Source organism: Eschscholzia californica, unplaced genomic scaffold, assembly GCF_041429995.1.
Source record: "Eschscholzia californica isolate CP2 unplaced genomic scaffold, dmEscCali1.0.p SCAF_4, whole genome shotgun sequence".
In the NCBI taxonomy this organism is placed as follows: Eukaryota; Viridiplantae; Streptophyta; class Magnoliopsida; order Ranunculales; family Papaveraceae; genus Eschscholzia; species Eschscholzia californica.
The window spans coordinates 34,531,922-34,661,734 of NW_028238461.1; the positions used below are offsets into that span (position 1 = coordinate 34,531,922).

The 129,813-nt window shown below is 39.0% G+C and overlaps 2 protein-coding genes, 4 long non-coding RNA genes and 1 pseudogene across 8 annotated transcripts; 4 read left to right on the forward strand and 3 right to left on the reverse strand.

Annotated features, from left to right (window-relative positions):
- Nucleotides 1–5,317: 5,317 nt before the first annotated feature.
- On the reverse strand, nt 5,318–5,963 carry LOC147544279 (uncharacterized). Its single transcript, XR_015223932.1, has 2 exons — nt 5,829–5,963; nt 5,318–5,705 (listed from the first exon to the last, which is right to left on the reverse strand). It is a non-coding gene; the product is annotated as an uncharacterized LOC147544279 (long non-coding RNA).
- A 13,134-nt stretch (nt 5,964–19,097) lies between these two features.
- LOC147544280 (uncharacterized) lies at nt 19,098–23,502 on the forward strand (annotated as a pseudogene).
- Nucleotides 23,503–59,691: 36,189 nt separating this feature from the next.
- Nucleotides 59,692–65,211, forward strand: LOC147544281 (uncharacterized). The gene is made up of 6 exons (XR_015223913.1): nt 59,692–59,833; nt 59,984–60,069; nt 60,894–60,957; nt 62,110–62,188; nt 64,205–64,302; nt 64,704–65,211. It is a non-coding gene; the product is annotated as an uncharacterized LOC147544281 (long non-coding RNA).
- A 327-nt stretch (nt 65,212–65,538) lies between these two features.
- On the forward strand, nt 65,539–68,182 carry LOC147544282 (E3 ubiquitin-protein ligase UPL5-like). Its single transcript, XM_086637340.1, has 2 exons — nt 65,539–67,308; nt 67,414–68,182. The coding sequence occupies exons 1-2, from the start codon at nt 65,838–65,840 to the stop codon at nt 68,082–68,084; spliced, it is 2,142 nt and encodes a 713-aa protein (XP_086493466.1). The 5' UTR covers nt 65,539–65,837; the 3' UTR covers nt 68,085–68,182.
- Nucleotides 68,183–85,572: 17,390 nt separating this feature from the next.
- LOC147544283 (uncharacterized) lies at nt 85,573–89,211 on the reverse strand. 3 transcript variants are annotated; one of them, XR_015224063.1, is made up of 8 exons: nt 88,980–89,211; nt 88,872–88,911; nt 88,729–88,791; nt 87,438–87,556; nt 87,042–87,301; nt 86,641–86,960; nt 86,480–86,560; nt 85,573–85,835 (listed from the first exon to the last, which is right to left on the reverse strand). It is a non-coding gene; the product is annotated as an uncharacterized LOC147544283 (long non-coding RNA). The 3 variants fall into 3 exon arrangements; XR_015224061.1 differs by having other exon boundaries at nt 87,401–87,556; XR_015224062.1 differs by having other exon boundaries at nt 87,381–87,556.
- Nucleotides 89,212–94,812: 5,601 nt separating this feature from the next.
- Nucleotides 94,813–95,532, forward strand: LOC147544284 (uncharacterized). Its single transcript, XR_015224365.1, has 2 exons — nt 94,813–95,059; nt 95,134–95,532. It is a non-coding gene; the product is annotated as an uncharacterized LOC147544284 (long non-coding RNA).
- Nucleotides 95,533–125,690: 30,158 nt separating this feature from the next.
- LOC147544285 (E3 ubiquitin-protein ligase UPL5-like) lies at nt 125,691–127,285 on the reverse strand. Its single transcript, XM_086635670.1, has 2 exons — nt 126,481–127,285; nt 125,691–126,376 (listed from the first exon to the last, which is right to left on the reverse strand). Exons 1-2 carry the CDS (start codon nt 127,283–127,285, stop codon nt 125,691–125,693), a joined length of 1,491 nt encoding a protein of 496 aa, XP_086491796.1.
- Nucleotides 127,286–129,813: the final 2,528 nt, after the last annotated feature.

Here is a 129,813-nt window from a genome sequence, read left to right on the forward strand (position 1 = left end):
TTCTTTGTTCAGTTTATCCACCATAGGTTTGGTGAAGAGTTGTGTAACCCATTATTTAATTATAGTGGAAGATTTCTGGACTAGGTCCCGTGGTTTTTACCTTCTAGTTTGGAGGGGTTTTTTGCCACGTTAAATAATCTTGGTGTCTCTACTTTTACTTTCACATCGTTTATCTTCATATTCCTGAACAAGTTAATTATGTTATTTTTCCCAACAGACATGAGTAGTATAACCCAGAAGTTGTTGTTGTTGTTGTTGTTGTTGTTGTTGTTGTTTTGTCATCATGGAGAAGAACGGTGAACCGTAAAGCTATACTAGCGAATAGGTGTTAAATTTATATAGGGTAGGAATGGATATTAGGATAGATAAAGAGATTAATTGATTCTTCCGCTATAGCTCTGTAATATTTAATGAGAGATTTGTGTAAATCAACCAGATATTTGGGCATTCCATATAACGGAAACAATTGAAGATGCTCCCTATTCTTACGATTTCTAGGTATCATGGTCAAGTAATAACTAAGATTGGATAATATGTAATTTCTTATTAAATCATCTTCATCACCACCATTACTATAATTGTTAATAAGACGTAAAGAAGAGAAAGCCAAATTTCTCAGTACTCGTATTACTTGCTTATGGCACTTCTTAGATGCAAAGATACGGACACCCCCTGTTGCAAATTCTACTTAGGTATGAATTCAATTCCCTCTGCTTCAATGTTCCTCAAGAAGTACCCTTCCTTATCTAATAATCTCATCTCGCCCTCTGATAAGAGATGAACCAAATTCTATCAAATAATCCTAAAATCTTCTCTCTCTCTCTCTCTCTCTCTCTCTCCCTCTCTCTCTCTCTCTCTTTCTAGTCTACCGTGAGTGAGTCGTTCTTTACGGCCCCTTTTTTTTCGTAAATTCAAATATGGCCCCCTATTTTCAGATAAATGTCATTACTACCCTTCTTAATTCTAAATTTAAAACAATAAAAAAAATTATTTCCACCTCACCCCTCTCTCTCCCTACACCTCACCCCTCTCTCTCTCTCTCTCCAATTCACCTTTCTCTCTCCTACTCACCCCTTTCTTCTCCGGCAAGGTGGCCGGCCGGAAAATTTTCCGGCCGGCCACCTTCAAACTTAAAAAAAAAAAAAAAAAAAATTTCTCTCTCCTCTCTCTCCGGCCGGCCACCTTCAAACTTACTCTCTCCTCTCTCTCTCTAAAATTTTTTTTAAAAAAAAATCTCTCCACTCTCTCTCTCTCTTAAACTCCGGCGAAGGGGGTTTCCCTTCGCCGGAGGATCTGTTCGTGAACAGCAGATCTGTTCACGAACAGAGTTGCTGTTCACGAACAGCCTCTGTTCACGAACAACCTCTGTTCGTGAACAGCAGACGAACAGATCTGTTCGTGAACAGACCCTCCGGCGAAGGGAAACCCCCTTCGCCAGAGTTTAAGAGAGAGAGAGGGAGAGTGGAGAGATTTTAAAAAAAAAAAAAAAAATTTAGAGAGAGAGAATTTTTTTTTTTTTTGAAAGTTTGAAGGTGGGCGGCCGGAAAATTTTCCGGCTGACCACCTTGCCGGAGAAGAAAGTGGTGAGTAGGAGAGAGAGTTGGAGAGAGAGAGAGAGAGGTGAATTGGAGAGAGAGAGAGAGAGGTGAATTGGAGAGAGAGAGAGAGAGAGATGAGGTGTAGGGAGAGATGAGGTGTAGAGAGAGAGAGGGGTGAGGTGGAAATAATTTTTTTTATTTGTTTTAAATTTAGAATTAAGAAGGGTAGTAATGACATTTATCTGAAAATAGGGGGCCATATTTGAATTTACGAAAAAAAAGGGGGCCATAAAGGAAGCTGGTCACAAAGTAGGGGGCCATATAGGAATTAACTCAAATTTAAAATAGAAGGTTTCTATTTTACCTTTCCTGCCTATTAGCCTATAACCTAACTATTACGGATCATATACCAGACCCAAGAAGGTCGGATCCAACACCCGGTCATGTACCCGATAGGGCAAACACCAAGTCAACCAACTAACTCAGATTTTATATTTCGTTTATCTTCTCTCTTACTTATAATATAGAGTTAATTCCTATTTGACCCCGATAGGGCAAACAACAACAACAACAACAACAACAACAACAACAACAACAACTTCTGGGTTATAGTACTCATGTCTGTTGGGAAAAATAACCTAATTAACTTGTTCAGGAATATGAAGATAAACGATGTGAAAGTAAAAGTAGAGACACCAAGATTATTTAACGTGGCAAAAAAACCCTCCAAACTAGAAGGTAAAAACCACGGGACCTAGTCCAGAAATCTTCCACTATAATTAAATAATGGGTTACACAACTCTTCACCAAACCTATGGTGGATAAACTGAACAAAGAAACAAAGAAATAAAATCTCTTACTCCTTATTCCTAAAGGTTGAAGAAGATAACCACAAACTAAATTGCTTCACAAGATTAATAATCTTCTTTTCTTCAAACCAATATTCTGCTCTTTCAATCTCTCTTGAAAGAACCACTTCAGAAATCTCTCTTTCTCTGACTTCTCTTTGTTCTGGAAGTTGTTGTGTATAATCTCTTCCCTTTCATTCCCTTTTATAATGATAAATAGGGAGGTTTACCAAAAGAAATAGGAATTCCTTTTTAGGCTTGAAAAAATAGAAACTTCTATTTTTTTCCCAAGCAAGGAATAAGGGAAATCCTTTTCCAACTAAGAGTCATTTTATTATAAGGAGCGACCCCTTTCCAACTAGGAGTCCTTTTATTATAAGGAGGGACCCCAACAATGTCGTCAAACCTACATATATTTATTGAAATCAATTGGGCTTGCAAACACATCTAAATTTTTCATGTACGGAAGACCGAGGGACTTACTCTTTTACTTTCACCCATTTATAAGGGATCTCATTCAACAGTTTGTTGTGAACATGAAGTTGGTCAGAGAGTCGTGCTTTTGCAGAGTGCCATCTTCGTTCAAATCACGATTTGAGAGTGATATCCGTGACTTCTCTGTATTGACACTCCATATGTGTACTAAAATTGAGGAGTACATGAGATCCAGAGGTCTATCATCATTTGACTTACTTCCTATGGAGGCGCTTGTGGATGTGTGCTATAATGTAACACAACTTTTACCATTTTGGGAAGATCTTAATAAGTTACTTGACAACATTGATCTTGGTCAGACATATATGGACGACGACATTGAGTATACAAGATGTACTTGATGATGCATAAAATATCCAGACGTTGACTAACGTCTGAAAAGTCAAGATCAGGCCTGAAGTCTACTGCGTCAACCCGGCTTAAGGTAGCAGGACCGCTGAGCCCCTGATGGTCCACCAAATATTCCCCTAACTGGGAGGTCGACCAGAAGAAACCAGGCATGCAAAACGCCCTTGGCATGGACAGATAATCCCTGGTTCTTCAGAGGAGTAAGGGGGGTCCAAACAGATCCGGCCAATGTCTTACGCCCAGAACTGGGGAGGCAGCAGCGCTCGGCGATCTACCGACTTAGTCCCGAATCTTCTAGAAAGATCTCAGTCGGCCACACATCTCGATGTGTTTAAGCCCGCTTGGACTCCACGTAACTAAAGAAGGAAACTTCTCTTCTAGGGTCTATCACATCGGTAAGATATTCGCGAAGGATCCCTGAACTTAGGAACTTCCACTTATCAAAGATCCGAGATAGACTCCAAGAGAAACCCTAGATACACAAGAGAGGAAACTTTTCCCTTGGTCTGACGGCAACCGCCTCAGCACCGCCACTAATCATAGTCGGCCTAACATCGCCTATAAAAGGCCCCCTACATCGTCCTTCACAGGACACGATCTCTTTACCCAATAAGATCACAAACACTCAGAGTTCCCATAACTCGCCCCCAAAAGGATCAATCAATATTCATTCTTTTACTGCAAAGAGCACCCTGACTGGCTTGAGCGTCGGAGCAGTATTCGAACCCTTTGCAGGTTTTCCCCCCTTTGGGAGCAGACGAACAGGAACAGGAGCAAGGAGCAGGAGCAAGGAGCAAGGAGCAAGGAGCAGGAGCAGGGAGCAAGGAGCAAGGAGCAGGAGCAGGGAGCAAGGAACAGGGAAAAGGAGCGAAGCATGAAGCAGAGCAGGAAAGCAGGAACTTTAAACAGAGCAACACTCAACTTAACGAAACAATCACTCATAACGGAGGCTGTCATGCATCAACTCCCTATTTCATGCTGATCTAACGGAAAGCCATTTTTTGACATCAGCAGTACTGAATGTGAATTTAATCATGGATGGTCTAATTATCTATCAATTCTCAAGGAATTGAACTTCGTTTCTAAACATTATAAACTATTTGGAGAAAAGCTCTCATCTTGCTTGAATTCTCACCGAGCTTCAATAAATAAACTTATTATGAATTCAAAAAGAGGCGACGATCACCAATGGCATCTTCGACATAAGAATTTACTAAACAATGAATCTAGAATACATTTGATCACGATGATGTTCCGAGATCAGGTCTGTGACCATCACCCGTAGAAGACGAAAGTTCTCATTGATAGGTCAGAGTTGTTGGTTGATTCTTTCAAACATGTTGGGCCTACAAACCCCATTTTGTTGCGGAACGGGATAATCCCTCAGGTTAAAAATGAGGTAGCACTTGCAGGTTATGGAGTTTTCAAGGGACGGCTCCTCTTCTATGCCAGCATCTATTCACTCCACAGAACTCTCTATTCCTATCATGCCCACATAACCCTCAGAGGCTCTATCTTAATCCAGGTATGTTTATTCAACATTTTGAATTGCTGTTCATGTTTTTAGTTATGTGATTGCAGCAAACGTCGATCCTCAAAAACTTCAATATTATGGGTTATGAGGTCGAGTGATTGCTTTAGCGTTGATGCACGACGTGCAAATAGGAATTGGATTTGATCGATCGTTTCTCTTGCAATTAGCCAGATCTATTGTAACATTGGAAGATATACGCAATGTGGATCCATACATGTACAAAAGCTGCAGAGATATTTTAGAGATGGATTATGAGTTTGTAGATTCAGATGGTTTGGGCTTGACATTTGTTTGGGAAACTGAAGAAGAAGAAGAATAAACAAATAGCAACTAACATGTCAAATGGGTGTCTCACCATAACTAGTTGAAGAATAAACAAAGTTTGGAACGAAACTCGGATTAACCATAACTAGCTTCATCTTCGCGACGTTAATAGCAATACTCGTCTCTGTCTTTAAATTTGTAATAAGAAGAAAAAGAACTAGTCATCCATGTTTTGCGATACTCGTCTCTGTCTTTTGTTCTTCAACAATAAGCACTTGAAATTTAAAACATTTTTAGAATCAACTCAAGTCCCAATCATTAACTTAATTATAACAACACAAATATATAGTACGATTGTTATATCTAACAACCACAGATACCCATAGATTTTATCTAGCTACTTTTGAAATGGAGGTTTTAACTCTTAATACTAAAGTTCAGTCCAACATTATAATAAAAATATTTTGACAGATCTTTTTATGGCATATTCTGATCTTTCTTAAGTTCCTTAATCCTGAGCCGAATTGGGTCTCTCGCCATCTTTAGTATTTCCTCCTCTTCGCTTAGTCTATTAATGCAAGTCATCATGTAGTCTTGTGCTTCCCCAAGTTCTTTACGAAGCTTATCTTTTCCGTCTCTCCGACCAGTCCGCAACATTTTGGAGTGCACTTCATCTGTCTGCTAATTAGTTAAACATTTTTTTCATCAAAAAAAAAAAAAAAAGAAATTAGTTAAACATTTGATGTTATTACGAGGTTAAAAAAAATAATAGTAAGAATAATAATAACCAAAAACTTTTACCCTATCTTCTGCTTCTTCAAGGAGAGATATATTTGCTGTGACAGGTAGTTGTTGGAGTTCGTTTTCCAGACGCTCAATTTCTTCCGCTACATTCATCGCCATTCTTCACTGTAAAGTTTTAAATTAGTAGGTATATATATATATATTTACATGTAGAGGGAGAGAGGGAAAGATATATACTAACAGAAAGAAGAGATGAAAGAGAGACCTGATAAAAGGTTTCTGATTGATGGGTAGAAGAAGAGAGACTAACTCTCTTATATATAGTATAAAGTTTTGAAGTGGGAGGTCCTTTCTTCTCTGAATTTAATACCTAACTATATAGTAGAAGAATATAGCATATTTGAAGTTGGGTACTCGGGAGTTAGGCCTGCTGGCCCTTATTCTAAATGTGTGGTTTATTGTCTCTAGCTTCTATTTGTGTAAAAATCTATTAGGATCGAAGTACATTATCGACGTAAAGATCATACGTAAATTCTAAGTGCAAAAAAACTCGCGACGAACACAGTTTCTCATGAAGAAATAGGCCCAAGTTTTGGTGTGTTTGTTGCACAAAAGGAGGAGATGATGTCCATGACCTGGTTCTTGGTCCATACAAGTATTGCCTCTGACCCTTTTCTTCCTTTCTTTTTCAGTTTACTCCTGTAGGGTTTCAGTTTACTCGGGTAGGGCGCTGACTGTTAAAACTTGGCTTTGCTCTATAAATTTGTTTTTCATCTAGCTTGTGCATTTGAAGTTTTGTGAAAAATTGGTCACTATAATTTTCCTTTTGTAGTAAATAGCAGCATGTTTTAATAATTGATTCAATCATAGGTTTGAGATATGCAAAATATTTAAACAAGCAGAGTGATGAAACCACTTGAAGTTTAATATACTTAATTTGTTAATGAGATTTTAGTGGTCCTATGATATTGACCTACCTACCCTTTGCACGTCTCTCTTTCTACATCAATACAAAAAAAGGGTACTGTATACATTCATAAAAGGATTTAAATGAAGAAGAGAACCTTCCTTAAGTAAGTTGATGACAGTAATCCTAAATCACGGATGGGATGAGTTCCGAGAAGAGAGTGATGCATCTTGCATCTGCAGGGATGGGCTTATGGTTTGAGCTTTACATCTATAGAGAGAGAGAGAGTGAAATGTCAAATTATGATTACCCAAAAGAAGATGTGGGTCGTAGTGTAGCACTCTGGTTACACATCTTCTTTTGGGTAATCATAATTTGACATTTCACACTCTCTCTCTCTCTAGATGTAAATCTCAAATCATAAGCCCAGGGTCGTTGTGTAGTAATGTGGTTACACAATTAGAGAAGGGGGTTTGCATGCATGGTCCTGTTGGTTTCTAATTATAGGGTTAATATAAAATCTAGATAAGAGTTAGTCATTCTTACCTTTTTTTTTTTTTTGTTAATTAAGGAACCTTACCTCTTAAGAGTTCAACAAAAGAAATCTTCCTAAATACAAAACACACGGAAAAGCCGAGGCGAACTAGATACTCTTAACTTAAGGAGAATTACGTCCTGTGTGTATCCATAGACCAATGGCGTCTCGCCCTCCAGAATACAACGACTTCGTTCTCCTTCTCTGGTACGTTGAAGAACACTACGAACATTGACTAATATTACGAACTTCAGATTTTCGAAATGACCATAAAACGAATGAAATTTATGGGTGAAATTTCTAGAGTAATTAGGAAATTGCTGATGTCAAAAAATGGCTTTCTGTTATATCTGCATGAAAAAGGGAGTTGATGCATGACAACCTCCGTTATGATGGTATATTCTGTTATGAAAGGTGAGATTCTCCTGAAGAGTCCTGCTTCCAGCTCTGGTTCTCTGCTACGTTGCTCTTGCTCCTACTCTTTGCTCTTGCTCCTCGCTTCTGGTTCCTTGCTCCAGCCTAAGTCTCCTGTCTCTTACCTGTAAAGGGTTCGAAAACCGCTCCGAGGCTCAAGACAGTTAGGGTGTTCTTTGCAATAAAAGAATGAATATTGAATGATCCTTTTAGGGGGTGATTTATGGGAACTCTGCGTATTTCTGTGATCTTTTTGAATCAGAGATCGTGTCCTTTAAAGGACGATTTGGGGGGACTTTTATAGGCTTAAGAGGCGGCGGTCTTTTCCGTTTGAGGGAAAGTTTCCCTTTATGTTTATCTCGGATTCGGGACATGTGAAAGTTCCTAAGTTCAAGGATCTTTCATGGTTATCCTGCCGATGTGATAGATCTTCTGGGAGAAGTTTCTTCCCTTAGACGCGTGGAGTCCAAACTTGCTTGAACACTTCCATATCTGTAACCGACTAATATATCTAAGGAGATTTCGGGATTGAGTCGGCAAATCGGTGCGCTTCTACCTTCCAGTTCTGGCGTAAGGCATCGACCGAACCTACCTTAAGTCGGGTTGACCCAGTAGACTTCAGGTCTGATCTTGACTCTTCAGACGTTAGTCAACGTCTGGAAATTTTATGCATCATCATGAGTCCCGCCACTCCTAAGTCGAATGTAATGAGACTGAGGAGTAAAAGTAACTCGTGCGTTTTAGACATTTGAAGATCCTGAAGTCGAGGATTTTACCTGGACCAGTGCTGTTTTGTGAAGCTTGGTCTTTCGTTTAGTTTTCCAGAGCTGCGCATTCCCGAGCTAATTTGTACTGAGCTGGTGGGGGTTGCTGGTAGTAAAACTTTCTACTTCTATAACCAGAGCTGATTCGATTTGTGTCTGCCTTAGATTGTCGGACGCGTGGTTCCTTTCTTCGAGACACGTTACAACTTCTGCCCGAGTAATTGATTTCCTTTCCATGCGTGATTCTGTGACATCACGTCTTTGATCTTCTGATCGCGTATTTTCGGCGGCTGATCTTTTGGGTTGTTGTACACGATAACCCTTTCGGCATGCGTGGACACGTGGTGTCTTGCTAGTAGTGAGACCCTCACGTCTCCTTGAAATTTGTTGGTATCCCGTCTGCTGATCAGTCTTAAGCTGTATGCATCCATCGATCATCATTCCCTTGCGTGTTCCCAAGATGCGTTTTGGTCTTCGTCTTTAATGACCCTTCGTCTGTTTTCAAGAAGTCTTTTGGCTATTCTTCTTTTAGTATAAATAGCCAACTCTTGTTCTTCAACTCCTCATTATCAAAAGTTAGAGAATAGAGGATCCTTCCTCTGTAATTACTTTTCAACTTTGCTTTTTACCTTCTGTTTGGAGATCTAAGATGAGGCCTCTGTTTGATTTCATACTTGTTACTTGTTTGAAGGATGTTTCTCCATAATGATCGTGGTAAAAGGTGGAATTCTCCACAATGGTCGTGGTTGCTGATGTCGAAAATTGGCTCACGGTTAAATCAGCATGGAAAAGGGAGTTGATGCATGACAACCTCCGTTATGATGGTATATTCTGTTTGGAGAGAAGAGATTCCCTTGCTCAGCTCTGCTTCTCTGCGCTGCTCCGCTCCTCTGGTCCAGCTCCTGGCTCCTTGTTCCAGCTCCGGATTCCTTGCTCCTTGCTCCAGCTCCTGACTCCTTATTCCAGCTCCTGATTCCTTGCTCCTGTTCGTCTGTTCCCGAAGGGGGAAAACCTGTAAAGGATTCAAAAACCGCCCCGACGCTCAAGACAGTCAGGGTGCTCTTTGCAGTAAAAGAATGAATATTGATCGATCCTTTTGGGCGATTTGTGAGAACACTGTTTTGGGGGTGATCCTTCTAGTATGAAGAGATCGTATTTTTGGGAGAGAGAGTGTGTCTGTCCTCTAGAGACCAAGTCATGTGAAATACGATGTGGGGGGCCTTTTATAGGCGAAGTTAGGCCGACTGTAATTAGTGGCGGTGGTGAGACGGTGGCCGCCAGACCGTAATAAAAGTTACCTCTTTTGCGTATCTAGGGTTTCTCTTCGAGTCTATCCCGGATCTTTGATAAGTGAAAGTTCCTAAGTTCAAGGATATTTTGTATATAACTTGCCGGAGTGATAGATTCTAAAGGAGAAGTTTCCTTCTTTAGATACGTGGAGTCCAATCAGGCTTAAACACTTCAATATGTGTAGCCGACTGAGATCTTTCTGGAAAGTCCGGGATTAAGTCATTAGGTTGTGCAGCACTAATATCTCCCTAGTTCTGGGCGTAAGATATGGGCCGAACCTGTGGAGACCCCCTTATTCCTTTAGAGATCCCAGGGTTGATCTATCCATGCCGAGGGCGTTTTGTGCAGAGCTGGTTTCTTCTGGTCGACCTCCTAGTTAGGGGAATGTGTGGTGGACCATCAGGGATTTTAGCTGTCCTGCTGCCTTAAGCCGAGTTGTTCCAAGAGACTTCTGGTCTGATCTTTGACTCTTCAGACGTTAGTCAACATCTGGACATTTTATGCATCATCATGAGTCCCGCCACTCCTTAGTTGAAAGTAAAGAGACTAAGGAGTAGAGGTAACTCGTGTGTTTTACTTTGAAGGCCAGAAGTCGAGAGCATTACCTGTCCCAGAGCTGTATCGCGAAGCTCTTTGGGCCTTACCTGGACCAGGGCTGTTTTGTAGAGCTCGGTCTTCCTGTCAGTACTCCAGAGCTGATGGATGTTTATGAATTCGGGATCTTCTTCAACCAAGTACTATCCTTGCCAGGGCTGACCCAGCCGTGTTTTTGCTTTGACGTGTGGTTTATTATTCCAAGACACGTTCCGTCTTCTGCGCGAGTATTTGATCTTTTCCATGCATGATCCTGTGACGTCACAGATTTGATTCTCTGAATATGTGCTTCCGACGCTGATCTTTTGGATCACTTTCACACGGCAACCTGCTCTGCCATTCGTAGACGCGTGGAGCGTCGTGACTGGTGAACGAACCATGTCACGTTGAAACCCGCTGAAGCCTCCTTGGTAACCGCAGTTCTTGAGCCGTTCATACTTCCTAGTCATTATTCCGTTGAGTGTTTTCGAGGCGCGTCTGGTTTATTGCCTTTAATGCTTCTTATCTATTTCCAAGAGGTCTCTTGGTTATCCTTTCTCACTATAAATAGCCTTCTTTGGCCTCCCAATTCTTCACTACCAAAAAGTTTGTAAAACATTTTGAGATTTCTTTCCTTCTATTCTTGCTTCATTATTTCTTCATGTTTACTTACCAAAGATTCGGGATGAGGCCTTTGTTCGAGTTCATACCAAGCGTTTGCTTTAAGGAATGTTTCTTCATAATGATTGTGATAAAAAATGGGTTCCTTCATAATGGCCGTGATAACTTCACGCGTCGTTTTGTTAAAGCCCGAAGGAGGGTAAGGATCGCCAGTACTTCTTCCTGCTTAGGTGCTCAAGGCGAGATTGCTGGTGCCAAGAGGGATCTTTTGTCCTTGGTTGTCTTCCGGCCTTGACTACGCCTCTGGAAAGGAGTGTCTGGTAGTCCTTCATCTTTTCTTCTCTCAAACTCCATGACGATTCTTTTGCAGTCGCTCATGTTTTTTGATATGTATTCCTTTCCCTCACCAACCGGGGCTTTTTGTAATTTATTTTGTAATAGATCCTTATTATGATTTAATAAAGAATTACCTTTTTCTTCTTTACTTTTGTGCTTCTCTATTTCCCACGTTTAGGTCTGTTAGTTCCCCATGACCGCTCGCCGTGACTCTTCGTTGATCACGCCCCATTATCACGGCCATTCTGCCCTATAAATAGATGTTAAGGAAATAATACTTTTCTAAATCTAACCATGCCTTTTTTAATGGTTAGCGGAACTCTCCCCGGTGGTGATGTTAGAGTTGCGTTCTACATGGTCCTGAACTATGATGATTTTTCCATTGAGCACTTCTGCTTGGAAGTGCCTGGCGAGGGTTTTGTTGACGTCCTTCGTCCGTATGATCTTCTAGACGACGATCACCTTTCTACTCTTAGTTCCTCCAGGCCACTTTATCCTTTGGTTTATTCTTTGACTGGTACCACCAGCACTTTCGAACCTGCTCTCTTTTCTGCTGTGGGTTTCCTGGTTCGTCGCCATGGGGGTGGTCGCCTTCTGGCCGTCACGATTAGGGTTTTGGTGGACATTGGCGGTCCTTCGTCATCTTCTTCTTCTAGCGAATAAGAACTATGCATGCTCAGAATGATCGCTTCTGCAAAACTTAAAGAAAGTTAGACTTAATCTATCATGCTCTAATCTTACTATTTCCTTCTGCAAAATAGAACCTGAGTAATCCCTGCGTAAAAGGTTTTGAATACTGTTAGAGTTTTTAGCTCTGCCCCTGATCGTCTATACTAGAGCTGTCTTTGTATAACTAGTTTCACCAGGACTCATCCTTAGACCTCTGACCACGGCTTTCGCTATCAGAGCTGAAATACTAGTTTCACCAAGACTCCTCCTTAGACCTCTGACCACGACCTTCACTATCAGAGCCGATATCGCCAGCTTGAGCTCGACTAGTTTCACTAAGACACCTCCTTAGACCTCTGGTCGCGGCTTTCGCTACCAGAGCTGGTTTCGTTGGCTTGAGCACAACTAGTTTAGCTAGGACTTCTCGTTAAACCTCTGGTCGTGGCTTTCGCTACCAGAGCTGGTTTCGTTGGCTTGAGCACAACTAGTTTAGCTAGGACTTCTCCTTAAACCTCTGGTCATGGCTTTCGCTACCAAAGTTGGTTTCGTTGGCTTGAGCACAACTAGTTTTTGCCGGGACTCCTCCCGTGTCCCTGATCGTCGCCTTAGCTACCAGGGTTGTCTTTCTCATTTTAACCATGAATAGTTTCGCAAGGACTTCTCCTTATACCCTCGGTCACCTTCATCGGGGCGGTAGTTTTAACTAGGACTTCTCCTTGGGGATCCTTAGGGACCACGTTTCACTCGAGTAAAGAGTTAAGTTTAGCTAGGACTTTTCCTTGTGAGGCCTCTGGTTGCAGTCGTAGCTACCGGAGCTACCTCCTTTGTCGGCTTGAGCCGATCAGTGTAACTAGGACTTCTCCTTGGGACCTTGGTGAGGGGTCAGTTTTACTCGAGCAAAGTTCAGTTTAACTAGAACTGCTCCTTTGGGCCCTCGGTCGTTGCCGTAGCTACAGAAGCTATCCTGTCCTTGGTCGTGGCTTTCGCTAGCAGGGCTGTTTTTAGAACCGAGACTGCCTTTAGGTCCCCTTGTCGTGGCTTTCGCTATCAGGGCTACCTGCTCGATTCTGAGCAAGATGAGTTTTAGCTAGGACTCCTCCCTTTATAATGTTTTATGCTAAAAACATTTTTATTTTGTTAGATAAAATATGTAGCTAGTAGCGCTACTTCTTTTGCCTAATGGCTTTATTCAAAAGGGAAAGATAGTAGAGGTAGTGATGACCTTAATTTTCAGCTTTGCCTGTCTGTCGTGGGGTCATCGTAGAATACTTTGTCTCCTCCAACGGTGGCTAGATTAGTTTCTTCTTGCTCGCAGCCCTGGGCAGAAACGAGATAGCATTTCCGAGCTAATTTCTGGTCTCCCCTAACCGTCCCGATGAGATTCGTTCCCGGAATTGGGAATTTCATCATGATGTGGTTCATGGAAACTATTGCTCTTGACTCCCTTAGGAAGTTTCTGCCCAATATGATGTTATAGGCGTACTTATCGACGATTGCGAAGTTTAGCATTATCGCTTTTGCCGATTCTCCTTCGCCGATCAAACTGGCAGGGTCGCTAGTCCATCTGTTTCGACCTGATTGTCTCCGAATCCGGTCAAGCAAGACTTATAAGATTTGAGATGGTGTTCACTTACCCGAGTTTTTGGAAGCATGTTCGACTCATGACCTCTGTGCAGCTTCCCGTATCGACCAGAATGCGTCCTATCTTCCAATTGGCAACCACGGCCGTTATTACCAGTGGTGTCCGCGTGTGGAGTTATTACCCCGACCAGATAAGACAATGGGTGGAGTTTCTATGGCAGGCTTGATTAGAAAGACTAGCCGGTTCTTTGCTTTGTTGGCGTACCTGCGCTGCTCGCCTTTGATTGTTCCTCCGAGGATAGGCCCCCCTGCTATAGTATTGATATTCCCCCACTACTCCGGTGGACTCCTTCGGGCCTTTTTTTGCCTTTCTAAAAGTTGGGCCCTGCTCGTTGGTTTCAGATCCTGATCCGATTCCTATCCTGTTTATTGGCCTCTTGTTTCGGTATTCGTATGGTCGCTGTTCTTTATGGATGTACTTATCCAGCTCTCCTTTTCTTACCATCTCCTCAATCAGATTCTTGAGGTGCCGACAGTCGTCGGTCTTGTGGCCGTAGCCTCTGTGGAAGGCACACCATGCAGTCATATCTTTAGATCCGAACTCTCCTCGGTCGTCATTGGGTTTGGGCAGTTCAGCCTTTCCTTTCGCTATTAATACCTGCAAGATTTCCTCCTTTCCTTTCATTAGGGGGGTGTAGGTCGTGAAGTCAGTCCTGGGTCTCCTTCCTCGCTCTCGGTCCCAGGGTGGCCTGACTTCCTCCGGTTCTCTTTTTCAGGGGCGTTCACTTTCATACGGAATGTTGGCCACGTCCTTCATTAGCAGATAGTTCTCCTGCGTCCTAATAAATTGTTGCAACCTTTCTATCAGTTCTGCGAGGTTGCTAGGCTTTCTCCCCGAGATATCTCTGATCACGTCGTCCTGTCTAAGACCTCTCTGCAAGGCGACAAAAGCGACGTTCGATTCCAGGTCAGGGACCTGTACCATAAGATTGCGAAAAACCTGAGTTTGGGTGATCTTTTTAGGGTAAAACCTGCAAAGGGTTCGAAAACCGCTCCGACGGTCAAGCCAGTCAGGGCGCTCTTTGCAGTAAAAGAATGAATATTGATTGATCCTTTTGGGGGTGAGTTATGGGAACTCTGAGGTTGGGTGATCATTTTAGGGTAAAGAGATTGTGTCCTGAGAAGGACGATGTGGGGGGGCTTTTATAGGCGATGTTTGGCCGACTATGATTAGTGGCGGTGGTGAAGCGATTGCCGTCAAACCAATAAAAAAGTTTCCTCTCTTGAGTATCTAGGGTTTCTTGTAGTGTCTATCTCAGATCTTCTATAAGTGGAAGTTCCTAAGTTTAAGGATCCTTCGTAGATATCTTGCCGATGTGATTGATCTTAGAGGAGAAGTTTCCTCCTTCAGTTACTTGGCGTCCAAGCGGGCTTAAACACTTCGAGATGTGTAGCCGATTGAGATCCTTCTAGAAGATTCAGGATTAAGTCGGTAGATCGCCGAGCGCTACTGCCTTCCTAGTTCTGGACGTAAGACATTCGTCGGATCTGTGTGGACCCCCTTACTCCTCTGAAGACCCAGGGTTGTCCATGCCAAGGGTGTTTAGCAGGGCTGGTTCCTTCTGGCCGACCTCCTAATTAGGGGAATATTTGATGGACCATCGGGAGCTCAGTAGTCGTGCTACCTTAAGCAGGGTTGACCCAGTAGACTCCAGGTATGATCTTGACTCTTCAGACGTTAGTCAACGTCTGGACATTTTATGCATCATCAGGGAGGTTGATGGATAACCGCTTGTCCTCGGAGCTTTTCTTTCTCCCGTTCTCGAGTCAGTTCTCATATCTGATGTATGAGTATCTCGCAAACGGTTGGGTCGTCCATGCATCCTTCGCCGATTCCCTTCTTTTTAGGGATATATAGTCGGTTGAGGTCTAGTACTCCATATCCTTCCAGGATGCTCTCTAGACGCATCTGGTCTCCCGGCTGTAATGTTAGATCTTCGAAAGAGAAGGCGATGCCTGGTGAGAAGAGTCTTCGCGCATATTTTCTGATTACTTCTTCTCTTTTTTCTAGTGTCGTAGCATTTTTTGCCATCTCTACTTTATGAAGCCTCTCCTCCAGTTGTCTCACCTCCTCATCCCTTTTGAGGTAGTCCGCTATGACTTGAGCTAGCTCGGTCATGAGTTCGTCTGTGCTACGAAGTCTATGCGGTGACCCGCCCGGGGTGTGCTCCTCCGAAGATATGTTTGCTTGAGGGGTTCAGAGAAATAGTTAATCTGAAAAGTTTTAATTAGGGTTCGGGTTACTGAAGTGATGATTTTGCTAGAGATGCCCTCCTTCTAGTGCCAAATGCTGATGTCAAAAAATAGCTTTCCGTTAGATCAGCATGAAATAGGGAGTTGATGCATGACAGCCTCCGTTATGAGCGATTATTCCGTTAAGTTGAGTGTTGCTCTGTTTAGAGTTCCTGCTTCCTGCTTCGCCCCTTTTCCCTGTTCCTTGCTCCCTGCTCCTGCTTCTTGCTCCTTGCTCTTGCTCCTAGCTCCTAGCTCATTGCTCCTGTTCCTGTTCGTCTGCTCCCAAAGGGGGGAAAACCTGCAAAGGGTTCAAAAACCGCTCCGACCCTCAAGCCAGTCAGGGTGCTCTTTGCAGTAAAAGAATGAATATTGATTGATCCTTTTGGGGGCGAGTTATGGGAACTCTGAAATTTTGTGATCTTTTTTAGTACAGAGATGGTGTTCTGTGAAGGACGATGTAGGGGGCCTTTTATAGGCGATGTTAGGCCGACTATGATTTGTGGCGATGGTGAGGCAGTTGCACTCAGACCAATGGGAAAGTTTCCTCTCTTGTGTATCTAGGGTTTCTCTTAGAGTCTATCTCAGATATTTGATAAGTGGAAGTTCCTAAGTTCAAGGATCCTTCGCGAATATCTTACCGATGTGATAGACCCTAGAAGAGAAGTTTCCTCCTTTAGCTACGTGGAGTCCAAGCGGGCTTAAACACTTCGAGATGTGTGACCGACTGAGATCTTTCTGGAAGATTCGGGATTAAGTCGGTAGATTGCCGAGCGCTGCTGCCTCTTCAGTTCTGGGCGTAAGACATTGGTCGGATCTGTTTGGACCCCCTTACTCCTCCGAAGACCCAGGGCTGATCTGTCCATGCCAAGGGCGTTTTGCAAGGCTGGTCTCTTCTGGTCGACCTCCCAGTTTGGGGAATATTTGGTAGACCATCAGGGACTCAGCAGTCCTGCTACCTTAAGCCGGGTTAACCCAGTAGACTTCAGGTCTGATCTTGACTCTTCAGACGTTAGTCAACGTCTGGACATTTTATGCATCATCAGTTATCACATTGTCGTTGAAGGTGAAGGTCCGATCAAGGTCTTTCGATTTGTCAGCTTATCTGTCTTTCAGAATTCAGAAGCAGTTATGTTCGGTGAACCCTTCTGCCCCTTGCAACTCTCCCAGAGAGGGATATTGAATGACGACCGACGAGTGACTTTTGAAATAACGGGATATTTAGTTCGTTTGTTAGACGGTAGTCTCGTGGCAGTGATTATACGAACTTCTATGGAACTAATTCCTTCTGATGTAATCTCCCTGTCTACTTCTTCTCCTGTTTCTTCTTCTTCGTCTAACTTGTAAATAGTTGATGATGGGTGTTTCTTGACGCTCTCCTTTTTGGATTCTGTTTTTGTCTGCAGATACTTAAGTATGGAATAGTTATTTGTTTAAAGCCCTAGTCTTACTAATGCATTCCTAAACTTACTACGCATGCTCCGAATGATCGCTTCTGCAAAATTAGAGAAACTTAGCCTTAATCTATCATGCTCTAATCTTACTATTTCATTCTGTAAAATAAAACCCAAATTAGCGCGGCTCTGTAAATCATAATGATTTTCGAGTCTGGTTTTTTCCCCTGATCATGGCTATTGCTCCCAGGGTCGTTTTATCAGTTATGGCCTTGACTAGTTTAGCTGAGACTTCTCCTCAGACCTCTGGTTGTAGCTTGGGCTACCAGAGCTGGTTTCGTCGGCTTGAGCACGACTAGTTTAGCTAGGACTTCTTCTTGGACCCCTGGTCGTTGCTTTTGCTACCAGGGATGGTTTCGTCGGCTTGAGCACAACTAGTTTTCGTTGGGACTCCTCCTTTACCTCTGGTCATAGCTTGGGCTACCAGGACTGTTTTTGTTTGCTTCTGTATGACTAGTTTCGTAAGGACTTCTCCTTATACCCCCGGTCACCTTTGCCAGGGCTGTAGGTTAACTAGGACTTCTCCTTACGACCCTCAATGGGGATCGCGTTTCACTCGAGTAAAGTCTTCTGTTAAACTAGGACTGCTCCTTGCAAGGTTCTCTGGTCGTTGCCTTAGCTACCAGAACTACCTATTTTTGGCTAGAGTAAGGCGAGGTGAGTTTTGACTAGGACTCCTCCTTTGTAGTTCCGCCTTTTTGGTAAAACATTTTATTTATTAGTAAAATATATAGCTTGTAGCGCTACTTCTTCTACCTAACGGCTTTATTCTGCAAGGATAAAAAGAAGAAGATTGATGGAAACCTACGAGGTCATCAGCTTTCAGTCCTGCATGTCTAATGTGGGGTCCCCATAGAAGACTTTATCTCCTCCGACGGTGGTCGGGTTGGTGGTTTCTTCTTCGTAACTCTGAACAGAGATTAGATAACACTTCATGGCCACTTCTTGGTTTCCTCTGACCGTTCCTACGAGATTTGTTCCCAGGATCAGGAATTTCATTATGAGGTGGTACATGGAGATTATCGACCCTGACTCCCTCAGAAAGTTCCTGTCCAATATAATGTTGTAGGCGTGCATCTTGTCGACCATAGCGAAATTCAGCATTATTCTTTTCTTTGTCTCTCCTTCTTGATGCGGGCGCAACAGTGATGGATCAGCTATAGCTGGAACAATCCAAGCTAGAACAATCAGAGCTGGAGCAGACAGAGCTAGAATACGCAAACACGCCTAACAATGGGTCGAGCGTTACTTTACTGAAGTTGGACTACTCAAATGGATAAATATGGTCTTTAAAGAAGGTTCTCAAAGACTTGGAGAGTCATTTTCGTTTTTAGTAATCTACATTAAATTTAGTCTCGTCTTTCTACATTCATGCATTTAAACTAAGTTGTTTCCAATGTAACTAGTTTCTATGCATGCAGACTAGCTTTTATTTCTCATTTAATGTATTCTCCTCTATATAATGAGGCTTATTATCAATGGAGGAAAAAAGAAAAAACGAATTGGAGAAAACATATAGTCTTTTGTGACTTTGGCTCTGTTTAGATCATTTCCTTTATCCTCTGGTTTTGGAAGAGCCATTGGTGGTGGATTTCGAGGGTCTTTATCATCTGGTTGTGGAAACTGTATCCAGGTGTGGTGTTAGCTCAACCGGTTTCTTGATCACTTTGTGGTGGCAACTTTATCAAAGTGTGGTGATCCGGATCTTCCTAGTTACTTGTTACGACCCTTACCTTCACTCAGTACTCACGCTTGCGGGAAAACGCATCAAGTGGTATCAGAGCTATAATTCAGGTTGATAGAGTGAAGCTATTATCCTGTTTTCTTAAAATAGAATTTCCAAGAGGTTTGACTCTCGACCAAGCACACGATGAGCGTATTTGTCGAGAAATGGAGGAAATGAGGCAGCAAATGGTTCAGGCTTTTAATGGCATGAATATGCAAGCACCGCCAAGGAGACAAATAGTAGACGATGATCGTTCATCTTCTAGTTCTGACGAATGTGTTTTTCTTAGTTCTGATTTTGATCGTAGTTTCAGGTCTGGACGTGAGAGAAGGAGAAGAGACAATCGTCCACAACAACAACATCGTCAAGAAGAATTCAAAGTTGATTTTCCTGATTTTGAAGGCAATCTAAATCCAAATGACTTTCTTGATTGGTTAAGATCAATGGAAAGGACATTTGAATATAATACATATAACAATGAGAAGAAGTATAAAATAGCAACCTTCAAGCTAAAGGGTTATGCTAGCCTTTGGTGGGATACTCTTAAGTCGCTGCGTTTAAGAGAAGGCAAGACCAGAATCAGGTCTTGGGAGAAGCTGAAACGACTTATGAAGAGGAGATTTTTACCCGATGATTCCAAGCAAGATTTGTACTTAAAGCTTACACACTTGCAACAAGAAAAGAAGATAGTAGAAGAGTATACAAGGGAGTTTGATCTTCTGCAATTACGGTGTGATGTTCAAGAACCACAAGAGAGGACTATTGTACGCTTTGTACATGGTTTGAATGATGAGATTTCAACCAAGGTGGAGATACAACCTTTCTAAACTCTTGATGACGTCAAGAAGCTTGCTATCAAGGTGGAGAAGCAGAACAAAGTAGGGAAGAAGCAATACACCAGACCCTACAATCCAGTTTCTTCTTTGATTCCAAAAGGAGTTGTGAAAGGTGATGTTAGTAGCAGCAACAAAAAGACAGAAATTCAGAATTCATCAAAGCCTATGGATGTGAATTTGAAGAAGAAGTGCTTTAAATGTCAAGGGTTTGGGCATTTCCAAGCTGAATGTCTTAATCGAAGAGTTATGACAACTCAAGAGATTGAGGAGATTGAGGAAGAGCTAAGGCAGGATTCTCATGATTTAGAAGTTGATGATCAGAAAGTTCTTGAGGAAGATGATGAAGTCATTGAGCAACCTGATCAAGGAGAATTGTTGGTGATTCGAAGGGTGTTGCATTATGTTCCTAATATAAAAGAAAAGCAACGAGAAGCTATTTTCCAGAGCCGGTGCACAATCAAAGAAAAAGTCTGCAGTTTGATAATTGATAGTGGAAGTTGTACTATTGTGGCATCTATTACACTTGTGGAGAAGCTGAGTTTGCCAACTATAAAGCATCAACAACCTTACAAGCTTAAGTGGTTGACTGATGGAAGCAAGTTGCAGGTTTCTAAACAGGTAGCAATTTCCTTTTCTATTGGGAAGAACTACCATGATAAGGTAATTTGTGATGTCATTCCAATGGATGCTTGTCATCTAGTGCTTGGCAGACCTTGGAAGTTTGATAGAAGAGTTGTACATGATGGGTACAAGAACACTTATTCTTTTCATAAGGATAAGAAGCACATTACATTGTCACCCTTATCACCTACTATGTTTGCTAAGTCTGCAGCAGAGAAACCCAAGGAGAACATGTTTTTGGGTGAAACCAAAATCATGAAAAAGATGGGTAAGGGCAAAGAGGTCTTTGCTTTGCTGGTGGTTGAAAAGAATGACGGAGCTGAAGTGATTTCTCATCCATTGATGCTGAAATTGATAATTGAGTTCAGTGATGTGTTTCCTAAAGATTTACCACCCGGACTACCTCCAAACAGGGGTATTGAGCATCAAATTGATTTATTACCTGGTGCACCTTTGCCAAATCGTCCAGCTTATAGATGCAATCCAGAATAGGCTAAGGAGTTGCAGAAACAAGTGCAAGAGCTGATTGATCGAGGGTATGTCAGGGAGAGGATGAGTCCATGTTCTGTACCAGCTCTGCTTGTACCAAAGAAAGATGGTTCGATGAGGATGTGTGTAGACAGCCGAGCTATTAACAAGATAACCATCAAGTATCCTTATCCTATACCTAGGTTGGATTACATGCTAGATGAGCTGAATGGATCAAAGGTATTCTCAAAAAATTTCGTAAGTAGTGGATATCACCAGATCAGAGTGAAGGAAGGTGATGAGTGGAAGACTGCATACAAGACGAAGAATGGACTGTTTGAATGGCTAGTCATGCCATTTGGATTATCCAAAGCACCCAGCACTTTCATGAGACTTATGAATCAGGTTCTGCGTGATTTAATTGGAAAGTTTGTTGTGGTTTATTTTGATGATATTCTTGTCTACAACAAAACTGAAGAAGAGCATGCTATACACCTCAGAGAAGTTTTCAAGGGGTTGAGAAGAAACAAGCTATATGCTAAGCCAGAGAAGTGTGAGTTCTTTACTTCTAGCATTGTGTTTCTTGGTTATATTGTTTCAGATAAGGGCATTTCAGTTGATGAAAGCAAAGTTGAAGCTATAAGTAGTTGGCCAGTTCCGGCAACCCAATCTGATGTAAGAAGCTTTCATGGACTTGCATCATTCTATAGACGCTTGGTGAAGATCAGCACGGTCGTGACACCAATAACTGAATGCTTGAAGAAGGACAAGTTCGAATGGAGCAGTGCTGCCCAAAAGGCATTTGAAGTGGTGAAATCGAAGCTATGCGAAGCACCTATTTTAGCACTTCTAGATTTTAATCAAGTGTTGGAAGTTGAGTGTGATGCAAGTGGAGTTGGTATAGGAGCTGTTCTTATCCAAGGACAACGCCATATTGCTTATTTCAGTGAGAAACTCACAGGGGCACAGAAAAACTACTCAACCTATCATAAAGAGTTTTATACTATTGTGAGAGCTTTAACACATTGGGAGCATTATTTAAGGTCAGTTCAGTTCGTTTTGCATTCTGATCATGAGACACTGAAGTTTATAAACAACCAGCACAGGTTAAACAACCGACATGCTAAATGGGTAGAATTTTACAATCCTTCTCATTTGTGTCAAAGTACAAGGCTGGAAAAATGAATGTTGTTGCTGATGCACTCTCAAGAAGGTATGCTTTAATTTCTATTCTGGATTCTCGGATTATGGGATTCGATTTGTTGAAGACTTTATATAATGAGGACTTAGACTTTGCTAAAGTCTATAATGAGTGCAAAAAGGGAGTTACAAATCAGTACCATTTGCAAGATGGATTTCTTTTTAAAGGAAACCAGCTCTGCGTTCCAAGGAATTCTGTTCGGGAGTTGCTGATTCGTGAAGCACATGGCGGAGGTCTTTCTGGTCATTTTGAGATTAACAAGACAGTGGACATGCTTCAGAAGCATTTCTTCTGGCCCAAGATGGTACGAGATGTTCATTCAATCATAGAACGATGTGCCACGTGTCAAAGGATGAAAAACCATTTCCAACCAAGTCTGTACACTCCTTTACCCGTTCCAATATAGCCCTGGGATGATGTGAGCATGGATTTTATTATGGGACTACCCAGAACTCAGAGGGGAAAAGATTCTATCATGGTGGTAATTCATAGGTTCAACAAAAATTTTATTCCTTGTCACAAGACTGATGATGCTAGTATGGTTGCTGACTTGTATCTTAAGAAGGTTGTACGCCTTCATGGTATTCCTAAGACCATTGTTTCTGATCGTGATTCAAAGTTTCTGAGCTATTTCTGGAAGACTTTGTGGAGATTACTTGGTACTAAGCTCCTTTTTAGCACTTCTTGTCATCCCCAAACTGATGGTCAAACAGAGGTAACAAATAGAACCTTAACTACACTTTTGAGAGGCTTGATAAAGAAGAACTTGAAGGAATGGGATCTGAAGCTAGCTCAAGCTGAGTTTGCTTATAACCGGTTAATAAGCTACGCGACAAGACGTTCACCTTTTGAGATTGTCTGTGGTTTTAATCCACTTACTCCTATTGATCTGATTTCAATACCTTTGGGATTAAGGCAGATTTTGAAGCAAAGGCAAGGGTAACTACAATGAAGAAGCTACATGAGAATGTTCGAGCAGAATTTGAAAGAGCCAATGAGAAGTACAAGAAAAAGGCCAACAAAAACAGACGTGCTAAGTCTTTTGAACCAGGAAGTCTGGTCTGGTTACACCTCGGGAAGGGGAGGTTTCCGAACAAGCGTAAATCAAAGCTGATGCCCAGAGCAGAGGGTCCTTTTCGGATACTTGACAAGTTTGGTCATAACGCTTACAAACTAGAGCTTCCAGGTGACTATGGTGTTTCGGCTACTTTCAATGTGGGTGATCTTTCTCCTTATATTGAAGACGAGGAGCTATCGGATTTGAGGACAAATCCTTTCCAACCCGGAGAGTTTGATGCAGGAGCAACAGTGCTGGATCAGCCAGAGCTGGAACAATCCGAGCTGGAACAATTAGAGTTGGAGCAGACAAAGCAAGAATATGCAAACACACCTACCAATGGGTTGAGCGTTACTTTACTGAAGTTTGACCAATCAAATGGATAAATATGGTTCTTAAAGAAGGTTCTCAAAGACTTGGAGAGTCATTATCGTTTTTAGTAATCTGCATTAAATTTAGTCTCGTCTTTTTACATTCATGCATTTAAACTAAGTTGTTTCCAATGTAACTAGTTTCTATGCATGCAGACTAGCTTTTATTTCTCATTTAATGTATTCTCCTCTGTAAAATGAGGCTTATTATCAATGGATGAAAAAGAAAAATCGAATTGGAGAAAGCATAGAGTCTTTTGTGACTTTGGATTTGTTCAGATCATTTCCTTTATCCTCTGGTTTTGGAAGAGCCATTGGTGGTGGATTTCGAGCGTCTTTATCATCTGGTGGTGGAAACTTTATCCTGGTGTTGTTTTAGCTCAATCGGTTTTTTTATCACTTTGTGGTGGCAACTTTATCAAAATGTGGTGATCCGGATCTTCCTAGTTACTTGTTACGACCCTTACCTTCACTCAGTACTCACGCTTCTGATGATGCATAAAATGTCCAGACGTTGACTAACGTCTGAAGAGTCAAGGTCAGACCGAAAGTCTCTTGGATCGACTCGTCTTAAGGAAGCAAGACAGCTACATACTTGATGGTCCACTATACGTTCCCCTAACTGGGAGGTCGGCCGGAAGAAATCAGCTCTGCACTAAACGCCCTTGGCATGGATAGATCAGCCCTGGGATCTTAAAAGGAATAAGGGGGGTCTCCACGGGTTCGGCCCATATCTTACGCCCGGAACTGGGGAGATATCAGCGTTGCGCGACCTAATGACTTAATCCTGAACTTCCTATAAAGATCTCAGTCGGCCGCATATCTTGAAGTGTTTAAGCCCGATTGAACTCCACGTATCTAGAAGAAGAAACTTCTCCTTTAAAGTCTATCACTCCGGGAAGATATGTACAAAGTATCCTTGAACTTAGGAACTTTCACTTATCAAAAATACGGGATAGACTCGAAGAGAAACCCTAGATACGCAAAAGAGGAAACTTCCCTTACGGTTTGACGGCAACCGCCTTACCACCGCCACTAATCACAGTCGGTTTAACTTCGCCTATAAAAGGTTCCCCACTATGTCCTTCACAGGACACGATCTCTTTACCCTAGAAAAGATCACCCCATTCTCAGAGTTCTCACAACTCGCCCCCCAAAAGGATCGATCAATATTCATTCTTTCACTGCAAAGAGCATCCTGACTATCCTGAGCGTCGGAGCAGTTTTCGAACCCTTTGCAGGTTTTGCCCCCTCGGGAACAGACGAACAAGAATAAGGAGATAGGAGCTGGAGCGAGGAGCCAGAGCAGAGAAGCAGAGGTGAACAGAGGATTCTCTCCTCTCCAAACAGAATATACCATCATAACGGAGGATGTCATGCATCAAATCCTCTTTTCATGTTGATTTAACCGGGAGCCAATTTTCGACAAGGCATTTGGCGCTAGAATGAGGGCATCTCTCCAGCAAATCATCAGATTCGGTAACCCGAACCCTACTCAATACTTTTTTAGAACTAACTACCTCCCTGAGCCCTTCAGGCAAACATGTCCTCGGGCGAACACACTCCACGTGGGACGCCTCACAGGCTCTCCAACTCAGACGAACTCCTCGCCGAAATAAAGCAAGCCAAGGTCGACTACTACCGGAGAGACGAGGAGGCAAAACGATTGGAGGAAAGCCTCTGCAAAGCCGAGACAGTCAGGAGGGCTATCGCACCGGAGAAGGGGGAAGAAGTAGTCAGGACATTCGCGGGGAGGCTCTTCTCGTCCGACGACACCTACACTCCTGTGGCGCTAACTCTGCAACCAGGCGACCAGATGTGCTTGGAGAGCATTTTGAATGAACAAGTCGTGCTGAATCCGGAGCAACCTTACGTCCCCAAAAGAGCTGGAATAGGTGGGGGGTGCATGGATGACCCCACCATCTGTGATATACTCAAACACCAAGTGGCGGAATTGACAAGAGAAAAAGAGAAGGACAAGCTCTGGGGAAGGACAGTGATTCGGCAGCCGCCCCTATTCCGGGAGATACTGGAATCCGAAAAGCCGACAAACTTCAAGTGTCCCACGCTGGAACATTATCACGGTGTGGAAGACCCAGGAGTGTTGCTCAACAACTATGTTGCGAGGATGAACTTATGCACGACTAATCGAAACATATGGTGTGTAGTCTTTGCCACCATCCTAAAAGGACCAGCTCAGGCGTGGTACCAAGCGCTAGCTCCAGGTTCAATCAAGTCCTTTGATCAGCTCGCCCAAGTTTTCTGCGAAGCTTTCCGAGGAAGCACTAGCATCAAAAGTGGAACCGACGAGTTGTTCAATATGGTACAAGAAAAGAGCGAGATTCTAGCGAGCTACTAGCAGAGATTTCGCAATCTCATGGTGCAAGTCCCCTACCTGAAATCGAACGTCGCCTTTCTCGCCTTACAGAGAGGCCTCAGGCAGGACGACATAATCAGAGATATCTTGGGGAGAAAGCCATACACCCTTACAGAACTGATAGAAAGGTTGCAACAATTTATCAGGACAGAGGAAAATTATCTACGGATGAAGGACGTGGCCAACATCCCATACGAGAGTGAACGTCCTTGAAAGAAGGAACGGGACGAAGTCAGGCCACCCAGGGACCGTGAACGAGGCAGGAGACCTAGGGCTGACTTCGCAACCTATACCCCACTGATGAAAGGGAGGGAGGAAATCTTACAGGTATTGATAGCAAAAGGCAAGGCGGAGCTGCCTAAACCCAATGACGACCGAGAGGAGTTCGGGCCTAGAGATATGACTGCCTGGTGTGCCTTTCACAGAGGCTACTGCCACAAGACCGACAATTGTCGGCATCTCAAAAATCTTATCGAAGAGATGGTTACAAAAGGAGAACTGGATAAGTACATCAATAACGGAACAAAAGGCCAGTAAACAGGGCAGAAATCGGATCGGGAACGGAAACCAACGAGCAGAGTCTGACTTTCAAAAAGGCAAACAAAGGTCTGGAGGAACCAACCGGGGTAATGGGAAATATCAATACCATAGCAGGAGGACCAACCCTCGGCAGAGCAACTAAAGGGGAGCAGCGTAGATACGCCAACGAGGCGAAGAACCCCCAGTCCTGCTAATCAAGCCTGCCGTGAAAACTCCACCCATCGTCTTTACTGACGACGATCTGATTGGGGTAACAACTCCACACGCGGATCCATTAGTAATAACGGTTGTAGTGGCCAAATGGAGGGTAGGACGCATCCTGGTCGATACAGGAAGCTCGACAGAAGTCATGAGTCGGACATGCTTCCAAAAACTCGGGGTAAGTCATCACCACCTCAAATCTTATAAATCTTGCTTGACAGGGTTCGGCGATAACCATGTCGAAACAGATGGAATAGCAACCATGCCAGTACTAATCGGTGAAGGAGAATCGGCAAAAGCGATAATGCTAAACTTTGCCATTGTCAATAAGATGCACGCCTATAACATCATATTGGGCAGGAATTTCCTAAGGGAGTCAAGAGCAATAGTTTGTATGAACCACCTCATGATGAAATTCCCAGTTCTGGGAACGAATCTCATAGGGACGGTCAGAGGAGACCAGAAAATAGCCCGGGAATGTTACCTCATTTCTGCCCAAGGCTGTGAGGAAGAAGCATTCAACCTGACCACAATCGGAGGAGACAAAGCGTTCAACGATGACCCCACGGCAGACATGCAGAGCTGAAAGGCTCAGTCATCACTACCCCTAATCTACTTTCCATTAAGTAAAGCCATTAGGCAAAAGAAGTAGCAGTACTAGCTACATATTTTATCTAACAAAATAAAATATTTTTAACAAAAATGGTATAAAAGGAGGAGTCCTGGTTAAACTCATCATCGAGCAAGTAGTTCTGATAGCGAAAGCCACGACCAAGGGACCTAAAGGTAGCCTTGGTAGCGAGAGCAACGACCAAGGGCCCTAATTTAAAAACGGCCAAGCTAGCGAGAGCCACGACCAGGGACAGGATATCCTTGGTAGCTATGGCGACGACTGAGGGCTCTAAGGAGCAGTCCTAGTTAAACTGAACTTTACTCGAGTAAAACTGACCCTTCACCAAGGTCCCAAGGAGAAGTCCTAGTCAAACTGACCGGCTTAAGCCGGCAAATGAGGTAGCTCCAGTAGCTACGACTGCGACCCGAGGTCTCGCAAGGAGAAGTCCTAGTTAAACTTAAACTCTTTATTCGAGTAAAACGTGGTCCCTGAGGATCCCCAGGAGAAGTCCTAGTTAAATTACAACCCTGGCGAAGGTGACCGGTGCCGATGTGGAAAATTGGCTCCCATTAAATCAGCATAGAAAAGAGAGTTGATGCATGACCGCCTCTGTTATGATGGTATATTCTGTTTGGAGAGGAGAAATTCCTCTGTTCAGCTCCGCTTCTCTGCTCTGCTCTCCTTCTCTTTTGTGGCTCCTCGCTCCTAGCTTCTTGCTCTTGTTCGTCTGTTCCCGGGGGGGAAACCATCAAAAGGTTCGAAAACCGCTCCGACGCTCAAGACAGTCAGGGTGTTCTTTGCAGTAAAAGAATGAATATTGACCGATCCTTTTGGGGGCGAGTTGTGAGAACTCTGAGTTTTGGTGATCTTTTCTGAGGTGAAGAGATCGTGTCTTGTGAAGGGCGAAGTGGGGGGCCTTTTATAGGCAAAGTTAATCCGACTGTGATTAGTGGCGGTGGTGAGGCGGTGGCTATCAAATCGTAAGAGAAGTTACCTCTATTGTGTATCTAGGGTTCCTCTTCGAGTCTATCCCGGATCTTTGATAAGTGAAAGTTTATAAGTTCAAGGATACTTTGTATATATCTTGCCGGAGTGATAGACTTTAAAGGATAAGTTTCCTCTTCTAGATATGTGGAATCCAAGCGGGCTTAAACATTACAAGATATGTGGCCGACTGAGATCTTTCTAGAAAGTCCGGGATTAAGTCATTTGTTCACGCAGCGCTGATATCTCCCCAGTTCTGGGCGTAAGATATGGGCCGAAACTGTGGAGACCCCTTTATTCCTTTTAAGATCGCAGGGCTAATCTATCCATGCCAAGGGCGTTTAATGCAGAGCTGATTTCTTTCGGCCGACCTCCCAGTTAGGGGAACGTATGGTGGACCATCAGGTGTTTAGCTGTCCTGCTGCCTTAAGCCGAGTCGATCCAAGAGACTTTAGGTCTGATCTTGACTCTTCAGAGGTTAGTCAACGTCTGGACATTTTATGCATCATCATGAGTCCCGCACTCCTTAGTTGAAAGTAAAGAGACTAAGGAGTAGAAGTAACTCATGTGTTCTTATTTTATTTAAAGTCGAGAGTATTACCTGTCCCAGAGTTGTATCGTGAAGCTCTTTGGGTCTTACCTTGACTAGGGCTAGTTGGTGGAACTCAGTATTATGTTGATGCTCCAGAGGTAATTGGTATCTGCTAAGTGGAGGTATTTTTTGACCAAGTGTTGTTTTGGCCAGAGTCATCCCAGCTGTGTTCTTGTTCTGACGTGTGGTTTGGTCTTCCAAGACACGTTTCGTCTTCTGCGCGAGTAATTAATCTTTTCCATGCGTGATTTTGTGACGTCATAGATTTGATCCTCTGATCACGCAGATATTCGGTGTTGATCTTTTGGATTGTTATGCACGACAGTCCCTTCGGCATGCGTGGACACGCGGTGCCTTGCTAGTGGGAGACTGTCGCGTCTCCTTAAAATCTGTTGATACCCTATCTGCCAGTTGATCTGGAGATGCATAAAATGTCCAAACGTTGACTAACGTCTGAAGATTCAAAGATCAAACCAGAAGTCTCTCGGAACAGCTCGGCTTAAGGCAGCAGGACAACTAAAACCCCTGATGGTCCACCACACATTCCCACAATCGGGAGGTCGGCCGGAAGAAATGCCCTCGGCATGGATAGATCAGCTCTGGGGTCTCTAAATGAATAAGGGGGGTCTCCACAGGTTCGGCCCATATCTTACGCCCAAAATTGGGAAGATATCAACGTTGCGCGACCTAATGACTTAATCCCGGATTTTCCAGAAAGATCTCAGTCGACTACGTATCTTGAAGTGTTTAAGCCCGATTGGACTCACGTATCTAAAGGAGGAAACTTCTCCTTTAGAGTCTATCACTCCGACAAGATATATACAAGGTATCCTTGAACTTAGGAACTTTCACTTATCAAAGATCCGGGATAGACTCAAAGAAAAATCCTAGATACGTAGAAGGGGTAACTTCTATTACGGTTTGACGGCCACCGCCTAACCACCACCACTAATCACAGTCGGCCTACCTTCGCCTATAAAAGGCCCCCCACATCGTCCTTCAAAATACACGATCTCTGGAAGAAAAACACACTCTCTCTCTAAATACGATCTCTTCATATCAAGAAGGATCACCCCCCAACAACAGAGTTCTCATAACTCGCCCCCAAAAGGATCAATCAATATTCATTCTTTTACTGTAAAGAGCACCCTGACTGTCTTGAGCGTCGGAGTGGTTTTCGAACCCTTTGCAGGTTTTCCCCCCTCGGGAACAGACGAACATGAGCAATGATCCAAGAGCTGGAGCAAGGAATCAGGAGCTGGAGCAAGGAGCGAGGAACAGAGAAACAGAAGCGAAGCAGAAAGCTAGAGCACAGGAGCAGAGCAGAGCAGAGGAACAGGGCGGAGCAGAGAAGCAGAGCTGGACAGAGGAATCTCTCCTCTCTAAACAGAATATACCATCGTAACGGAGGTTGTCATGCATCAACTCCTTTTTTCATGCTGATTTAACCGGGAGCCAATTTTCGACATCAGCATTTGGCGTTAGAAGGAGGGGATTTCTCTAGCAAAATCTTTAACGATTCATGTTCTTGAATCACGTTCATCTTGAATCACGTTTATCTTTTGTCATGCATCAACTACTTCTCCGTATTCTACTCTAAGTGGTTTTTGTGTTGAAATTTTAGGTAGAAGAAGCTTACACATTTGGCTTCAATGGTGGAATCTCGTGGGAACAAAGAAGAAGGACTACTGTTACCTGGAAATAATTTTTTGCTAAAGGGATACCTTCTGCAGCATCATTACAAGAAACCAGACTTTCTGTTCAAAAGAAATCACCTGCTCTAGCTGAATGGTCCCCACAATTATGAAAGCTTCTCGACTCAACCACCACGGAAGTTCTCTTACCCTCACACTCTTACTATAATTTTCTTACTTTCCTCGTGATATTTTTCTCGACACTGAGCTAGACATGGGTTAATCCTGACTAGACTTTCAACGGTTACGGACTATCCGTACCCGAGTATTCCTCCGAGAATCGATTTCTCGGGCAACAATTGTCTTCGACCCACGTGTCCTATGCTTAATGAACCTATAGTAGACCGAACAATCTAATTAAGGCCTATGCTTTAGTAACGCCTATTTTATATATGATAGGAAATAATAGCGGTCGAAAGATAATAATAAACAAACGATATATATGTCAAACTATTACATAGGAAGTTTATTCACTATCTTCGTGTTAAAACTAACTGATTGATGAGTCGACGTTGTGCTCTAAGCCATGGCTCATTCACTTCCTCGAACTGTTACGTTCCAATTTGCTCGTCACATGTTTTAGCCTGCCATCGAATGTTAACTCGCTTGGCTATTAAGTTTAATTTGTTTACTACTAACTCACGTTTGTGGTTATAACAATAATGGTAACTTAAGGTCTTTCTCCTGAAATCACGTCGTATTAATTATTGATGACGGTAATACCGTTGGCTTCAAGAAATAATTTCAAGAAAAGAGAAACCATCTCTGAGTCGTCAAGCTTTAATCGATGGCCAATAAAAAAAGAAAACGGAGTCAACAATGGTTGTAGCTCGGCAGGAGCGACCAGAATTCAAATGGAGCACAGAACTAACAACAGTAACAAGGGAAGTTTTCTTGCTCTCACTCCTAATATAATTATCTTGGTTTCCTTGTGATCTCCTAACGGTGAGTTAGACGGAGGTCAGCTCCGACCAACTTCTTAATGATTATAGACAAACCACATAATTCAATTGTGGCCAACACTCATGCGAACAACTTGACCCAATGGTTTATGGTTATCTTGAGTAATACTTGTTCGAGATTTGATAATAACAATGAAGACATGTACATAATATGGCTACAAACATAGTTCTCCGGAACTATCCTAACCCTAAAACGAGTTGATTGAAAAATCAATTCATTACTTAGAAACCTGATGTTGAGAGTGAGATTATGCGAACTCTGGTTCCGCTCTCCTCCTTAACATCTAAATAGCTCATCATTAAGTTCCGATTTACTATACTAAATCCTAATTAGTTATCAATCCCTAAATCTCCAACTTTGATTTGTTTGTTCAACATAAATATGTTTCGGAGCAATAATGGATAGAGCTCGGTTATAAACAACAAGGAACCGGAGCAGTCCAGAATTTGAAGGGAGCAACCAATCGACCAACTCCAGCTGGAGCTGATCAAACTACAACGCGCTAGGGAAGTTTCTCATCTCATAATAATAATTGCTTTAACAATTTTTTGATAGTATCTTTCATACACTCGAGTCCTTTGAATTGGTAACACCTTTTAGTTTCCTAATTACGAAAACTAGGACACGAATAATGTGAAAACAACTTGACAGATGTTCGGAAGAATGCCTGAAAGAGATTGATCTCTCAAAACCCAATAATTATCGAAACTCTATCATTCGACTGACTTGGTGACCAAAGCGTTGAAACAAGCATGAGCCTTGACTTTGATATCTTGGTCCGGACTTTAATAAGTATAAATACTTTAATTATTCTATTACAAAGCTGTCAACCGGTGAAAGTCGACAGAACGTCTGGCTCAACTGAAAACTCATAATCTGAGATTAGAGAAACAACTCTCATTACTGAATAATGGTATTTAATATAAACAAGAGGACCTCTGTGATTTCCCTTAACGGAAAGAGTCCAGGATCAAGATTCTCTTAAGATAGAATATTAAAGTTCTCTAACTCTTAAATATTTCCTTTTAAAAGAATGTCATGCAGGACACTCCATAATGGAAAAAGACGAACGACTTCGACAGAGGTCAAGACTGAACTCTTCAGAGAAAGGTCTCACGTCAGAAGTGACGGAGCAAGGACATGAAAAACAGGGAGTAACTCTTTCTTCATATTGGTTATACTTCTCTAGTTTGATAATTAGTTCATTATTCTAGCTAAAAAACAAACTGAGGGGGGGTATATATGCATATATATGCTGCTGCATTGAAAACATTGACAAGTAGGAACGAACCTATGCACATGAACACATAGATGAAATGCTTCAAGAAAAACTTGAACTACTATAAACCATGAGCATGAATAGACAACTGACTGCTAATACAAACTAAGCATGCTACATGTTATATTATTAGTAGAAGAATGCCTGCTGAAAAGCTTAAAAGAGTACTTATACTCAAAACATGGAAGACACAATTCCTTGACGTCACATGAACATACACGCTCTATGTTTGAAACAGACTTGGAATATATTAGATTAACTCTAAAACGACTGAGTATCTATCTATTATACAAACCATGCCGTTATTACATGAACTGAAAAGTATATCTGAATATTTTCCATGTTAACTTTGCATGATATGAAACAAGTAATACACATAACACATGATTTCGCGCTGCTATGTTCAAAGCTATATAGTGATCCTTATGTTATTAGCTAATAATGAATTAACAACTCTTGAAAGTCTAGATGACCGCTTTGAAACTGTCTATGGAAGATTCAAAAGATGAAGTAGTTCAACCCGCCGAACTCGAAGAAGAAACTGAAAGTCTCAGTTGGAGGGCACATCTTACCTCAATCAAAGAATGTTGAATACTTGATAAGAGTCTCAGCGGAAGGACCCAAAGAGGGCAGCTAAGGTACACATACCTATCAAACTCACTTTGTGAATTTAATGACATATTCTCATTGCAGATTAAGCCCCACTCCGGTGGGCACAAACCTCCTTGCTTTGACAAGGTCACAGATTATGTCCTGCCCCGTCAGGAACAGATCCGACTTTACTTTGACAAGGTCACAGATTAAGCCCTACTCCGTTAGGCACAGATCCGACTTTGCTTTAATAAGGGCACATAGAAAGGTAGCCTGGGTAGCGAAAACAATGACCGAGGGCTCTAAGAAGGAGTCCTGGTAAAACTCATCTCGCTCTGAATCGAGCAGGTAGCCCTGACAGCGAAAGCCACGACCAGGGGACCTAAAAGAAGTCTTGGTAGGTGAGAGCAGCGACCAAGGGCCCTAATTTAAACAGCCCTGCTAAGCGAAAGCCACGACCAGGGACAGGACAACCCCTGTAGCTACGACAACAACTGAGGGCTCTAAGGAGCAGTCCTAGTTAAACTGAACTTTGCTCGAGTAAAAACCGACCCCTCACCAAGGTCACAAGGAGAAGTCCTAGTTACACTGATCGGCTCAAGCCGGCAAAGGAGGTAGTTCCGGTAGCTACGGCTGCAACCCGAGGCCTCACAAGGAGGAGTCCTAGCTAAAACTACCGCCCCAATGAAGGTGACCGGGGGTATAAGGAGAAGTCCTTGCGAAACTATTCATGCCTAAAATGAGGAAGACAACCCTGGTAGCTAAGGCCACGACTAGGGGCACGGGATGAGTCTCGGCGAAAACTAGTCGAGCTCAAGCCGACGAAAACAACCCTGCTAGCGAAAGCCACGACCAGGGACAGGATAGCCTCGGTAGCTATGGCAACGACCGAGGGCCCTAAGGAGAAGTCCTAGCGAAACTAGCCAAGCTCAAGCTGGCATAACCAGCTCTGGTAACGAAAGCCACGACCAGATGACTAAGGAGAAGTCCTAGTTAAACTAGCCAAGCTCAAACTGGCGATATCAGCTTTGGTAGCGAAAGCCACGACTAGAGGTCTAAGGAGGAGTCCTGGTGAAACTAGTTATGCAAAAATAGCTCTGGTATAGACAACAAGGGGAAGAGCTAAGAACTCTAACACTATTCAAAAAATTTTACGCAGGGCTAATTCGGGTTCTATTTTTCAGCGGGAAATAGTAAGCTTAGGACATGCTAGACTAGGCCTGAGATTATTTCTCTTGCAGGTGCAATCATTTGGAACATGCGTAGTAAGCCTAGGTAAATACATTAGTAAGTTAGAATTTGTACTAACATTGATTTTGCAGAATCAGTACACGGAATCAGTGTCAGACTTCAACAAAGTAATCTAGAACAGGAAAAGAGGGTATTTATTCAAGACTATTACAGAAGAAATTACAGAAAAGGACACCAAAACCACCACTGGCACATGGGTCTATTACAGAAAAAATTGCAAATAAAAAAGAAATTAACAAAAAGGAGAGACGGAACAAGGAAAAAACCGAAGAACAAGAAAGACTAGAAGAGCAGTCACGCCATTCGTTTAAACGGAAGTTAAGAAGTTATCAAGAGCCACCTTCCAGATAATTACCAAGACAAGAAGACAACCAAGGAAAAAAAAACCCCTTGTCGTCATCACCTTGAGGGATCTCAACAACCTTCAGGGATCCTCCAAAATAGCTCATGGGGTTATCACGGCCATTATGAAGAAACCCATCGTTTATCACGGTCATTATGAAGAAACATTCCTCAAAGCAAGCAACTGGTATAAACTCGAGCAAAGGCCTCATCTCGAATCCTTGATCAACGCAGGAAAAAGGAATCAGAAGACAACCTCAAAAGAAGGGCTCTCTTAAATTCCCTTTCGAACTTTCGATGATAAGGAATTAGAGAACCAAAGTAAGTTATTTATAGCGGAAGAAGATGACCAAGGGCCTTATTGAAAGCAAACAAAGGTCATTGAAGACAAAGACTAAACATATCTCGGGAACGCACGAAGGAATGATGACCAAGGGATACACACAGCTCGAGATCGATCAGGCCTGATAGAATGACAGCAGATTCCAAGCTAAAGCATTCTATCCCCCAATGGTAAGACTCCACGCGTCTTCGCGTGAGGGAACGAGCTACCGTGCGCAGTAACCTAAAAGATCGGCGCCGGAAATACGCGATCAAAGAATCAAGTCAATGACGTCACAAAATGACGCATGGAAAAGAAATCAATTACTTACACAGAATGCGAAATGTGTCTTGGAATAATAAACCACATGTCAGAACACAGCCGGATCAGCCCTATCAAAGAAAATCTCCAATTTATAAACATCAATCAGCTCTGGAGTATGGACAGAAAGACAGAACTCCACCAAACGGCCATGGTCCAGATTAGGCCCAAAGAGTTTCGCGATACAGCTCTGGGAGAGGTAATACTCTCGACTTCTGGCCTTCAAAGTAAAACACACGAGTTAGTTCTACTCCTTAGCCTCTCTACTTTCAACTAAGGAGTGGCGGGACTCATGATGATGCATAAAATATCCAGACGTTGACTAACGTCCGAAGAGTCAAAGATCAGACCAGAAGTCTCTCGGAACAGCTCTGCTTAAGGCAGCAGGACAGCTAAAACCCATGATGGTCCACCACACATTCCCACAACTAGGAGGTCGGCCAGAAGAAACCAGCTCTGCACAAAATGCCCTCGGCATGGATAGATCAGTCCTGGGGTCTCTCAAGAAATAAGGGGGGTCTCCACAGGTTCGACCCATATCTTACGCCCTGAACTGGGAAGATATCAGCGTTGCACGACCTAATGACTTTATGCCGGACTTTCCAGAAAGATCTCAGTCGGTTACGTATCTTGAAGTGTTTAATCCCGATTAGACTCCACGTATCTAAAGGAAGAAACTTCTCCTTTAAAGTCTATCACTCCGGCAAGATATATGCAAGGTATCCTTGAATTTAGGAACTTTCACTTATCTAAGATCCGGGATAGACTCAAAGAGAAACCCTAGATACGTAAAAGAGGTAACTTCTATTACGGACACAAGAAGCCAATAAACAGGGCAGGAATAGGATCGGGATCTCAAACCAACGAGCAGGGCCCAACTTTTAGAAAGGCAAACAAAGGCCCGGAGGAGTCCACCGGAGTATTGGGGAATATCAATACCATAGCAGGGGGACCTACCTCGAAGGAGCAACCAAAGGCGAGTAGCGCAGGTACACCAACGAACCAAAGAACCGGCCGGTCTTTCTAATCAAACCTGCCGTGGAAACTCCACCCATTGTCTTTACAGACGACGATCTATTCGAGGTAAGAACTCCACACGCGGACCCACTAGTAAAAACGAGCGTGGTTGCCAATTGGAGGATAGGACGCATTCTGGTCGAAACGGGAAGCTCCACAGAGGTCATGAGTCGAACGTGCTTCCAAAAACTCAGGGTAAGTGAACACCATCTCAAATCTTATAGGTCTTGCTTGACAGGATTCGGAGACAATCAGGTCGAAACAGATGGAATAGCAACCCTGCCAGTACTGATCGGCGAAGGAGAATCAGCAAAAGCGATAATGCTAAACTTTGCAATCGTCGATAAGATGTACGCCTATAACATCATATTGGGCAGAAACTTCCTAAGGGACTCAGGAGCAATAGTTTCCATGAACCACCTCATGATGAAATTCCCAATTTCGGGACGAATCTGATCGGGACAGTCAGGGGATACTAGAAAATACCTCGGGAATGCTATCTCGTTTCTGCCCAGGGGTGCGAGCAAGAAGAAATTAATCCAGTCACCGTTGGAGGAGACAAAGTGTTCTACGATGACCCCACGGCAGATATGCAGAGCTGAAAACTAAGGTCATCACTACTTCCACTATCCTTTCCTTTTTAATAAAGCCATTAGACAAAAGAAGTAGCGCTACTCGCTACATATTTTATGTAACAAAATAAAAATATTTTTAGCATAAAACACTATAAAAGGAGGAGTCCTAGCTAAAACTCATCTTGCGCTGAATCGAGTAGGTAGCCCTGATAGCGAAAGCCACGACCAGGGGACCTAAAGGCAGCCTTGGTAAGTGAAAGCAGCGACCAAAGGCCCTAATCTAAAAATAGCCCTGCTAGTGAAAGCCACGACCAGGGAGAGGATAGCCTCTGTAGCTACGGCAACGACCGAGGGCCCTAAGGAGCAGTCCTTGTTAAACTGAACTTTGCTCGAGTAAAACTGACCCCTCACCAAGGTCCCAAGGAGAAGTCCTAGTTACATTGATCGGCTCAAGCCGACAAAGGAGGTAGCTCCGGTAGCCACGGCTGCGACCCGAGGCCTCACAAGGAGAAGTCCTAGTTAAACTTAACTCTTTAGTCGAGTGAAACGTGGTCCCAGAGGATCCCCAAGGAGAAGTCCTAGTTAAAACTACCGCCCCGATGAAGTTGACCCGGGGTATAAGGAGAAGTCCTTGCGAAACTATTAATGCTTAAAATGAGAAAGACAACCCAAGTAGCTAAGGCGACGACCAGGGACACGGGAGGAGTCCCGGCAAAAACTAGTTGTGCTCAAGCCAACGAAACCAGCTCTGGTAGCGAAAGCCACGAAAAGAGTTCTAAGGAGGAGTCTTGGTGAAACTAGTTATGTAAAAATATCTCTTATACAGACAACCAGAGGCAGAGCTAAGAACTCTAACATTAGTCAAAACTTTTTACGCAGGGCTAATTCGGGTTCTATTTTGCAGAAAGAAATAGTAAGCTTAGGGCATGATAGACTAGGCCTGAAATGATTTCTCGTGCAGGTGCGATCATTCGGAGCATGCGTAGTAAGCCTAGGAAAATGCATTAGTAAGTTAGAATTTGTACTAACATCGATTTTGCAGAATCAGTACACGGTATCAGTGTCAGACTTCAACAAAGTAATCTAGAACAGGAAAAGAGGGTTTTTATTCAAGACTATTACAGAAGAAATTACAGAAAATGACACCAAAACCACCACTAACACATGGGTCTATTACAGAAGAAATTGCAAATAAAAAAATTAACAAAAAGGAGAGACAGAACAAGGAAAAAACCGAAGAACAAGAAAGACTAGAGAGCAGTCACGCCGTTCGTTTAAACGGAAGTTGAGAAGTTATCAAGAGCCACCTTCCAGAGAATTACCAAGACAAGAAGAAAACCAAGGAAAAAATAACCCCCTTGTCGTCATCACCTTGCCCTGAGCCCCCCAATTGAAGACAGCGCTGGTATCTCAACAACCTTGAGGGATCCTCCAAAATAGCTCATGGGGTTATCACGGCCATTATGAAGAAACCCATCCTTCATCACGGTCATTATGAAGAAACATTCCTCAAAACAGACAACTGGTATAAACTCGAACAAGGGCCTCATCTCGAATCCTTGATCAAAGCAGGAAAAAGGAAATCAGAAAACAACCTCAGAATAGGGGCTCTCTTAAATTCCCTTTCGAACTTTCGATGATAAGGAATTAGAGAACCAAAGCAAGTTATTTATAGCGGAAGAAGATGACCAAGGGACTTCTTGAAAGCAAACAAAGGTCATTGAAGACAAAAACTAAACATATCTCGGGAACGCACGAAGGAATGATGACTAAGAGATACACACAGCCCGAGATCGATCAGGCCTGATAGAATGACAGCAGATTCCAAGCTAACGCATTCTATCCCCCAATGGTAAGACTCCACGCGTCTTCGCGTGATTGAACGAGCTGCCGTGCGCAGTAACCTAAAAGATCAGCGTCGGAAATACGCGGTAAGAAAATGAAGTCAATGACGTCACAAAATCACGCATGGAAAAGAAATCAATTACTTACACAAAAGGCGAAACGTGTCTTGGAATAATAAACCACATGTCAGAACACAGCCGGATCAGCCCTATCAAAGAAAATCTCCAATTCATAAACATCAATCAGCTCTGGAGTACTGACAGAAAGACAGAACTCCAACAAACGGCCATGGTCCAGATAAGGCCCAAAGAGCTACGCGATACAACTCTGAGAGAGGTAATACTCTCGACTTCTGGCCTCCAAAGTAAAACACACGAGTTACTTCTACTCCTTAGCCTCTCTACTTTCAACTAAGGAGTGGCGGGACTCATGATGATGCATAAAATGTCCAGACGTTGACTAACGTCTGAAGAGTCAAAGATCAGACAAGAAGTCTCTCGGAACAGCTCGACTTAAGGCAGCAGGACAGCTAAAACCCATGCTGGTCCACCACTCATTCCCACTACTAGGAGGTCGGCCAGAAGAAACCAGCTCTGCATAAAATGCCCTTGGCATGGATAGATCAGTCCTGGGGTCTTTAAAGGAATAAGGGAGCCTCCACAAGTTTCGGCCCATATCTTACGCCCGGAACTGAGAAGATATCAGCGCTGCACGACCTAATGACTTAATCCCGGACTTTCCTGAAAGATCTCAGTCGGTTACGTATCTTGAAGTGTTTAAGCCCGATTGGACTCCACGTATCTAAAGGTGGAAACTTCTCCCTTAGAGTCTATCACTCCGGCAAGATACATACAAGGTATCCTTGAATTTAGGAACTTTCACTTATCAAAGATCCGGGATAGACTCAAAGAGAAACCCTAGATATGTAGAAAAGGTAACTTCTATTACAGAAACAAGAAGCCAATAACCAGGGCAGGAATCGGATCGGGATCTGAAACCAACGAGCAGAGCCCAACTTTTAGAAAGGCAAACAAAGGCCCGGAGGAGTCCACCGGAGTATTGGGGATTATCAATACCATAGCAGGGGGACCTACCCTCGGAGGAGTAACCAAAGGCGAGCATCGCATGTACGCCAACTAGTAATAACGACCGTGGTTGCCATTTAGAGGATAGGACGCATTCTGGTCGATACGGGAAGCTCCACACACGTCATGAGTCGAACGTGCTTCCAAAAACTCAGGGTAAGTGAACACCATCTCAAATCTTATAGGTCTTGCTAGACAGGATTCAGAGACAATCAGGTCGAAACAGATGGAATAGCAACCCTGCCAGTACTGATCGGTGAAGGAGAATCGGCAAAAGCGATAATGCTAAACTTCACAATCGTCGATAAGATGTACGCCTATAACATCATATTGGGCAGAAACTTCCAAAGGGACTCAGGTGCAATAGTTTCCATGAATCACCTCATGATGAAATTCCCAATTTCGGGAATGAATCTCATCGGGATTGTCAGGGGAGACCAGAAAATTGCTCGGGAATGTTATCTTGTTTCTGCCCAGGGCTGCGAGCAAGAAGAAATTAATCCAGTCACCGTTGGAGGAGACAAAGTGTTCTACGATGACCCCGCGACAGATATGCAGAGCTGAAAACTAAGGTCATCACTACTTCCACTATTTTTCCCTTTTGAATAAAGCCATTAGGCAAAAGAAGTAGCGCTACTAGCTACATATTTTATCTAACAAAATAAAAATGTTTTTAGCATAAAACATTATAAAGGGAGGAGTCCTAGCTAAAACTCATCTTGCTCAGAATCGAGCAGGTGCCCTGATAGCGAAACCCACGACAAGGGGACCTAAAGGCAGTCTTGGTAAGTGAAAGCAGCGACTAAGGGCCCTAATCTAAAAATAGCCCTTCTAGCGAAAGCCACGACCAAGGACAGGATAGCTTCTGTAGCTACGGCAACGACCGAGGGCCCAAAGGAGCAGTCCTAGTTAAACTGAACTTTGCTCGAGTAAAACTGACCCCTCACCAAGGTCCCAAGGAGAAGTCCTAGGTACACTGATTGGCTCAAGCCGGCAAACGAGGTAGCTCCGGTAGCTACGGCTGCGACCCGATGCCTGACAAGGAGAAGTCCTAGTTAAACTTAAACCTTTACTCGAGTGAAACGTGGTCCCTGGGGATCCCCAAGGAGAAGTCCTAGTTAAAACTACCGCCCCGATGAAGTTGACCGGGGTATAAGGAGAAGTCCTAGCGAAATTATTCATGCTTAAATTGAGGAAGACAACCCTGGTAGCTAAGGCGACGACCATGGACACGGGAGGACTCCCGGCAAAAACTAGTGGTGTTCAAGCCAACGAAACCAGCTCAGGTAGCGAAAGCCACGACTAGAGGTCTAAGGAGGAGTCTTGGTGAAACTAGTTATGTAAAAATATCTCTTATACAGACAACCAGAGGCAGAGCTAAGAACTCTAACATTATTCAAAACTTTTTACGCAGGGCTAATTCGGGTTCTATTTTGCAGAAAGAAATAGTAAGCTTAGGGCATGATAGACTAGGCCTGAAATGATTTCTCGTGCAGGTGCGATCATTCGGAGCATGCGTAGTAAGCCTAGGAAAATGCATTAGTAAGTTAGGATTTGTACTAACATCGATTTTGCAGAATCAGTACACGGTATCAGTGTCAGACTTCAACAAAGTAATCTAGAACAGGAAAAGAGGGTTTTTATTCAAGACTATTACAGGAGAGATTACAGAAAAGGACACCAAAACCACCACTGGCACATGGGTCTATTACAAAAGAAATTGCAAATAAAAAAAAATTAACAAAAAGGAGAGACAGAACAAGGAAAAAACTGAAGAACAAGAAAGACTAGAAGAGCAGTCAAGCCATTCGTTTAAACGGAAGTTGAGAAGTTATCAAGAGCCACCTTCCAGAGAATTACCAAGACAAGAAGAAAACCAAGGAAAAAATAACCCCCTTGTCGTCATCACCTTGCCCTGAGCCCCCCAATTGAAGACAGCGCTGGTATCTCAACAACCTTGAGGGATCCTCCAAAATAACTCATGGGGTTATCACGGCCATTATGAAGAAACCCATCCTTTATCACGGTCATTATGAAGAAACATTCCTCAAAACAGACAACTGGTATAAACTCGAACAAGGGCCTCATCTCGAATCCTTGATCAAAGCAGGAAAAAGGAAATCAGAAAACAACCTCAGAAGAGGGGCTCTCTTAAATTCCCTTTCGAACTTTCGATGATAAGGAATTAGAGAACCAAAGCAAGTTATTTATAGCGGAAGAAGATGACCAAGGGACTTCTTGAAAGCAAACAAAGGTCATTGAAGACAAACACTAAACATATCTCGGGAACGCACGAAGGAATGATGACCAAGGGATACGCACAGCTCGAGATCGATCAGGCCTGATAGAATGACAACAGATTCCAAGCTAACGCATTCTATCCCCCAATGGTAAGGCTCCACGCGTCTTCGCGTGAGGGAACGAGCTGGCGTGCGCAGTAACCTAAAAGATCAACGCTGGAAATACGCGATCAGAGAATCAAGTCAATGAAGTCACAAAATAACGCATGGAAAAGAAATCAATTACTTACACAGAAGGAGAAACGTGTCTTGGAATAATAAACCACATGTCAGAACGCAGTCGGATCACCCCTATCAAAGAAAATCTCCAATTCATAAACATCAATCAGCTCTGGAGTACTGACAGAAACACATTACTCCACCAAATGGCCATGGTCCAGATAAGGCCCAAAGAGCTTCGCGATACAGCTCTGGGAGAGGTAATACTCTCGACTTCTGGCCTTCAAAATAAAATGCACGAGTTACTTCTACTCCTTAGCCTCTCTACTTTCAACTAAGGAGTGGCGGGACTCATGATGATGCCTAAAATGTCCAGACGTTGACTAACGTCTGAAGAGTCAAAGATCAGACCAGAACTCTCTCGGAACAGCTCGGCTTAAGGTAGCAGGACAGCTAAAACCCCTGATGGTCCACCACACATTCCAACAACCAGGAGGTCGGCCAAAAGAAACCAGCTCTGCACAAAATGCCCTCGGCATGGATAGAACAACCCAGGGGTCTCTAAAGGAATAAGAGGGGTCTCTACAGGTTCGACCCATATCTTACGCCCAGAACTAGGAAGATATCAGCGTTGCGCGACCTAATGACTTAATCCGTGACATTCCAGAAAGATCTCAGTCGGTTACGTATCTTGAAGTGTTTAAGCCCGATTGGACTCCACGTATCTAAAGGAGGAAACTTCTCCTTCAGATTCTATCACTCCGGCAAGATATATACAAGGTATCCTTGAACTTAGGAACTTTCACTTATCAAAGATCCGGGATAGACTCAAAGAGAAACCCTAGATACGTAAAAGAGGTAATTTCTATTACGGAAACAAGAAGCCAATAAACAGGGCAGGAATCGGATCGGGATCCGAAACCAACGACCAGGGCCCAACTTTTAGAAAGGCAAACAAAGGCCCGGAGGAGTCCACCGGTGTAGTGGGGAATATCAATACCATAGCAGGGGGACCTACCCTCGGAGGAGTAACCAAAGGCGAGCAGCGTAGGTACGCCAACGAAGCAAAGAAACGACCGGTCTTTCTAACCAAGCCTGTCGTGGAAACTCCACCCATTGTCTTTACAGGCGACGATCTGGTCGGGGTACGAACTCCACACACGGACCCACTAGGAATAACTACCGTGGTTGCCAATTGGAGGATAGGACGCATTCTGGTCGAAACGGGAAGCTCCACAGAGGTCATGGGTCGAACGTGCTTCTAAAAACTCAGGGTAAGTGAACACCATCTCAAATCTTATAAGTCTTGCTTGACAGGATTCAGAGACAATCAGGTCGAAACAGATGTAATGAGACTGAGGAGTAGAAGTAAGATCCTAAAGTCGAGGATTTTACCTGGCCCAGAGCTGTTTTGTGAAGCTTGGTCTTTCTTCTAGTTTTCCAGAGCTGCGCATTCCCGAGCTAATCTGTACTGAGCTGATGGGAATTGCTGGTAGTAAAACTTTCTACTTCTATAAATATTTTTGCCAGATTTGACTTGGGTTGTGTCTGCCTTAGACTGTTGGACGTGTGGTTCATCCTTTCGAGACACATTACAACTTCTGCCCGAGTAATTAATTTCCTTTCCATGCGTGATTCTGTGACGTCACGTATTTGATCTTCTGAATGCCCATTTTTGGCGCTTATCTTTGGATTGTTATTCACGGCAGTCCTTTCAGCATCCGTGGACACGTGATGTCTTGCTAGTGGGAGATGATTAGTACGTAAAGTACTTCTTTTTCAGACATTATTTTATAGTCTTTATGTGTTAATTTTGGTGGAATAGATTAAATTACATGATTCTTGCAGAAAACTCCCAAACACATAATGAAGTTAGTAATTACAAGAAGTTGGTGAAAACATCGAACTGGATCCATGATTTGGTGCTTGAAGGTTGAATCCATTCAGGAGAACAGTTAATACAAGGTGGATTCAGCAATTAGATGTTTCATATGGGGTCTGAACTTCAAATACTAAGGTTTGGTGGACTGAAATTTGAACCAAAGTGGAAGTGGCATTGTTGGGCACGTGCAGGAAAAATTATATAGTGATGACATCACTATGACATTATCAACCACTTAGTGCCAAATATATTGTGTGGGTCCCACGTAAAGTGAAATTAAAAGATCTTCTGTGTCCCTGGTCCGAGAACGGTGTGGGAATTCAAGCATTGCGGTGCCCATAGCAGTACTTTTGGACCGCCTCTAGCATCACTTCTAATTTGGTGGAAGCAACAGTGAGCCGGTGATTCCCTTGTAAAAGTCGGTTTACAAATAATACCTATTGTTTCCAATTTCTTATGGTTTCCAAAATATGGGTTTCCAAATCTTTAGCTGCCACGACATTATAAAAGCCAACCAACCCAAGGAATTAAAAGAACTCCATCACCAACATTGAGTGCAAAATTTAGAGGAGCAATACAAGAGATAAGTTAGCTTCTTTGGATGCAAGAATTTGGGAGATTCAAGGGCTATATCGAAGACAAGTTTTGCAGAAAGACGAGGGAAATGGACCTTCATCAATATTAATCCGGTTTTATCTTTTTCTCTCTTGTCTCTTTCTTTACTTGTTTATCATCAATTGAACCATGTATTTAATATCCATGAGTTTTTAACTCTTCCACTAGGATAGAGGATGAAACCCTAACATGAGTATTTGAACCCTAATATCATATTTATTTTATTATCTCTTTTAATGTGCTTTAATGTTTTGAATTAACCGTACTTCGGTTAGCCTAAGAAACTAACAACTTGGTTCTTAATTGCATGATATTTTAAGTGAAGTGGGTTATGGGTTTAGTTAATTGAGAAGGGTCTTTTATTGATTTATCTTCCGAAAATTGAAGATTGATTTCTAACAATTTTTGAGTTATCAAAGAGGGATAATAATTTCAATTAGATATTAGATTCGAATATGATTTAGTGGTGAATTCCAATATCCTAGATTTACCATCTCATAATTTTTTGCTCACAACTTTGTTTTGTTTTCCAAATTCTCCAATTTTTAGTTTTTCAAATATCTTCTCTAAAATCAATTGTCCACTTTCCTAGTTTATTAGTTAGTTTTAGGTTTAGGTTTAAATCCAAACAAATCTCCGTGGGATCGACCTCGTAATACTTGCAATATTCGCATATGGTTCGTGCACTTGCGAGCTTTAATTTAGTCTAGTTAGCCTAGTATTTAGGTTCACTAGATTTCACATTAAGTTTTTGGCGCCGCTGCCGGGGATTTGTTTTTAGGAATTGTTTCTAAATTTGGAATTGATTTTTAAACTAGTTAGTTTAGGAAAAAAAATTTCTAAAAAAAAAAATCACAAAAATATATATTTTTTTAGGAGCTTTCTAAATTCTGGTTATTTGTGATTATTTCAGAATTAGCAAGAGGTGAAAAAAAAGCCTCGGATTCAATAGATGCGGAATATCATGACAATATAGCGTATGTCACACAGTGTGATAATAATTATAGTGCTTCAAGTCCCACTCTTCACCAAATAACAGAATGTTCACCCATTCTAAAGGAGGAAAAAGAGTTGATAGAGAGACTATAGTTAGAAATCATGAGACATACCCTATTATTTTAGATGATGAAGACTTGATGTATGAGGAGGATATTTCTTTTGATAACACCACAGTTGGAACCGAAGTCTCACAGACCGAAGATACTGACATTGAGAGTTCTTCTCATCTTATTCATGGTGATATCCCCTTGAGTCACAATGGAAATCTAGCAGAGGATGAAGATGATGAATTATGGCTTGCTAAAATCATAAACGAGAGTGATGTGTCACTAGACTTAGGTGAATCTCTAGATTTCTTTAAGGACACTGATGACATCATAATGAAAGAAATTTTAAAAGGTCTGTCTATATCTTTACCTAAGTCGGAGTCTGAGGATCTTGGACCTAACTTGGAGGAAATTTCAATGCAACATCCTGATGAGCTTACTTTAAAACCTCCTAGTTTGAGTGTGGGTCTAGGTGAACCTGAAAATCTCTTAGAATATTTTGCACCATGTCTTTCGGAAATTCGTGTCCCTCCCATGGAAATACGTGTCAAGTCTAACACGATCTCTCTACCCATTTGTCAAATTTATGAGAATCCATTTTATCCAATGTCTGTCATCTTTAGTGTAGTGCCAAACTTAGTGATCTTAGCATCATCTAAGTTTGGGGATCGCTCATTCAGTCTGAGACTCTCACTTAAGCTGATATATCATTACATAGACGTGAGACTAGACCTCATTGGATATTTTACATTCTGGATTGACCCTCAGATTTTCCGATTACTATTTTATTGGGAGTCAATAACCCAGAATCCAGTAGGTCTATAGTAATTTTTCTTTTCTTTGAGTCACCATGGTCTGGCTGAAGACACTAAACTTAGCGCTAACTGGGAGGCAACCCATACACTTGGTAGGGTTTTGGGGCACCGGTATCTGGTAATATCCTTCCTTTCACCCTTCTATTTGTTTTAAGATCTCCCTTTGTGCAATTTTAGAACATTGAGGACAATGTTCGGTCTAAGTTTGGGAATGGGGAAAAGAAAAATTTGTTCCTTATTTCAAAATGGAAGAGGGTTCAAAATTCAAAAAATTTTGAGTCGATAGAATTATGTGAAGCTAGTTGAGGATTTTAGCTTGTTAATAGCTTTAGATCTTAGTTGTTATACTATCCTTGTCCAAAAATTTTGTCACGAATTTTGAGTCTTAAGGATATTTGTTACCTAGCCATATGAGTACTACATAAGTGAAGAGTTAGCACTACTAAGAGAACTAGACTAATCATTAGTGGAGACTTAACCCAGTGAGGATTTCTTAGCCTTTTTATGTCCTTCGAGTGATCTCTTTTGCATGAACTCCGAGTAGAATGAAGAGCTACTCAACCTCGTAATTTTTAGAAAACTCATTTGATCTCGTGAGTTAAATTCTCCAACCACTGAGGGTGTCATCAGGAATGCAAATAAACCTTATTCTTGTAGTCTGAGAAACTAGATTAACAGTACCATAGTAGATGATAACAGATCATATCACCATACCACTTATTCCAAAAGAATTCTGAGAGGAAGACAATCAATAAAGGAAAGGAAGAAGCAGTGAAGAAGAAAAAAAATGAGGGGGTTAAAACCACAAGAAGATGAAAGAGAAGAAATTTTCAAAGGAGTAAAAGTCCCGATGATATCAAAGAGTCTATGTCCTCAGAAAACCTAAAATTCCATTTCGACATCATATCTGTTATCTCTAGGACGGTACTGTTAGATAGTTAAACAGGTGAGAAGATGAGTGAGCTTCCCCATCCTTAGTAAAGTGGTTGAATTCCTTCAGAGATCGTCTCTCTGAAATTTTAGTCCTTCTTAAAATCATGTGTTGAGTCCTTTTTCCATATTCATACTCACACATGCGAGTAAACCATTCCGAGTGACTTTTATTTCTGAGTGTAATACAATAGATGCGGAATATCATGACAATATAGCGGAATATCATGCGTAATCAGTGTAATACAATAGACTTTTATTTCTGAGTGTAATACAATAAGACGGTTCTGTCATTATATATCTGTTATCTCTAGGACGGTACTGTTAGATAGTTAATCAGTGTAATACAATAGACTTTTATTTCTAAGTGTAATACAATAGATGCGGAATATCATGCGTGATTCTGTGACGTCACGTATTTGATCTTCTGATGCCCATTTTCGGCGCTGATCTTTTGGATTGTTATTCATGGCAGTCCTTTCGGCATCCGTGGACACATTGTGTCTTGCTAGTTGGAGACTATCACGTCTCCTTGAAATCTGTTGATATTCCATCTGTTGATCGATCTTGAGCCGTGTGTATCCCTCGGTCATCATTCCCTGGTGTGTTCCCGAGATGCATTTTGATCTTCGCCTTTAATGATCATTTGTTCGTCTTCAAAAAGTCTTTTGGCTGTTCTTCTTCTAGTATAAATAGCCTGCCTTTGTTCTTCAACTCCTCATCATCAAAGGCTAGAGAAAAGGAAGTCTTTATTTATTTATTTATTTTTTACTCTCTTTCCTGATTTCCTGCTTCCACCGCGGATCTGAGATGAGGCCTCTGTTCGATTTCATGCTAGTCTCCTGCTTGGAGGGTGTTTTTCCGATGATGGAGGTAGTTAAGGGTAACTTTTCCGATTATGGAGATAGTTACCCGGGATACCAGTTTAAGTCCTGTCCTAGGAATGGTGGTTTAATCAGACGCCATTCTTGATCTGGCTTTTGGTCGAAGGCTTCTTCGACTGCTCGTGGGGTGATGCTCCGAACGAGAGAATTTTCCTCCTGATTGCATCGTGGGCTTACTCCTTTGCTCTTTTTAATGCTTTCTTACCATCAACTTCTTTTTCTCTTATTTTGAGCAAATTCTTTTGTAATAGACCTGAGCGGTCATACTCTTCTTGACGTATTCATGTTGCAATTTTTTCTGTAATAGACTTAGTTGAATCTGTAATGGATTTGGTTGAGTATTTGAATAAAATCACGTGTTATGGCTTTCCCCTTACTGTTTGTTGTTTTCTGGATATTAACCGTCCTTTCTCGAATGAGCGATGATTCGTCTCCAACACTGACTGCTCGGTTAATATTTTCTTGACCGAATCGTCTGTTCGTTTCATCTTCCCGCGACCTAGGCCTATAAATACGGCTTGAATTTGTGGACAAATTCATTTGTTTCCCTCATGGCCAATTTATCTATCCGGGGGCTTCTTCCTCGCGATTATCTTAGAATTAATTTTCGTCTGATGCTTCTTGCTGAAGAATTTTACGTCCATCGGTATCACATTGATGTTGAAGGTGAAGGTTCGATCAGGGTTTTCCAATTTGTCAGATTGTCTGTCTTTGAAAATTTGGAAGTGATTTTGTTTGGCGAACCCTTTTGTCCCCTTCAGCTTTCCCAAAGAGGGGTATTGGACGACGGTCAGCGAGTAACCTTCGAAGTGTTGGGGTACCTGGTCGCTTGTTAGACCGTAGCCTCGTGGCAATGATTATACGGACCTTTATAGAACTAATTCCTTCTGATGTAATCTCCTCGTCTACTTCTTGTCATGTTTCTTCTTCTTCGCCTAACATGTAAATAGTTTGCTGATGGGTGGTTCTTGACGCTCTTGTTTTTGGATTTTGTTTTTGTCTGAAAATACCTAAATATGGAATGGTTATTTGGTTAAAGGCCTAATCTTACTAATGCATTCCTAAACTTACTACGCATGCTCCGAATGATCGCTATGCAAAATTTCAAGAAAGTTAGACTTAATCTATCATGCTCTAATCTTACTATTTCCTACTGCAAAATAGAAACCAAATTAGCGTTGCTTTGTAAATCATAACGATTTTCGAGCCTGTTTTTGCCTCTGATCATAGCTATTTCTCCCATGGATGTCTTTTATTAATCTGATTTAAAACCATTTAGCTAGGATTTCTCCTTGGACCCCAGACCGTGTCCTTCGCTACCAGGGCTAGTTTCGTTCGTTTGAACGCAACTAGTTTAGCTAGGACTTCTCCTTGGACCTCTGGTCGTAGCACGGGCTATCAGAGCCGGTTTCGTTGGCTTGAGCACAACTAGTTTAGCTAGGACTTCTCCTTAGACCCCTGGTCGTTGCTTTCGCTACGAAGGCTGGTTTCGTTGGCTTGAGCACAACTAGTTTAGCTAGGACTTCTCCTTAGACCCCTGGTCGTTGCTTTCGCTACCAGGGCTGGTTTCGTTGGCTTGAGCACAACTAGTTTAGCTAGGACTTCTCCTTAGACCCCCGGTCGTTGCTTTCGCTACCAGGGCTGGTTTCGTTGCCTTGAGAACAACTAGTTTTCGCTAGGACTCCTCCTGTACCTCTGGTCGTAGCTTGGGCTACTAGAGCTGTTTCGTCAGCTTTCGCCTGACAAGTTTCGCAAAGACTTCTCCATATACCCCCGGTCACCTTTGCCAGGGTTGTCGGTTAACTAGGACTTCTCCTTACGACTCTCAGTGTGGGTCGCGTTTCACTCGAATAAAGTTTTCTGTTTAACTAGGACCGCTCCTTGAAGGTCCTTTAGTCGTCGCCTTAGCTTCCAGAGCTACCTAATTTTTCCGGCTTGAGCACGGTCAGTTTTAACTAGGACTCCTCCTTGGGACCTCGGTGAGGGGTCCGTTTGACTCGAGTGAAGTTTCAGTTTAACTAGGACTGCTCCTTAGTACCTCTGGTCGTCGCCGTAGCTATCAGAGGTGCATGTATTTCGCCCGAGTAAGGCGAGGTGAGTTGGACTAGGACTCCTCCTTTATAATATCGCCTTTTTGCTAAAATATTTTATTTATTAGTAAAATATGTAGCTTGTTCCGCTACTTCTTCTGCCTAACAGCTTTATTTACAAGGACAAAGGAAAAAGATTGATATTAACCAACGTTGTCATTGATCATGAATAAAATGTCCAGACGTTGACTAACGTCTGAAGAGTCAAGGTCAGACCTAAAATCTCTTGGATCGACTCGGCTTAAGGAAGCAAGACAGCTAAACATCTGATGGTCCACCATACGTTCCCCTAACTAGGAAGTCGGCCGGAAGAAATCAGCTCTGCACTAAACGCCCCTGGCATGGATAGATCAACCCTGGGATCTTAAAAGGAATAAGGGGGTCTCTACGGGTTCGGCTCATATCTTACGCCCAGAACTAGGGAGATATCAGCGCTGCGCGACCTAATGACTTAATCCCGGACTTTCTAGAAAGATCTCAGTCGGCCTCACATCTTGAAGTGTTTAAGCCTGATTGGACTCTACGTATCTAGAAGAGGAAACTTCTCCTTTAAAGTCTATCACTCCGGCAAGATATATACAAAGTATCCTTGAACATAGGAACTTTCACTTATCAAAAATCCGGGATAGACTCGAAGAGAAACCCGAGATACGCAAAAGAGGAAACTTCGCTTACGGTTTGATGGCCACTGCCTCACTACTGCCACTAATCACAGTCGGTTTAACTTCACTATAAAAGGCCCCCCACTTCGTCCTTGACAAGGGACGATCTCTTGACCCCAGGAAAGATCACCCCATTCTCAGAGTTCTAACAACTCGCCCCCCAAAAGGATCGATCAATACTCATTCTTTTACTGCAGAGAACACCCTGACTGTCTTGAGCGTCGAAGCAGTTTTTGAACCCTTTGCAGTTTTTCCCCCCTCGAAAACAGACGAACAAGAGCAAGAAGCTAGGAGCGAGGAGCTGGAGCGAAGAGCCAGAGCAGAGAAGAAGAGCAAAGCAGAGAAGCAAAGGTGAACAGAGGAATCTCTTCTCTCCAAACAGAATATACCATCATAACGGAGGTTGTCATGCATCAACTCCCTTAATTATGCTGATTTAACAGGGAGCCAATTTTCGACATCAGCCGTCATCAGTTTTCAGTCCTGCATGTCTTCTGCAGGGTCCCCATAGAAGAGTTTATCTCCTACGACGGTGGCCGGGTTGATGGTTCCTTCTTTGTAGCCCTTATCAGAGATTAGGTAGCACTCCCTGACCACTTCTTGATTTCCTCGGGAATTTCATCATGAGGTGGTTCATAGAGATTATCGCCCCTGACTCTCTCAGGAAGTTCCTGTCCAGTATAATGTTATAGGCGTGCATCTTGTCGACTATAGCGACATTCAGCATTATCGCTGTCTTTGTCTCTCCTTCTCCTATCAGCATGGGTAGCAATGATGTCCCATCAGTTTCAACTTGATTAGCGCCGAACCCTGTCAAGCAAGACTTATATGATTTGAGATAATGTGGACTTACCTCGAGTTTTTGAAAGCATGTTCGGCTCATGAATGCGGTCGAGCTTCCTGTATCGACTAGGATGCGCCCTACCCTCCAATTGGCTACTACCGCTGTTATAACCAGCGGATCTGCGTGTGGGGTTATTACCCCACGAAGTCGTCATCAGTGAAAACGATAGGTGGTGTCTCCACACTAGGTTTTATAAACAAAACTGGTGAGTTTTTCGCCTCGTTGGCGTATCTCTGCAGTTCTCCCTTGGTGGCTCCGCCGAAAGTTGGTCTTCCTGAGATAGTATTGATATTTCCCATGACTCCAGAGGATTCATCTGAGCCCTTGGTGACTTTTTTGACGGTTGGGCCTTGCTCGTCGGGATCTAGCCCGAAACCAACTCCAGTCCTGTTTATTGACCTCTTATTCTTATATTAGTAAGGTCGTTGTTCCTTCCGGATGTACTTGTCTAGCTTGCCTTTCCTTACCATCTCTTCAATGAGATTCTAGAAATGCCGACAGTCGTCAGTTTTGTGGCCGTAGCCTCGGTGAAAGGCACACCATGTTGTCATATCTCTGAGGCCGAACTCAACCTTGTCGTCGTTAGGTCGGGGAAGTTCCTTTTTTTCCTTTTGCTACAAGTATTTGTAGAATTTCCTCCTTACCTTTCACTAGCGGAGTATAGGTGGCGAAGTCAGATTTGGGTCTTCTATTTCGCTCTCGTTCCTTGTGAGGCCTGACCTCTTCTCGTTCTTTCTTCCAGATCGGTTCGCCCTCGTATGGGATGTTTACTACCTCCTTTATCCGCTGGTAGTTTTCTTCTTTCCTGATGAATTGTTGCACCTTTTCTATTAGCTCGGCTAGGGTGTCACGTTCTTTTTCGGAGATATCTCTGATGACGTCATCTTGTCGGAGGCCTCTCAGCAGAGCTGCAAAGGCAACTTTTGGTTCCAGGTCGGGGACTTGCAGCATGAGGTTGCGAAATCTTTGCCAATAAGTTGCCAAGGTCTCTCTTCTTCCTTGGACTACGTTGAATAGCTCGTCGGTCTTTCTCTTGATTGTGGTGCTTCCTCGAAAGGCTTTGCAGAAGACTTGAGCGAGTTGTTCAAAGGACTTGATCGAGCCCGGCGCTAGTGCTTGATACCATGCTTGGGCTGGGTCTTTCAGAATTGTAGCGAAGCCACGCACCATATGTTCTAGTTGGTCGTGTATAGGTTCATTACTGAGGTGTAATTGTTAACAAATACAACCGGATCCTCCAGAAGTGGTAGTGATCCAGTGCTGGACACTTGAAATTCTTTGGCTTTTCAGATTCCAAGATTTCTCGACAAAGGGGAGGTTGATGGATAACTGCTTGCCTCCCTCGCAGCGTTTCCTTCTCCCTTTCTTGAGTCAGCTCCCCTATCTGATGTACGAGTATCTCGCAAACGGTTGGGTCGTGCGTGCACCCTTCGCCAATTCCCTTCTTTTTGGGGACGTATGGCCGCTTGTGGTCTACTGCTCTATATTCTTCCAAGATGCTCTCCAAACGCATCTGGTCTCTCGGCTGTAATGTCAGATCTCCGGAAGAGAATGCGTTGCCTGGCGAGAAGAGTCTTCGCGCATATTTCCTAATTACTTCTTCTTTCTTTTCTGGTATTATAGCGTTTATTGCCGCTTCTTCCTTACGAAGCCTTTCCCCTAGTTACTTTGCCTCCTCATCCTTCCGGAGGCAGTCAGCTTTGACCCGAGCTAGTTTGGTTATGTGCTCGTCTGTGCTGCGGAGTTTGTATAGTGACCCGGGCAGGGTGTGCTCCTCCAAAGACATGTTTGCCTGAGGGGCTTAGAGAAATGGTTAGTCTGAAAAGTTCTAGATAAGGTTCGGGTTACCGAAGTGATGATTTTGCTGGATATCCTCTCCTTCTAGCGCTAAATGCTGATGTCAAAAATTGCCTTCCGGTTAGATCAGCATGAAATCGGGAGTTGATGCATGACAACCTCCGTTGTGATGGTATATTCGGTTACAAGGGGTGAGGTTCCTCTGATCAGCTCTGCTTCAAGCTCCGCTTCCAGGTCCTTGCTCCTGCTCCTTTCTCCTTCTCCTTACTCCTGCTCCTTTCTCCTTGCTCCTGTTCGTCTGCTCCCGAGGGGGGAAAACCTACAAAGGGTTCGAAAACCGTTCTGACACTCAAGCCAGTCAGGGTGCTCTTTGCAGTAAAAGAATGAATATTAATTGATCCTTTTGGGGGGCGAGTTTTGGGAACTCTGAGTTTTTGTAATCTTTTTGGGGTAAAGAGATCGTGTCCTGAGAAGCCGATGTTAGACCGACTACGATCAGTGGCGGTGGTGAGGCGGTTGCCAACAAACCAAAGAGAAAAATTCCCCTCTTGAGTATCTAGGGTTTCTCGTAGAGTCTATCTCGGATCTTTGATAAGTTTAAGGATCCTTCGTAGATATCTTGCCGATGTGATAAATTCTCGAGGACAAGTTGCCTCCTTCAGTTACTTGGAGTCCAAGCGGGCTTAAATACTTCGAGATGTATAGCCGATTGAGATCCTTCTGAAAGATTCGGGATTAAGTCGGTAGATCGTCGAGCGCTACTGCCTTCCCAGTTCTGGGCGTAAGACATTGGCCGGATCTTGTGGACCCCCCTTACTCCTCTGAAGACCCCAGGGCTAATCTGTCCATGCCAAGGGCTTTTAGCAGGCTGATCTCTTCTGGCCGACCTCCCAATTAGGGGAATAATTGGTGGACCGTCAGGAGCTCAGCAGTCCTGCTACCTTAAGTCGGGTTGACCCAGTAGACTTCAGGTCTGATCTTGACTTTTCGGACGTTAGTTGTCTGGACATTTTATGCATCATCAGTTTTAAAGACGAATCAGCGTTCCTTTGCGAATAGGCGTTTGACATCCGGAAAACAACAAAAGATAAAAGGAGGGCCATAACAGATAAGTTTATTCAGCAGGACCTATTACAAAAAAAATTGCATAAAAGGATACCAAAGCAACAACAGGCATTGAGGTCTATTACAGAAGAAATTTCATAAAGGGAGTAAAATCCACAAAAATAAGAGACAGGGCAAGGAAAAAAACCAAAGAGCGTGAAAGACCAGAAGATTAACCACGCCATTTGGTCGGAGGGAAACTGAGAAGTTACCAGGTACCCCTTTCCAGAAGAGCAGCTAAGGCAAGAAGACAACCAAGGAAAAAATAACCTTCTTGTCGTCATCAAAATTGGGGGCATGTCTACAAAATTCTTCGGGACTTGTTTATAGTTTTAAAAAACCCCCGGATCTTTCTATCAGTTTTCTTGTAACACATCTGAGGACCTTTACATAGTTTTTTATCTGATATGAGTACTGCTGATGTCAAAAATTGGCTTCCGGTTAGATCAGCATGAAATCGGGAGTTGATGCATGACAACCTCCATTATGATGGCATATTCTGTTACGAGAGGTGAGAATCCTCTTATCAGTTATGCTTCCAGCTCCGCTTCCAGCTCCTTGCTCCTGCTCCTTGCTCCTAGCTCCTGCTCCTTGCTCCTATTCGTCTCCTCCCGAGGGGGAAAACATGCAAAGGATTCGAAAACCGCTCCAATGCTCAAGCCAGTCAGGGTGCTCTTTGCAGTAAAAGAACAAATATTGACTGATCCTTTTGGGGGCGAGTTGTGGGAACTTTGAGTTTGACTGATCTTCTTAGGGTAAAGAGATCGTGTCCTGAGAAGGACGATGTGGGGGGCCTTTTATAGGCGATGTTAGGCCGACTATGTTCAGTGGCGGTGGTGAGGCGGTTGCCGTCAAACCAAAGAGAAAGTTTCCTCTCTTGAGTATCTAGGGTCTTTCGTAGAGTCTATCTCGGATCTTTGATAAGTGGAAGTTCCTAAATTTAAGGATCCTTCGTAGATATCTTGCCGATGTGATAGATCCTAGAGGAGAAGTTTCCTCCTTCAGTTACTTGGAGTCCAAGCGGGCTTAAACACTTCGAGATGTGTAGCCGACTGAGATCCTTGTAGAAGATTCGGGACTAAATCGATAGATCGTCGAGCGCTGCTGCCTTCCCAATTCTGGGCGTAAGCCATAGGGCGTTTAGCAGGGCTGGTTCCTTCTGGCCGACCTCCCAGTTAGGGGAATATTTGGTGGACCATCGGGAGCTCAGCAGTCCTGCTACCTTAAGCAGGGTTGACCCAGTAGACTTCAGGTCTGATCTTGACTCTTCAGACGTTAGTCAACGTCTGGACATTTTATGCATCATCATGAGTCCCGCCACTCCTTAGTTGAATGTAATGAGACTGAGGAGTAGAAGTAACTCGTGCGTTTTAGACATTTGAAGATCCTGAAGTCGAGGATTTTACCTGAACCAAAGCTGTTTTGTGAAGCTTGGTCTGTCTTCTAGTTTTCTAGAGTTGCACCTTCCCGAGCTAATCTGTACTGAGCTGGTGGGAGCTGCTGGTAGTAAAACTTTCTACTTCTATAACCAGAACTGATTTGAGTTATGTCTGCCTAAGATTGTTGGACGCGTGGTTCCTTTCTTCGAAACACGTTACAACTTCTGCCCACAGTAATTGATTTCCTTTCCATGCGTGATTCTGTGACGTCACGTCTTTGATCTTTTGTTCGCGTATTTTCGGCCCTGATTTGTTGGGTTGTTGTACACGGTAGCCTTTTCGGCATGCGTGGACACGTGGTGTCTTGCTAGTGGGAATGTAGGCGCGTTCCCTAGGGTTCTATTTATTCCTAACGCCGTCCTGAGTTAATCCAAACCGTCGATGATTTTTGTCATTAATTGAAGAAACGTTAGAGTTTCTTTATTAGTGATCGCCACCACGTGCTTGATGATGCATAAAATGTCCAGACGTTGACTAATGTCTGAAGAGTCAAGATTAGACTTGAAGTCTCTTGGACCGACTCGGCTTAAGGCAGCAGGACAGCTAAATACCTTGTGGTCCACCATACGTTCCCCTAACTGGGAGGTCGGCCTAAAGAAATCAGCTATGCACTAAACGCCCATGGCATGGATAGATCAACCCTAGGATCTTAAAAAGGAATAAGGGGGGTCTCCACGGGTTCGGCCCATATCTTACGCCCAGAACTAGGGAGATATCAACGCTGCGCGACCTAATGACTTAATCCCGGACTTTCAAGAAAGATCTCAGTCGGCCACACATCTTGAAGTGTTTAAGCACGACTGGATTCCACGTATCTAGAAGAGGAAACATCTCCTTTAAAGTCTATCACTCCGGCAAGATATATACAAAGTATCCTTGAACTTAGGAATTTTCACTTATCAAAGATCCGAGATAGACTCGAAGAGAAACCCTAGATGCGCAAAAGAGGTAACTTTCCTTACGGTTTGACGGCAACCGCCTCACCACCGCCACTAATCACAATCGGCTTAACTTCGCCTATAAAAGGCCCCCCACTTCGTCCTTCACATGACACGATCTCTTCACCTCAGAAAAGATCACCCCATTCTCAGAGTTCTCACAACTCGCCCCTCACTTCGTCCGAACCAAACTGGGAGTTCGAGACTAGGAAGTCTAGGGCATCTGTAAGAAGAAACTCTAGTGTTCTTCTAATCAGAGTTTAAGATGAAAAACTTCGTACTCAAAATATGTTAGAACACGGATGAATGGAGAAATATTTTATAAAAATGGGTAACATATAGTTTTGAATTCAGTAAAAGTAGAGACAGTGTAAGAGGAGTAAAAAGAGGTCTAGAGAAAGAGAAAGAATACTCCATATCATCAAAGTTCAGATTTTTATAAGGTGTTGAGTAATCCAAAAATAAGTCCAAGATTTATTTGCTTCTTCTGGTATAAATATTTTCTTTATAGTCTATAGATGACCTAGAAATCTTGATTTTATTATTTGTTTCTTCACTCTCTTTTTCTGTTTTTGGGTCTAGTAAATTATGTTTGCTCTAAGTGATTATTCATTTTGGTTTATGATGTAACTCTATCTCTTTCTTTCTCCAGGGGATGGTATTTATAGCCCATGGTGGCTCTTTACATATCATGGTGGCCTCTTCATATTGTTAAAATTATTCACTTTCTGTTTTCTCTTGAAATTAATTTTTTGGTATTTCCAGATCAAATTGGGGTCTAAAATGAAACGTTTTTAAGAATCAAACTGAAAGTAATATGATAGATATTTTTTTGTCTTTTTCGTCTCCAAACCCTATCACCACTCACACACCCACCAATAACTGTGCATTACTTGCACTACGGAAGCTTAAAGCATCACTTAAGAAATTCATTTTCATTACATTAATGGAAGAAGTTGAGATTGATGATGCTACACTTATGGAGGAGTTTTATATGCAAGAAGTTAAATTAATGCAGGATGTCGAAGTTTAAGATTCTGATTACCAAGAACGATAAACTCCATAACAATTGTAGATGCAATTAAACTATTTTTATGATGATTCTTTAAGAAAACTCAAATTTCAAGGTCAAATTGTTTTCTTTTGTTTTTTGCACCGATCCAAAATTTCAGAAAAAAGATATTTTTACAATGAATATTTTTTAATAATAGATATTTTTAACAATGAAATTTTTTTTATCAATAGATTCTTTTAGAAGATCATGTAGATTTCATTATTGTCGTTTTATCAAATTTCATTCAAAACTGGCTATCTTTTCAAAAAATTTGGTCTATGCGATTGTCATCTTTTCAAAAATTTTGATCTATGCCTCAGTATCCATGATTTTTGATCCAGTTTGACTCAAGTTGTCAGCTCTAGGCACCGTTGTTGAATGAACCTGAGTTTTTAATAATATCTGGTTATGATCACTGTCATAACATGGTAAAAATGAAGGACACCTGCATTATGATAGTGGTCTAGCCAAGTCGAATCTGTCAACCCCCTGCCTAATCGTTCTATAATATGATTGTTTATTGATCTATTGTGGTTGACCATGTGTATGCCGACCCATTGAAACCCTTATCAATTAATCCAGAAGAGTCTAAAAACAACTGCAAATGGTTGAGCAAAGGGTATTGAAAGAGAACCACCCCATTTGCTTCTCTAAAGCAAATGACATTCATATAACCAATACAAGCATAACGAGTAGTTGGTTGGAGTAGAATTGTTTGAGAAGGAAAAAAAGTATGAAAAAAGTAGGAAAATCTATTATAATCTTTCCCCCTCCTCCCAATGCCATTAAAATCTATAACAAGCACCCTCTCTAATCTCTCCTCTCATCACGCACCCTCACTCTCAGCTTCATCTTTTTTCTTTCAAAAATGATGCTATGCCCGGCGGTTTTCCTGGTCGAATCCCGGCCAGCCGAGTTGGCAGTCCAACCGGGCATAGCATCCTGAGTTGGCAGAGTGAAGAGGGTAGTTTTACAAGTTTTACCAATTGGTCCCTCAAGTTTTAAGCCTTTTGAGTTGAGTCCATTTTTAACTCAAAAGCAAAACACGGGATTTCACTCCCTCCATTCCCTCTTCCTCCAATAGCGAGGGCAAAACTTGATGCTATTCTCTAAAATCGATTTCAACTAGGTTTTAGTTCAAAATCACTCGAGAAATACCCGTTCTTCACTCGATTCCAACCCTAGGCATGATCAGGTAAGTTCATCCACTCAAAATCAATTAACATAACTAGTAAAACCTAGTAAAATACTAGGGTTTTTATTAGGTATTAGTTCTCAGGTTTTAGGTCTTCTTTTTCTTAGTTTCTTTGCTTGATCTAAAAGGGTTATGCTCGAATCTTGACAGAACTAGGGTTTTGCTCGATTCCATCATCAGGGAATAAGAAGAACGAACTGGTCATCTCTGGTAAGCTTTCTCGCGGGTTTTCTCTGGTAAGCCTACGTAAACACACTCATTTTGATTTGTTATTACTAATTTAGGGTTTTCATTTTGCATTTCTGTACATCGTTCTCATGTTCATCTAATTAGATAGTGAAACAGAACTAGGGTTTTATTGGGTAGTAGTTTCAGGTTTTAGGACCAGTTCGTTCTTCTTTTTCTTAGTTTCAGGTTTCAATTGTCTGAATCAAATGGATCTAAAATCATCCCAAATCAACCATTTAGACGAGTCAGATAAAAGCAAACATTATGAAATCTGATTATCTAACTCGAGTCAATAAAAACCTCACATCAAATTTTGGTCTGACTTAGCTAAAAAAACACTACCATGAGTAACTTCCTGTTGTCGGTAACCGTCTCCACACTGTTAAGTTTAGTGGTTCATGTTGAGTTTTGCTTCGGAGATGGTTTTTAATGATAAACTCTAAAATATATCATGTGGCTCTCTAAGTTTAGGACTTGAGTTTTGGAGATGCTCTCAGTTTGTTATTTGGCCTTTATATAACTAAAACCTCTATAACGCCCCTCATTTTTTTGCCATTACAAATGTTTTTCAACAGAGACCTGTTACAAAAAAAAACTATTATAACAGCTATTTTTTGTGTTATGATGGTAATGGTCACGGACGGTAGAGGTTCTGTTCTACGATAATTTAATTCAGTTGGCTGTAACTAGTACTAATTCAGTAATTCCATTGCAACATTCTCATGTATCCATTATAATATTTGCTTAGTATATATTACGTTCTATTTTGAGTTCTTCTTTTTCTTAGTTTCATTTGCTTGATTCTAAAAGAGTTATGCTTGAATCTTGACAGAACTAGGGTTTTGCTCGATTTCATCATCAGGGAATAAGCCGCTCGCCTCGCTCGTTCATTGCAGGTCTATATTTCACAGATTTGAAGTTAACCATTTTAATGGCGGAGACATACTTAGTAGTTTATGGTGGAAAGGCTTTCAATACGCGTCTGACATGGTTTTTCGTAGAACTGGCTTATCTTGATAGTGTAAATGGTGGGAAACTTCCACCCAATACACTCCTAAAACCAATTTTTCAATAATCATGTCCACACATAGCTAGATTATCATGAACAATTTTGCAATTTTTTGATATGAGGAGCAGACTATTGTTCAATACGTGCTTTAAGAGAAAATGAAACAAAGTTTTTCTATACCAACAAAGTTTTTATTCACATTGTAGTAGAATAGAGCTAGCAGCATCGTCAACGATTAAGATTGAAAATTGAAAGATCGACTCGTAGCTCAGCTAAGTTGGGTCTGATGGTTTCCTTGTGTAGAGAGAGTTAGAAATTTGAGAGTTAGCAAAGAGAAGAAGAAGATGTTTGAACCTTACCTAGCCTGGGGTTAGAATCGAGTGAAGAAGAGGTATTTCTCGAGTGATTTTGAACTAAAACCTAGCTGAAATCGATTTCTAACACACACACTGTCGACCTCTGATACAGGTATCCCTCCCTCTCATCTCATCGCAGGTTTTTTCTTTAACAATGTCAATCTTTGCTGAAATTATTACCCCTAGTTGATTTCTTTGCTGAAACTATCAGACCAATTGATTTCTTATTGTCTTTGCTTAAGTTCTTAGCCCTAATTCTCAAAAACAAAAAAGTTCTTAGCCCTAATTGATTTCTATGAATCTTTGTTGAAATTCTTTGCCTAATTGATTTCTTCAAATTCTTATGTTTATTTGTCTGTATGTACTTATTAGGGTCCTTTCCAGTTCATTTCTCTAACCAGTTCAATATGTTTGTACACTTACAATCAATACATTTTAGGACAATATATTTAGAACTATATTGATCATTTGGACCTCTTCGTGTTGTTTCATCTGTTTTCGGTTTTTTAATGTTCATTAGGTTGACGATGGATGATGATTAATGGTGATTTAGGGCTTTCATTTAGTTTTTTTTTTCTACAGTTTTTGGTACAAGCAGAATCTTAAAAATCTATATAAGAAGCACATAATCATTTCTTTTATTCTCTTTCGATAATTTTCGATCTTCATTTTCATTTGATTAGGATAATGGAGAAGACGAGTTCGAGTCCAGAACCTAACATTTAAGAGTTGTTTGCGTCAAGAACCCATTTGTCCATATTGGTAATGTCTCTCCCTTTCTCTCATATTTTTTCCTTTTTCTTTCAAAGTCATTTTTAGTCACAAGATTATGAACCTTTAGATGTGTATTAATTGTCTGTATCTATGATCAACAGTAGTTGAAAATTTAGAATTGCTCTTATATTTGACATTTGTTAACTTCTATTAATTCGTTGCTTTGTGACTTTTACTGATTGTTGATACTTGAACTGCTCAAATTTCTTGATCATTTTGAGGTCCAATTACAAAGTATATTGATCAGCCAAGCTAATGAAATACTAGGATTTTGTAGCTCATTCTCGCCCAACCCTTCTCTTTACCTTATCTCTCCCCTTCATCTCCCAATGTTTTTCCCTCCTTCCTGTGCATCTCCTCTCAGGCTCTTTCATCGCAGGTTACCCTCTCTATCTCTCTCTGTGTGTCTCTCTCTCACTTGCTGCCCGTCTCTCTCAGTAGATGTTATTTAGGTTCGCGACTTCATATAATTTTGCAGATTGATGGATTTAAGTAAGTTGGTTAAACACATATGTTCGACTCTCTCTCTCTCTCTCTTTGTTGCTTTAGGGTTTTGAATAAATGAGAGTTTTTATTTAGGGTTTTGATGAGAGAGGATTTTGATTCAGGGTTGATGTTACTTTAGTTGGTATTTAAGGAGGTAAGGTTAGTTCATTTAGTTCATAACTGGGTTACTGAATGAATTGAAAAGCAATTCAAGGAGGTTAGTGAATGAATTGAAGGAGGGTTTTGCTTTACTTGATATTAAGGAATTCAATTCATTCATTTAGGGTTGAATCAACTGGGTTAGTAATGAATTGAATTTCTTCGGAAACGTGAAAAAACAATGTGATACAAGGATAGTTGGTCAAGTCTGTAGTGAAGAACGAGTCCTTTGGCTTCCCGTTTCAAGTCTGACTTCACTGTATCTTCATTACAAACTGTTTTATGGTAATTTCATCTGCTTTTTTTTGGTTAACTTCTGCTTTACTTAATGGTTTATGCTTTATACTTCATGAAGTTATAAACATTGATGTCTGCATTGAGGTGGGTACTATTGAATGAACTTTATTAATATACAAGATAATCTTTAGTTTGACATAGATCCTTCAGTTTTAATTTACTGATATTAGCTTTATATCAACTTCTCTTTGTAGTTAATAACAACAATTGCTAATTTTTATTAACTGCAAATGTCTAGGTGTTGTCTGTGTTTTAATATTAAGGTTTGGTCGCCCAACAATGCAGTTTAATTGAAGATTTTGGTGTATCATACTTGACTATGTTTTCGTGCCATAGGCTTTTTGACCATCCGCGGAATTAATGTTAGGCTTTTTATCCTTTTTTCCCATTTTAGGGTTTGATAATGGTTATTTGTCTCCATATTTAGATTGCTCTTGTTACTTGATCATGCCAGTTACGTAAAGTCAATTTTCTGCCGATATTTATAGAATGATAAAGTAGGTTGCCCATGGGTGAAGATAGCAAATGCTTGATTATGTAGATGATTTTATATATTAATAGTGCTGCTATTATAGGAACTTTTGTTGACATTCCAGAGGATACCATTCGAGAGTCAATCCAACCGTCCTTGGTATAGACTCTATCTCTTTCAAATGGGTTGAGAGTCTATGTATCTGTTAGGGTTTTCTTCTCTTCTTCTTCGACTCAAATGAAAAATTCTCCGTGGTTTACCATATTTTTTGTACATAGTTGTTGCGTTTGCATGGTTTTCCATGGGTATTGTCTTCTTATACCTCTTTCTTGCTTTATATCAAAATTTAGGGCTTATTTTGGGAGTTTCAAGTTTCTTTCTTTCTTCATTTTTTTCGTAGTTAGGAGTTTCAACTTTCAAGCAAATTTTGAAACTTGGGTATCTGCTCAGGTTAGTGTAATTAGGATTTAGTTAGATTAGATGGTTTGATGAAGTTATATGCATCTTCTTTAAGAAATTCTGGTTGTTCTTCCTTAACGTACATAATCAAGCTTACTGGTTTCTGAACACGTTTTTGTTTGTTTAACTAGGAGGCAAGAGCGGTTAGATTTTTGTATCAGTTCAAGGCTTTTGGAGCTTTGCTTAACAGTGATTTGATTCAACTTCATCTACTGCATCTTCATCAAAGGTAGTTATCAAAATTATGTTTAACTAATCAAATCACTATTATTTTCTTTCGGTGATTGCATCCTGGATTCTTCATGTTTCGATTATGTAAAACTTAGGGATGAAGGTGGTGGTTATTTTTAGACTGTGAATCTTACTCTATTTAATTTTCCGTTTAAACACCTTTTAACAATCACGTTACACTAATATGAGGTTTACTTGGTAACGAAAAGTTCATACAAGTTAGACTTGGATGCTTACGTAGGGATACTTTCTAAGACAAATGTCTCAGTACGAAGATAGTGCTTTAACTTTTGACGCAAATGATTAGGTGAAAAACTAACATATTGGTCCTGAAAAGCTTCTCAAGGAAGAATGATTTGTTACTTTTGCTAATATTTACATTTACACATTTTTTTGTAGGTGATTCTGTAGCAGCAACCTCCGGGAGTTTTTTTTTGGAGAAACCTCAATCTGCCAACGATGTATGGTGGACACTACATTGCGATCCTCTCCTCCTACGGTTCCGTCAACGTGAGCATGGTGGAAACTACATTCTGATCCTCTCCTACTGTTCCGTCAGCGTGAGCATGACACCCTCGCACCGATTAAGAATAACCCGTGAAATTAAAGTCTCTAGGTAATTTTGACTTCATCAATAACCACACCAGAAAGAAGTGAAGGTTACCAGGAGTATCAACAACATGAGTCAAGATTTATAGGTTCATTTTCAATTTGCGTGGCAAAATCTCAACCATTAAGAATAATCATTTTCAATTGTCGTAAACTACTTGGACGAAGGAAGTGAAGAAAGGAAGAAGTTCAAATAAGAGATTCACTTACAATTATATGCGCGTTGCTAAAATGTATAACTGTGAACTCTTAGTGTGATTTTATAGAATATTAATAAAGTTTGAACCTTTTCCATCAATTTTGTTAAGGAAGGTTAAAATCTGTTGTTATACATATGTCGAATCTTAAGTTATGTGTTTAACAATACTGTCCGTGCCAGGCGGCCACGGATTAAACCCTCGTAGAGGAATAAAACATGAAGATTGAGGAAAAGGATTAGGAAAAGAAACAAATAACAAAGAAGTGGATAAAATAGAAACAGGAATATTTGAGAAGGGTTGAACGCTCGGTAATGATGGGATCCACACGGGTGAATGGTCACATCTTGGGGGCTAAATGGGAATGACCGTAAGATATAAAAGGTAAATAGGTTAGTTACTAAAAGAAGACAAGATAAGGAATAGTTGGCTCTTAAAATTTGGAAAGTTGCAGTTATTAAGTTATAGGCAGGAAAGGTAAAATGGAAACCTTTAAATTTCACGAAACCAAAACCAGGAAGTACCACCACCGACTAAATAGTACCTTTCCTCTTCATATAAAGAACGACTCAATCACGGTAGACTAGAAAGAGAGAAGACCAGAGAATCTTCATTCTAGAAAGAGAGAGAGACTAGAGAGAGAAACTTTTGGTTGGTCTATGAAAGATAGAGAGAAGATTTTAGGGTTATTTTATAGAATTTGGTTCATCTATTATCAGAGGGCAAGATGAGAATATTAGACAAGGAAGGCTACTTCTTGAGGAATATTGAAGCAGAGGGAATAGAATTCATACCTGAGGTAGAATTTGCTTGCTGTATCCGTCACTTTGCATCTAAGAAGTCCCATAAGCGAGCAATACGAGTACTTAGAAATTTGGCTTTCTCTACTTTACGTCTTATTAACAATTATAGTAATGGTGATGATGAAGATGATTTAATAAGAAATTACATATTATCCAATCTTAATTGTTACTTGACCATGATACCTAGAAATCGTAAGAAAAGGGAGCATCTACAATTGTTTCTGTTATATGGAATGCCCAAATATCTGGTCGATTTATACAAATCTCCCATCAAATATTATAAAGGAATAGGCGAGGAATCAATTCGTCTCTTTATCTATCCTAATATCCAATCCTACCCTATATACATTCAACATCTATTCGCTAGTATAGCTTTACGGTTCACCGTTCTTCTCTATGATGACAAAACAACAACAACAACAACTTCAGCTTCTGGGTTATACTACTCATGTCGTCAAACTTACATATATTTATTGAAATCAATTGGGCCTGCAAACACATCTAATTTTTTCATGTACGGAAGACCGAGGGACTTACTCTTTTACTTTCACCCATTTATAAGGGAGCTCACTCAACAGTTTGTTGTGAACATGAAGTTGGTCAGAGAGTCGTGCTTTTGCAGAGTGCCATCTTCGTTCAAATCACGATTTGAGAGTGATATCCGTGACTTCTCTGTATTGACACTCCATATGTGTACTAAAATTGAGGAGTACATGAGATCCAGAGGTCTATCATCATTTGACTTACTTCCTATGGAGGTGCTTGTGGATGTGTGCTATAATGTAACACAACTTTTACCATTTTGGGAAGATCTTAATAAGTTACTTGACAACATCGATCTTGGTCTGACATATATGGACGACGGCATTGAGTATACAAGATGTACTGAGTGTGAATTTAATCATGGATGGTCTTATTATCTATCAATTCTCAAGGAATTGAACTTTGTCTCTACATATTATAATGTATTTGGAGAAAAGCTCTCATCTTGCTTGAATTCTCACCGAGCTTCAATAAATAAACTTGTTATGAATTCAAAAAGAGGCAATAACCACCAATGGCTTCTTCGACATAAGAATTTACTTAACAATGAATCTAGAAGACATTTGATCACGATGGTATTCCCAGATCAGGTCTGTGATCATCACCCACAGAAGACGAAAGTTTTCATTGACAGGTCGCAGTTATTGGTTGATTCTTTCAAGCATGTTGGGCTTGCAAACCCCATTATGTTGCGGAATGGAATTATCCCTCAGTTTAAAAATGAGGTAGCAATTGCAGGTCATGGAGTTTTCAAGGGATGGCTCCTCTTGCTATGCCAGCATCTATTCACTCCACAAAACACTCTATTCCTATCATGCCCACATAACCCTCAGAGGCTCTATCTTAATCCAGGTATGTTTATTCGACAATTTCAATTGCTGTTCATGCTTTTAGTTATGTTATACCTTACTACTTCAACATTTTCTTTCTTTACTAATTCCACTATCTTGTTTGCAGCAAAAGTGGATCGTCAAATACTTCAATATTATGGGTTTTGTGGTCGAGTGATTGCTTTAGCATTGATGCACGACGTGCAAATAGGAATTGGATTCGATCGATTGTTTCTCTTGCAATTAGCCGGATCTATTGTTACATTGGAAGATATACGCGATGTGGATCCATACATGTACAAAAGCTGCAGAGATATTTTAGAAATGGACTATGAGTATGTTGATTCGGATGGTTTGGGCTTGACATTTGTTTGGGAAACTGAAGAAGAAGATGAAGCAGTGTCCAGAAGGAAAATTGTAGAGTTGTGTAGTGGAGGGAACGAAATGGTTTTGAATAGTACGAACAGAGAAGAATATATAAAACTAGTGATCAAACATTGTTTCATGAAATCAGTTGAAGAAAAGGTAAAACTAATTATTCAAGGTCTTGATGATGTTCTAACTCGAAGGCGTCGAAAGACATTATTCGAGAGTATAGAGTTAGAAGATCTCGATCACATGCTTTTGGAGAAGAATAGAGAAGACATAAACAGCGGCGAGTACGGAGGTGTTGATGACAACAGGCCTTCTCCTTTTTCAAAGATTATAGGAACCACATTACCCAAGTCTAGACCGATGTCTATTCGTTCTCCATTAACATGTAAACAACAGTGTGGGAAGTTTCATAATTTCTATTGATTAAGATCAACTTATTTGTAGCTAAGGTTTTATTAGTTTATTTGTTAGAAAGGAATATATATTTTAGGTCCCTGTTTTGAAAGCTTAAGAAAATTCAAGTACGTTTACATCTTTTTACAGAAATAATAAGGCGAATGGTATGTGTTGTTGACAGATGGATTACATATATGTAGCGGGTGGATTGTGAAGGGAAAAAAACAAAGACGAAATCTTGATGGGAAAGATATAAAATTGAAGTATAATATATTTTGAGTAACAATTAGACCTTTTTCTTGAAGAAGAATGAGTATTCTATATTTTGAGTGAGGAGAAAGATATAAAAATGAAGTAAATATACATGACAGAAGAAAGATACTAAATAAAACCAAATCTCAGGAGTTTGGTTTCTCTGACTTGCTTCTGCTCCTACAATGGAGTTCTCCACATCACAAACAGGAGCCATGCACAATTTAAAAAGAACTTGTCATCCATGTTTTGCCATACTCGTCTCTGTCTTTTGTTCTTCAACAATAAGCACTTGAAATTTAAAACATTTTCAGAATCAACTTAAGTCCCAATCATTAACTTAATTATAACAACACAAATATATAGTACGATTGTTATATCTAACATCCACAGATACCCATAGATTTAATCTAGCTACTTTTGAAATGGAGGTTTTAACTCTTAATACTAAAAGTTCAGTCCAACATTATAATAAAAATATTTTGCCAGATCTTTTTATGGCATATTCTGATCTTTCTTAAGTTCCTTAAACCTGAGCCGAATTGGGTCTCTCGCCATCTTTAGTATTTTCTCCTCTTCGCTTAGCCTATTAATGCATGTCATCATGTAGTCTTGTGCTTTCCCAAGTTCTTTACGAAGCTTATCTTTTCCGTCTCTCCGACCAGAGTACCAGACCGCAACATTTTGGAGTTCACTTCATCTGTCTGCTAATTAGTTAAACATTTGATGTTATTACGAGGTTAAAAAAATAATAGTAAGAATAATAATAACCAAAAACTTTTACCCTATCTTCTGCCTTCAATGAGATATATTTGCTGTGACAGATACATTGGAGTTCGTTTTCCAGACGCTCAATTTCTTCCTCTACATTCATCGCCATTCTTCACTATAAAGTTTTAAGTTAGTATATATATATATATATACATGTAGAGAGCGAGAGGGAAAGATATATACTAACATAAAGAAAAGATGAAAGAGTGACCTGATAAAAGGTTTCTAGAAGAAACATCTACAGTTCAGTGGAACTGCTGAAGAAGAAGCAACCAAATTGCACTTTGAGGACCTGGCAAGATGATATGGGAATCTGGTTATTGTGCTCAATCTAATTAAGGTTTATTTCTATGCCAATTCTAACGTCTCCAGTCCCATATAATAATCATTGTCATAGTATTTTTCTTATTTATTACTTTGTATATAATTATTTTACTAACTTATTTTATTGAAGGTGTACTTTGATTTCCCCGAGCATGAAAATGTCATTAAATAGATTAAGAATGAAACTAATGAGAGATGGAGAACCTGGAAAGCAAAGTGAAGCGTAAATATTTTACACCTCACTTTCTAAATATAGAGCAGTGCAAATCATGTGTCCCCCCAGGTGTTACCGCTACTCAATGGTTTGGTGTGGTCGACTATTGGAGTAAGGATACAATACAGGTAACATTCTCTCTCGATCCATATTCATGTTGAGTTAAACTTTTATGTACTAACAAAATATTTTTTCTAAAATACAGAATTTAGCAGAGATCAACAAGATGAATCAAGCTAAGAAAAGATTTCGGTACTGTGGAGGGCGTAAATCTTTGGCTCAACAATACAATGATGTAACATTTTGGCGTATCATTTAGTTTTTTTGTTTCAATTCAATTATTTTTGTACTAAAAAAATGATAATTTTCATTTACTTTGTATATTGCAGCTTGAAAAGAAATATGGCACTGAGGCTAGTCGATTTCAAGTTTTCAAGAAGACTAGATTAAGGAAGGATGGAACTTGGGTTACCAAGGACATAGGAATTTTTGACTTAAAGTTTTAGTTAAACTTAATTAATGTTTTTGTTTCAAATAACGTGGGTTTTGTTAATCTTATCGAGTGTGTATAATATTAACAGGAACACTGTGAGGGATAAGGCTGGGAAAAAAGTCCATAAAGCCGAAACCCGTCACGGGTACCCGAGTCCGTTAGACCCCGCGGGTACCCGAAACCCGAAGGCGGGTTTAGCCCGACTGGCTCGATGAAATCAACGGATTGGGTACGGGTTTTGAGGTGCTATCCGGCATGCCGCCCGAACCCGCCCGATAATCTTTACCCGACATAACCCGCTTAATAATGTCATCCATTTATACGATAATGACTATGCACATTATATGCATGCTTGCTTGTATGTATTTATGTATGCATGCATAACATATATAAATATATTTTTAATGTATGTGAAGTGTATAATATAGATACACATACATATATTGTTGTCCAAGTACAGTTAAAAGAAACTTAATTAAATTTTGGTTTCGGTAGTAGTTTCGGTACCATCGAAATAGAAATATTTTGGTCATTTCGACCGAGATATTTTGAAACTTTGGTGAAAACCCGATACTCGACCTCCCGATATCCAAGAAACCCGAAAAGTTTGACGGACTTGGACGGGTTTTGGACACTAGGATTTTTTAAACTACCCGCCCGATTAAACCTGAAAGCCTGAATGGACAGAGAGTTTAAAAGCCCGCCCGGCCTGAAGAATGACATGAACCCGACCGACCCGGCCCAGACCGATTCCCGCCCCTAGTGCGGGAGTCCTGGAACAGTGACAAAGCGAGAACACGTCAGGAAGCGAGTATGTCGACACCCCCGGTCCAAAAGATGTTTTCGGAAGCCAGATGCCACCGGAGACACGTGGGAGAGTCCGATTCATGCCCTTTGTTGCACCAAAGGATGCAGATTTGAAAAGGCCAAGTTCGGGTGTCATTTCAAGTCTTCAAAATGATAATTGCCAGCTCAGGAAGGAAGTTGATCAACTTAAGGAAGGCCAAACTGCAATGCGTGAAATGATAGAGAGACAAGCTGAAATGGCAGAGAGACAAACTGAAATGGCAGAGAGACGAGATAGAGATTTTGCTGCATTGATGGCACTCTTGGAGCAACAACGACGACAACCAACTACTTCAAAATCTTCACAACCTAGGTAATTTTGTTTCCCTTTATTAAATACTTAGTAATTTTTAGGTTTGAACAAGATATTATACTCTTTTCTGTACCTATTCCTCACACTCTTTTTGGGTGGGTTCACGACCCAATACTCGAGTTTTGCTTATCTCAGTATGTAGCCTTAGTTTGATAAAATCTGTCAGTTAAACTAGTTGAGTTGTGAACTAAAAAGTTTGTTGATTAAGTAGCTAAGATTTTTGCTGCCTGTCTAACATATATAACTGTGTTAGACTTAGGTAAGCTTAGGTTAGCTTGAATCAGTTCCTTAGGTAAGCCTAAGTTAGACTTTAGAAGGATAAACTTGATTTTTGCTGCCTGTCTAACACATATATAACTGTGTCTTACTAGCTTGTAGCAGCTTTTTCTTTTGTTAGCATGGTGGAGATTTGGGATTCTTTCATCTCCCTTATGTTATTTTCGTTTTCTTTTTTGCCTTTTAAGCATAGAGGGGTACGCCTTGAGGTGCCCCGCCTTCACCTTGACTTGTGAGAGCAAATTGCCTTGAGGCCGCTATTTAAAACATCGAATAAGGGCATGTGATGTCTATAAAATTGATGATTGGATGGATGCCCAATCCTTGGATATGCTTTCAATTGAACAGTGTGCCATAAAATATACTCAAAACAGGATACTCCTTTTTCGATAGTATAAATACTTGGATATCTAGACAAATTTAGTTTCAAATTTCAAATGGCGTACTTGTTATCCTTAAAAAAAATGGCGCACCTGTTTATACTTTATATAGTGAGATATGGGTACTGGTATTAGTAGATTAATTTTTATATTGAATCACCCATGTGAGCGAGCCATCTAGGGCTCTTAATTGTCTTACAGGAAGTATAAACAGGTTCCTTTCTTGAGAATTTTGTTTAAGTATGTTACTTAAGTAACGGGTTATGTTATATAATGTGTTACTTATCACTTACTCTTTTTGGAAATTCTTTCTTATACATTACTATTAGTTTGAGCTCACTGAAGAAATTAGAATTGGTGTGACGTGTTTTTGTAGTGTTTCTTGTACATGGGGCATCTTTTCAGTATACTTATACTCCTATTGTCCTACTGTTCGTTGCTTGGTTTTAATAAATTTGCATGATTTATCATTTATAATTAGTTAATGTTTCAAGTACTTAAAGCCCAGGCTTAAAGTTGTCTTTAAAAATTATAGGATTATGCTGACGGTTGAAAAAAGACCTAGAGAAATGATGCTACAACGTGATTTTGCTAGTGCAGTTGGTTATCTCAACCAGAGTTTATCAGAAGAAGAACACCTGAAATTTATTCAATGGGATTTTCACAAGTTCGCGAAGAGGTGGGAATGTGAACGTTTGATCACCGTAATCCACAATATTTGGTCGAACTAAATATTTTGTGTTTTCTTTCTTAAAGCAAGCCGACCAATGTTTTGGGTGTTGTTGCAAGTGAAGTGCTGGATTTGACTGGTTTTTACTATAGTGGGAAGTCCGCCAATATAAAACATGTGACGCCCTGTACTCTATGTAGCACGACCACGCCCCGGCAACCTACAGAAGAGCCGAAAATTCGATAGCATCTCCTCCGTAAATCGAACCGGTCGTACCTGTAATCTGTCATGGCTCATAACAAACATATGGAAACAACCCAAAAACAAGCGGAAGTAACCCACCATGACGTCTACACAAGTATGCAACTAACGAACTATATACACACCCTGCATAAGTTCAAAACATTCTATATACAACCTATGTATTATGTATATACATATGTATATTGTGTGAGTGCGAAAAATACAAAATATACGTAAAGTTGCTCCAAAACCCAAAAGATCAAAAAGCATGCCGACGTGCAGCCTATCCTTAGCAGTCCATTACCAAGATAAGTATCTACAACCACTGCTACACACCACAAAAGCACTAGCACCTGCAACTAACACACTAGTACTCACCGACACGAGTAAACTGGTAGATGAGTCCAAAAGCAAACGACGATAAAACCTTTTTCGCAAGAAAAAAAACATGCACAACACATATATATCAACCCTAATACTATCATACAATAGCAGACTTAACTGCCCACCCATGGTATGCTCTCAATCAACATAGAGTTACCCAGAGAACTCTATAGTACTTTGGCTAGTACCGTCCCATTCCGGCACTAACCAAGGTACTCAAGTTCTCTCAAGAAAGTGACTTACCCCTAGGTAGGTAAGCCCCTCTCCCACTAGGCGACTCCACAGTCATTGAAAAGCCAACCTCGTGATAAATATATACGCCTAGTTTAGCTAGATACGTTTTACTTCACCAAAGTCGAATAGTCACGAAGTCCCTCCAGTATTCGTGTTAGTACTAAAAGTCTATTCTCATCGGTACCCTAGCATGCAACTATTTCATCTGGTTTGGAAAATTATTTAGTCTATCGAAAGTAGAAGTAATACTCTTTTCTTGTGAAAACATCCTTCACCCGCAATCTCAGTCGATTCGGAACTCGCAGATTGAGTTTTGGCTGGGCCAAATTGAGTTTTTGTTCACTTTTGCTCGGGCCATTTGTGTTTTTCTTGCTTTTCCATCCTTCCTTGAGCATTCTAGGATTATTTTAAGTTATCTTGATTAATTCTAGGGTCACTTTAGCTACAATAGTTGTTAATTTCTAGGGAGATAACGTACCAAATAAGAGGAATTCATGCTTTCATGCACATTTGTGATATATCTATGATAGAATCCTCTTATAAGTGATTGAATATTGTCTAATAATCTCTCTAGTTCTTAATTACTACATGTTTTCCTATTCTTACTATTAGATACAAGTGAATTAAGTCAAGTATTATGCCATGACCATGATTTTAGACTCGATCTCACTTCCGATTGAATGTTTATGTATGAATGGATCCATGAGTAGCTAAGTCTCTTGTCTAGGGGTTTGTGACAAAGTCTTGATATGTTATTGTGAGTGTTTATTTTGGTATGATTCTTGAATTTGATGCACATCTCATTTTCGATTAAATGTCTAAACCCATTTCCTGTTGTATGTCATGCATCCATCATAGTTATTCGTTAGGCATTATTCTCGATGAAGACTCGATGTTACTTGAACATGTCATCCTTTAACTAGGTATCATCACGAGATATACGCTAGTATTTAGGTTGCCTACCTTAGAGTCGAGAATAGCTCGAATTCGAACTCGGACCAAAGTAAACATACACATGATCATTTCAAGATGAATTCCTAAATCCTTGACCTCTCTCATATTTAGAATAAAACCCTAGCCTCCCACTAAGATTTAGTTAATAGTTTAAGTTCAGTTATTTCTTTTGTTACTTATTCGATTATAAAACTCCTCATTTACCTTTGTTCCCTTTTCGTCTTAGTCTAAGTTAGCTACTAAGACTTAAACCGACGAATAAGACCCTTCAATATCCAAACTACCTTCCTATCCTTGGATCGATCCCGGCTTTGTCGGATTACTACTTGATACCTCCGCTTGGGTGTGCAACCTTTCGGGTGCATCAGAGAACCAGACCTAAAATCCTTCAAAATTTTCACGTATTATTTCTTCCACTTATACCCTCATTTAGTGTTCATATTTGTGTGATTCCTTTTTTTTAGACTAAATCTAAAATGAATTTCTTTACCTAAAATAAGTGGAAGAAAATTGGATTTCAATTTAATGGTCAAATTATTTTTGGTAACAATCTAAATTGTTTCTTATATTAGATGGTATTTTTCTTTTAAATTGGATGGTATTTTGTCTTCCAAATTAGATTGTTACCAATAATCAAGCAAATACAAATAGACTTCTATAGAATTCCTTCATTGACACAAATATTTTCACCAAAAAAATTGTTGAAACTTGAAATTTTTTTGGAGGTAAATTTAGATGAAATTAAAATTTTTTGGAGGTAAAATTAAAGAATTACTTTTTAGTTAAGCAAATTTGGTTTAGTGTGTGTCACTTGAATAAAATTAAAGAAAAAAATATTCGTAGTAAAAATAAAAAAGAATTAAGTAAATATTCTTAATTAAGCAACTTTGATTTAGTTACCTTTTTAGTTGTTGGGTCAATAAATGTTGTCCAAATGTGTAATATAGAGATAAAGGGTAATGTTGAAAATTTAATGAATTTTATATGATAAAAAGGAAAATGAGTCTTTTATTTTGAGACAAACCAAAAGGGAAAGTGAGTCTCTTAATTTGAGACGGAGGGAGTATAAAGTTTTGGAGTGGGAGGTCATTTCTTCTCTGAATTTAATACGCAACTAAATCTAAGAAAATATGGGTTTGAAGTGATTTATGTTTTAATAATTTGAGGAATAGGATTTTGAAACTAACTAATCTAATCTAATGGAATAAAGTGTCGTTCTCTTTGTGGTTTAAGAAACAAAAAATGAGTGAGGGATCCAAAATTTGGGGGGGAAATGAGCGGGAACACCATTTTCGGCCAGAAATGAGCTTCCAGTCCAAATGTCAGGACAACTTATTTTTTTTCTGGTTTTCATTTCTTTTTCTCCCCCTCTTGCCCCTGGTTTGAAAATTCATAACTTTCAAACGAAATTTTGGAATCCCGCGAGCAAACTCTCTCTTCTCGTTTTCTTTCTCTCTCTAAAACTTTATAAAAACCATGGATGTTGATTATCTTCTTCCCTTCTCTCTATACAAATATTTCGAAATCTGGATTTTTTTTCTTTCTCTCTCTAAAACCTTCAGAATACCATGGACGTTGATTATCTTTTTCCTCTCTATCTCTCTGAAGTAATCTTCCTCTCTTTCTCTCTCTAAAAATTTTCTGAAAATTCTTCCCCTCTCTCTCTAAACTTCTAATATCTCTCTCTAAAACAAATTCTTTAAATTTTAGAGAGAAACAGAGGAAGAAGATATGTAAATTTTCTGGAAGTTTTCTCTCTCTATATAAATATTTCGAAATCGATTATATTCTTGCCATCTCTATCTTTTTGAGAAAAGGAAAGTAGTAAGATTGGAGAGAGAAGATATGTTTAAACAGAAATAAAAAGAATAAAAATAGGAAATATAGAGAGAGAAAATTCTGGACAGAAAATATGAAAAAGGAATATGTAAGTTTTCCTAAGAACATTGATTTTATTTCAATCAATTCTTTAATCTCAATTACATTTGTTTATATAGAGTTTAGAGTAAAGAAGAGAACAACTAACTCTAACTAATTCTTTAACTACTAACAGAATTAACAAACTTAGTTCATAACTAACTTTGTTATTCTTGTTTATTCAGGTACAAGTGGTGCTTCTATAGTTTGACTGGAGAGCTTGGAGGTGCTTCTATACTTGGACTGAAGAGCTTGGAGGTGCTTCTATTGTTTGTTTCTTGGAACTCCATGAGATCAGACTTGAACCTAGAAAAATACAGTACCCACCTGTTGATTTTCGTGAGTCAGGGCATCCAGCCCAATCTGAGTTTGAATAGGCTATTAGTGTAGTAATGTTACCAGGAATTACACTAATTCCAGAACCCATTGACCCTTTTAGATATCTTAAAATCTTCTTGACAATAACCAAGTGTACTGTTGTGGGTGTTTGCATGAACTGAGTTGTGTAATTCACAGCAAAAGAGATGTCTGGTCGAGTTAAGGTGAGGTATTGGAGAGCACCCACCAAACTTCTATATTCTGTGGGGTTTTCAAGCACTTCACCATCAGTAATGGACACTCTTTGACCACTGGCAACAGGGAGCTTAGAAGGTTTGCATTCTAACATACTTGCTTTTTGTAATAGTTGTAGAGTATATTTAGTTTGTGTTAGAAGTATACCTTTAGAAGATGTATTTGAATTAACCTCTATGCCCAAAAAATAAGAGAGAACTCCCAAATCCTTCATCTTGAATGCTGAACTCAAATCAGATATTAGCTTTGAAATTTGAGAGTTGGAACTGCCAGTTAGAATGATGTCATCAACATATAGTAGAAGAATCATCATTTGATCTTGAGAATGATAAAAGAACATTGAGTGATCTGTTTTACTCTTAGTGAAGCCATAAGTATGTAGAAAAGTTGCAAACTTGTTATACCAGGCCCTAGGAGCCTGCTTGAGGCCATAGAGTGCTTTATGAAGGTGACATACATACTTTTCCTTCCCTTTTTGCTCAAATCCTGGTGGTTGAATCATATAAACATCTTCATCTAATGTCCCATGCAAAAAGGCATTTGAAACATCTAATTGTTTCATGAGCCAAGACCTTGTGACTGCAATTGTGAGAACAAGTCTAATAGTGTTTGCCTTTACAACAGGACTAAAAGTTTCTGCATAGTCCACTCCTTCCTGTTGATGGAACCCTTTGGCTACAAGTCTTGCCTTATATCTTTCAATAGACCCATCACTCTTTTGCTTCAATTTAAAAACCCACTTGCAGCCTAGAATGTTCATTGATGTATGATAAGGCACAAGTGACCATGTCTGATTTTGTTGAAGGGCTAAGAATTCTTCATTCATTGCCTTGACCCATTCTTCATGTTTTGCTGCCTCTTTGTATGTTGTGGGTTCAGTAGGTAAATGTAAGATAGATAGAAAGGCCATATCTAACATGTGAGGTGATGAATAATGAGCCACAAAGTCAGCAGGAAGCTGCTTGCTTTTGATTATGCCATTTCTGCCCCTAGTAATCACTTGGTCAGACTGTAAAGGCTGAGATTGCAACTCTGAGTTAGATGGTGTACTAGTGACAGCATTAGGTGTCCCTAATTCATGAGAGGGCAAGCTCCTAAGTCTTGGAATAGTTGGTGAGCAAGTTGAACTTGATGTCCCTACTCCATTGACATGAGACTGGCTATTTGATAAACCAGGCAGTGGTAAAGAAATAATAGGCTGTTTATTCTGATCACTACTAGGCTGTTGTGAGGAGATGTTAGCATATGGAAAATTGCTTTCATCAAACACCACATGTCTAGACATATAAATCCTCTTTGTTTTTGGTTCATAACACCTATATCCTTTGTGTTCTTGACTATAACCCAAAAATACACATGGTAGACTTTTGGGACTTAGCTTGTCTTGTCTAAGTTCTCCTAAGTGAGGATAACATGCACACCCAAATACCCTTAAGTATTTGTACTCTGGTGAAGTATGAAACAAGACCTCAAAAGGACTTTTTCCTTGTAAAGTGGTTGTGGGTATTCTATTTATGATGTAAACTGCTGTATTGAAAGCATCAAAGCACAAAAACTTAGGTAAAGAACAGTGAAGAGATAAGGTGTTACCTAACTCTGTGATATGCCTATGCTTGCTCTCAGCCTTCCCATTTTGCTGAGGAGTATATGGACAAGAAGACCTGAATAATATGCCACTTGAGTCTAGGAATTTTCTGAATTCACCTTGTTTCAATTCAGGAGCACCATCTGACTGAAAGTATACCACTTTTGTCTTTAGCAAATTTTCTGTTGTTGATTTGAAATGTGTGAAGCATTTGATACTATCAGACCTATTCTTCATTGGATATATCCAGCTGTATCTACTGAAATCATCTAAGAACAGAATATAATATCTGGCCCCATTAGGTGTGGTAATAGGGGCTGGTCCCCAAACATCACAATGCACTAAATAGAGTGGAAATTGTGATACTGTGGAAGAGGAATCAAAAGGTAAACATTTACTTTTACCCATAGCACAAGATTGACATAGTTTCTTATCAATAACAGTAGATAAAGTAATCTTGTTTTCCTGTTGAAGTTGTTTAAGAACACCACAATGTGAATGACCAAGTCTGGCATGCCAAGTATCATAAGATGTAGCCACTTGAGCAGTATTAGCAACTGCCCTATTTCCTAGAACCCCATTATTAACTTCAATAGGATACAGATTATTCTTAACTGGTCCTTCTGAAAGAACCTTTTTAGACCAAATATCCTTAATACAATATCCCCATGGCATGAATTCCACTGAACAGGAATTGTCCTTTGTAAATTTTGAAATAGACAATAGATTTCTCTGTAGACTTGGAACACATAATACTTTGTTGAGATCAAAAGAGCAAGAGGAAGTTGATAATGTAGAATTCCCTATATTTGTGATAGAAAGAAACTTACCACTACCTACCATGACTGCTTCAGACCCCTTGTAAGGTTGAGAACATGTTAAATTGCTTGTTGTGTGTGTCATATGGCTGCTGGCACCTGTGTCAGCTAGCCAAGAAGTGTCCTTAGAACAATTTTCAGCTGACCTAGTTACAGTATGACATTCATTTACCATATCAATGTCAAAGCTATTAGTCAAACAGTCCATAAAGCATTCCTCATCTGTCTCAAGTACAATGGCAGTATAGCATTCTTGAAAATCATCATTCTCATCACTATTATACATATACACTTCTGCAGTATTACATTCAAGTAGAGGTTCATCTGCATATGAATAAGATTGAGAACCCACTTGTTCCACTTGTTCCTCAATCTTCAAAGGTATTTCTTGTTGAGTTTCTGTATGGTAACTACTATGAGGTTTATTTTGCATATATCTAAAATAGCATACACCTGCAGCATGTCCCCATCTTTTACATATCCCACAGGGAACAGAAGAAAAATCAAAGTCATCTGCCCTTTGATTATGATTCTTTACTTGAGGATTTTGAGAAGTTGATGATGAAAGGTTATCTTTCTTAAAATGGGTAGCCTGATTTTTGTAATAAGAAGGAGAGGGTCTACCATTGTTTCTATTAGAAGACCTAGGATACCCTCTCTTGACATAATAAGCCTCTTGTTCTAATTCCTTAGTTGATAGCCATTGTTCATGCTGTACTAATCTGGACTTTAGTTGAGCCAATGAAAGGAATTCATTGTTGGCTCTAAGAGCTATGACAAATTGATCATAATCTGAGTTTAAACCTTGTAAAGCTAGTCTTACTAATTCTGAATCTGAAATCCTATCATGAACAGATAACAGAGAATCAGAAATGGTTTTCAGTTCTCTTAGGTATTCTGTCACAGTTGAATTCCCCTTTTTGATGTTTTGTAATTGCTTTCTTAATTGGTCTTTCTTAGATTCTAAACCTTCATTGTTTGTAAGATCTAGATACTCCCAAATTTCTCTAGCTGATTTTAATCCATAGGTATCACAATAGATGGATTTTGACAAGGTACTTTTGAGATAAGATCGAACAAAACTCTCCTTTGATCTCCATTGCTGGAAATCAGGGTTTACTTGCTCTACTCCATGAATTATTTTTAGTTGGGGTGGTTCTTCTATAGAACCATTTACAAAACCTAGCATATCATAAGTATTGAGAAGTGTTTCCACTTGATCTCTCCACATGAGATAATTGGAATCATCTAGCTTCTCTGTGATGAAGCTAGTAACAGAAGAAATTGGTGGAAGATTACCTGAATTCATAGAAGCCATGAAAGATCCTTGGAATTTGATGATAAGCCCGAAAAAACAGTAAGTTGTTGCTGAAATCTAAATTTTCTTTCTATCTTAGTGATGAGAATTGAAAGCTTAAAGCTTTCTTTTTGTTCTAATATTGATTTGATTCTAATATTTGATCTTGTTTGATGTTGAATTTTGTATGAGATGTTGAATGTTGCTGATTGCTGTTAAGTTCTTGAAGAAAAACCCTAATATTTGGATCTAACCTTGAAATCTGATACCATGTAAGTTTTCCTAAGAACTTTGATTTTATTTCAATCAATTCTTTAATCTCAATTACATTTGTTTATATAGAGTTTAGAGTAAAGAAAAGAACAACTAACTCTAACTAATTCTTTAACTACTAACAGAATTAACAAACTTAGTTCATAACTAACTTTGTTATTCTTGTTTATTCAGGTACAAGTGGTGCTTCTATAGTTTGACTGGAGAGCTTGGAGGTGCTTCTATACTTGGACTGAAGAACTTGGACTTGCGTGGGCTTCACAAAGACTGCTTTACCCTTTGTATGACTTAAGAGTAAAAACCCTAGAGAACCTGTCTTCACCTTCTATCTCTTTCGAAACCCTAACTCTTACAGAATAAAATTTAGAGGAAAATAGGAAAAATCTAGAGAGAAATTCGGAAAATGTGTTTCCAGTACAAAAATGGCTAGTAAACAGAACAATTTCCAGGAAACAAAACAGTTTCTGGAAAACAAGTAAATTTCGAGTACAAAAATGGCTAGTAAACAGAAAAATTTCCAAGAAACAGAAAAATTTCTAGGAAACAAGTAAATTTCCAGTAAAAAAATGGCTAGTAAACAGAAAATTTTTCAGGACACAGAATAATTTCCAGGAAACAAGAAAAAACAAAATTGGTTAGAAATTGGTTAAAATTGGTTAGAAATTGGTTAAAATTTGATAGAAATTAGGAATTGGTTAAATTAATAAATCTGGAAAGTTTGAGAGAAAAATTTGAAATGAGGAAAATTTTAATTTAAATGAAAAACTACCAAAAAATAGGAAAATTTAAATGTAAAGAGATAAGAAACAAATCTGGACAAAAAAAGAAAGAAAAATTTGAACCAATTTCGAATTTTTGGGGAGAGAAATTTAAAGAGAAATATTTGTTGAGATTGGAAAGAGAATTTTAAAGAGAGAGAATTTTGTTGAGATTGGAGAGAGAATAGGAATTGGAGAGAGAAAAATTCTAAATTAGTTAGAAATTGGTTAAAAATTAGAGAGAAAATAGGAATTGGTTAAATAAATAATCTAGAAATAGAATTAGAAAGAGAAAGTAAAAGAGTAGAGAGAAAGTAAAATGCGGAGTGGAAAATCCCGTGATTTTCCAGAGTGGCAGTTCCGTAAATTTATGAGTGGCATCTTTTGTAAATTTGATGAAAAAACAAGGGTGTTACAGTACTTTCCAGTAAGACTCTGACCCTTTGGACTGGGTTTACATTTTTGGCCAAGTTTAGACCGGGCTGTTATTTTGGGCCCGGTTTTGGGCCTTTCATCCATTCCCTCTTTAAGAAATTAACCTAAATTAACTTGACCTCTGATATTGACCTACCCTTTGCGCCTCTCTCTCTACATATATATATCTATTATATAAAACAGAAGGGAAAACGATGACTGAGACAAACATCCTTATTTAATAAGAGATATTGTCTAGAAGCCCTTCTCAAAATTTAACATATAGTCCTTCGTTGAAATAAAGTTACCTATTTAAAAAACAATAATCCTTTCCTTCTTAGAAATAAAATAACTAATTTAAGAAAAAAAGAAACAAAATAAATTTCAAGGGTTAAAAAAAGAAATTAAAATCTCTCTCTTTCAATAGAATAATAACTAATTTAAGAGAAAATAAACAAAAAAAATAATAACTAATAAAAATATCTCTCTCAATAAAATATAACAATAAATTTCGTAACATTTGATTGATACAAGTGTCCGTGCCCTAGAAATATTAAAAAATATTATCAGTATCCTCTTAGAAATAAATGAAAAAAATTTCCAGAGTTACTTCTTAGAAATAAAATAACTAATTTAAGAAAAGAAGAAACAAAATAAATTTCAAGAGTTAAAAAAAATAAATTAAAATCTCTCTCTCTCTCTCAATAAAACAATAACTAATTTAAGGAAAAGGAAACAAAAAAAATAATACAAAAAAAATGATGGTATCCAAAATAAAGTTACCTATTTAAAAAACAATAATCATTTCCTCTTAGAAATAAAATAACTAATTTAAGAAAAAAAAACAAAATAAATTTCAAAGGTTAAAAAATGAAATTAAAATCTCTCTCTTAATAATATAATACTCTAACTAATTTAAGAGAAAAGAAACAAAAAAAATAATAACTAATAAAAATCTCTCTCTCTCTCTCTCAATAATATATAACAATAAATTTCGTAACATTTGATTGATACAAGTGTCCGTGCCCTAGAAATATTAAAAAATATTATCAGTATCCTCTTAGAAATAAATGAAAAAAATTTCCAGAGTTACTTCTTAGAAATAAAATAACTAATTTAAGAAAAAAAAGAAACAAAATAAATTTCAAGAGTTAAAAAAAATAAATTAAAATCTCTCTCTCTCTCAACAAAACAATAACTAATTTAAGGAAAAGGAAACAAAAAAAAATAATACAAAAAAAATGATGGTATCCAAAATAAAGTTACCTATTTAAAAAACAATAATCATTTCCTCTTAGAAATAAAATAACTAATTTAAGAAAAAAAACAAAATAAATTTCAAAGGTTAAAAAATGAAATTAAAATCTCTCTCTTAATAATATAATACTCTAACTAATTTAAGAGAAAAGAAACAAAAAAAATAATAACTAATAAAAATCTCTCTCTCTCTCTCTCTCAATAAAATATAACAATAAATTTCGTAACATTTGATTGATACAAGTGTCTGTGCCTTAGGGCACAGGATATACCCTAGTATATATATATATATATATATAAAAGGGTCCTGTATACATTCATAAAAGGATTTAAATGAAGAAGAGAACCTTCCTTAAGTAAGTTGATGATAGTAATTTTTAGTCAGGGATGGGATGAGTTCCAATAAGAGAGCGATGCATCTACATGGATGGACTTATGATTTGAGATTTACTTCTAGAGAGAGAGAGACTGAAATGTCAAATTATGATTACCTAAAAGAAGATGTGGGGTGTAGTGTAGCACTGTGGTTACACTATTAGAGAAGGGTGTTTGCATGCATGGTCCCAATAAACCATTGGTCTAGGAATCAAGGCACCAAGTATTATGATGATTATTTTTCCATTTAGTTTCTAAAACTTATTTTTGTATTTCACATGTGTTTAGTGTCTACTTAAAACAAAATGGTCATCCATTTTTTTTTTATAAATGCTATAATCTCCAAAAATAATTTGTAGTTAATGCTATAGCAATTTTATGACTTACTATTTCTTTAATAGCTTAGAAAAAAATAATAAAACAAAACTATACCCATTGAAAATGCAAATAGCAGTCATAGTCTTGTTGAAGCAACCAAAACACTATGGTTTTCAACAAAAAAAAAAAAACTGAACACTATGGATGTTGGCCAACCTTCTTCAAGACACTACACACAACTTGTTCAAGATATTAATTGTAGCAAATTCAGTAATTTCTTAATGTGACATCCCGTGCCCAATAAATAGGCACGAACACGCCCTGACAATTCACAAATGAGACTAAAATCTGGCAGAGTCTCCGCTGTAAATCGGACCGGTTGCATCTGTAAAACAAGTTATGCAAACCAACATTTGCATACACAAACACAACATATGCCAAAATGCAACAGAAATACTCTAACAAACTCTGGTTCAAACCTGAACCACTAGAACTCACTTAACTCATCCTGCACAAATCAATACATCCTTATACAACTTATGTGATATATATATATATATGTTATATGGTTCTCCGTGCATAAAAGTATAACTTGAAGATAAAGAAAACCCAAAGGGAAAAACAAAAATGACACTCCAAAGTGGCCCCGCGCCACAACCTCTGCAATCCATGTGCTAACCCTGCCGCTGCAGATAATTCTATTAGGAACATGTATACTAAGAACTGGAGGGGGTCAGTAACTTACCGACGCGAGTTAAACTGGTAGATGAGTCCCAAAACTAAACTACAATAAAACCCTTTTCGTAAGTAAAACATGCACATATATTTCAATCCTAATACTAGCATACAATAACAGACTTAACTATCCACCCATGGTATGCCTCTCAATTATCAGAGAGTTACCCAGAGAATTTTATAGTAATCTGGCTAATACCGTCTCATACCGGCACTAACCACGATACTAGCATTCCCTCGAGAAAGTGTCTTATCCCTAGGTAGGTAAGCCACTCTCCCACTAGGCGACTTCACAATCATTGAAAAGCTAACTTCATGATAAATATATACTCCTATAATAACTAGATATGTTTTAACTTCACCGAAGTCGAACAGTTAGGAAGTCCCTCTAGTATCACTACAAAAAAAAAGGTCCATTAGGAACGGCTAAAAACCGTCCCAAAAATAGGAAAACCGTCCCTGATATTGTATTGGTGACGGTTTTAATCTGTCCCTGAAAGTGGCGGCCCAAATAATATTTGGGACAGATATAGGGACGGATAGCATCTGTCCCCAAAGCTATTTTGGGACGGTTTGTAACTGTCCCTATATCAACAATTATTAGGGACAACATACATCTGTCCCTAGACAATTTGGCGAGAATTTCTTCTTGTTAACACTTGGGACGATTAATATCTGCCCCTAAAAATTTGGCGGGAATTTCCTCTCACTAGCATTTGAGGCAGATAATAGCCGTGCCTATAAGATCGACGGTGATTTTCTATTGCTTGTACCTGATACAGTTAATATTCGTCCCTACAAATTTGGTTAGGAGTTCTATACACAATAATTAGCGTACACAGAAGAGAAAATTTTCCTTAAAACAATTTAAAAAGCATATGTTCACATTAACATGTTTTGAGAAATCACCGAAAGATTCACAAACCTGGACGAAAAAAAAAGTCAAACCAAAATAAAAGACTAATAACTCTCCCATACAAAGTTAAAATTCTATTAAAAATAAACTACTCTAACTTCATCCTCCCATCTTGTTTTTCATGTTGTAGTGCAAAACTTAGAAACACCATTAGTATATCATCATCTCAGCAGAGCTCCATCCTATCCCTGTGTCCTGGACACAAAAAACAGAAAACAACGAAAGCAATTAATTTATCACCTTTTTCGAAATTACGACACGACAAATGCACAAACATGTTAAACTTCTATAAAATTGTTAAAATAGCAAACATTCACACACGAAATCTTCGTAAAAGCGGAAGTTTCATAATAAGTTTGTGTTTACTATTCTAGTAATCTAACGAGCATACCCTCACGGGTCTTTGCGTTACATTTAGAAGAGAGTTCTTTTACATAAACATTTCATATGAAGTGTCCAGGTCACTGTAATACTGCATTAGTTCTAGAAAGAATGGTCCAATTCAGTAAAATTAACACAGCAGCAGCTGCAGCCCTTTGCCTGGTGCGATGCAGCAACATCCCCTTGCCCAGTTGCATAAAATTTAAATTGTTGTGATTATAAAGTTGTGGTAAAGTGGGACGTGAAATTGTGGCATGAATAACATTATCAGTCAAAGTCACTAGAACAAGTTGCGTGGACAATATCATTGTCTAACCAGATATATAATGGAACCCCACGCTTAAATCACATGGTGGGGTTAGGTTTCATGCCCCATATGTTAGTAAGGTAGTGTGATTGAAGTGTGACTATTTGTGTGATATATATTATACTACTAAGGAGAGAAGGTTACCTCATGCTAATGAGAATGTGAGGATGACCTTGGGTCGTTACGAGAACTTTCAAAAGAGCAGCTAGGCGTAGAGACATGTAGCTGTAAAACGATTACATAGGTCATTAATATCAGTTGAAATGATATCTACATATTGAATCATAATTCTATTAAGAATTTACCTCCCCATCGCGAAGCCGTCTAAAATAAGTCTTCATCTCGTCAAATTCCGCTTTTGTATTAAGTTCTTTTTTCATTTGTTCCAGTTCTTTCTTCAAGTTTGAAATCTCTTCATTGCTCTTACGAGATTCGACCTTGGATGAAGTCTCTTCATTGCTCTTACGAGATTCAACCTTGGATGATTCTCCCCAAACAGCTTTTGAGGTGCCTTAATTTTGATCCGTTCAGGTCCCATACCCTTAGCAAATATGCTATTTGATCCGTTCTCATATACATGCAATCCTTCTTGAGTAGCTCTGGTCACTAGGTCTCTCATTTTTTCCTACAAATATTGAAATTACTCTAAGGGTTATAGATTAGTTCGAATATAAAAAGAGATAGCATAAGTTAATTTTATCATTACCATATTTCCCCTTCCTTCTTCTGTGATACCTTCTTTCTTTGTGTAAGTTTTCATAAAAACTTTTTGAGATACGGGAGTACCTGTTGGTGCCTTTCTTTGCGGACCTTCCTCTATCCAGGAAATTCATCATGTTAATATGGAAATAGAGAAGAATAAATAGTGATTCTCACCTCAATGGCGTGTTTTGCGAAGTTCTTTTATCCACCAGTATGACTTGTTTTTAGTTTCTTCCTGTTTTCTTTATTTTTTTCTATATTAGCCTGTCATAAAAACAACAACAATGACAAAAATAATTCATTACCAACATTAACAATATTGACAAAAATAATAAATCATTACAGCTGTATCTCAAAACTTACTGCAACTTTTTCATCTGCCAAACGTTTTATGGCTTGCCTCCATGATTCCAATGGAGTTTCCTCCGGACAGTTCCTAAATTGTTCCCCGAATGTGGAGAATGGAGAAAAATATTTTGCTTCATTTCACATTTTTGATCCCTCCAAGCTCCATCTAACCTATCTTCCACCCAATCAAGTCCATCAATTCATAGTAAAAGCAAGAATTTTCTATCGATTTCTTGGTCAATTCAGTCTTAACATCGATTCATAGTAAAAAACATGAAGATAACAAACATACTTTGGTTTCACCCGACCATACTGAATTATATCCAAATTAAATATAAGTATGTGAGGAATCTCTCTCTTTTGAAGGTAGCTTTTAACCTATATCTCAAAAATTTTGATCAACAAAAAGTGAAGAGGGAACAAAGGGCAATGTGGGTTTATCTCAATTTGGATATTTGAACAAAATAACTACAAATACATAGACCTTAACCTCAAAAACCCAAATTAGGCATGAAGATCAACAACCCAGAACATGAAATTGCATAACAACAAAGAAAGGAAAATGAAATTAGCATCTATGTCTACATAAAACCCCATGTATTAATTTTATAAAATAAAAGCAAATCTTTGTTAACAAGTAGAAAGGTTAAACTCTTCTTTCAGAATTAAGAAAGGAAGATACAAATTAAGAGTAAATCGTGACTCTTTTAAGTTTTAAAGTATTCACACAAAAAACAAACATTAGACAAAATCTGTATCTCTAAGAACAAATTCATATCTCATCTCTCTCCCAATTCAACATATTAATGACTAATGTGAAGAAAATGTAAATCAGGTTTAAGAAAGTCACTATAAACTAATCAAATGAGTGTATAGAGAAAGTAACTAATTGAGATAAGCATCATTTTATCGACAACACAAGATGAATCAATGACCTCTACGGTATCCATTAGTGTAAACAAAAAACAATTCAAATTTGAATCGATCTGAATCAAGCCCACATTCAATTTCACTTTCTAGGAATGAATTTGGGGAAAATGGAAAAATTATGATTCTTCCTTGTGGGTTGACATTGGCATCTCATATTACCCCTGTGGGTAGACGTAATTATGCTCATGCTTAAAATGATCCAAAAACTACTCTTGTGAAAGATGGGTCTGATGTTGTTATGGTTTCACAGTTCATGATAGAATTACAAGGTCTGCAAATTGTTGACGGTGAAGGTCCACCAAGGATTTTGCATTGAATAAAATTGATGCAGAATTGAGTCAGGAATTATGCCATAAACAAACAGTTATTAGCTTAGTTTGAAGAAGAAGACGAATATGAAGAAGAACAAGAACCTGGCTGTGGGAAGAGTCGTGGAACAATCTGACTTTGTTCAACACCATAACTGAAACAGTTTTCTGCAAATAAAAATTAGGGGTTTCATGTTACTCCAAAATCTTGATTGATTTATTTGAATAAAAAGAGGATGAACACATACCTCGTGGTGCAAACCCTAGAAGTGGAAGGTAAAGAAAAACCTGCACCCAAGAGAGAGGGATTGAAAAAGAGAGATTGAAGAAACAATCGAACAAAAGAAGAAACAAACCCTATATTGTGTAGGAGGATAAATCTCCTTCTTTGCGTTGAGGTCATTGCTCTTCTCTGGTCGTGTTGAGGGTCGTTCCTGATTTTCTCTGTTCGTGCTGATGAGGAGAAGAGAAGAAGAGAGAGAAAAGAAATTAAAAGAAGAAAAAGAAAAGAGGGATTTTTTTTAGGAAAAGAAAGAGGAACTTTTTTCCGCCATTTTTTTATTTGGCCGCACTTTTGCGCCATTCTTCTAGCTATGCCCAAAATTTGTCCCTATTGTAATTTTGTTGGGGACAGATTGTGAAAAATTGTCCCTATCTTTAGAAAATTAGGGACAGACGTAAAAACGTATGTCCCTATTGCCCGTTTTTTTGTAGTGTATTCGTGATAGGACAGAGAGTATATTCTCATCCGTACCCTAGCATGCAACTATTTAGTCTTGTTTTGGAAAATTATTTAGTATGTGAAAAGAAGAAATAGTACTCTTTTCTTATAAAAACATCCTTCACCCACAATCTCAGCAGATTCGAAAGTCGCCTGTTACGCCTTCGACTGAGATAAGCTTTTTAAAACATCAATTATCTTATCACACACAGAAGTGGCACAACAAAGAGTCATACCATAACATGCAGAGGGATCCCAATCACCAAACCAGTCGGGTGGTCTGAGGTGTACATCCCGTGAGCCCCGAGAGTAAGAACTAAACAGGCTTACAGGCCAGTCGAGCGGTCAGAGGTAGCAAATCTCTATGCCCCGAGGGCCAACCTAAAAAGAGAATCCTATCCAGAGAGTGGAGCACTACAACTTCCAAGACCCTCATGACTTGTTTCAGTCCACTTCACCAATTACATACAACATACGAAATCTTCATGTTTTCAAAACATCGATTATCACAGACCAGTTAAAAATTGTCAGTTCGGGAGTCTTTTTCTAGAAAAAATCATCGAAACAACCAATCGATAATCATATTCCACGATACAAACTTCATCGCAAAACATACTGTAATAGGCATAATCAACGTTATAAACTTCATTGAAATCACCCTATAAATCATGCAACATGATCATCTATTCAGCTACACATAGTGATGCATGCATATCTCCTAATCCTATCATGAATGTAGATGAAAATATAAAAAGAAAAACAAGATATCACCCCTACCTTGCGATTTAGTACTCCGTCCTCCTTCGCTTCGCCTCGAACTGGGATTATCCCAGTGTGCTATTCCCGCGTCTCCGAAATAGTTGTCCGAGATGCTCAGTCTGGCCAGACGCGTGCTAGACGAGTCCTGGTTGGTCCGGGTTGGGCAGTTTCTATTTTCAAAATTGAAAATTTCGTTCCAGCTAGGGTTCTTCTTCTCCAACTCGATCCCAACTGCTGTTTTTGATGAAATTCATCAAAAAGTCATGATTTTGAAACTTGTTTTTTAAAATCATTAATTCATTAAATCCGTTTTCGAAAACCCTTTTAAAAAAACGCAAAATCTAATGATTCTACACATTGAAACTCTTTCAAATACTCGTTTGATTACGTCTAAACCTAATTCAAACTAATCAAGAACGTGTCGAATCTCTATACTAATCTGTCTAATAAATCAAGTATGAATTTAATTCGTTCTAGTCAAAACTAGTTACTTGCAAACGGCTCTGATACCACTGTAGGATTTTGTACGTCTTAAAGACTACATATTATCTAACTAATGTTGTAAGCGAAATCTCAATCATCATATGATTAACACTAGTTATCCAGGATCATATGCATGAACTAATAATGAACTAGAAACATAAAGAGAATACCTGGATTCGCTTTTCTCGAATTAGATTCCAACTCCTTTATCCCGAAGATGAGAGCTTCATATGTAGCTCCTCTACTTGAGACACCCGAGTAAGTGACTTGACCTCCCTTCTTTGTTGTTCGTTAGAACTTCATTGAAGGTTGAGAAGAAGAATCATTCTTCTTTTGACTCCATAGATAGATTGGGAGCCTTTTCTCTAAAACCCCCTCTCTCCACTTAGTTGTATATTGTGAGAGAGATGATTTTTTCTCTTGAGAAAAATCTAACACTTTTTCTTAACTCTAATGACCCTTATATAGAGAAACCCTAATAGGATCTCACTCAAATTAGGTTTCAATAAGAGTCTCAGAAAAGATAAACACCTAAATTTCCCTTAATACCCTTCTAAAGGAAATTAGGGTTTCCCTTTAATATGGTGTGTGGTCGGCTACTTAAGTCCATTAATGGGCTTGGCCTTGCTGGCCCACTCCCACACTATGGCCGGTTCAGATCAACCCATTACTTGGTTTGATCTGGACACCCCACTCCATAAGTGGGTTTTCCACCTTTTCCGACTTCTCTTTCGAGCCCAATTCTTTCTATCTTTTTGGCACTATCAGACTGGATCATATCCATCTATAGGCAAGCTCCCATGAGTCAACTCTCTCCAATCAAGCTACCACTCTTTGGTGTAACCCGTTGTAGGATCCGGTCTATGTTAGTCACGGATTATCGAAGTGATCCGACGATCGTAAGCGGCTTCTAGCTAAGCATTACGCCCCTAATTGGACCGAACTAGATGATCTTCCGGATAAAGTCATCGTTATCATAACTGACAAATTGTACGCATTGTCCCCTTGGTCGAAGGACACTCCTTCAGAAGGACATCTCTTTCAGACCGAAGGACTATATCCTTCAACTACTCCCACTTAAACCATGATCTCATCGTTTGGTTCATCATTGGATTCTATGACCCTATACTCTAAGTATTATTCGGCCACGTACCCTGACTTGCGCATTCACATATACATACATACAAAAATGTGACATTCATAAGATAAAGTATGTATCCTAGATTCGTTTCTAGGTTCGCTATCTTCCATATAGCTATTTGTGGGAAATTGTGACATCTCTATTCCTAACGGGCGTCTAAGTCTATTTTCGTAAAATATGGACTAATGGCACGTTACGTTTCTTCCTTAATGATTTTTAAGATCGATTCAAGGAAAAAACTCTGTTTGGGCCCTGAATGGCCCGGGTCAATGTCAGATAAATTTAGTTGGAATTCGAGGAAGATTGGAAAACTCCCACTCGAGTCGAGGCCCATTAAGAGCATAAGTCCAAACCGGAAGACCCAAGTCAAACTTGGTCAACCATCGATGAGCCAGTCGCAAGTAAGCCCAATTGGGCTCATAGATAATGTTTTGGTACCTCTCGGACCAAAGGACAGCACGTTCCAAAACGTGTTGTTGCCCTCGGCCCAGACGCGTCCTGCTCAAGCACGCATCCCTGGTGAAGAGATGAAGGTAGGTATTATCGATTAATTTAATGGACGACATTATTAAGCGGGTTATGTCGGGTAAATATTACAGATCGGATTCGGACATAATGTCGGGTAGTACTTCAAAACCTGAACCTGACTGTTGATTTCACCAGGTCGGTCAGGCTGAACCCGCCTTCAGATTTTGTACCCCTGAACTCTAAATGGACTCGGGTGTCCATGACGGATTTGAAGGTATCAGACATAGGATATCATGTCCAAATAAATATATGCGGGATGATCTAACGGTCACCAGTCTCAAATTTTGACTTCCAACTTTTTGAGATTGTGGTATTTGATCATAGAACCGGTGCAATTGATAATCAAACAAGGACTTTGATAATGAAGTTGTAGTTCATTTGGACCATGCATGCAAACCCCCCTCTCTGATAATGTAAAGACAGTGCTACACTACAACCCATAACTTCCTGGAAAAATGGGGCAAAGATCCAAGATATGGCCTCCTAATGTGTGAAGGATCCGAGCTAGAAAAAAATGGGGTGCAGGTCCTATTTGTTAGTTTTGTTGGGATCAAAGCAAAAAATTTCATCATTGTTTATATAATTCCATTTCTACCCTTTATGCCGATCGCGTTCTCATTCTCTCCCAGTCTCATTTTTCTTTATATTTCCTCTCTCTACTTTTACTTTCTCTCTACTACTCTTTTTATCATCAGATTTGAATTTTTATCTCATTTTTTTTCAATCTCTTTCCAGATTTTTTCTTTTTCTTGTTTGTTGATAAATATTCCTGAAATCAAAAGGAAGGGTGAGTTTTTTTTCTTCAGTGGAAGTCTTGATTTAGAGAAATTGATGGCCAATTTTTTTTGCTTCTGAAACTAGGATTCATGGCTTGGAAAGAAATTTTTTTCTACATCAAAGATTTAAGACTCTATACCACACAGATCAAGGTTGCGAAATCAAAGATTTAAGACTATCTCACTTCAAAACCCTAGATTTCATCGTTGGCACAAAATCTAGAGAGAGGGAAAATAGGAAAAATCTAGAGAGAAATTCGGTGTCTATTACATAACCCAACAAAATTCCTAGTAAATAAAACAATTCCCGGTGAACAAGTCAATTTCGAGTACAAAAGTGTCTAGTACACAAGAAAATTCTCAGTAAATAAAAAATTCTCGGTAAACAAGAAACTTTCCAATACAAAAGTGTCTAGTACACAAGGAAATTTTCCGTAAATTAAACAGTTTCCGGTAAACCAAAAAATTTCCCAACACAAAAGTGTTTAGTACACAAGAAATCCCCAGTAAATTAAACAGTTTCCTGTAAACCAGAAAATTTCCCAACAGTAAAGTGTCTAGTACACAAGAGATCCCCAGTAAATTAAACAGTTTCTGGTAAACCAGAAAATTTCCCAACACAAAAGTGTCTAGTACACAAGAAATCCCCAGTAAATGAAACAATTTCCGTAAACAAGAACCAATCTGGAAAAAAATTGAGAGAAATTAGTTAGAAAGAAATTCGAAATTAGTTAGAAATTGGTTAAAATTTGAGAGAAATTAGGAATTGGTTAAATTAATAAATCTGGAAAGTTAGAGAGAAAAATTCGAAATTTGAACCAATCTTGAAAAATTCGAAATTTGAGATAAGAAACAAATCTAGAAAAGAAAAGAAAGAATTTTGAACCAATCTAGAAATATTTGTTTAGATTGAAGAGAAAATTTTGAAAAGAGAGGAATTTGTTGAGATTGGAGAGAGAATAGGAATTAGAGAGAGAGAAAATCTAAATTAGTTAGAAATTGGTTAAATTAGGAGATAAATTAGGATTTGGTTAAATAAATAAAGAGAGATAAATCTGAAAAGAGAATTAGAGAGAGAAAGTAAAACAGTAAAGAGAGAAAGTAAAATGCGGAATGGAGAATCCCGTGATTTTTCAGAGTGGCAATTCCGTAAATTTCTGGATGGCAGCTTCCGTAAATTTGATGGAAAATCGAGGGGGTCACGGTAATTTCTCGTGGGTGGCTGACACTTTGGACTGCGTTTATATTTTGGGCCCAACGCTCATTCCCTCTAACTTCTTTTGGGTAATAATAATTTGACATTTTTCTCTCTCTAGATGTAAATCTCAAAAACATAAACCCGTCCCTGTGTATGCAATATGCATCACTCTCTTCTTAGAACTCATCCCATTCATGACATAGAATTACTATCATCAACTTACTTAAGGAAGGTTCTCTTCTTCATTTAAAATCCTTTTGTAAATGTGTACAGTACCCTTTTATAGAGAAAGAGAGAGGTGCAAATGGTAGGTCAATATCATAGGACCACTGAAAATTTTATTAACAAATAAGTTAACTTCAAAATCATATCTTCATTCCAAGAATAGACAGCTAACTTCATTCCATGAGATTGGATTAGTTAGTTTTAAAATCATATCTCAAATTATTAAAAAATAAATCACTTCAAAGTTCAAACCCATCTTTTCTTAAATTTAGTTAGGTATTAAATTCTGAGAAGAAAGGACCTCCCACTTCAAAACTTTGTACTATATATAAGAGAGCCAGTGTCTCTTCTTCTACCCATCCAACAGAAACCATCTATCAGGTCTCTCTTCTATCTTTTCTTTATGTTTTCTTTATAGATCTTTTCTTTATGTTAGTATATATCTTTCCCTCTCTCTCTACATGTATATATATATATACTAACTTAAAAATTCACAATGAAGAATGGCGATGAATGTACCGGAAGAAATTGAGCGTCTAGAAAACGAACTCCAACAACTACCGGTCACGGCAAATATATCTCTCAGTGAAGAAGCAGAAGATAGGGTAAAATTTTTTGGTTATGATTATTATTATTATTTTAACCTTGTAATAACATCAGAATTTTAACTAATTAGCAGATGGATGAAGTGAACTCCAAAATGTTGCGGACTGGTCGGAGAGACGGAAAAGATGAGCTTCTTAAAGAACTCAAAAAAGCAAAGCAGTGCGTGATGATTTGCAATGAGGGACTAACCGAAGAGGAAAAAGTACTCCTATTAAAGATCCCCAGAGACCAAATCCGTCGCACAATTAAAGAACTAAAGGGAGATCCGAATATGCCATAAAAATATGCGGCGAAAGATTTTTTTTTTCTTTAATGTTGGACTGAACTTTAGTAATAAGAGTTGAAACCTACGTTTCAAAAGTAGCTAGATCAAATCTATGAATATATGTGGTTGTTAGATATAACAATCTTACTATATATTTGTGTTGTTATAACTAAGTTGATGATTGAGACTTAAGCTTGATTCTGAAAATGTTTTAAATTTCAAGTGTTTATTGTTGAAGGACAAAAGACAGAGACGAGTATAGCTAAACATGGATGACTAGTTTCTTTTTCTTCTTTTTACAGGTAGCTAGGTTTTATGTGGCCTTGTAATCTAAGCTGTTAACGTGGCGAAGATGAAGCTAGTTATGGTTAATGTTAGAATTATTTGAAGACACTCAGAAATACTTTCTCGATCCCTTGAATATATTAGATAAATCACACTTGTTTGGATGCTTACAAATGAGAATTACATAGGTATTTATAATCTAAAATATGACTATCTAAATTACTTAATGCATGAATACTTCAAACCTAAATACATGTACTAGATAATACATGAATTCCAAAATGCATGAATATAATTAAAGCCATGAACCACACATATTCATGTACCAATGATCAAGTTTATTATTTCTAACACCCTCCTTTAAACTTGATTCTTCATAACTCCAAGTAATGCTCTTAAGTGCTTGAAAACATCTCCCTTGAGTGGTTTGGTAAAAATGTCTGCAATCTGATCCTGCGACTTCACAAATTTTAGTTCCACCTCCTTTTTTATGGTGCACTCTCCAAGGAAGTGATACCTTGTATCTATGTGTTTGCTTCTACCATGAAACACTGGATTTTTAGCCAATGCAAGTGCTGATTTGTTGTCAACATAAATGTCAGTAGCTTCTTTTTGAACAAGTAATAGAGTGTTATGAATTTTCCTCAACCATATAGCATGACAAGCACAAGAAGTTGCTGCCACATATTCAGCTTCACATGTTGATAAGGTCACAATAGGTTGTTTCTTCGAACTCCATGTAAAAGCAGTATTCCCAATAAAGAAAACAAACCCAGTTGTACTCTTTCGATCATCAAAATCACCAGCCCAATCGCTATCACAATAACCCACTAATTTAAAGTCGTTAGAGTACGAATACAATAATCCATATTCTAGTGTACCTTTAATATAACGAAGTATCCTTTTTTGCAATTCTCCAATGAGTCATTGTTGGCACCTCCATGAAGCGACTAATTACTCCAACAGTATAAAGAATATCAGGCCTAGTGCATGTCAAATATCTAAGACTTCCAACCAACCCCTTGAACAAAGTTTGATCTACCTTCTCTTCACCATCAAATTTTGAAACTTTAACTCCACATTCCATAGGATTGCTTACGGGTTGGCAATCCTCCATTTGAAACCTTTTGAGAATTTCTTTTGCATAATGTTCTTGAGAGATAAAAATTCCTTCATTGGTTTGCTTCACCTGAATTCCAAGATAAAAGTTCATAAGTCCAATGTCTGTCATCTCAAATTCTTGAGCCATTTTCCCTTTGAACTCCTTAAATCTCACTTCATTATTTCCTGTGAAGATGAGATCATCTACATACAAGCACACAAACATCACATCACCATTTTTATAAGATTTAACATAAAGGGAATATTCATGAGGACATTTATTAAAACCAGAATCAAGAAAATATTTGTCGATTCTTTGATTTCATGCTCTTGGTGCTTGCTTCAAGCCATAAAGAGCTCTCTTCAATCGAAGCACTTTATCATCATTTCCCTTGACAACATAACCATTTGGTTGTTTGACGTAGACTTCTTCCTCAAGAAATCCATTAAGAAAAGCTGACTTTACATCCATCTGATAAATTTTCCATTTATTTTGAGCAGCGATTGATATAAATAGTCTGGTGGTCTCTAATCGAGCAACTGGAGCAAACACTTCATCGTAGTCGAGTCTGGCACGTTGACTATAACCTTTTACCACCAATATTGCCTTGTATTTTTCAACCTCTCCTTCGACATTTCTCTTTATTTTATAAACCCATTTAACTCCAATTGCTTGCTTTCCTCTAGGGAGAGATGTAAGCTCCCATGTCTCATTTTTCTGGATAGCTTTGATTTCATCATCCATTGCATCTCTCCATCTTTTCTCCAGACAAGCTTCTTCAAAATTAACAGGTTCTATATCAGAGAATAAACAGAAAAAATCAAAGTTCTTGATTACCTCAGTTGATCCATATATATCTTCGAGATTTCGAAAACGTGGTGCCCTCTCACTTGAATTTGCTTCAGATGAAGAAGCTACTTGATTTGCTGAATTTGGACTTGGTGTTGATGGAGGAGTATTAACTTCTTCTTGTGGAGATTGAAAAATAGGGAAAAAATCATAGTTTTCACCCTCATTGATATTCCATTCCCACATTTTTTGTTCATCAAATTCAACATCCCTACTTAAAACAAGTTTTCTTGTAGATGGATTATAAAGCTTATAACCTTTAGAATTTGCATCATAACCAACAAACACATACCTTTCACTTTTATAGTCCAATTTTGACCTTTCCTGGTCGGGAACATGGGCATATGCAATGCAACCAAACACCCGTAAGTGTGAAACAGTTGGTTTTATGCCACTCCATGCTTCTTGGGGTGTCACATTCTTTACACTCTTTGTTGGACTTCTATTTGACAAATAAACTGCACAAGCAACAGCTTCCGCCCAAAATTCTTTTGGCATACATTTAGATTTCAACATGCTTCTAGCAATATTTAGAATTGACCTGTTTTTCCTTTCCACGACACCATTTTGCTGTGGTGTCCTTGGAACAGTTAGCGGACGACGAATCCCATTTTTTTCACAAAATGAGTTAAATTCATTTGATAAAAACTCACCTCCTCTGTCAGTTCTCAAGGCCCTTATATTATAACCACTTTGTTTTTCCACAAGTGCCTTGAACTTTTGGAAAGCTTTGAAAGCCTCAGATTTTTGCTTTAAAAAATAAACCCACGTTTTTCGACTATAATCATCAATGAAAAGTATGAAATACCGATTCTTACTGAATGAAGGTGGATCGATAGGTCCACAAATATCAGAATGAATAAGTTCCAATGGCACCATAGTTCTTGTTGCCTCTTTTGGAAAACTCTTTCTTGATTGCTTTCCGTAGAGACACCCTTCACAAAGTTCCTCTGGATGATCTATGAGAGGAAGTCCATAAACCATATTTTTTTCTGTTAATAACTTCAATCCTCCAAAGTACAAATGTCTGAATCTTAAATGCCACAACCATGAAAATTCCTTGGCGCAAGTCTTTAAGCACAAAGGAACATCATTTTGGAGAGTCAAAGTAAACATCCTATTATGAGACATCCCAACCTTTGCAAGTAAAATTCCATCCTGATCTCTCAAGAAAAGAGTACGATCTTTCATGTTGATTTCATATCCAAGTTCCAAGAATTGGCCCAAGCTAAGAATATTACTCTTCAAGTTTGGCACATAATAGACATCAGATATAATTTTTTGATTTCCATTTTTCAGGCGAACGAGAATTGATCCTTTACCTTTGATCAGAATTTTGGATGAATCACCAAAGGTGATATTACCAGTTGCCTTCTCGTGAAGCTCTACAAATTTTCCTTTATCTCCACACATATGATTGCTTGCCCCATTATCAAGATACCAAGTATGACCTTCATCATGGTTTTCCTCTTTGAGTGCCATTAATAACACCGGTTCCTCATCTTCCTTTTCTTCTTCAGCAAGGTTAGCCTCTTCATTTTGACATTCAAAAGAATAATGTCCATACTTATGACAATTGTAACACTCCACTTGTGACTTGTCATATCCTCTTTCACTGTTTTCAAAATTTCTTCTTCCTCTTCCACGTCCTCCTTGGAGATTAAAGGAGAATTCTCCTCTACCATACCCACGAGCTCTTCCACGACTTCGACCTCGAGTTTGTCCATAACCGCGGCCTCTTTGACTCCATGAATTTTGATCCACTTTGTCATTTGGAAAAATCCTCGAATATAATACTTTCTCAGTTGCTTCAGTTTTTCCTCTATTCAATCTTTCTTCGTGAGCTTGTAACGAACTCATAAGTTCATCAATAGTCATGGTATCCAAATCTTTGGATTCTTCAATAGCCACAACAATATGCTCAAATTTTGACTCCAACGATCGAAGAATTTTTTCAATCACTCGAACATCGCTAACATCTTCACCATTTCGTTTCATTTGGTTCACAATAGTCAACACTCTTGTAAAATAATCTCAAATTAATTCGGATTGTTTCATATGAAGTGCTTCAAATTCACCCCTAAGGGTTTGAAGACGAATATTCTTCACCTTATCCACACCTTTGTGAGAATTTTGAAGAATCTCCCACGCTTCTTTTGAGGTGCTTGCATTTGCAACTTTCTCAAACATCATATCATCCAAACATTGATGTAAGAGAGTGAGTGCTTGTTGGTCCTTCTTCCTTATCTTTAACAAGGCCTCCTTTTGATTAGGATTCAGAGTATCTTCATTCTCAGGCTCAACATAGCCTTTGTCTACAATTTCCCAAGCATCTTGTGATCCGAGCAAAGCCTTCATACGAATTGCCCAATTGTCAAAATTCTCCTTACCAAGACGAGGAAATTGAAATGAAAACATACTACTACCATTTGCCATTCCTCTCAGAATCTTATGGCTCTAGATACCACTTTGTTAGAATTATTTGAAGACACTCAGAAATACTTTCTCGATCCCTTGAATATATTAGATAAATCACACTTGTTTGGATGCTTACAAATGAGAATTACATAGGTATTTATAATCTAAAATATGACTATCTAAATTACTTAATGCATGAATACTTCAAACCTAAATACATGTACTAGATAATACATGAATTCCAAAATGCATGAATATAATTAAAGCCATGAACCACACATATTCATGTACCAATGATCAAGTTTATTATTTCTAACAGTTAATCCGAGTTCAGGTTTATACTTTGTTTTTCCTTGAGCTAGTTATGGTGAGACACCCATTTGACATGTTAGTTTGTTATTTGCTTCACATTTGACCAGGATCTGATTTATAGAGATGGCAACCAGGGGCGGATCCATGGGGGTGCGAGGGGGTGCGGCCGCACCCCTGGATCATCCCGAAAAAGAAAAATATTAGTAATATTTTTGTATTTTGCATAGGTATATGAAGAATATATATACATTATGATGTACTTGAGAAACACAAGGAAGCATTAGCTCAGTGGTTCAATTGTGGGTTGACATGCTTCTCCGACCGTGAGAACTTGGGTACGACTTAGCCACAAGCATTTTATGTTTCTTTTTTGATATACTAGCTATAGCCCGTGCCTCCAACACGAAAAAATTTATTGAACACGAACATTGTCGTCAAGTTCATGTTGCTAATAAGACTGCAAGAAGTTTATCTCTAGATTTTATTCCAATGTAATTACCAATTTCTACATAACCATTACACACTTTGATGATGGAGACAACTTAAATGTTAATTCTCGTGTCTGGGTAGATTGTCATTTGCAAATTAAGAAATAGAACTCTCAACAAAAAAAAATTAAGAAATAGAAAAGCTAACAAAACAAAGGAAAAATAAAATGTGGGGAGGAATGAGAAAGAGAGGTGGATAGGGTGATGGTTTAAGGTGGTGGGTGAGAGGTTTTTGACCAAGTGAGATTGGGGATTTCTAAAATCAAATGTCCTTAGCCCGCCCATAAGGCACCTGGAGTATGGTTGAATATGATACTTATGCAGGAGAGCTTAAATCAACCTCTATAATATAAATACGAAGTCACAATAGTGTAATACTCAAATGATACTAACGAAACCCAAACCCACATCATCAAAGAAAAATAAGAAATAGTGCAAAAAAACTTACAACAAGAGAAAGATGATGAAGAAAAATTTATTTACTAAAGCCTAGATAATGATCAAAGTGTACAAGTGAATTAACACTGTCGATCGTCAATTCAACACTAAATGAATAATGAGGTATACGAAAATTATGGGTATAGACAGTAATAAAGAGAATAATTGAAGTGTAATTCTTTTGAAAATTGACAATATCAAATTTTCGCATCCTTTCTTTGTAAATCTTATAAAATTTGTGTAGGTGTGATGTGACATGAAAATATCACATTTGGAGAGTCTAACTTAGACTAATTAGTCCTTTTTGAGTGTTATCAATAATATTTTATGTGTTTTTGATGTTAGGTACTTATTTTGGAGTTAAGCATGAAATTTAAAATAAAAGGAGCGAATTATCACTATCATTTCATGTGCCCAAAATGAGAGAAAATGACTTCAAGAAAATCAAATTACAAGTAGAGTCAATGACGAGTCCGACGGTGAAACCGAAAGTCAATTCCGAGTTCGGACGAGGAAGTTATTAAAGAAGGAAGCCCGAAGGTATTTTAGTCCTTTGTGAGAATTTGAAGATGTAGAGCAAGGATGGAGGCACCCTCTTGGTTTCTAAATCAAAGCCCAAGAGCCCAAAGAAGAATGACAAGGAAGATTTTATGAGCACTCTCTCTTTACGGATCCAAGTCAACAAAGTCTAAATGAATTGACTAAGTCAATGGACCCTAGGGTTTTAGTAGTGTATTCTACTATTCATCATTTTCTACTTTGAAAACCAAGGAACCAAGAAGGAAGAGAGAGAGGAGAAGGAGGCTAGAAACTTTAGGGTTTTTGGTTCAAGAGCTTGAGGGTTTGATGAGAAAGACAAGAGAGAAGAAGGAGGATCTGGCCAAAGCATAGGCCGGCCAGCACACTAGGCCGGCCGAGCAGCAGCTCGGGCTGCAGCACTAGCAGCTGCTCGGGAAGCGACCAGGGACGCGGCTGCAGTTGGAGCTGCTTGGGACAGTAGCAGATCTGCTCGGGACAACAGCTTCACGCCGGCAACAAGCTCGGATTGTATGGGTCTCGCTCGGGATGGCACTAGGGATGCGCGCACAACACGGCAGCAGCTCGGGATGGATGCACACGGTCGGGACAGCACCTATGTGGCCGGAACCTCCATGTTTCTTGGCCGGATTTCTTGTCTCTTGGGTTGAATTTTCTTATGGTTTCCAGCCACCTTCTTGGCCGGAAACCTTAGGGCTTCTACTCCCCATGTCCTTGGCTAGCTAGCCATGTGGTTTGATTTGATTTTGGACAAGAAATTTCAAGAGAGAGAAAGCTAGGGTTAGCTTTAATGGAGGTTGTGTTCTAAATGAAGAAGATGATGATGGTCGCTATGGGGAACCCAGAAAATTGCTAAGGGGAGATCTGCTGCAACTAAAGACTCATATTTTCCGACGATCTTAGCCTCGAACCACATCAAAAAAGGGGGATTCTCTCACCATTTCCTTTCCATTTCTTATTCAATCACCATATTTAGCTAACTTTAGTGTGTCGATTATATGAGATGAAATGTGATGAATTCGTGATTATGTTTAATATGATTTGATGTTTTGATTATAAATTGATGTTCATTTGTTTCGATTATCGTTTTGATCATATTTTCATGTGTCTTGTCAAGCACTTCGCATAGTTAATAGACGAAACGAAGTATTCGATATCGATCATAGTCTAAGTCATAATTTCATGTGTCGTGTCATGCACTTCACATAGTTAGGCGACTAGAAAACACTTTCGTTGACTCGGGATTAACCGATTATGATGTTTGTTTGACTAAGTATGATCTCCGGATATACGTAGTGCTTATAGACATCACCTTAGGAGTCGAACATTGATTATACTTTGGAACATTGGATCGTACCATACATAGTTGTAGATTTATCATCATGGATTCCCGGACTTCGACACATTACTCTTGTATTCGAATACTCTTGAAGCATGATTTGAATGTGATGAATGACTTATTATTTGTTTACATGTGAGTTTAATTGACTTCGTCTAGTTTTATAAACTAGAAGCCTTGATCTTAATCATCTATTGATACAAAGTTTGATAATGCGTACTTAGTTTGATAATCGATATTTACTAACCTTTGATCGATTATACTTAGTTTGACGTATTATACTTATTAGTGTCATACTTGTTCATTTTCAATTCATTAGATAGTCTGTGTAAGTTTGATAGTCGATCCTTAGTGACGTTTGATGGATTATGCTTAGTTAGACACATGACGCTTAGGATTGTCAATGTGGGTGAAGTTAATTACATTTCCATGCGAATAGATACTTAGTATTTTTCATCATCGATCTTGTGGATCAAAAGTACCCGTCTCAATCAACTCTTGCCCGAATCGAGTCTTACCGTTTCCCGACTCTTGTTTCCTTCGACTCTTCTCTCGAATCTCTCTCGCTTGTTTTACTTTGTTAATTTATTTTAGTTTTACTTGCTTTAATCTCTTATTGCTTATTGATCAAAACCCGCCATTTACCTTTGTTCCTCTTCCTTTTTAGTCTAAGTTAGCTAGTGATACTTCGACCGGCGAACGAGACTCCTTCGTTATCTGAATCACCTTCCTATCCTTGGATCGACTCCGGTTTTACCGGTTACTACTTGATACTTCCGCTTGGGCGTGCAACCTTTTCGGGCGCATCTGGTCGATACCTTTGTGGAAGTACTTCTCGTCGATCTTCCATGGTTTAAAATCTTCAACCATCTTAATTTAGGGACTCATATTGTTCTAAGATAATTGGAAGTCTTATTAATTAAATCTTCTTTACCTCCATTTTTAGTTGCTCTATGAAGTCTTCATGCTCCAACAATGACTCTAATTCGTCTAATTCTTCAAACTCGGACACTGATGAATTCTTGGAGCTCAATCTTGAGATTTATCGTCATAATTCAATGGGTAGACTTCTATTTCTTTACTAAATTCTTCTATTTTTGTTCTAATTCATTTCCAGTAAAAAATTCTCTTCCTGTAACACTGGAATCTTATAATCTATCCCTTCAAACTAAAGAACTTTCAAACTGTTCATTCAATTCAATCTCCACTATTCTCAGTTATCTTCGGAACCTGAAGTTTCAACATTCTCATCAATATCTTCATCTTGTTTTACAATGGGCAATTCTATCTCCAGAATCTTTTTCCGATAAAAACTTCCTCATTCTAATCCATTATATGATTCATATATGAAAGCTTATTAAGTCTGAAAACCTGTTACTTCCTCTTTCTGTGATAAGACTGATAAAACGTCAGTTTCATGAAAAGTTAATCAAATCTACATATACGAAAACTAAATCAAATCTACATATACGAAAACTAAATCAATTATTGATGTCAACCCCAAGAATAGTGACAACTAAGGAAATAGGGGGAGAGATCACAAAACGTGGACATATCAAATCTATGTAAGTGGCTTGTTCAATCTCTGTGAAGTGAAACCTCCTAATTTGGTTCTCTCTACCCTTTTCTCTTCACGATTTCCATGGAAGGCCTTAGCCGTAAGCTGATGTCGGATAATAGTACTACAGATTCTTGGGATTTCCTACTAACAACTCTGATATTGAGATTTCCCATTTTCTCTTCTCCGGCGACTGCATTATTTTCGACCGGAACACTCTCGATAACATTCACAATCTTAAGAATATCCTCAAAGAATTTTGTGAGACCTCAGGGCAAATGATTAACTATACCAAATCCAATATCTTTTACTCCAAGAACTCTCATCCTAAATTTAAACGCCTTATCATGTGAACCCTCAAAGTCAAATATGCTTCCACTTTTGAGAAATACCTGGGTGCTCAACTATTTATTGGAGGTCAAAAAACCAATGTTTTCAATGATATCCTCGATCACATCAAGAATAAGTTCAATAAATGGAATCACTCCTTTCTCTCCCAAGTTGGACGCACAGTGGTCATCTTGGCCATTGCTGCAGCCGTACCCCGATACCAGATGCAGTGCTTCGCTATCCCCCAAAGGAGTTGCATCAAGTCCATTCAAAGGGCTTTCTGGTGGGGTAAGTCGAAAGGTATATGCACCAAAGCCTGGTCATATATCTGCCTGTGAAAGAATCTCAGAGGCCTAGGGATCCACTTGCCAAAGCTGGACAACACAGCCTTGCTCTCTAAACTTGCATGGAGGCTCAAAACTGAATCAGATGCTCTGTGGGCTAAACTTCTCAAAGCTAAATACTTCCCTCACACCGTTAAGCCTGGTCCAACGAAACCTCATCATTCTTGGAGTTGGAAAACGATCAGAAAGCACTACAATCTCATTGATGATCTTGCCACATGGGAAGTGCATTTCGGTAAGGATATCAACATTTGGGATTATAATTGGATCCCTGAATTTAATGGAGCTGTTTCAGACAATAATCATTCTAGTCTGACAAAGGTGGCCCAACTTATTACGGATAACAACTGGAATAATGAGGTTCTCCACGCCAATTTTGATGTTCCGACTCAAAATCTGATCAAGGCTATCCCTGTGAATAGCGAAGGTAAAGACCAACTCAAATGGAGGCTAACTAAATCAGGAAACTTCACAGTTAAATCTATGTACAAACATCTGAACACTAACAATATCACCCACACTCCTAATTCGCCTAATTGGATTTTCATGTGGTCTCTTCCAACTATTCCGCGAATAAAAATATTTATTTGGAAAATCAGTACTAAAGCTCTCCCGGTGAGGGAGAGAATAGGAAAATACATTGACAATAACATCACTTGCCCAAATTGCATGAATATTGAAACCATTGAGCATGCACTGTTACACTGTGAAATCGTAAAAAATGTTTGGTTTAATTTTAATATTATATCTGAGAACATCACATCAATTTCAGATTGGATCTTCTCGTGGCAAGACAATACCCAACAATGTTACACTAGTGATGATATTCATTTTGTGAGCATTCTTTGGATATTATGGAAAGTGAGATGTGACCACTGTTTCCAGCATGAGATAAATGATCTTAATAAAATCATTAGAATGATCAAAACATTTCCAAAATCCAACAAACAACCGGAGGAAAATAAACAAAGACCCCATGGAAAATGGCAACCGCCAACAAACCCTTTCATTAAGATAAATGTTGATGCATCCTTTATTAATGTAACATCCAATACTGGAATTAGCTTAATCGCACATAATGCAGAATCCAAATTTATAGAAGCTCAAGTGAAATCCTCAAGGGCGAGAAATAATGAACAAAGTGAAGCTATGGCTATCTTACATGGCATGGAATGGGAAGAACAGAATTACAAGTTAATAATTATAGAGAGCGACAACATGAACCTCATCAAGCATATCCATAATAAAAGGCATACGGTGCATTGGCAATCGCTGTTCCATATCCGAAGAATTAGAGAAACCAGAAGAGCATTCAAAACAGATCAATTCAAATACATCAGAAGAGAAATCAACTCGCAAGCAGTCAAGTTAGCAAAATGGGCAAGAAAGAAGAATAGAAGCAAAAAGTGGAAAGATGTTCCGTGTATTTTAGTTGATAAATATTGTAATAACGTTTATTCTAATTAATGTAAGGAAAGTTAAACAAAAAAAAACAACATTGAATTAAAAAAGAGAAAACCACTTCTCATATATATCCACCACAAATATTAAGCAATTATAGTTCGAGTCCATGGAAAAATAGTGTAAAACCCATCTCACTATATTCTCATTCTTCGTACGTGAAATGATATATAACAAATTTTTTTGTAATTTAATTTCTTGGTAAACCTAATCTATTGATTGACACAATATTTTTCTAATCATCTCCTCTCTGAAATAAAATTATTTTCTTGCATAACATTTACATATTTTAATATATTAAATTAGTTACCTAGCTTGATTATTTACTTCAATAAAATTTAACAACTAAATTACAATCAAAATCAAACGTAAAACATTTTAGTTCAAACGTGATCGTAGATAGTCAGTTGCATTAAAAATCAAACAAGATAAGAACGTGAATATATATAAAATCTGCATTATGTGCAATTAAACTAATTCCCGAATTGAATGTTACATTAGTGAAGGATGCATCAACATTTATTTTTATGAAAGGTACAGAAGGTGGTTGCCATTATCCTGGAGACTCTTGGTTGATTTTCTCAATCTTTTTCTTGGTTTTAGGAAATACTTTGATCATTCGGATGATCTTATCAAGATCATTTATCTCATGTTGAAAACAGTGATCGCATCTCACTTTCTAAATAATCTAGAGGATGCTAACAAAATAAATATCTTCATTAGTGTAACAAACTTGGTTATAGTCTTGCCACGAGAATATCCAATCTGAGATTGATGTAATGTTTTCAGATATTATATTGAAAGTAAACCAAACATTTTTTGCCATAGCACAGTTTAAAAGAGCATGTTCAATAGTTTCGATGTTCATACAATTCGGGCAATTGGTGTTATTGTCAATATATTTGCCTATTCTATCTCTCACCGTGAGGGCTTTTGTACAGATTTTCCATATGAAGATTTTTATTCTAGAAATAGTAGGGAGAAACCATATAAAATTCCAGTTAGGCGAGTAAGCTGGGAGAACATTATGATTTATGTTAATATGCTTAGGTCTCATAGCTTAAGCTTTTTTTTGTTTCTCTTTGTATTTATATTTCTACTATTTTTATATATAGGATATGAAATTGTGTAAGTCATTTTCTTAAAAAATTTGAACTAAATTACTCTAAAAATATAAGTAAGAACATAATGAAATTCACCTACGTATTTCTTAGGATCATTCAAAGAAGATATAATAGCAATAGGTTGATTGGAAGAAAAATTGCGTCCAAGAGTGTCCTTTTCTAAATATGATAAACTATAGGACGATTTTTATTGAGTCCATCCATAAGGTATTCTATACATTAAATTAAAACGTAATGTGTTAATTTACATTTGTTTGATTTATTAATTTATGTGAGTTTATCTTTCTAAAAGGGATCCGAATGCAATCTAAACAATTCAGTTGATTCAACCCTGCACAGTGAACTCACTTCATTGATGGTGGAGGCTGACATGAATGGATTCAACTATAAAAAATCAAACTCATGTGTTCTGGATCAAATATAAACTCTTTTATAGTGATTGAAAAATAAAATCAGAATTTGAGGTCAAATTGTTTTCTTTATTCTAGTTAGCGGCCTAAAATCGCATCAGACAGATGCTTCTAGCGGTGATGATTTTTTACTAATAAATTAATGATGAAAATTTTAAATGTTCATATTCTTTTGAAATTTTTGTATAAAAAAGACAGTGGACTAGAACAATATTTTTGAAAAAATAGGCAATTGTTTTGAACGAAATCTAAATCTTTTAAAATAATCTATTGGCCAAACATCTTCATTGTTAAAAACATATAGGGTCCAAAAATCTTCATTGTAAAAACATCTATCATATTACTTGCAGTTTGATTCTTAAAAAGGTTTCATTTTAGACCCCAATTTGATCTGTAAATACCCAAAAAATTAATTTCAAGAGAATAAAAAGTGAAAAACTTTTGCAATATGAAGAGGCCACGGTGCTATGTGAAGAGGCCACCATGCTATGTGATGGGCTATAAATACCATCCCCAAAATCAAAATGGAGGAAGAAAGAGATAGAGTCACATCACAAACCAAAATGAATAATCAATGAGAGCAAACATCATGTACTTGAGCCAAAAATAGAAAAAGAGAGTGAAAAAACAAATAATAAAATCAAGATTTCTAGGTCATCTATAGACTATAAAGAAAATATTTATACCAAAAGAAGCAAATGAATCTTGGACTTATTTTTTGATTACTCAACACCTTATAAAAATCTGAACTTTGATGATATGGAGTAGTCTTTCTCTTTCTCTGGACCTCTTTTTACTCCTCTTACTCTGTCTCTACTTTTACTGAATTCAAAACTATCTATTACCCATTTTCATAAAATCTTTCGCCATTCATCCGTGTTCAATAACATATTTTGAGTACGAAGCTTTTCATCTTAAGCTCTGATTAGAAGAATGCCAGAGTTTATTCTGACAGATAAAAACCTTCTCATTCTCTACGCCATGCTCTGTGTTTTCTTTCCGACAAGTCCATTTCATTGCCTTCGCAATGGTTGATATCGCATCCATAACGTAGCTAGATTCTCGGATAAAAGCATAACCACTAGGATGTAGAGTCACATCCATCTCCAAGAGTACAAATTTCCTATCGCACCTAACAAAAGAGACAAATCTGAATCAGTATTCGAACGCTTATTCACTCGCAGTATTGAGTATGAGATTTGTAGAGTAGCATTTGATTCTTGAAAGTATCGAGTATGAGATTTGTAGAGTAGAAGTCGATTCTTGAAGCAAGTTCTACCTTGTGTTATGGAGCATGAGATTTGTAGTGTAGAAGACGACTCTTGTAACGAGTTTTACGCAATGGTTTTATCAGGGTTCTTCATTTTATGGGATTGGCCGTCTTCGAGAATCTGGAAACGCTCGCTTGTTTTTTGTTTCTCATTTTTGCCGTACGTATATAGGAACATATGTTTTTGTTAAATGAACTTTGTCTTTCGTTAGTTGTTATTTCTTCCTTCTTTTCCTTCGAATACATGAAAATATTGGTCGAACAAACATGTTACAGTTAGTGTAACCCTTCGCTTACTAATGCGATTTCCCTAACTTATTACGCTTAACTCCAAATGTCTTCTCCTGCACACAAGATTCAAAGTTCGACCTTATTTTAATTATGCATGCCCTGACTTACTAATTCCTTCTGCAAAATAGAACCCAAGTTAGCCCTGTATATGTTGGGTTTTGTACGTCTCTAAGACTACATATCATCTAACTAAAGTTGTAAGCGGAATCTCAATCATCATATGATTAACACTAGTTATCCAGGATCATATGATTGAACTAATAATTAACTAGAAACTGAAAGAAGAATACCTTGATTCGCTTTCCCGAATAAGATTCTAATGACTTTATCCCGAAGAAGATGAGAGCTCCAATTGTTGCTCCTCTACTTGAGACACTCGAGTAAATAACTTGCTCTCCCTTCTTTGTTGTCTACTAGAACTCCATTGAAGGTTAAGAAGAATAACCATTCTTCTTTTGACTAATTAGATAGATTGGGAGTTTTTCCTCTAAAACCCTTTCTCTTCACTTAGATGTATATTGTGAGAGAGCAACTGTTTTCTCTTGAGAAAAATCCAACCCTTTTTCTGAACCCTGACGATCCTTATATATAGAAACCCTAATAGGAGTCTCACTCAAATTAGGTTTTAATAAGAGTCCTAGAAAAGATAAACTGTCAGAACTCCTTCTGACCCGAATTAGGGTTTCCACCCTAATGTCGTGTGGCCGGCCACTTAAGCCCATTATGAGCTTACCCTGGTCAGCCCACCCATCTTATATGGCCGATGATGATGCATAAAATGTCCAGACGTTGACTAACATCTGAAGAGTAAAGATCAGAACTAAAGTCAATAAGGTCAAGTCGGCTTAAGGCAGCAGGGCTGCTGAGCTCTTGATGGTCCACCGAATTTTCCCCTAACTAGGAGGTCGGCTAGAAGAAACCAGCCTTGCAAGACGCCCTTGGCATGGACAGATCAGCCCTGGGGTCTTCAAAGGAGTGAGGGGGGTCTACACAGGTTCGGCCAGTGTCTTATGCCCAGAACTGGGGAGGCATCAGCGCCAAGCGACCTATCGACTTAATCCGGAAACTTCTAGGGAGACCTCTGTCGGCCACAGTTTAAGCTAGATTGGACTCCAAGTATCTAAAGGAGGAAACTTGTCCTTTAGAGTCTATCACACCGGCAAGATATCTACGGAAAATCCTTAACTTAAGAACTTCCACTTATCATAGATTCGGGATAGACTCTGAGAGAAACCCTAGATACTCAAGAGAGGAAACTCTCCCTTCAGATTGATGGCAACCGCCTCACCACCTCCACTAATCACAGTCGGCCTAACATCGCCTATAAAAGGTCCCCCACATCGTCCTTCACATGACACGATCTCTTTACCCCAAAAAGATCACAAGAAACTTAGAGTTGTCATAATTCGCCCCCAAAAGGATCAATCAATATTCATTCTTTTATTGCAAAGAGCACCCTGACTGCCTTGAGCGTCGGAGCGATTTTCGAACCCTTTGTAGGTTTTCCTTCCCTCGAGAACAGACGAGCAGGAACAAAGAGCTGGAGCAAGGAGCGAGGAGCAGGAGCAAGGAGCAAGGAGCAAGGAACAGGATCTAGGAGCTGGAATAAAGAGAAGTAAAGCTGAAAGCAGAAGCACGAAACTGATCAATCCCCAAACTTAACGGAAGATTCAAACATAGCGGAGGCTGTCATACATCAACTCCCTATTTCATGCTGATTTAACAGAAAGCCATTCTTTGACATCAGCAGCTGGTCCTAATCAATCCCCATTTGGCTTGATCAGGACACCCTATAACTGGGCTTTACCATTTTTCGAGTTTCTCTTTCAAGTCCGATTCTTTTTATCTTTTTGGCACTATCTGACTGGATCGTATCCACCTATAGGCAAGCTCCCGCGAGTTAACACTCTCCGATCAAGCTATCACTCTTTGGTTTAACCCGTTGTAGGATCCGGTCTATGTTAGCCGCGGATTACTGAAGTAACCCGACGATCGTAAGCGGCTTCTAGCTAAGCATTACGACCCCTAATTAGACCGGACTATATGACCTTCCGGATAAAGTTATCGTTATCCTAACTGACAAATTGAACGCATTGCCACCTTAGTCGAATGACCCTCCTTCGGAAGGACATCTCCTTCAGACCGCAAGGATATATCCTTCAGTCTCCCACTTGTACTTAGAACAATTGCAATGCTCGATTCGCATGTCTCTTCGTATCTCATCTGATACGTCATACCTTTTAGACTTTCTTGATCTGGAGATGAGTTGTCAAACCAAAAGATTAACTATTAATCCATTTGACTGCGGCCACACATTTTCAGTTGCTTCTCCTCAAGTGGCCCGAAGATACTAATCCTAACCTAGTTAGGAGGATATAATCCCGTCTTGTACTCCCACTTAACTTCATGTCTATCATGTCATTCCCGGTAATCCTCCTTTATAACCTCCTTTTACGGTACGGCGTTTGGCGGTATCGAAGTTTGACACTCCTTACATAAGATGAGTGGAGCACTCATGTTGGGTTATCCAGTGTATATTCCCAATCATACACCCATGTAATTGACTCGAATTCCTAATTCGAATAGCCCATGAAACTGCGCTATCAGTCAATCTCACATGCTAGTCTTCGTAAGTCATTGTTGTCCATGCAATGACTTAGACTTGGGACTTAATAATGAATCTATTCCAAGTTCACTTAGTAGGGTTTCATTTACCAGATCACGTATCTGATAAACCTACTTAGAATGCTTCATTATTCTTGGACATTCGGTTAAATACTAAACCACGATTTAACGACGAAATAATTAACTTATTTCTGATATAAGAGTTTGTAAATTTAAGTCTTCTTGTGTAACTCCTTACACCCTCAACTTTTCTAGTCTAAACTTTTAAGGAAAGCTTAATGCTTATGACCCTAGTATGACTTTCATACTTAGTCTTAAGTGACAGTATAGGTAGTAGATCTAATCTATGTGGATTTTGCTGGTTATCATCCCAATGATAATCTTTAGTACTCCAATACTAAATTAACGCTTCTCAAGCTTTAACTACTTTCTTTTATTTGTAAAGTTTGCAACAGTCTTCGCCCGGAACCTTTCCAGCTTACTATTCTTCCAAATCAAGATTGCCATCTTATTCTGGAAGTTTGCAACATATGACTTTTTAACCGGTTTATTTTCCTACCGAGAATTTACCACAAGTTCTTTTCAAGAACCTTCTGCGATCCAGATCACTTATCTAGATTTGATTGGTGACGACCATAGATACTCCAAGTATTATGAGACGTCGAGTTGAATTCTAATCATGTCCAACATGACCAATATTGTGCCTTGAGCATAACTATCTTTCTCATGCATGCTTGCTCATCAGAATCCTTCAGGTGCTAAATCTTGCTAAGCTGCGTGCCATGAGACTTGGGTAGAAATACTCCACTGGAGTCTTTCACGTTTAGACTTTTCAAGACCTTTTCTTGAACAAGTCTTATCATCTTCTCGATCTATCTTCATAGATCTTTGATGCCCAAAAGCATTTCACCTTTGTGGGTGGTCCTTTTATTGAGTCAGTTCTAAACTATTTTCAACATCAGAATGTTGTTCTCAATCTCTATTATGTCGTCTATATACCGGACCAAAGAAAACTGGGTCACTCCCACTAACCTTCTTGAACTTCCTGAATTCAAGATTTCTCTTTATTCCCAAAGAAACCAACTCTTGATTGCTTCACAGAATCGAAGATTCCTACTCTTGATCAATATGGTCTTAAGCATCATGACATGAGAGATGGTCTTTTCATGGTCTATACCATGAATTCCATGACCTTCTTTTTTAGTCTTGCTCTGGGAAACACTAATGTTTCCATCCTTGTCTGTTTTTCACTTTGAGAAACCTATTTTTGTAGGTAGCTCATTTTCTTCTTCAGCAGGTTTTCAACCCTCTGAGACAGATCTATACGTCTTCAAGGCCTATAAAGGGTTTGAACAACTTTGAGACGCTCTCAACTTCTAGAGGGCTCTCCTGCGAATCTAATTCGATTATTGACATTCGACAACACTGTTTGTTGCTCAGATTGAATTTCTTCGATATCTTAAATTTCTCCCACTTGTCTTCTTGGAATAACTCTTATTTCAAGTGAGGCACCATCATGAGCAACAACTACCTTGTTCTCTGATTGTTTGTGGAAGAATCCCCAGTATTTCTTTATCGCATAAAGAAATATTTTGTCAGATATGACAACTTGGTCCTCGGTAATCATTTACATTAATTTCATGTCTCTAGACCTTGAGAAAAGACCTTTTTGGAACCATTCCAAACCCATACTCATATGGTGTCTTTTCAGCTATCGACGGAATGTGGTTAGGTAAGATAAACGACCGTGTTTGAGAATATATCCTCGAAAGTGTTTAGAAGATTGGCCTATATCCATCATTAATCGACTCTGTCTAACGAGTTCGATTACTCCCACTGGACTCATCACCCATATGATGTGTTTGTTGGAGCAAGATGAGAAACTATTTCTCAACTTCTTCGATGGTCATCAAATTTTTAACTTAAATATTCATCATCTCGATCCAATCGAATGAATTATATTTTTGCGCAAGTGGATTCTCATTAACTCTAGTTAGTGTATTAATAGTTTTACATACATCTGTATGTATGAAGACTATTAGTTAACTAACCGTATTTTCCTTTCTAAAAGGTGACTTTGTCAACTAGTCCTCTTGAAAAAAATTCACATGTAATCGTATGATTCGAAATCATTGGACTTGGAAGTCCATACTATTGGATCTTCCTCATGTGTCTTATGTTAAGTTGACGTAATGACAAAAATAAAGCTGACCGGTTTGAATCCTTTGATCGTAGCCTATAATATCATTGCTAACATTTCAGTTCTCCTAGAACCGACTTTGTTAATTTAGCACTGTTTAAAACATTTGATGTTTCTAGAAGAACATAATAACACTTATTAGTTCTAAGCTAGATCAGTGTCTAAAAGAAGACTTTGATCCAATGCAGCATCCCTAACAATTACTTGCTTCTGCTCCCTCTTGGATCTTTTCTCCTTCTATTCACAAATGTAATTCCCTTGAGCTGCCACTGAGCCGCACATCTGATGTTAACCACCTGATGAAGGAAGTGTATTAACTTGCTAGATTAACTTTGTTAACAGAGATGCAAGAACCGGAATTCGCAATTCCATTTCTTTTGTCTTCCAGGTACTTCGGGTAGTTTCATGTAATGGCGTAGCCGTTGCTTTAAAAACTCTGACCCTTTGTCCCTAAGAATCATAAGAACTCTTCTTATATTCCTTTGGTAGCTGAATCTCAGAATTTGCTTCTTGGATTCAATGTTCCTCAATTTTTTTTTCAATTGTCTTCACAAACTGAGGTAGCAGCGAACATTAGGAATGAGATATTCTCGAACATTTTATTTATTTCGAATTCGGGAGCGTTTCTTGGATTCTAATCCAATCAAGAAAATAACTTTCATTTTATTCCTTCTCAAGGAATGCACGAAGGTTGGAAAACTATTTTTTAATAGTCATATATACTCTACGTTAAAAGAAAAACAAAATCCTAAAACTTATTATCATTGCAAAAACAAATTCTTTTAGGGGACTTTTACGTATTTTATCACTTATGTGTTACTGTGAACTCTAACATAACCATTCATGACTTAATACGTAGAGTATTGCCCCTAAAAGATCTATTCTTTAAGTTTACTTATTGTTCGCCTATGGTTCATTTGGACTCCCATCCTTGAACTTCCATTGACTACTGTAGGGTTTTGTATGTCTCTAAGACCACATATCATCTAACTAATGTTGTAAAAGAAATCTCAACATCATATGATTAACACTAGTTATCCAGGATCATAAGAATGAACTAATAATGAACTAGAAACATAAAGAGAATACCTGGATCCTTTTTCCTTGAATTAGATCCAACTCCTTTATCCCGAAGATGAGAGCTTCATATGTAGCTCCTCTACATGAGAAACCCGAGTAAGTGACTTGATCTCCCTTCTTTGTTGTCTGGTAGAACTCCATTGAAGGTTGAGAAGAAGAATCATTCTTCTTTTGACTCCATAGGTAGATTGGGAGCCTTTTCTCTAAAACCCTCTCTATCCACTTAGCTGTATATTGTGAGAGAGATGACGTTCTCTCTTGAGAAAAATCCAACACTTTTTCAGAACTCTAATGACCCTTATATAGAGAAACCTTAATAGGAGTCTCACTCAAATTAGGTTTCAATAAGAGTCTCAGAAAAGATAAACACCCAAATTTCCCTTAATACCCTATTAAGGGAAATTATGGTTTCCCTTTAATATGGTGTGTGGCCGGCCACTTAAGCCCATTAATGGGCTTGCCCTGGCTGACCCACTCTCACACTATGGCCGGTTCAGATCAACCCATTACTTGGTTTGATCTGGACACCACATAAGTGGGTTTTCCACCTTTCGGACTTCTCTTTCGAGCCCGATTCTTTCTATCTTTTTGCCACTATCAGACTGGATCATATCCATCTATAGGAAAGCTCCCATGAGTCAACTCTTGCCGATCAAGCTACCACTCTTTGGTGTAACCCGTTGTAGGATTCGGTCTATGTTAGCCGCGGATTATCGAAGTGATCCGACGATCGTAAGCGGCTTCTAGCTACGCATTACGACCCCTAATTGGACCGAACTAGATGATCTTCCGGATATAGTCATCGTTATCCTAACTGAAAAATTGTACGCATTGCCATCTTGGTCGAAGGACACTCTAAATGATCTTCTAGAAAGATCTGATTTAAAACATTAGATCTTTCTAGAAGAACATAATAACGTTTATTAAGTTCTAAGCTAGATAAATGTCTAAAAGAAGACTGATCTAATTCAACATCCTTAGCAATCACTTGCTTCTGCTCCCTCTTGGACCTTTTCTCCTTTTAGTCGAGTATGTAATTCCCTTGACCTCCTACTGAGCTGCACATCCGGTTTCAAACACCTGATGAAGGGAGTCTACTACACTTGGCAAACTAACTTTGTTGACAAAGATACGATAACCGGAATTCTCAATCCCATTTCTTTGTCTTCCAGGTACTTGGGGTAGTTTCTTGTAATGACCTAGCCATTGGTTTTAAAACTCTGACCCTTTGTCCCTATGAATCATAAAAACTCTTCTCATATTCCTTTGGTTGCTGAATCTGAAGAACTTGTTTCTTATATTCAAGCGTTCCTCAATGTTTTTTTCAGTTGTCTTCACAAACTGAGGTAACTGCGAACATTAGGAATGGGATATTCTCGGACGTTTTCCTTGTTTCGAATTCGAGAGTGTTTCTCGGATTCTAATCCAATCAAGGAAATAAGTTTCGTTTCATTCCTTCTGATGGAATGAACGAAGGTTGGAAAACTATTTTCTAATAGTCATATATACTCTACACTAAAAGAAAAAACAAAATCCTAAAAATTATTATCATAGCAAAAACACAGTTTTGCCAAATTATTCAATGAAAACCGTCCCCAGTTGAATAATGCGATTCCAATACCCCCATTTCTTCTAAGTTAAGCGTACTAGGGCACTGCCCTTAACCCCGCCATTCTGGGTGAGTAACTCTTTACTGGTCATACTCCTATGACTCTTGGTTGATGAATAACACGTTGATGTGTTTAATTCATCCTTTTGCCTCGAAATCCAAAACCCTTTTCCTGACTCGTTGAGAATAACCAGTTTGACATGTAGAAACCCTTTTGCTGACTCGTTGAGAATAACCAGTTAGACATGTAGACCTCTTCATAGATCTACCCGTACTGTCCCGAGGTAAAAGATGGCACCCTGCGGAGGCAGACCCACCATCGATGAACAAGGGCTCAACAGGTGTCTTATTCTGGGTAGGCTTTACTCAAAATTCTATTTGGGGACTTTTACATAATTTATCAAGTATGTATTACTGTGAACTCTATCATAACCATTCATGACTTATTACGTAAAGTTTATGTGGGTTTGCGTAAGGAATTAATTAGTTCCTAGTATAGCCCCTAAAAGATCTAATCTTTTAGGTTTAGGTTACCTCTTGTTCGCTTATGGTTCTTACGGATTTACGTCCTTAAACCTCCATTGATTACTCCCACTTGAACCATGATCTCATCGTTCGGTTCATCAATGGATCCTATGACCCTATACTCTAAGTATTATTCAGGCACATTCTTACTCTGCGCATTCACATATACATACATACATACATACATACAAAATATGACATTCATAAAATAAAGTATGTATCCTATATACGTTTCTGGGTTTCCTATTTGTGGGAAATTGTGACATCTCTGTATCTAACGGGCTTCTAGGTCTATTTTCGTAAAATATGAACTAATGACACGTTATGTTTCTTCCTTAATGATTTCTAAAATCGATTCAAGGAAAAACTTCGTTTGGGCCCTCGGATGGCCCGGGTCAAAATCGGAAAAATTTGTTGAAGTCGGAAGAAGAAAACTCAAGACCTCCCACTCGGAATAAGGCCCGAGTCATACTCGAAAGACCCAAGTCAAACTTGGTCAACTTTCCCTTTGACTAGCCCGGGTTGCCCCATGACAAGTCTCGGACCATGGCCTAGCACAGGCAGGACCGGAACGGCACGTTCCAAACGTGTTAGGTCCATAGCCCTGGACGCGTCTGATCGAGTGTCCCCATCTCGGACATGAAGTCTGAGATGCTGGGTAGGACCCAGACGCGTGATCCATGTCTCGGCCCAAGGCCGAGACGTGTTGGACTTCCAGACGCATCCCAGATGCGTTTGGACACTCGGTCCAAGTCTCAGACCTAGTCCGAGACGTACTGGGATTTCCAGACGCGTCTGGGATGTCCGAGACTTCCTACTCTCGGACTCCCAATTTAGTTCGGATTGGGATTATCCCAGTCTGCTATTCTTGCGTCTCGGGAATAGCTGTCTGAGATTCTCGGACCGGCCAGACGCGTCCTAGACGAGTCCTAGCTGGTCCGGGCTATGCACTTTATATTTTTCAAAATTCAAAATGTCGTTTCAGCTAGGCTTCTTCTTTTCCAACTCGATCCCGACTGGTGTTTTTGATGAAAATTCATCAAAAACTAAATGATTTTGAAACTTGTTTTTTAAAATCATTAATCCATTGAATCTGTTATCGAAAACCCTTTTAAAAAACGCAAAATCTAATGATTCTACACATTGAAACTCTTTCAAATACTCGTTTGATTACGTCTAAATCTAATTCAAATTAATCAAGAACGTGTCCCACTACAAAAAAAAAGGGTTATTGCCGACGACCCGTCCCGACGAAACTATAAAATCTGTCGGTAATAACTTATTCTGCCGACAAATTTCCAGGTATGGTCGGTAGAAGTTGACCTTTGCCGACAGTTATCCTTTAAACCGTCAGCATAGGTCACGTCCGTGAACTTCCTGTGTTTTTTAAACCCAAATCGTCGGCAGAAGTCAAATAAATGTGTTTTCTGGGAAATTAATTATCTGTTTCCGACGGTTTGAGATTGACAAATACCGTCGGCAGAATATATCCCGACGAAAACTTTCCGTCGGGACAGTCGTCCGCAGTACTTTTCCCGACGCCCCTATGGCCGACAGTTCTTATTCCGTCGGGCCAATCTTCTCCCGACGGTTTTTGATACATACCGACAGTTTAATGCCGTCGGCAAAATGCTCGATTTTTGTAGTGTCCGAATCTCTATTCAAACTAATCTGTCTAATAAATCAAGTATGAATTTAATTCGTTGTAGTGAAAAGTAGTTACAACCAAACGGCTCTGATACCACTATAGGGTTTTGTACGTCTCTAAGACTACATATCATCTAAATAATGTTGTAAGCGAAATCTCAATCATCATATGATTAACACTAGTTATCCAGGATCATATGCATGAACTAATAATGAACGAGGTACATAAAGAGAATACCTGGATTCGCTTTCCTCAAATTAGATTCTAACTCCTTTATCCCGAAGATGAGAGCTTCATACGGAGCTCCTCTACTTGAGACACCCGAGTAAGTGACTTGATCTCCCTTCTTTGTTGTTTGTTAGAACTCCATTGAAGGTTGAGAAGAAGAACCATTCTTCTTTTGACTCCATAGATAGATAGGGAGCCTTTTCTCTAAAACCCTCTCTCTCCACTTAGCTGTATATTGTGAGAGAGATGATGTTTTCTCTTGAGAAAAATCTAACACTTTTTCTAAACTCTAATGACCTTTATATAGAGAAACCCTAATACGATCTCACTCAAATTAGGTTTTAATAACAGTCTCAGAAAAGATAAACAACTAAATTTTCCTTAATACCGTTTTAAGGGAAATTAGGGTTTCCCCTTAATATGGTGTTTGTGGTCGGCCCACTCCCACACTATGCCCGGTTCAGATCATCCCATTACTTGGTTTGGTCTGGACACCCCACCCCAAAAGTGGGTTTTCCACCTTTTCGGGGGTCTCATTCGAGCCCGATTCTTTCTATCTTTTTGGCACTATCAGACTGGATCATATCCATCTATAGGCAAGCTCCCATGAGTCAACTCTCTCTGATCAAGCTACCACTCTTTGGTGTAACCCGTTGTAGGATCTGGTCCATGTTAGTCGTGGATTATCGAAGTGATCCGACGATCGTAAGCAGCTTCTAGCTAAGCATTACGACCCCTAATAGGACCGAACTAGATGATCTTCTGGATAAATTCATCGTTATCATAACTGACAAATTATATGCATTGCTCCCTTGGTCGAAGGACACTCCTTCGGAAGGACATCTTTAGACCGAAGGATTATATCCTTCAACTACTCCCACTTAAACCATGATCTCATCGTTTGGTTCATGATTGGATTCTATGACCCTATACTCTAAGTATTATTAGGGCACATACCCTCAGTTGTGCTTAAAACCAAGAATCGATAACTTATCTAAAGGCAATACTATTTTACGCATTCACATATACATACATGCACAAATATGACATTCATAAGAAAAAGTATGTATCCTAGATTCGTTTCTAGGTTCGCTATCTTCTATATAGCTAATTGTGGGAAATTGTGACATCTCTATGTTCAACGGGCTTTTAAGTCTATTTTCGTAAAATATGGACTAATGGCACGTTACGTTTCTTCCTTAATGATTTTTAAAATCTATTTAAGGAAAAACTCCGTTTGGGCCCTCGAATGGCCCGGGTCAATGTCAGAAAAGTTTAGTTGGAATTCGAAGAAGATTGAAAAACTCTCACTCGAGTTGAGGCCTAGTAAGAGCATGAGTCAAAACCGGAAGACCCAATTCAAACTTGGTCAACCATCGATGAGCCAGTCGCGGGTAAGCCCAATTGGGCTCGTAGACAATGTTTTGGTACCTCTCGGACTGAGGGACAGCACGTTCCAAAACGTGGTGTTGCCCTCGGCCCAGACGCGTCCTGCTCAGGCATGCGCATCCTGGTGCAACAGACGTGTATAGGGTGCGTCTCTGTTCCACAGACGTGTCCCAAACGCGTCTCAATACCAAGGACGCATCCCTCATGAAGAGATGAAGGTAAGTATTATCGATTAAATGGACGACATTATTAAGCGGGTTATGTCGGGTAAATATTACAGATGGCATTCGGACATGATGTCGGGTAGTACTTAAAACCTGAACCTGACTGTTGCTTTCACCGGGTCGGTCAGGCTGAACCCGCCTTCAGATTTCGTACCCCTGAACTCCAATGGACTCGGATGTCCATAACGGATTTCAACTTATCAGACATAGGATATCATGTGCAAATATATGCGAGATGGTCTAACGGTCACCATTCAAATTTTGGGTGGTTAAACAGTCTCAAATTTTGACTTCCAACTTTTGGAGATTGTAGTATTTGATCATAGAACCGGTGCAATTGATAATCAAACAAGGACTTTGATAATGAAGTCTATCTCTGGGCAAATAGTTCATTGGGACCATGCATGCAAACCCCCTGCCCCCTCTCTAATAGTGTAAGACACTGTGCTACACTACAACCCACAACTTCTTTTGGGTAATGATAATTTGACATTTCTCTCTCTCCAGATGTAAATCTCAAAAACATAAGCCCATCCCTGCATATGCAATATGCATCACTCTCTTCTTGGAACTCATCCCATTCATGACAGAATTGCTATCATCAACTTACTTAAGGAAGGTTCTCTTCATCATTTAAATCCTTTTGAAAATGTGTACAGTACCCTATTTTAGAGAAAGAGAGAGGTGCAAATGGTAGGTCAATAATATCATAGGACCACTGAAAATCTTATTAACGAATAAGTTAAATTCAAAGTTCAAAATCATATCTTCATTCCATGAATAGACAGCTAACTTCATTCCATGAGATTGGATTAGTTAGTTTTAAAATCATATGTCAAATTATTAAAACATAAATCACTTCAAAGTTCAAACCCATTTTTTTCTGATTAATTCATCTCGGAATAAATAACAACTCATTTATAACATGCCACGGGATCCAATCTTGTGGGTATTGCACCCATTTGGTTCATATTTGAAGTCTCATAACTTCCCCTACCATTTCAAAATTTTGAAGTTATATAATAACTCAAAGAAAAACCAGACAGAAAAAACTAAATAAACTAACACCAAAACAATTTTGGCATTATTATAGAAATTTGTACATACATGATATGTATCTTATGGATTTGAACATTCACTTAATGCAAACAACTCAAAACTTTATCAGAATGCTATGATGAATCTGTCTTGAACCAAGAATCTTTTAGTGCTAAAACTGAGGTATCACATATACTTGTTTCAGTGTGTCAGAGTGTTCATGCTCTGCATATTAATGGTCATGTGCAATATCTCTTTCATGAGGCCAACAACCCTTGGTTGGAGCGGTAAGAGGTATAATCTTTCACCTAGAGGTTAAGGGTTCGAGGCACACACTGAACAATTCAAAAAAAATATCCCTTTCATGAGTCTTTTTGGGAAAAAAATCTTATTTTCTTAGGACACAATCTGATCTCCATGCTCATTTAGGTAAGTCCAATTAAGGTGTTTCCGCAAGACACCACTCAAAATTGTGTGATTGTAGGATTCAATCACTTGAGCTCATATTAAGTGGTCGGAAGAGATTACCAAATGCGCTACAATTAATATCATGAACAAAGTACACCCTTTATATAACTTAATTGTATCTTGCACTGTGTGTAGTGTCTTGAAGGAGTATAGGTTTTTTTTTTTTTTTTTTTTCTCTAGCATTAACTAAAAATTATTTTTAGATTGTAGCACTTATAAAAATACAGGTGACCACTTTCTTTTAAGTAGACACTAAATACACTTGAAATAAAAAAAGTGTTACGAAACTAAATTAAAAAATAATCATCATAATATTTGGTACCTTAATTCTCGTCAAAACCTCACAGTAATCAAGTAGAATTCTTATTTATTTTTCTCCTTTTTGTAACTCTTTGGACATATTTGTTCTTTATTCACAATCGGTTGTTTGTCTTTCATTTGAATTGACTTTCGTTTATTTAACACGAACAACTATTTATATACATCTTAATTTTCTTTTATTATCTTCAATTTGAGAAATAAGTTTTAATGAGCTCATTTTATAATCTTTGGAATCCAGCTGGAATCATTTATATATTATAAAACGAAGGAAAATGATCTGAAATTAATTGTGTAGTGGTTCATGGATAACGCGTGTTTACTTAGTTAAGACTCTTAAGTAGGACCACAAAATTTAAGCTCTCTTCGGGCCATTGAAAATTTAGAACCGGCCCTGGTAATTAGGCAATAAAAAAGCTAGAGGTAGGAAAAGATGGGCTTCAGGCCCTTAGGATGGCCCTACAGATCTTTATATAGTAGGCCCAAGATTTTTAATTGGCGGTTATGGTGCTCAATTCTATTTATGATGTATTGCATATATTATTCATGATGTATTTCATATATTATGCATGATGTATCAATGTCATTGGAATGCAATGATTCTTGGAGTCCAATCTCAAAAAGAAAAACTTTGTATATAGACTTGAGGTTGGTCGAACCTGACCCGAAGCCTGAACCAACCTGTCCTTTTTTGGGTCGACCCGACCTGATAAAACAACACTACTTTAAAGCCATATTTCTCAGATAATAAAACAGAAATCACTTCAAACCCATCTTTTCTTATATTTAGTTAGGTATTAAATTCAGAGAAGAAAGGACCTCCCACTTCAAAACTTTGTACTATATATAAGAGAGCCAGTGTCTCTTCTTCTAGCCGTCCAACAGAAACCATTTATCAGGTCTCTCTTCTATCTTTCTTTCTGTTTTATATAATAGATCTTTTCTTTTATGTTAGTATATATCTTCCCCACTCTCTCTACATGTATATATATATACTAACTTAAAAATTCACAGTGAAGAATGGCGATGAATGTATCGGAAGAGATTAAGCGTCTGGAAAACGAACTCCAACAACTACCGGTCACAGCAAATATATCTCTCAGTGAAGAAGCAGAAGATAGGATAAAAGTTCTTGGTTATGATTATTATTATTATTATTATTTTAACCTTGTAATAACATCAAAATTTTAACTAATTAGCAGATGGATGAACTGAACTCCAAAATGTTGCGGACGAGTCGGAAAGACGGAAAAGATGAGCTTCGTAAAGAACTCAAAAAAGCAAAGCAGTGCGTGATGATTTGCTATGAGGGACTAACCGAAGAGGAAAAAGTATTAAAGATCCCGAGAGACAAAATCCGCCGCAGCATTGAAGAACTAAAGGGAGATTCGAATATGCCATAAAAATATGCGGCGAAAGATTTTTTTTCTTTAATGTTGGACTGAACTTTAGTATTAAGAGTTAAAACCTACGTTCCAAAAGTAGCTAGATTAAATCTATGAATATCTGTGGTTGTTAGATATAACAATCTTACTATATATGTGTGTTGTTATAACTAAGTTGATGATTGAGACTTAAGTTGATTCTGAAAATGTTTTAAATTTCAAGTGTTTATTGTTGAAGGACAAAAGACAGAGACGAGTATCACTAAACATGGATGACTAGTTTCTTTTTCTTCTTTTTACAGGTAGCTACATTTTGTGTGGCCTTGTAATCTAAGCTGTTAACGTGGCGAAGATGAAGCTAGTTATGGTTAATCCGAGTTCAGGTTTATACTTTGTTTTTCCTTGAGCTAGTTATGGTGAGACACCCATTTGACATGTTAGTTTGTTATTTGCTTCACATTTGACCAGGATCTAATTTATAGAGATGGCAAAAACTTGTTTTGTTTGGACAATGAACCAAGGTAATAATCCTACTTCTTAGTTTTTATGCTTATGCATCTCTTGATGATTGTAAATTAATTTGTATCTTATTTGATCCTCAACATAAATGATGGTTCATCAGGATGATTGGGGGTATTCAATAAATTGTGCATGGGTCCTGTTTGTGATGTGGAGAACTCCAGAAGCAAGTCAGAGAAAACAAACTCCTGAGATTTGGTTTTATTTAGCATATTTAGCATACTTCATTTTTATATCTTTCTCCTCACTCAAAATATGTTATACTTATTCTTCTTCAAGATAAAGGTATAATTGTTATTCAAAATATATTATACTCATGCTTCATCTACATCTTTCCCATCAAGATTTCGTCATTTTTTATCCCTTCACAATCTGCCGCTATATATAAGCAATCCATCTGTCCACAAACATAGCCTTCGCCTTATTTTTTCTGTAAAAAAATGTTAACGTATTTGAATTTTCTTAAGCTTTCAACACAAGGGGGGCCTAGAATATATATTCCTTGCTAACAATGAAATTAATAAAACCTTAGCTACAAATACAATGATCTTAATCAATAAAAAATACGAAACTTCCCACACTGTTGTTTACATGTTAATGGAGAACGAATAGACTTCGGTCTAGACTTGGATAATGTGGTTCCTATAATTCTTGAGAAAGGAGAAGGCCTATTGTCCTCAACAGACTCAACACCTACATATTCACCGTTGTTTACGTCTTCTCTATTCTTCTCCAAAAACATGTGATCGAGATCATCTAACTCTACACTCTCGAAAAACATCTTTCGACACCTTCGAGTTAGAACATCATCAAGACCTTGAATAATTAGTTTTACCTTTTCTTCGATTGATTTCATGAAGCAATGTTGGATCACTAGTTTTATATATTCTTCTCTGTTCGTACTATTCAAAACCATTTCGTTCCCTCCACGACACAACTCTACAATTTTCCTTCTGGACGCTTCTTCTTCTTCTTCTTCTTCTTCAGTTTCCCAAACAAATGTCAAGCCCAAACCATCTGAATCTACAAACTCGTAATCCATCTCTAAAATATCTCTGCAGCTTTTGTACATGTATGGATCCACATTGCGTATATCTTCCAATGTAACAATAGATCCGGCTAATTGCAAGAGAAACGATCGATCAAATCCAATTCCTATTTGCACATCATGCGTCAATGCTAAAGCAATCACTCGACCACAAAACCCATAATATTGAAGTTTTTGACGATCCACGTTTGCTGCAAACAAAATAATGGAATTATTAAAGAAAGAAAATGTTGGAGTAGTAAGGTATAACATAACTAAAAACATGAACTACAATTCAAAATGTTGAATAAAATACCTGGATTAAGATAGAGCCTCTGAGGGTTATGTGGGCATGATAGGAATAGAGTGTTCTGTGGAGTGAATAGATGCTGGCATAGCAAGAGGAGCCACTCCTTGAAAACTCCATGACCTGCAAGCGCTACCTCATTTTTAAATTGAGGGATGATCCCATTCCGCAACATTATGGGGTTTGCAAGCCCAACATGCTTGAAAGAATCAACCAATAACTCCGACCTGTCAATGAGAACTTTCGTCTTCTGCGGGTGATGATCAGAGACCTGATTTGGGAATATCATCGTGATCAAATGTCTTCTAGATTCATTGTTTAATAAATTCTTATGCCGAAGAAGCCATTGGTGATCATCGCCTCTGTTCGAATTCATAACAAGTTTGTTAATTGAAGCTCTGTGAGAATTCAAGCAAGATGAAAGCTTTTCTCCAAATACATTATAATATCTAGAGACAAAGTTCAATTCCTTGAGAATTGATAGATAATAAGACCATCGATGATTAAATTCACACTGAGTACATCTTGTATACTCAATGCCGTCGTCCATATATGTCAGACCAAAATCAATGTTGTCAAGTAACTTATTAAGATCTTCCCAAAATGGTAAAAGTTGTGTTACATTATAGCACACATCCACAAGGACCTCCATAGGAAGTAAGTCAAATGATGATAGACCTCTCGATCTCATGTACTCCTCAATTTTGGTACACATATGGAGTGTCAATACAGAGAAGTCATGGATATCACTCTCAAATCGTGATTTTAACGAAGAAGGCACTCTGCAAAAGCACGACTCTCTGATCAACTTCATATTCACAACAAACTGTTGAGTGAGCTCCCTTATGAATGGGTAAAAGTAAAAGAGTAAATTTCTTGGTTCTTTGTAGAAGATAAATCCAGATGTATTTGCTGGCCCAATTGATTTCAATAAACAAATGTAGGTTTGACGACAGGAGTAGTATAGCCCAGAAGCTGTGTTATCATCATAGAGAAGAAAGGTGAACTTTAAAGCTATACTAGCGAATAGGTGTTGAATGTATATAGGGTAGGATTGGATATTAGGATAAATAAAAAGACGAATTGATTCCTCCGCTATCTCTTTATAATATTTGATGGGAGATTTGTATAAATCGACCAGATACTTGGGTATTCCATATAACACAAACAATTGTAGATGCTCCCTTTTCTTACGATTTCTAGGTATCATGGTCAAGTAATATTTAAGATTGGATAATATGTAATTTCTAACTGATTCATCTTCATCATCACCATTACTCTGATTGTTGATAAGACGTAAAGTAGAGAAAGTCAAATTTCTCAGTACTCGTATGGCTCGCTTATGGCACTTCTCAGATGCAAAGTGACGTACTATTTTTTTCACCCGTAATTTTTTTTTCTTTCCTTTTAGAGTATTGCTATATGGAGCGACAGTTTCTAGCGACTCAATAGAAGAGCGACCCGTGTCCCTTTCGTGCTGTAAAGAGTGATTTTCCTATATTTTGTTTTCAGTCCGCTAAGTTCCAACGATTCGTATTAAGTCCCCAACCGAATTTCTAATCTGTACAATTGAATCTTTTTAACGGTCCGGATCATAAAAACAACTCTTACTCTCTCTCTCTAGACTTGCCGCTCCCTCTTCATCATCTAGAGCGAAGCTCTCTCTCTCTCTAACTTGCTCTGTATTTCTCTCTCTCGCTATTTCCCTCTCTTCTCTTTTTGTATTTCTCTCTCCTTTCAATCTCTCTCCAAACTCAGGGTTCCATCCATCTTTATAGTTATCTCTCGGCCTTTATTAATCTCTCTCTCTCTCTAACTCTCTTTTAATCTATTTTGATGAGGAAGACTGGATCCCTCATGAAAATATAATCGAAGTTCTTAAATGTAATAATTATCTTCCAATACTAATTTCCGAAACAAATTTCTTGATAATAGCATTTCTTACTTTTTGATGGATTTAATTCATTACTTTGATTCAGACTCAAAAGAAGAAAAAAGATTAAATAGAGAATTTAACGAGTTATTATTTGTTGATAATACATGGACTTGTAATCAACAAATAATAACTCGTTAAATTCTCTATTTAATCTTTTTTCTTCTTTTGAGTTTTAATTATGAAAACTATTTAATTACTAAAGTGTCCTAGATTTTAATTAAAAACCTCAGGTGTTTCTGTTTTTCGATCCTTATTATAATTCAACATTGTTCTATTTGTTTTATTATCATTATTTTTTTGTATGCCACTCTAAAACTACAAGAACACACTATGCTATAATATGCATATACATAATGAATCGAAAATGCTTTATAAATTAAAAAATTCATTCGTCAATGATATCTTGATCTGTAAAGATCTTCACTTTTTTGGTATTATTGTTAAAAAAATTATTGACATTTTATTATGGCCAACCTTATTAAATTTTTCTTGGAATTATTGTTTCTAGTTTTTTTTCTTTCTATAAGTTCTTTTTATTATGGGAGTGACAAAAAATACTTGAAAAAATTGTTCTTGGCGCCAGAGGGAGAAGATTGACCAAGGTCAATCTTCTCTGACCCCCAAATATATATTAGAACCCGGAGACAAATCGACCCTTCCGAAATCCAAAGCTAGACTTCAGACTTGGGCCAGCCCGAGACGTTTCAGACTGGCCCAATCCGAGCCCCTGCTTTGGGTCTCAGACTGACCAGTCTGAAACCTTAGGCAAGGTCTTGGAGGTCTTGGACTCGTCCGAGACCACTCAAAGAGTAGGGTTTTCTAGAGTATTTGTAATGGTAGTTTTTTGTGATTTTGGAGCGAGGGCTTGGAGTCAAGGTTCTTTCTCTCTCTAACTCCTCATCATAGATCAAGGTTGGGTTTAAATCAAAGTTCTTCCCGTAATGGTAATACTCTTTTTCTTTCTCTAAAACAAGGTTCTTTATTTCTCTAACTCCTCATTGTAGATCGATGATGATGGGTTTGGAAACAATATTGTTTCCATGGTGATGGCACGAAGAAAGAGGAAAAAAGAAAAGAACATAAAAATATTGAAGAAGAGGAAGAAAAATAATATTAAGACAAGGGGTGGACTGGATGCCGACCCTATAGGCACCCAACTCGTAATAGGTACTAATAGACACCCGATGCAAATAACATTTCCTTCAAGTGTCGTTAGCCACTCATTTAAATATGTGGAAAGAGAGAATAACTTAATGAGATCAAAATTTGATGTGAAAAATTAGAGAGTACTCGTACTTGACGTCTAGCAATACGTTTAGATGAAGTGTAACTAGTGTTGTAATCAACAAAAATTTATAACATATATATATATATATATATACATCCAGATCTCTGATTAGATTATT

What these genes read in the sequence shown, in the direction of transcription:
- LOC147544282 (XM_086637340.1), top strand. Translation starts at nt 65,838, where the DNA reads ATGAGAATATTAGACAAGGAAGGCTACTTCTTGAGGAATATTGAAGCA. An exon ending in GAGGCTCTATCTTAATCCAG is followed by an intron (nt 67,309 to 67,413) that starts GTATGTTTATTC and finishes TCTTGTTTGCAG; the next exon opens with CAAAAGTGGATCGTCAAATA.
- LOC147544285 (XM_086635670.1), bottom strand. Translation starts at nt 127,285, where the DNA reads ATGAAGTTGATCAGAGAGTCGTGCTTTTGCAGAGTGCCTTCTTCGTTA. An exon ending in GAGGCTCTATCTTAATCCAG is followed by an intron (nt 126,377 to 126,480) that starts GTATTTTATTCA and finishes TTTTGTTTGCAG; the next exon opens with CAAACGTGGATCGTCAAAAA.